The following is a 144179-nucleotide window of genomic DNA, read 5'->3' on the forward strand; positions in this document are numbered from 1 at the left end:
TATTTTAATTTATAAATTTATAATATTAATATTCTTCTATTTATAATTATATATTATATATTTCATTACTTTTATTATTTGATATTAAATGATTATTATTATATTTTTAATTTATCCATAAATAAAAAATCATTTAAAATAGCAAGTAGATAAAAAGGGGAAAATAATAATAATAATAAAATGAATTATTTTTAAGTTATAGAGAGTAAAATTAATATTTAATATAAATGAGGTTCTAAAAAAAACTAATGCACAATATATTAAAAACTAAACTTAAAAATAATAGAATTAAATGGAAACATGTATGACTCCAAAAATATCCAATTTTAAATCAAATCAACTAATGATTAACTAAACCATCACCTTACTACCTAAAATTACCATTAAAAAAATCATATAAGAGAAGACCTTGAAAATAAAAAATAAAAAATAAAAAATAAGAACTTAACATTACTAACCATGTCTAGAAGATGTTTAAAATCACTCCAAAATGTAAAACCAATTTACAACTAGTAGTTGCGCGTTTATGTACGTGCAACGATTAGTTGATAGTTAGTATTTGTTGAAGTGGCTAAAGTATTTTATTTACAATGTTTTCATTTTTTTGTACATATAGTTAAATCAAGAAAAACATATTAGTTAGTAAGGAAATATTTGAATACATTTTTAAACATCATTGACATTTCGATCTCCTAACAAGTTTTGTACACCATTTAAAATATGCATATAGCTTTAATTGTAAATGAACTAAATTAATTAATGAAATTTAAGAAGCACATGCTATAATTTATCATGAAAATAATATAAGAGCAAAGGAATTCCAAATCTAAAGTGGAGCATTCATGAAATAATTGTAACATAATATAGTTAAATAAATATGAAAAAAAAACAACTTTATGCTCGTGTTCATTAATCTCTCACAAGGAGAGAAACATAAAAAGTGCCTCATCATACTTATTTTAAGGGACAAGGGACAATCTTACAACCAGGAAGAATTCCCTATACTTGGCTCTTTTACCTATGCTATACGAGCAACAAAATCATCTGTATCGAAAGGAAACCTTATCCTTGTGCCTATGCTACAAATGCCCAACTCTTTGACCACCTTGGCTAGCTATGTTTTGGGCGCTGAAAGACCCTTTTGGAGGGGAACTACCCATACAAAGAGTTTTATTTTAATCCTTTTCATCTGGGTCTTTGCCAGCTTGGCATGAGCTTTCAAATGTTATTGCAATCACAATAACAATACTAAAGTACTTGTCATTATCTAGACCATACATGCATATTAGTAGTACTAGCAAGTGTATTCATTCTATAAATTTTTCTTACATTCTTGAGATGTTTGTATCTATGTTATGTTGGACTGATGTCAAGAGAGTGTTCTTTAGGGTAGATTATTCCTGACCATGGCAATAATTATATTATGCAATAGAATAAGGGTAGACTACATATGATGCTTTTGAACTTATAAATAATTGAAAATTTGATGCTTTATATTATTATATACAGGCTGCAGCCTACAATGTCTTCTCTTAATTCCTCAATTGCTACACCTATGTGTTGTTTATTCACTACACATCCTATCATTGTACCTTCCAAGTTGAAACATTAAAGAATGCTTGTGCTTAAAATTCTATGTTGATTCTAAAAATATGGGTTCAAATAGGAATTAAATCTATCATTTACGTGTTTCTGAATATATCAAATTCCAATACATATTCATAAGACATTGGTAACAACTACAATTGTGAATGCTTTAATATGTAAAAATGTTTATGAATATAGTTATTACTGATATCTCTTGAATAGAGGTTGGAATGGATACTTAAGGCTCAAGTTGCAATCCATAGTCTACATCGCAGTCTTGACGAGAAGAAGCATAATTCTACCTATTCCTACATTGCAAAAATCCTCCATGGTTTAGGGCTTATAGAACATGACAGAGCTTATCTAGTTGTGTACCATTCATCTATTTTAGCAATTGATCCCCAATCTTATATCTATCTTATAACATAGATAGTCGTTTTCAGATTCTACAAATGGCCATGGTCAAGAGTACACTTAGAAGAAGAAGATAACCTACATTGAGCAATTACACAAACAACATTCATTTAGAATTGTCAATGATATCTTATGCAAAAATTTGTATCTTTACTTGAATCTTAGGCCATGGACTTATTATGCTAAAAAGACTCAGAAAAAAAGACCCATAGGAAAACACCTTTTAAAAGAAGAATGGGATGAGTTTCAAGGCCCACCCATTGTTCATTTAGAGGTAATTTGGAAAACCTTACTAAGAACGTTTCAAAAGGATTTTGTAAGGTCCATGTAGATTCATGGGCTAATAATGTAGATGAGATTTCAGGGGTTGTGTTAGACATTGAAACAATTATTTTTTAGGACTTGATATATGACACTATTAAGGAAATGGGTTTTGTGGGTAGTAAGGTTTAGGTTCCTTGCCAAGGATAAAGCTCTGCTTTAGTTGAGTCAAAATTTTGAACAGAGATATATATTTTGTTAGTTTAACTTCTCAAAACAAATATAAAGGGATGACTTAGAGAGCCACTAGTGTGTTTTAGGAAAATGAAAGTTAGTTATTTCAGTATGATGTTTCTATTTTATTATATTTGTAAAGAAGTTAAGCGAGGTTTGATTTTTTTACCAATCTCTGTCCAACCAAATAAGTACGCAACGAGCCTTGCACCACCTCAATTAGTTTACGTGCTTGAAAATTTTGTACCTGCAAATAACAAGTGATCATCAAAGAGTTAGTTGCCAATATTTAAAATGAGATTATAAATTATCCCATTAGGGTAAAATATCTATCAATTAATTTTATATATAATTTTTAAGATTACAAAATAATAAAATCTATGAAACCACTAGTTATGAACAATCAAAGATTATTTTTCTTCTGTTGAACCGTATGAAAGAAATACAAATGTTGTTTAAGAAACCTATGATTGGAACATGCAATGGTTATGAAATGGACTACTTTCATATAAAATGAATACAAAAAGGAAAAGATAAAGGATATTTGCATACCATGCATATCATGGTACCAACATCATTCCATAAAAATATTAGATAATAGGTATTTTGGGTGAATATTATTGTTTAAATATTGTATATTATAAAAATCAAAGTTATAGTGAGTGATTATGTGCACATATTTAAATATGCATTATATTAAACTAATTTAATGTGAATTTTGTAACTACTTTATTTAATGATAGCTATATTGCTAGTATTATGACTTTAAAGAGTATGTATAAGGCAATACGTATATTTCTTTACTTTTGTAATTAATCATCATGAGGTTAGTGTAATAGTCATGATTTAAAGAACGATGATAAGGTCACCTACTCAGTAAGCCACCTCATGATTGTGACAAGGGAATCCTTGTTAGGCCAAAGGGGGACAAAGTTAACTACCTTTCAAATTCAGAAGGATGGGCTTTTGGGGAACCTTGTTGTGAATGTTCCTCAGAATCCCTACAATGGTGAATGTGTGTTTAATCATGAGAAGTTAGGAATGGCAAGATGTAGAAGAAGAACAATAGAATCCCAGACTAGGTAGCCACCTCATATGCATGGCAAGGGTCACATGATGCTAAGGGGAACCGTGTATCCACTATTGGGTCTAGAGTAGGAGTTTTAGGGGCAACTCATCAAGTCACCTAACCTTATCACTTCTATGGTTGGGTCACCTTCAACAATCTATCTAATTGGTTTACATACCTTATATATATGTCACTTATAATTTAAGAAATGTAAACATGAAATTATGATTATATATGAAAACTAAGTGTGTTGCAAGGTTTCATGTTTGGGACTACACAACTAAAAAAATATGATATATGGTAAGCCTTAACCATAATCTTGTACAATTGTGAATTTGGGGCAATATTCGAGGACAAGATAGAAAATGGGCATTACATAAAAATTAAGATTCGAGACTTCAAGTGAGAGGATGGTTCCAGGTTGAGGATCAAAGTGAAGATGCAAATTCAAGACAAAGATGAAAAACAAGTTGTGCAACTGAATGATCAAGACTACAAGCAAGTGGAGAAGATTATCGAACTTGAATTTCTTTTAGAAATCCAAACTCAAGATTAAATTACATGAAATAACTCATTACTTCAACAAGGAATCAAGATTTCAAGTACAAGGAAGCTCAAAATCGTCACAATAAGAAGATTTATAGGGAAATCCAAGCTCAAGATTAAATTACATCAAATAACTAATTGCTTCAACAAGGAATCAAGATTTTAGGTACAAGGAAGTTCAAAATCATCACAATAAGAAGATTTATAAATGAAGATAAAGAAAATTCATAGTGATGAAACAAGTTGGACCATCATATTCTATTAAAGGCTTGATAAAGTTGAGTAATCAAGAGATATTTCTTCATCTCCACGGAATTAATCAAGTTTACAAGATAAGCATGAGAGATGGTGCTCACTCATTGTCAACCAATTAGAAGGCTCTAGATGCACATGCCCAAGCTCATCCAATCAAATCATTCCAAGTGTACAAGTGGACTCCACACAATATCGGACCAGATTAAATGAATGAGCATTTGCAAGTTATCAACGATAATGGTTGGATTACTTCAAAGTTGATTCGATTGCAGACCATATTCTTTAAAGAGGCACATTAGATAGTTCAGAAGCTGCGTTATCTCTCCTTTCAGTGCTAGCTTATCCTATAGATCTCATTGTAGCACAAGAGTGGACATTGTGAGGACTACTTATCGATTGAATCTACTCTTTGCCTAGTCAAAGAAAAAGGCCAAGATAGCTCATTTTAATAGCTATGCTTTATTGCATAAACCTGTGTGATATCTCCTTAGAGCCTCAAATCACCTCTCAAAAGATATGCAATTTAAGTAGTTCCAAATCTAACATACAAATTCTAAACTAAATGTAATGACTGAAACAATGAGATTTTGGTTAAGTTTACATCTCAGCAATTCACATTACCTAGGTTTCTATCTCCAAATGCGACCATTCTTTTTAAAGCTTAGCATTGGCTAAAGACTTTCCATACCTTTGTTCAACTAAAAAAATGATCAATTTATCAGTTCAAGTTAACTACCACAACAACTATCATCCCTAGAGTTGTTTAATACAAAATTAATTTGTTTATTGAAAGGATTCACAATAAGTCAGCCCATGTCAATCCCCCAAACAATATCAAAAATTATTACTAATTCCTTTTATTGCATTTATCTACTAGGTGCCAAGACCAACTTGCAATAACATCTGGATCATCACAAAGAAGTTTTTTTTATATAAGTAAAGAATGACTGTTAAATAATCAATTTTCATTATTGCCTTCTAGAGTTATGTATAATTTGTTGATATTTTTCCTTGATGTCTGTAGGTATGGGCTGGCATCCTTAGTAGCACTATGTGTGTGTGTGTTAAATGTCAAATTGTGGTTACGCTGATATATAAAGAGTGTTGGCATGTACTTCCTCCCACCCAAGCATGTTTCTTTTGTTGGTCACAAGTTTGCCACATAGATGACATGAAGCTGCATGTGTTGGGCAATGTCCAAATATCAAACTTGATTTGTGTAATAAGGGCCCGTTTGGCAACGAGAATACAAGCGGAATAGGCATATGTAAATTATTACAATTTTGAATTCTTCATTTGGATGCACCAAATTGGAATTGGAATACGAAATAAAATAGGAATAAGTATTCCAATTTTGGTAGAAAAATGAAGTTTTGCAATTCCACCTAAATAGGTGGAATTGGAATACGTATTTCTATTCCAGTTTTATTTATTTTAAAAACCATAAATTTTTGGGTCTGTGAATTTCCCATCAAATTCTGGCTGAACCAAACAAAGAATAGGAATATGTACACCCATTTTCTATTCCAGAATAGCTATTCCTATTCGCGCAACCTAACAGACTAAAAAGCACTTGGAGGTTGCTATCAGCGCTGGAGCTGTCATCAATACCTGTCTGGGTCGTTGCTCTTATCCTCAACTTGTTGTTGAGCAGACAATATCTTGATAGTGTTTGGTGCTGGTAAGGTCTTCTACGTAACCATTTTTGCATAAAAATGACGGGCTGTGATATACGCGTCTGCTATGATTGACATGTTTTAAGGAGACAATCATGTAATCTGGGCGTGTCGATCTACAAATTTATTTGGAATAATAGTGTGTGACAGACGACGAAGAAGATTTGAAAAGGATAACATGCGTTCAATGAGCAGCAGTGTTACTTGCCACAGGAGAGATGTGTGTGTAAATGAAATGTGTAAGGAGTCCTAATAAATAATGTTCAAGCAAATAGATACATAAGCCATAAAGACAGAAAGGAAATACCCAAATTGCTAGTTGGGAAATGATCTGACGATGTTGTGTAACAGTAATGCATTCACAACTGATGAATCCCACCAGAATATTTCAATCTATAAGCAATATGCTGACCCACAAGGAATTTTAATCAAAAGGTTATTGTTCAGGACAGGTTTGATTAACAATTTAACATTGTTATGATAAATACCAATGCTGGTGAGTCACTTATGAGAATTGCAGTGACCTTAGGCACGAATGCTCTGCCTCCAAGGAAATAGGAAAGGCAAGAGGAATGAGTTATAAACCGTGGTGATCAAGGTAGTGAACTTAAAATATTAATTCCCTCTTTTTGGACTAATTTGATAATTCTATACATCTTTGTCAAATTAGACTACCCGTTTGTCATGCTGGTCGATGTCTGACAACATTTCTAATATATTGAAGTTCTATGTAATATGGATTTTAGTAAAATTTTAGGTAGTACAGTTTCGAATGGTGCGATCTACGGTTCCGGAACATGGCTAGAATGGTGTGAACTGCTCTATCTATGGTCTTAGATCATAAGATTCTCCAAACAAACCCATCAAATCTTTTACGTACGCAGCTAAATAAATGTTTATGCCATTATTGTTCTCTACAAACAGAAATTTTTAGAGATAATTTACAAAACAAATAACACACAACAAAACAGACCGATACAGATGAAAAACCCAGTTTTCCTTACCTCATCAAACTGTCTACCTCTTAACTTTTTGCTCGATTGAAAACAAGAAATCGCAAGAGGTCATCGTTAAGATTTATTTCAACCTAACCTCTACTATCAAAAGCTCAACTAGTTGACTCACATAAATTTTAGATAAAACTTTGCAATGCAAATAAATGCATGATATGCGTTCTTTTTATTTTATAAAGTTTTAGATATTTATTTTTCTTCACAGTAGTTAATGTGAGTGGGATGGTGTGAGCGTGTTAATGTTAATTTTAATTTTTCTAAGTTAATTTTGAGAACCATCTAATGTCAAAAATTTAAATCTTATTATAGATAGAATATACTTTTAAAAGTAATTTAATAAATAAAACGTAATTTAAATCTTATTATAGATAGAATATACTTTTAAAAGTAATTTAATAAATAAAACGTGAAATATCCGTTTAAAATAATATGTGTAGATATAAATCATCTATTTTTTAAGAAATTAAAATAAAAAGCTTATATTAGTAAAAAATAAATAAATGGAGATAAAGGAAATATAAATAATTTTAGATGTAGTAAATTAAATTACAATTATTTTGTAGTGGATATCAAATCGATATTTCTTTAGATAGATTTATTTAAGATATCTATACTAGTAATAGTTTATTCCTATATTAATTTGAAATAATATAATCGTAAAATTTACATGTACATAGATTTCAGGGCATGTTCAACATCAGAAATTTATAGGTTATGGAATATTACAAATTTACCGGTAAAAGTTGTAAGAAAATTGACAAAAGTTACAAAAATTCTGGCAAAAATTAAAATGTTGGGAGCAAAGCTCCCACACATAGTCTATTGGCTAAATTAAGGAAGAAAAAAAGAAACAAAACTTTTTGACTAAAAAAATAAAAACCTTTATAATGAATTAAAGTCTACAGTGAATCATATCTTTGGCTCTTTGTTAATATACACGTTACACTATGAAAATAAAATATGAAAATCTATAATCTCAATTATCTAGTGTTAGTTGATATATTAAAAATATGTGAAAGTATATTTTCTTATCAACATAATTATTACACCTTCTTATGATGCAAATACTAGTAAATATAAATTAATTTAGATTATAAATAATAATTTTTATATCAATATATTATAAATTTAGATATTAAATTATGAAATTAAATTATTTTTTTATTATAATTTAAAATTCTAATTATTTATATATTACACATTTGATTTTTCTATTTAAATATTGTCAAGTGATAGAAAGGATAACTTGAGCCTAAAATATTTACCAATATTTAATCATTTCTAATCTTACAAATTTGATAGAGTAAAAAATAAATAAATATTTTTATAATAAAAGTAACTACTATTTCATTAAAAAATAAATAAAACAAAAAGAACTAATCAATATATATATATATATATATATATATATATATATATATATAACAATTCTATTTTATTTTATCTTTCTATTAAATTTTCAATTAAATAAATAAATTTATAATTAAATCTTAAACCAACTCATAATTAATTTCTAAATTGGTGAAAAAAAAAATCACACTATATAATCCATAAATGCATCTTTCCAATATATCTTTATTTCTTCCAGTTTAAAAAATATTTGATGTCACCAAAGATTTTGTATATTCTACTATCTTGAGATTAAATTTTTTCCAATATGAATAATAATTTAGAAAAATAAGATCAAAATTGTATGAGGTACAATTTTGTTGGTTTAAAAAAATTACCCTTACTCTTCATTGAATAAATAAATAAACCATCAAAATTTAACACGAAACCTCGAGGATAAGTAAATAAGAATACTCCATCACATTGTGCGAAACAAGTAGTTTGAACTCGATCAAGGAAAAAAAGAGAAGCAAACTGTACCAAGTACCTGTGTATGAATGACACCAGTTTGTTCAGTATTGCCTCAGAAGATCTATCGAAAATTAGTCTTTGAAAGAGGAGAAAAACTACAAATATTCGAAAAAACAAGACTCGAATTAGGTCCTGCGTAATCTGTAAGTTTATCAGTTCAATTATAGATTTTGTGTTTTCCCTATTTGTTCTTGACGGTCTTATTTTGTGAATTTGTAAACCCTAGTTTCATATATTATTGTGCATTAGGGTTTGAAGCTGTGTAGAAATGGCGGAAGCTGCAAATGCAGGCGCAAAACCCTCCAAATCTTCCGGCGGCGGCTACCAAATCAACGTAGAAAGCTTCACTAAAAGATTGAAAATTTTGTACGATCACTGGAAAGATAACAGGCAGAGCTTCTGGGGCAACTGCGAGGCCATAACGGTCTCCGCACCTCCGCCGTCTGAAGATTTGCGTTATTTGAAGTCGTCGGCATTGAATATATGGCTCTTAGGGTACGAGTTTCCCGAGACCGTAATGCTGTTCATGGAGAACCAGATTCATTTTCTATGCAGCCAGAAAAAGGCTACTTTGCTTGAAGTGTTAAAAAAACCCGCCAAAAGCTCTCGGGGTATCGATGTGGTGTTACATGTTAAAGCTAGGAACGACACGGGAACTTCCCAGATGGAGAGCATGTGTGAGGCTATAAGGGCGCACTGCAGGTACTTTTTCTCATCAATTTGCTCATTTATCCGAAATTTGATTTTAACTTGTGGTTGTTTATTCACTATTTTGAATTTTTGAATTATTTATTGTTTGGTACAGGTCCGAGGTTCCAGTTGTGGGATGGATTGCGAAGGAGGCTCCAGAGGGACAGCTCTTAGAAGGTTGGGCTGATAAATTGAAGGGGTCAAGTTTTCAGCTTGTTGATGCCAGCGCTGGATTTTCAGAGGTCTTTGCTGTTAAGGATGATACAGAGGTCACTAACATTAAGAAGGCTGCTTTTTTAAGTGCTTCTGTTCTAAAAAATGTTGTTGTGCCAAGGCTGGAGGTTGTTATAGACGAAGAGAAGAAGGTCACGCATTCAGATTTGATGGATGATACGGAGAAAGCTATTCTCGATCCACAGAGGGCCAAAGTGAAGTTAAAGGCGGACAATGTTGATATTTGTTACTCTCCCGTTTTCCAGAGTGGTGGAGAGTTTGATTTAAGGCCCGGTGCAGTGAGCAATGATGAACATCTATACTACGATGCTACCGGTGTTATTATCTGTGCGATTGGATCCAGATATAATAGTTATTGCTCAAATGTGGCAAGAACTTATTTGATTAATGCTGAAGATGTTCAGGGTAAGGCCTACAAGGTTCTTTTGAAGGCACAGGAAGCTGCCATAAGTGCACTCAAGCCAGGCAACGCTCTGAGTGCTGCCTATAAGGCAGCTATGGAGGTAGTTCAAAGAGAAAGCCCTGAAATTTTACCTCATCTGACAAAGTCTGCAGGGACAGGAATAGGAATTGAATTTAGGGAATCTGGTTTAAGTTTGAATTCAAGAAATGACAAAATTGTGAAGCCTGGAATGGCTTTTAATGTATCACTTGGGTTTCAGAATTTGCAGTTGCAAACTGGTAACCCCAAAACACAGAATTATTCACTGCTACTTGCTGACACTGTGGTTGTTAAGGAAAAAGGTCCGGAAAATGCAACTGGGGTTAGCTCCAAAGTATACACTGATGTTGCATACTCATTTAATGATGACGATGATGAAGACGAGGAAGTGAAACCCAAACCAAAGGCTGAGGTAAATGGAGGAGAATCAGGCATCTCCAAGGCAACTTTACGATCTGATAATCAGGAGATGACCAAAGAGGAGCAGCGGCGGCAACACCAAGCAGAACTTGCAAGACAAAAGAATGAGGAGACTGCAAGAAGATTGGCTGCAGGGGGCATTGGTACAGGAGATGGACATGGCTCTTCCAAGCCATCCACTGAAATGGTTTCCTACAAAAATGTGGATGATATTCCCGTTTCTAGAGAGCTCATGATTCAAGTTGATACAAAAAATGATGCTGTTCTGGTACCTATATATGGCATAATGGTTCCATTCCATGTAGCTACCATCAAGAGTGTTACAAGCCAGCAAGATGGAGGGAATTCTTACATACGGATAATTTTTAATGTTCCAGGTACTGGCTTTAATGCCAACTACATGCCAACAATGAAATTCCCTAGCAGTATTTATGTTAAGGAAATTTCCTTTAGATCCAAGGATTCAAAGCACATCAACCAAGTGGTACAAATGATTAAATCCCACAGACGGTCTGTAGCTATGAAAGAGTCTGAAAAGGCAGAGAGAGCTACACTGGTGACTCAGGAGAAACTCCAGCTTTCAAAAACAAAGCCAATTAGGTTGTCAGACTTGTGGATCAGGCCTGTATTTGGTGGAAGAAAAAAGATGACTGGAACTTTGGAGGCCCACTATAATGGATTTCGGTATTCAACCATGAGAGCACAAGAGAGAGCAGATATCATGTATCAAAATATTAAACACGCATTCTTTCAGCCAGCAGAGAAGGAGATGATTACTTTGCTTCATTTTCATTTGCATAACCATATTATGGTGGGAACTAAGAAGACTAAGGATGTCCAGTTTTATGTGGAGGTAATGGACGTGGTCCAAACTTTAGGAGGGGCAAGAAGGTCAATGTATGATCCTGATGAAATCGAGGAAGAACAGCAAGAGAGGGACAGAAAAAATAAAATCAACGCGGAGTTTCAAGGGTTTGTTAAGCGAGTAACAGAGCTATGGGAGCAGCCTCATCTCAAAGATTTTGAACTAGAGTTTGACATACCATTCAGAGAGCTAGGTTTTCATGGAGTTCCTTTCAAAGCCTCTGCTTTTATTGTTCCTAGTGTAAACTGTTTGGTAGAGCTGGTGGAATTACCTTTCTTAGTAGTAACAATTAGTGAGATTGAGATTGTTAACCTTGAGAGAGTAGGACTTGGGCAAAAGGCATTTGATTTGGCTATTGTTTTCAAAGACTTTAAGCGGGATGTACTCCGCATTGATGCCATTCCCCAATCTTCTCTCGATGGCATCAAAGAATGGCTAAACTCCATGGATATAAAGTATTATGAAAGTAGAATGAACTTGAACTGGCGGCCAATTTTGAAGACTATTACAGATGATCCAGATAAATTTATTGAAGATGGCGGTTGGGAATTTCTGAATATGGAAGCTAGTGATTCTGATTCTGAAAATTCAGAAGAGTCAGATCAAGGATATGAGCCCTCTGATATAGAAGAAGAATCAGAATCAGATGAGGAGGGTTCAGAAGACGAATCTCTTGTGGAGTCAGATGAGGATGAAGAAGAAGAAGAAGATTCTGAAGAGGAGGAAGGTAAAACATGGGATGAATTAGAAGCTGAAGCCAGAAATGCAGACAAGGAAAATGGAGATGAATCTGACAGTGAAGAGGAAAGGCGACGGCGAAAGGTAAAAGCTACAGGGAAGTCTCGGGCACCTGATATTAGAGATTCAAGAGGGATTCCTGCCAAGAGGCATAAAGTCAGATGAATTGAGTTCTTTATCCTTCTACTATTTATTAATGCGCATAGATAGTTGAACTATTTATGCAAATGTTGCATATATGTTACTTGATCAGTGCTGTTACTTTGATAGTCTGACTTCTATGACAACCCATTAGGTCGTTGTGTGCGGCAGCACATTTGTGTTTTTCGTTAGCTTCACTTGTGTTGAGTACATTCCATTCATCTTTTGAATGATAAGAAGTCTAGTATTTCACAGTTCTCTATTTTGAACAGATCATGTTGCAGGTTTTTACCACTGATTTCTTTATTAATGGGGTTTTAATCGGTTGGTTGTTTTTATTATTTAAATTTTGACATACCCTAAAAATCTGGGACAAATCTGATATTCTATATCCATATAATTAGGCTTCAGACTGATATTTCAAAATATGAAATGCAAAAGCCTCCCTTCAAGGCCAAATTTTTCACCCCACTGCAGAAAACCTTGCCTTGACTGTCTCAACAAGGCATTTCCTTAAAATCATTCATTCATGCTATCATATATCAGCATCAAAACTTAATGGTCAGTTATTTTTTACCAAGAACAGTCATAGAAGTCTATATAGCAATCATTACATCTTTGTAGAATATTGAATATCTTTCTTGAACAACATAAAGCAGTTGGGATCCTCCATGCTCAGTGAAAACCTCGGAGAAACATTCATCCAATTAGAAATCAGTTGCCAATCTTCATGGGCTTTAGTCGATTGTCATCCCTTTCTACAGAATCACGATCAAACTCTCCAAGATCGGAGCAAACTCTATTAAAATAGCCATGGAAGTTAAAGGGCATTCCAGACTTATTTGAATAACAGTAGACTTCATATAGATCAATGACATTTCCTTAATAACAGTTAGTTTTTTTCTCTTTAGTGGACCAATATAGAATATACATCCAATAATATATAATTTTTTTCTCTTTAGTGGACCAATATAGAATAGACATCCAATAATATATGTTTTACACTTTTACTTTGTTTGATTCAGGCAAGTGATATAGCTTTTGTAATTGGGAATTCAATACTACATTTCTGCTGCATTTCTGGTTCTGCTGCATTCCAGACTTATTTGAATAACAGTAGACTTCATGTAGATCAATGACATTTCCTTAATAACAGTTAGTTTTTTCCTCCTTAATGGACCAATATAGAATATCCAATAATATATGTTTTACACTTTTACTTTGTTTGATTCAGGCAAGTGATATAGCTTTTGTATTTGGGAACTCAATACTACATTTCTGCTGCATTTCTGGTTCTGCTTATTTTCCATCTATGATTGTTTTATTTGAAGACTTCATCGTTAAGTGATACCTTTTAGTTTGCAACCCTTTTGCACATTAAAGGGAGATGACACCCAAGGAAACAGAAGGTGCAACATGAAAATGCAGGGAGTATATGAATCTTGTCATGAAAGTGGTGGGAGTTAGGTTTGGCTCATGCTCCACAATTACGAATATTACCTGCTATGCATGAAATTCTGAGAACTGCAACCTAATCAATGGGGAATATCAAAGTCTACAAGGTGCAGATGGAGATCCCCTTCAAAGCTTTAATCAGCCTGCTGAACAGTTAGGCTTCAATTACTCGCACCACCATCTTTTCTTCATTGTATGCTTGCATTGTCCTTTCTTTCCACTGCTCTGGTAATAGTTGGCAAGCCTTTGACCATCTTCTACATTTGGAAATGAATGATTTTTGCATCACACATTGACTGTTTCCAGCTCTGATTATTGCTTTGTGCTTGTCGTTTGCATTATCACTATTCCACTCATTCTTCCTTATCACTTTTTATAGCTCATATCTCTGTTTTGATGCTTGGTATTGGTGCATTATCATCAATCTTTGATCACTGCTGTTCCCTTCATGAAATATGTCCATTATGTCTTTCATGGCGCTTAGCAACAGACACTCCATTGATATTTATTGTCTTTTTTGTCAAGATAGTGAAAGTTTGTTTCACAAAATCATGAAAACTAAGACAAAATATGAAACCCTTGCTTGGTCCTTGGGGCATAGCAGCGATTTCAAGCTTTGTGAGGAATGATGGCTTTAATAACCAGTGAGGTGAAGGCTGTCATCTCTTGGGCTATGAACATTCATACTGACTCCTCTTTTAGCAGTCTCAACGTATCTTCATCTTTTCTTCTCAAGGACATTTCTTGTCCTCATTTCTTTATTACTGCAAACTTAGGTTCACTCTGATGTTCATCCACTTTGACCAGTGCTATCTCTGTCTCAAACATTGATGGTGCTCTTTGACCCTCTAATAGTACTTTATCTGTTCGTCTCCACAGGAATTTATTTTGTCATTGCACATTACTATTTTTGTGATGCTGGATACCACCGCTTCATCATCCTCCCTGTCAAAAATCAACAATAACTTGCACACTTGCACACTTTCACTGTTCTGACAGTAATTCAACATTTTAAATTTTGAATCACCATCTCTTGACAAGTGTAACTTTTCTATAACTACTGAAAAATACTCTTCCATTCTCTATTGATTCCTTACTTGGACAATTCGTTTGCATGTACCATGCCCACATGATTGAATAGACTCAGAGCCCCATGCTATCTCTCTTTACAAGAAAGCCTTTTGTGACAGTACCTTCTGATTATTTGATATCACCGTTTTTCAAGGCATTGAAGATCACATTTACCTGCTCTTGGTTCATCTCCATCAATGAATCCTCCTCTATGCTTTTTGGATTGCACTTGGATCTACAACCTCATGACAACTACTTCTTCTTCCCTTGGTCTTTTCTCCTCTTTGAAACATTGATTGTCCACCGATTGAACTTTTTCAGCTTTTTGACAAAATCATTCTTCTCCTATACTTTTTTCAAGGAAAGAAGGATCTCTTCAAGAAAAGACAATGAATGCACTTTTGAAAAGAAGAAAGATTTGCAAGAAGAGACAATGCAACCTTTTAATGCCGTTCAATACATGCATTAATACCAAAATAGACTTGTGGAAAACTACATAACAGCAACGAAGATCTCTATAACTGTAAATCCATTCCTTTTCCTAGGAGTAGCAGTGAATACACATGAAGACCTCGAGGGGAAAAGATCAGATTTCAAGGAGTAACAATCATACAAACTGGGGCAGCAAATGCGTCTCTAAACTTTTATGGATGGCTCTTGATGAATACCAGTTATTCCTAAACGAATAGCTGCTGCTTCAATCTTTACCATTATGATGAGAACCACTGCCATGGAAGAGGAAAATGGTGCACTTGTGCCCATGCAACAACTCTTTTTGTGTAAACCATAAGATGTTTCCATAACAATCCTGCTGTTTCCTTGTGTTCACAGGTTCATTTGAATTTTCTTTTCTGTTCTTGCTTTGGAAAACTCTAGGTCAGGGTCTGGGCATATTTCTGAAAAGTGAAAAAAATGATATTCGCAGCCCTGCTTCCCAAATTGGTGCTAACAAAAGCCATGTGATTTTTCTCACCTTTTACAATAAAATGTGTATTTCAAAAACATAATGAATGCGTATCAAAGGCCCCTTTTCATCCTTTGAATTAATAACAAGAGACCTTTTCTTAAAATTTAATGAAACTGGAATTAAGGGCATGAAAGGTCATCTTAAAAGCACAATACCTTTTCTGACAAACTAAGACCTAGCTGGGGAAAACTAATTTTTGACTGGATGGCAAAATATATGTAACACTTCAATGGGGAATGACTTGGTCTTGGTTTATGATGCTCTATTGTAATTTTTTTGTAAATAAATTGTTTGGAATAAGATTACTGCAGAACATATCAACTAGTTGGCCTGAAATGGAGTTCACCATTCCAAAGTACAACTGTTCCACAGTATCACTTGTTTGGAATAAGATTACCGCAGTGCATGACAATGGCACATATCAACTAGTAGGGTTGAGATGGAATGCGCCATTCCAAATCATAACTGTTCCACAATATCACTTGTGTCTTTCTACACTGGTAACATTTCTATTCTCTTGATTAATTTCTGGTCCATTAGTCTTACATGCTTTTCTATCTTTTCTTTAATGACTGCTCTTTTTTCTTCCTGTCCTTTTTACCTTTTATATAAATGAGAAATAGGTCACCAGTCTTGTTTGTTCTTCTTCTCATGTGCTCATTCTTGTTGCTTTCTCTGAGTAGTGTGTATTTGTTGCTTCTTTCCTCTGTTGGACAGTGTCGTACTTTCTGATTTGTCATCTCATGGTTGCCTTTCTTATATCATACTTCCCTAAATTTGGGTTATTCCTGTTAATTCTATTGCAATTACTGTATATTTGTAGTCCTGTGGGTTAATTTTGGTTATGTGTGAGCATTTAATATTCTTTCTCTCTTCTTATTATTACAAGTGCTTTCTTTCAAATTTGGTAATTGCCTTTTTGAGTCCTTTAGAGTATGACTTTTGCATTTTTCTCTTGGAGTTAGCATCATATATCATCCTTAGACACAGTTGGCTTCCTGGTTGCAGCCTTTGCTTCTTTCTCAACTCACCATGGACTCTTGCTTCTCTAATTTCTTTTCTTTTCTTCTTCTTTTCTCTCTGCTTCTTCCTGTCCTTTCTTTTCTTCTTCTTCTCTTCTCTAATCTCTTTTCTTTTCTCTTCCTCCTCCATTTTCTTTTCTTCTTCTTCTTTTCTCTCTGCTTATTCCTGTCTTTTCTTTTCTTCTTCTTCCTGTGGGTTAATTTTGGTTGTGTGAGCATTTAATATTCTTTCTCTTGCCTTATTTCTACAATTACTTTCTTTCAAATTTGGTATTTGCTTTTTTGAGTCCTTTAGAGTGACTTTTTCTTTTTTATCTTGAAGTTAGCATCATGTATCGTCCTCAGACACAGTTGGCTTCCTGGGTGCAGACTTTGCTTCTTTCTCAACTCACCATGGACTCGTGCTTCTCTAATCTCTTTGATTTATATTTTCCTTATGTTTTATACATCTTGAACTCAAACCATTAGTGATCTACTATATTTCTGGCTCTTTTGATACAGCCACGAAACTGATATTAAATCAATAACAGTTTCAACATCACTCTTCTTGGTTCTGCAATTTGTCATGTGATAACACTTGTCAGACAGCTATATATATATATACAGAAAACAGAGAAACATGAGTTTGACACATCACTAAATTTGACCTATTGTATTGTACGATATGAAATATATTTCAATTTTTCAACCAAGGGTCTAATTACATTTCTAACTGAAAAGCTAGAAGGCTTTCTCATATTCGGAATATCTGTAAATAATTTAGATTGTCTATGTCTTCTCTATTCAGCTGTATTCTTATATGCTCCGACATTAATCTTCTGTGGGAATGGGTGGTGTAAAATTGGACAACTTTATGTTGTTTATAAATGATTACGTATACAGACTGTGGTTTTTAAACTAACGAGTATAATGAATTTTGTGCACTATTTAAGATTGAATATAATGATTACATATTCAGCTACCAGCTCTATTCCTGTGCATCAGTTCCTCTAGAACATCGAGTATGGGACTGAGAGCAGGCCCAAAGGTTGATGACTGCACTGAGGAGGAAAAGTTCCAGGATGTAGGAACACCTGGAAATCTGGATTTGCAGAAATAAAATACTCCCCAGTTGCCTGCCAGATGTTGGTAATTTAAATGTTAAATGGAGGCTCCTCTCTGCAGCAGCTTTACTTCTGGTGTCATGCATATCCTTGTAGCTGGTAATTTCAAATTATCAAGAACATGTAAAAAACCAAGCAACTATCGTGAATGGAGAAAACTGTTGGAGGCTTGGCTTCTGAGTATTCCGATTTCTTTTGCCGGTTTTGTTATTCAGAGGAAGTTTTTCTGTTTCCGTTTTGTACTCTATGCCCCATGTTGCTAGATGACTGATAATTTTGGTCTCTTAATTGAAGTTTGGATTTATTAATGAAAAGATTTATGATAGTGCAATAGTAAGGTTTTTCAATTTTGATTCATCGTTTGTGGTTTATTAAGCCTTTAGGCTCCAGAAATCTCATCGGTCTTGTCATCCTGCTTGCTTGGCTGGATGCTTCCATATGGTTGTTGTTGTTGAGCCTCACTGATTTTGGGCCATCCTGTTTGCTTGCATGCTTGTGGAATGTGGGTGTTGTGATGCTGTTCCCAGCTGTATGCTACAACACACCAGGTGTCCCTGATTGCCCTTCTGGGTTACACCTTAATACTCTGGCAACAACACCGCCAACATTATCAATTGGACACAGGAGTTGGTATGTGTGCGTTGATTTCTTTTGTTCTATCCTGTAGAGGGTTTCAGAAAAGAGACTAGAGATATTATGCATCTCTCTATGATTTGTGTTTGTTATGTTCATTAAGGTTTGCATATTCTATTTCATTGGTTTTTGCTATTCTATTAATATCAGCAGACTGCTATGAATTGCTGCATTTAATCTTGCTTTGTGAGATTATATATTTATTGGGGTGAATTGCTTTCCCACTGTACTTGATTTATTGTTCTTTTGTTTGTATTACTCACTCATTAAGGTTTACTGTCGTATATTCTAAGTATACAAGAAACTGTGTTAAATTCAATGGCTGCTGTCGATTCTCAAGAATGGGGAAATTCAATGTTAACAAAATTTGTTTACTTTTTCAAACTATTCACTGGTGAAAGAAAATCTGTAGAAAAGATTATTGTGGATCACGGAGTGTGATTCAAAACTTTGATGCAAAAAACAAACAATACAATAAAATCCAGGTGGTCTTACATTTGAGTGTCATGGATTGTGCAAATCACTTCGCTTTGAGCTTGTAGTAATGTTTCACGCATAGGGTTAGAAAGACTATTTGGGTCTTCTGATTTCCTTTCTTCAAAAGAGGAAGAAAACCCTACTTTGAGTATGGTATCGACAACATAACTATTAGCAGTCTAGTACTCCACTGTTTCAATAAAAATGGAAGTCCAAATGTTCTCTGTCGAAGCCTGTCGCTTTTTCCCACTGATAGTTGTGCTATCAAGCATCTGCAGCAGGTGTTGTGATTGTCAGTTTGATACAAGCTGTTACTTCTTACGACTGCCAAGAGTGACAGTGATGATGAAAAGATGAATATATTGCTTTCAACAACAATATTTCCCAACTCTCACTATCCATAGAGAATCAAAATTTCAGATCTATAGTTTTACTTATAATCGTATCTCTTTCATTGGCCACTTACCCATAATAACTTCATTTCTAAGATCATTTAATCAAATTGACAAAATTAGTTTTTGAAATTTGAGGTTTATCTTTGGAAACTTAATAATAGAACATGACAACGTGTACACTAGAGTAAAAGAGTATGGGAAAAGGCTAATGATATTTGATAAGAATGTGATGAGGGCAATGGAGAGCCAGGGTTTGGATCCCTCGACCACTTTGGGATAACTGTGTTTTTTGATTCAACGGAGGATGAGTTTGAATCTTGTTACATGGGCTTACAGAATGTTCCTTGGAAATTTAGGAATAGCTCTCTTGCGCGTAAAATATTGCCCTTTGATAATTTACACTCTAATTTTGATTGGAGAGAAGGAGGCTACATCCCAGATCGAAATACAAGTGGGTATTTGTTATTGAGCTTCCGAGTCATGAGAACTTCCTTTTGTTGTACCCCTATTGTAAATTTGTTTGGGTTGTTCTGCAAAACGCTAATGCTAATAAGCAATGATGCCCACAATCCAAGCTCGAGTTGCCTCTGGAAGAAATGCCCAAGTTGGAATAGGCTAGCTGCCTAGCTAAATGTGATGTTTCCTTCTGATAAATGGTGCTATGAAGAATGTCGATCCTTGCCACAAGGAATAGCACCTTCCAAGCTCAATACTGAATCACCAAATCCTTGTTGAGGTTTGCCTCCCAACACTCCAGACTCAGGGATTTCGTTCCAAGCCTTTGAATCGCTCCACTAGAGCAATTTCCAATATCACAAGTTTCAAATGTCAACAGATGCTCCACAATTAGGTCTTCATCTTCTTATAACTCCTTCCAAGTGCAAATCGAACCCTAAATGCAAATTACTTTGCACTTTATAATAAAATAACATTTTGTGATATTGTTATCAAAATTTAACTGTGTGATTTTTGAGTCAAACTCATTGACCCATGTTTCATGAGTAGTGATTCAACATGAATCCATCTCTCATGAGAATAAATGGAACACTTAGCACTCATTGGATCTAGGTGATGCTCACAGGGGTGAAGCACCGGGACTTCCCGGGCGGTCACCCATCCCAATACTACTCCAGCTCGAGTGTGCTTAACTACAGAGTTTCCTCCATGGTTAAACCCAAAAAAGAAACTATCACTGGCCAAAGTTACCAACTGATGTTAGAAATTTTATAGAAACTTGCACAATATGTCAAAGAGCCAAGGGAGTAAGGACAAACCAAGGTCTTTATCAGCCCTACCTATTCCAACAAAGCCATGGGATAGTGTGAGCATAGATAATTATCTTCCAATCTGCTTACCATCCACAAACAAATGGGCAGGCTGAATGAGTCAATAGATCATTAGGCAACCTTCTAAGGCGTCTAACAAAGCAACATGAGAAGACATGGGATGTGATCCTCCCTCAAGAAGAATTTGCCTTCAATGACTCAGTAAATAGGTCAACATGGAAGACACCATTCCAAGTGAACTATGGGCTTCATCCTAGAGGAGTCATGGAACTAAGAGATTTACCAAGTGATTTCAAAACTAGTGCACAAGGTGAAGAATTCTTAGCATGGATCAAACAAATTCATGATCAGGTCAGAGACACTTTGAATCAGAATATTGCAAAATACAAACAATAGGCAGAAAAGAAAAAGAGACATGCTTCTTTCAAGGAAGGAGATCAAGTACGGGCTTATCTGAACAAAGCAAGGCTACCAAGGGGAGACACAAAATTGCAGATGAGGAAGATTGGATCCTGTCAAATATTGCACAAATTTGGGGAAATGCATATGAAATTCCATTGCCCCCAACCTTATCAATTTCTCATATTTTTAATTTTTGTGATTTCGCCCCTTTCAAAGGTGATGTAGGAACTGCTAATACAATGCATGATGCTGATGAACAAGAAGAATGGATCAAGGATTTTCCACCTAGCCAACCACTTCAATTGGAGAAGATTTTGGATTCCAAGGTGGTCAAGAAGACAAGAAAGACTTACACAGACTACTTGGTCAAATGGAAGGTTCTTCCAGACATAGATTCTACATGGATGAGTGAAGAATGCATTGCCAAGCATGACACTTTTGTTCAACAACTATCCTCAAGCGGGATTTGAGTTTTTCAAGCAAGGGAGTATGGTGTAGGAGCACCTATTCCTCCACTTTCCAGAGAATCCATCATATTTAACTCTTTATGAGTTCCACTCAATGGCACTTGTGCTTAAGAGACATTTGTAATAGGTAGAAGTAGTTTCTTGTTTGAAATAAGCCTATTTGTAAGACCTAGTCTCCATTTGGTGTTTTATAAACCATGGGTTTTGACTATGGTCAAAGGGAACATCTAAGACCTAGGATAGGTTAGGAGTGTCCATAGGTTTCCTAATATATTTTAGGCCCCTAGGGCTCAAGAGGAAGGTCCTTGTTGGGTTAGATTGCACAATTTGCATGTTGCTTGACAACTTTTTCCTAATTGCTTTCCAACTGTCAAAACCTTTGAAAATTGGTTGGATTAGTTGAGGGAAGTCTTCAAATATTCCTTTCAGGTGGGTGGAAGACAAGATATGTAATTTTGCAATTTGAATCAATAAAAGATCCAAATTTTTCTTGTAATTCGCTTCAAAACGTAAGTGTACGGACTGGTACAAATTGGAATAGGCAAATGAATGTTTGATTTTGAATATTGATTGTCTTATTAGAAGAATTTCAAATGGTTTGAGGTTTTAAGTGACTTGCATCAAAAGCTATCCAAGTTTCTTTCTCAAGTGCACCAAAACCCTTAGTTTAGTGACCAATTTTAGCAAAATACCCTAACTTGCATTTCCATCTTGGGAACTTCATGCCACTTGGTAAAATGAAAGTTAGGAGGTTGTACTATAAGGCTCCAAGAGGATGGGAGATGGAAAGCAATGTATCTAATTTTACAAGCCAACCCTAGGCCAAACATCTCTATGTGTTTGGTGTAGGACAACAGGTGTTGAAGTGCTGCAGGGACTTGGGGGATGGATGAAACCTCTTTGAGTGTAAAATATGATCCCTTATAGATCCCTACATGTTTTCCAGTAAGTGGCTTAACTTGGTCAATCATCTAACCTATACTTCCTTCGCAAACCCTATTAATTAGGTCTAACGAGGCTAATTGTTGCATTTTGGGTAAGGGGGTCAGTTGATCAGTTGGGAGTTTGAAAGTTTGGAATTAGAAGCTTCTTCCAAAAGGGTATCCATATATGAACTTTTTTTTCTTGGTCATTTGGAACAATTTCAAACTAAACCCTAAATTCCTTATTGATAGGGCTAATTGGGGCTCCTAGGCCTAAAGCTAGTTTTTCTATTCATAACCTTTGGGAACAAGATAGGCTATTTTAACCCATTTTTTTGAGTTTTTCGAATGTCTTGGAACCTTTCCATTCCTCTTTGAGAATATAGGTTCCCATTTCAAGTATAAACCTAGAATTTACTGATTTTGTGCTTATAGACCTAGTTCTAATCCTTAGGGCGCCTAGGCCATGTTTGTGAGCAACTTTATTCTAAAGATGTAGAGCCCTCTCTTGACTCCACTTTGGGGTACTTGAAGCAATCTAAGGCCACACCTCTGCATCACCTAATATGGTCAATATATTTCACAAGATACTTTTGATTAGTGAATCATTTTGTGGGTACCATCCCCACCCGAGGTTTCCCTAGTTAACAAAATATGGTTTTATGAGTTACTTTACTTTATGGTTGTGTTTACTATTCAACATAACTAGTCTACTTTCATATGCAAGTTTTAAGTTTGTTAAAGATATCTAGTTTTGGACAAAAGTTTGTGAAATACTGATTCACTCAACCTCTTAGTATTTCATATTTCTAACAATTGGTATCAGGGCATAGTTACTCAGAGAAGGCCTAACAACTTGAGTAAGATCATTATGGATATGGAACAATTATAAAAGAACTTAGAAGAAGCTCGAGCAGATTGATATCCTTATTGAAGAAATAGATACTTTGAAAGACAAGTATGGACATGCTATAGACTACATTGGGAAGCCTAAAGATAAGGTAGATTATCTTAAATCCAAGAAAGAGCCTAAATATCAGATTTAGAACATGATGAAGTTTCAAGACTGAAGAAAGAAAATGAGATCCTGACGCATGAACTAAAGATTACCAATCTAAAGTTGAGCTTGAAGGATGATGATTGTAAAATTGAGTTAGATTGAAAATTTGAGAATGAAGATATGAGGTCTAACCTTACTAAAGTAACATTCGAGCTTGAATCTACAAAGTTGCAGTATACAGGATTTGAGGAGTACAATACTATTATGAAACAAGAGATAATTTAGCCTAAGAAACATCTTGAGATGTTGTACTCTAGCAGTGAAAAATCTTGATGAACATATCTTTGCATAGAGACCCTCTTATGATAAGACAGGTCTTGGATACCTTCGAGATGAATCAACCAAGAAGTCTAAAGCTAGAAATGAACCAGATCTTGTGATCTATCAACCTAAGCTTAAGGAAGTTAATCAGAACAAGAGTGAGTCAAGTCAATCTAAAAATGTACCTAGGCAAGTTGAGCAAGTTAATCAGCCTAAGCAAGTTGATGTACCCAAGAAACTTGAGCAAGTTGAATCACCTAAAGAAGTGAGAATGAATTCAAAGGTAGATGTTATGCATGCAATGAATTTTTTCATATGAAAATGAAATGTATAAGTAAGTCATTTAAACATATTTTTGGTTATTGTTTTGATTAAGTAACAACAGGTTTTGAAAGGACCCGAAACCTTTTAACAAAAGGCCATAAAGATATAACAATGAGAATCAAAATACAACTGTGGAAAACCACTCGACAAAATAGAGGGACACACCAAAGTTCCCAACAAGAGGGCAAACAACCCAAGAAGTAATAGACCATCAAGATTTACATTTTGGTTTAGTCTTTTGAGAGTGTAAAGACATTTTTGGTTATTGTTATTGTTGGTGTAAATAAGTATTTACTATTTACACTGTACTTAAGTTTACTTAGGTTAATGCATTATTTTATTATTTATTTAGGTGAGGAGTTTGCGTACTCTCATGAGTTGTCATGTTGACAACACTAGAGTAAGCAACTCTAAGGCAGGCGTTCAAGCGGGTTCACACTTGCAGATCCAATGGCAGATCCTCTAGTTCCAAAGCGGAGAGAGAGCCATAGCCCATTTCGGATCTAGTCCTAGTAGCGGGTGGTTCTATGTAGGTCATAGCCAAGGTGGACACTGTAGAGACGGGAAAGATAGCAGCATCGGGGTGGGCCCCGGCCCCATATAATTTTAGGCATAGAATTGTGGGGCCTCTGCATGCACCAGGCAACACATGGTGTCTACAACACTGGAGTTTGCATCACTAATTAAGTTGTCATGTAGACAACACAATTATTTACACTCCCATTTTAGCACATGTTGTTTACAATATTATTTTGCGCGCTACAATTTTGTAGGCTTATCTTCTCATCATCGCACTTACTCCCGTGCTTAATGGAGGATAACCCATATCTGGTGGACATGTGCTTGGTTGTATGACTTATCATGTTGCTAACTTCTATGCATTCTAGAAGCATTCTAGAGGCCTTTATATACAAACACTCCTAGTGTACTTTTAATTCATACTGAATGAATATATCGTCATTCTGATCATACTCTCTTTGGTCTATTGTTGTGCTTGTGCTTGAGTTCCTTGGTCTTGGGTGAATTTTGCCCTAAGGCAAATTCTTACAGTTATAATTGTTATGGTTTTGGTCATAGAAAAATCAATTGTAGAAAGCCTAAATTTGATAATTGTAATAATAATGGTAGAATGTTTAGAGGCACTAACCCTATAACAGATAGACCTATTGGAGGAACCAATGTTATAAGAAATGGTATTATGTGTTATAAGTGCAACAACTTTTGACATATTGCTAGAGATTGCAGAGCACAGATTGGTCCGTCAGGCCCTAGATATGAAAATAATGTTATACTCTATTAGATTTATAATAACATTGGACATGTAACAATATTTTGTAGGATGAACATGAGGAACAACATGAGAAACCCAAATCCTAGAAGGAATATGAACAACAACAGAAGGAATGAGAATAATAGTAATAATCAAAGAGAAAAAATAAAGGATCTTGTAGGAAACCTTGATGAATCATTTGTTAAAGCTAAGGAACCATCAAGTTCATACATTGTCTTAGAAATTAAGTCTAGTGAAGCATCTAATTACAAATTGAAGTCAGTGATAGTTGGTAACCAATCATCATCTGATTGAGGAATTTATTCAATAAGCAAAACATTAGGAATTTAGGATCGAAAAACCTAGTTAAAACCTTAGGAGAAGTTTTGTGACTTGTGCAGTTAGTATGTGATAGAGAAAGGTGTAATAAATCTATTGTTAAGTACACATAACATTTGGAGTTCACATATGAGTGCGTGAAGCAAAAGAAGCTCACTAGTAAATTAAAATAGTTTTTTTGTTGATTGCATACATGTGCAATTAATGCATAATTGAATTAGATGTGATTTAAAGGGTGAAATTGAGTTTTTGTGTACCATTTGATTGTACAAGAGTTAAAGGAGTCATTGGAGTGAATTTAAAGGCAAAAATTGAAGTATTCTAAGCAACGAATTCAGCAAGCCTTAGTTTTACAAATTTGAGGTATTTATTGCTTCTGCAATTGTAATTTGAAGTTTAAATTTGAAAGAAATGACAACCCAACTATATTTGATGTCAGTGAAAGATATATGTATAAATTTCAGAAGCATACCTACATTTCATTGGAAGATGACCCATTAGAAACATTCTCTCATGTACCCAACAATGTATTACACGTAGAGGACATTCGTGCGTACATTCACTATAAGTTTGAGAGTCTAGGAGATAATGATATCCACAATGACATGGAATTAGTTTGCAACAATGACCTATCATTATAAATAAGGATTTGAGCATTTGAAAGACCCAAACATCACTAAGAACATGTTTTACACAGAGTTTGATGACCATGAGTGGACAAGGATTATCTTGAGCCGTGTTCATGATGATATGTTTTGGGTTGGTGACATGCATGTCATGATAGACAATGATATGATTTATGGACTCACTGGATTATGTAACAAAGGTAGTAACCCTATCAATGTTAAGAATGTCAAGAAATTAGTTGAAACAAACTTAAAGATTGTATCAGATGACATGAATATGAAACTGGATATGATCAAGAAGACTGATGTTAGATTGATAAGAAAAGTTATTTGATCCAAAATGAACTACAACTCAAGATTAAAATTTGCACCTGCTGGATTCATCCATGTGTGTACTTAATGACAATAAAAAAGGAGAAAGTCAACATGTGTGAGATACTTAAGCAACATATATTGGATAATATAGACAGAATCAAGAAGACAAAGAAAGTTGTATTCAAATTTGAGTCATTGATTACAAATCTATTCTTCCAAGTGATAAGGAAATTTCGTGGAATGCCAAATCATGAATGGAACACTAACATATGCACATTGAACTTGATTACTGGTTACTACAAAAAGCATTTAGAGTTCAGAATGACTAAAGATATAACTAGGATGATGACAAGTTTTCAAGCAGAAAAGAAATAGAGATATAGAATCTCTCCATCTCTAGTAGAGAAGTACAAAGATGACATCAGTTTCATGGTTGAAAATGATGTAACTTGCATGGAAGCATTTGAACCAAGGGTTAAGTTCATTGACCCTATGGGGTATGAAATGTCAGAAGAATTGATAGAAGGATATGCGAAGATTATATACTTGAATCAGAGAGAGACAAGGAGTGTCCTAGAGGGGGCACATATAAAGAAAAGGTTAGAGAAGCAGACACTCAATCCCATAGAAAATAAATCAAGAAGAGAGTTGACAAGAAGCTAGATACTATTTTGAAGGAATCAGGAATGAGTAGAGAAGAATTCAAGGAAGTCATGGTATAGCAGTGGAGATGAAGACTAGTGGGCAATCAAAAATACTAATTACTAAGCCTTTAACAATTGGAAGTACTGCAGAAGGAGTGACTATAAAAGGTCCATCAACATAGATACCAAGTGCACTCTATACAATAGTATCATAGGTGTAGCCTCAATTTATTCTACCAGTCCAAAAGAATCAAGAAGAAGATGTCAATATAATTAAAGTGCAGTCATCCATCCCCTTGTTGTGATGTGGAGCCTAATCAGAATCAAAGGTTTATTTGGCGCGGTCTCCCTCCATATTATTTCTACATGGGTTTGGGGGCAGTATCCCTTACGGGTCGTAGGGCATCACCCTAGGTGTGCTCCCTGTTGCAATATAGGGTGGGGTTGAGGGGTAACGCCCTCGCAAGGGTCCCCCAAAGCCAAAAATGACCCACTATTGTAAAAGGCGTAGGCTGCTATTTTTCTATTGGATGACTTATTCTAGCCGTAATTTGTAAGCGACAAAATCTTGTATAAAATGGCTTAGGGTTAGGAATTTCATAATGCATGGTGATATTATAGCTTCTTGTGGTGGTATTGAGATGTAAGGGATTGCAGATTGTAATAACTAGATAATAATAATATTGAACTTTGTGTTGGTAGACGCAGCCCCGGGATTGAGTGAACTATGTTAAATCCTTGTGTCTTGTGTTCTCTTTTGTGCGATTTATTATTTTCTAATATTGGTTATATTTGCATGTAATTGTTAGTTTTGTGTAATGTCCCCTTTCTAGCATTCATAGCATGATGTTGTCATTAGCCTATTTCCCCACAGTCCCGTAGGCTAACTAGGACATTAAAGGGGCTTAGAGGCCATCTGGCCTAGACAGTTTCAGTTGCAGGTCTTTCTGAGGGGTTCTGAGGCAACTTTGGGCATACTTACTATTTATAGTAAGTCATCTTGGACATGGCCGGACATTCAGTCACAGTGGTATGTCGATGGTAATTGTTTAAAATCGACAGGAAGACTTATTTATCATTGATAAGATTTGTTATGCATTGATAAAGCCATTTTATAAAGTTAAATTTAAATATTTAACTTTATTAATGCATAGACTATAGTTTGTGGGAAATATTTAAATTAAAAGAGTTCCCTTTATTTTTATAACACATTGGAGACATAAGGTACATAAAGGGAGTTATGTTTTATCCCACATTGAGAAAACGAAAGATTGAGCTCTTGTGAGAACACTATAAAAGAAATGGAAGAGTTTTCTTTTGTATGCTTGGATGAAGATTAATGTTATGTTGCTGGATATTTGATTATCGAGCTTGGAGGACGGAATCCCTCTTTGCTAGCATTCTCTTCGCTGTTGGAAGACACAGTCAGGAGGATCAAGGGTGTTTTCACTTCAGGAAACACACTGGGTTTCATTTGGGGCGTTTGCATAAAAAAATTTACAAGGGTTTGAGGTGCAGATCTGAAGTTAGTTTTTGCTACAGTCGGCATGAACAGTATTTTGCTATAGTACGGCGTGAACAGTGTTGGTATCAAGTTTACTTGTTTTTCCGGCTGATTAGAAGTTTGGAGGGCTAGCCGACTACATCTACAAAATACTACGGCCACTAATTCCAGGTTTCTTCTGTCAAATTTTGATATTTTGCATAATAATTGTTGAATACAAGTTTGAATAGTTGTTGCAGCCTTTAAGGCAGCTGTAAGTGCACATCTACATTTAAAAATCACCCTTTATTAGTAGATTGAAAGAGTTTCCAGATTTTTCATATACTATTGAATGTGTACCAAGTGTTTGTGAAAATGTTATGATGTGTATTATGCATTTTAATGTCACTTCATAGTTGTTCGTAAATTTGCTCATTGGAAAGCAATTTATTGAGGAAATCAGCTTTATGAGTTTGCATACAAAGTGTTTGACAGTATTCCTTATGTTAAATTTCTGCAAGTCAAAGTTCAAATCAAGGGAGGATATTACAGTGGTATCAGAGCTATAAGTCCTGCCATCCTGTGGAGGTCTTATAGGAAATTTGGAACTAGCGGATAGAGGGGAAAGTGTTTGATGAAATGTCAAAACACTAAAATCAGAGCATTTATGTTTGAGCATGTGACAGGGGCCTTATAATTTTCGCAATACCAGAGCAAGACAAAGTAGGAGTTTAGACCTGCAAAGCAAACAGTCTAGTTCATCCGTACAGGGGGGTATAGAATCCAGTCATACAGACACAACGAAGGTATTCTTTGATCAAGATAGCAATATGGGTGACCGAGATGATAGGAATACAAGATTAGGTGGAGGCGGGAATGCCAGTCCAAAGCCTGGAGAGGAAAGATTCTTACAGTTATTAGAGACCTTGGTACAGGGTCAGCGAGTAGCAGAACAAAGGGCACAGGAACAGAATCAGAGATTGGATCTTATGATGTAGATGATGGCTCGTCAAATGGGGTTGAATGCTAACATGGGTGGAGGAAATAATCAGAATGGTAACAATCAGAATGGAAATGATCAGGATGGGACACATAATGGAGATGAACAAGTTGGGAACAATTTCGGTCATGCACCCCAGCGAGCTAGGACAGTGAGTTCAAGGCCCATGATTCCTATATTTCCTCCTAGAGCTCCAGAGCAGCTCGTACCAGAGCCCCAGATTACTGATATACAGGACCAGTTGAGGAGAGATTGGAAAGCCGGAGGGCCAAATTTTACTGCTGCAATTACCTTTAGGGAGTATGTGGATGTGCGGATGAAACATATGCCACGTGGACATGACAGGAACCAGAGCTATGAGCTACGGAAGAAAGTAGGGAGACTTGAGTTACCATATTATGATGGCTTAGGAAAGTCTACAGCAAGAGCTTGGGTTCAAAAGCTTGACACATACTTTCAATTGAACCCTATGCCCGAGGAAGAAGCTATTAAGTACGCAGCAATTCATCTGGATGGGTTAGCACACGAGTGGTGGCATCATGGTATGGTCACTATGGGACATGCACACATTACCTCATATGTGGAGTTTACAGAGAGGCTGATTGAACGTTTTGATAGGAAGGTTCCAGAACTCCATTTCAAGGAGTTAGCTCAGCTTAAACAGTGGGGCTCATTGGAAACATACATTTCAGAGTTTCAGAAACTTGCAGTGTTAGTAACAGATGTATCTGAACGGAGGATACTAGTTCTATTTATGGATGGGTTAGCTGATCCGTTGAGAGGGTGGATTAAAGCTCTCAACCCTCCCACTTTGCAGGAAGCCATTAAGAAAGCTCGTGACATGGATTCCTCTTCATCTTCAAAAAATAAATTCCAGGCAAAGAGTTTCCCTTCAAGGAAAGATAAGGACAAGAAACCTTTTCATAAAGAGGTTCAGCCAGCTAAGGAGGAAAGTAAGAGGTTGGACAATGAGACACTTAATGATCTCAGGAAGAAGAAGCTTTGTTTTCATTGCAGGGAGCCTTGGGATTTGTCACATAAGTGTCCATTGAAAGCAAAAGCTAAGCAGATGGAGTACTTTTCAGCGGAAGAGTCAGTAGATGGAGATTCAGAGCAGTCATCTGAATCAGATGGAGATGATGATAGTTCTTCACAGGAGGAAGCACGCGGTGATAGCACGATAGCTCAGTTGTCAAGTATACAAGAGGCCGTCACTTTCAGAGTTAGGGGAACCTTGGATGGACAGAGAGTTGTGGCACTCATTGATATAGGGGCAACACATAACTTCATTGATGAGAAGTTTGTGACACGCAGAGGGCTACATACAGAGGAGCATAGGGGATTTAAGGTGATGGTTGCCGATGGCTTCAAAATTGAATGTACCAAGAAAATCTCCAACTTGCAGCTTCGTTTGGGAGATTATGACATGACAGGAGATTTCTTTGTGGTCAACATTGGTGATCAGGATATGGTGCTTGGGATGAACTGGATGAAGTCTCTGGTAGAGTTCACATTTAACCTTGAGAAAATGGAAATGAGGTTTGAGGAAAATGGTAAGAAGATAGTGCTCAGAGGTTTGTCAGATGGGAGACTTCGAGTGGTGTCACTCAAGCAGATGCAGAGTTTCTTTAGACATGATCAGGTGCAGTGGGCAGCAGAGTTTAGAGTAATGCCTAAGATGACAGAGTAGCATAAACTAGAGTATCCACCTGATGTACAAAAAATAATAACCAAACATACTAAGGTGTTTGGTGAGATACCTCCAGGGAGACCCCCGGATAGGGGAATCGAGCATGTTATTGAATTAGAGGAAGGGCCTAAGCCAGTTATCATCACACCTTACCGCCATCTGAAGAGATATAAGGATGAAATAGAAAAGGCAATTAAGGAGTTGATTGACATGGGGCACATACGGCCAAGCAAAAGTCCTTTCGCTTCGTCAGTAGTATTGGTGAAGAAGAAGGATGGTACAATGAGGATGTGCATTGATTATAGGGAGCTAAACAAGAAGACAATCAAGAACCGATACCCTATCCCGTGCATCGATGAGCTTATTGATGAATTGCATGGTGCATGCTACTTCTCTAAGATTGATTTGAGATCCGGCTACCATCAGATACGGGTTAGAGAGGTGGATGTGGGGAAGACAACTTTTAGATGCCACTATGGACATTTTGAGTTCTTAGTCATGCCCTTTGGGTTGACAAATGCCCCTGCCACTTTCCAATCCTGTATGAATAGAGTGTTCAGAAATCAGTTGAGGAAGTTTGTGTTGATATTTTTTGATGATATACTGATATATAGCCGTACTTGGGAGGAACATTTGAAGCATATTGATACAGTGCTCAGTATTCTAGAGAGGGAGTCATTATATGCCAAGATGAGTAAATGTGAGTTTGGGATGACAAAGTTGCTCTATCTAGGGCATATTATTAGTGCAGGAAGTGTTCGGGTTGACCCAGACAAGATCAGGGCCATTCTGGATTGGCCACCACCGAGGAACACTTCACAACTCAAGGGATTTCTCGGGCTTTGTGGGTTCTACCGTAGATTTGTGAAGGGATTTTCACAGATAGCAGCACCACTTACAGATTTGACACAAAAAGATAGTTTCAAGTGGTCAGAGAGGGCTCAGGATTGTTTTGACAGGTTTAAGGAGCTGATGAGTACATGTCCTGTTTTAGCCATTCCAGATTTCACTAAGCCTTTTGAGTTGCAGTGTGATGCCTCGGGAGAGGGCATAGGAGTTGTTCTCATGCAAGACAAACATCCCATCGCATATGAGAGTAGAAAATTACGAGCTGTGGAGAGAACCTACAACATCTACGACAAAGAGATGCTAGCAATCATGCACACGCTAGCTAAGTTCAGGCAGTACTTAGTGGGAAGCCGATTCACAGTAAAAACAGATCATAATAGCTTGAAACATTTCCTTGGACAGAAGGACCTTAATGACAGGCAACATAAATGGGTGAGTAAATTACAGGCCTATGATTTCGACATAGCCTATGTCAAAGGGAAGAAAAATATTGTTGCAGATGCTTTATCTAGAAGGCCTCATTTGCTTGCTGTTGGGATAGTCATGGATGATTGGAGAGAGATGATCTTGGCAGAATATGCTAAGGATAGTTGGGCATCTAGCATTATTGAGGGAGCTATTCAAGATAGTCGATACACTGTCGTAAATGATCTGATCATCTACAAGGAAAGGATTTATTTAGTACCCGGGTCTACTATGAAGTAGAAGATTTTGAGGGCATTTCATGATTCACCAATGGCAGGACATCCCGGATTCTTTAAGACATATCGGCAGGTGAGAGAGCGCTTCACTTGGAAAGGACTCAAATCAGAGGTGCTTCAATTTGTTAGGGAATGCCCTGTGTGTCAGCAGAACAAACAGGAACATTCTTTTCCAGGTGGTTTACTACAGCCCCTACCCATACCAGAGAAGAAGTGGGATAGCATTTCCATGGATTTTATCACAGGCCTCCCCAAGGCACAGGGTCAGGATTGTATCTTTGTTGTGGTAGATAGATTGACGAAATTTGCACATTTCTTTGCAATTTTGTCTACATATTCAACAACACAAACAACATAACTATTTTTTTGAGAGGTATTCAGACTACATGGGATACCACGGAGCATAGTTAGTGATAGAGACAACAGATTTATGAGCCACTTTTGGCAGGAGTTGTTCAGGTTATGTGGAACAAAGCTCACTCCGAGTACCAGCTACCACCCCTAAACTGATGGGCAGACAAAGATAGTGAACAAATGGGTTGAGGGGTACCTTCAAAACTACATTGCAGGAGAGCAGAAGGCTTGGGTGAAGTGGCTACATCTAGGGGAGTACTGCTATAATACCTCTTTCCATATGTCTATTCAAATGTCCCCTTTTATGGCACTGTACGGGTATGATGCTCCTAATTTTTTGGATTTGTTATTTGGGGACAACAAGGTGCCTAAGGCCAAGGATACTTTGCAGGAGTGTCAGGACATTATGCGATCCTTGAAGGAAAATTTGCAAAAGGCACAAAATCAGCAGAAGCAATATGCTGATCAGCACAGAGTTGAGAGGTCTTTTGAGGTGGGAGATATGGTGTACCTCATGTTACAGCCGTATAGACAATCCTCTCTCAAGAAGAGTGGAGCAGAGAAATTGAAACCACGCTACTATGGACCGTTCAAAGTAATCAGGAGAGTAGGCGAAGTAGCTTATGAGTTGGAGTTGCCTGCAGATAGTAAAGTGCATAATGTGTTCCATGTGTCACGCCTTAAGAAGGCATTGGGTCACAATGTGGTGCCTTCAGTAGTATTTCCACCTCTTGATGATGAGGGGAAGCTTATCTTGGTTCCCGAGGCCATACTTGACTCCAGGGAGAGGGTGCTTCGCAGGAGGACTATCAGGGAGTATCTAGTGAAGTGGAGGAACCTACTTGTCGAGGATGCTACTTGGGAAAATGAGCAGATATTGCAGCATCCAGAGCTGAAATTGCTTGAGGACAAGCAATTTTGGGAAGGGCGGACTGTAATGTCCCCTTTCTAGCATTCATAGCATGATGTTGTTGTTAGCCTATTTCCCCACAGTCCCGTAGGCTAACTAGGACATTAAAGGGGCTTAGAGGCCATTTGGCCTAGACAGTTTCAATTGCAGGTCTTTCTGAGGGGTTCTGAGGCAACTTTGGGCATACTTACTATTTATAGTAAGTCATCTTGGACATGGCCGGACATTCAGTCACAGTGGTATGTCGATGGTAATTGTTTAAAATTGACAGGAAGACTTATTTATCATTGATAAGATTTGTTATGCATTGATAAAGCCATTTTATAAAGTTAAATTTAAATATTTAACTTTATTAATGCATAGACTATAGTTTGTGGGAAATATTTAAATTAAAAGAGTTCCCTTTATTTTTATAACACATTGGAGACATAAGGTACATAAAGGGAGTTATGTTTTATCCCACATTGAGAAAACGAAAGATTGAGCTCTTGTGAGAACACTATAAAAGAAATGGAAGAGTTTTCTTTTGTATGCTTGGATGAAGATTAATGTTATGTTGTTGGATATTTGATTATCGGGCTTGGAGGACGGAATCCCTCTTTGCTAGCATTCTCTTCGCTGTTGGAAGACACAGTCAGGAGGATCAAGGGTGTTTTCACTTTAGGAAAGACACTGGGTTTCATTTGGGGCGTTTGCATAAAGAAATTTACAAGGGTTTGAGGTGTAGATCTGAAGTTAGTTTTTGCTATAGTCGGCATGAACAATATTTTGCTACAGTACGGCGTGAACAATGTTGGTATCAAGTTTACTTATTTTTCCGGCTGATTAGAAGTTTGGAGGGCTGGCCGACTACATCTACAAAATACTACGGCCACTAATTCCAGGTTTCTTCTGTCAAATTTTGATATTTTGCATAATAATTGTTGAATACAAGTTTGAATAGTTGTTGCAGCCTTTAAGGCAGCTGTAAGTGCACATCTACATTTAAAAATCACCCTTTATTAGCAGATTGAAAGAGTTTCCAGATTTTTCATATACTATTGAATGTGTACCAAGTGTTTGTGAAAATGTTATGATGTGTATTATGCATTTTAATGTCACTTCATAGTTGTTCGTAAATCTGCTCATTGGAAAGCAATTTATTGAGGAAATCAGCTTTATGAGTTTACATACAAAGTGTTTGACAATATTCCTTAAGTTAAATTTCTGCAAGTCAAAGTTCAAATCAGGGGAGGATATTACATTTTGTCTGTGGTTAATCCTAACACCCCCTAGCACCAGAAGGTCTATGAGGTTAATTGAGGTGAAACAAGAGCCAACTGAACCTCCTAAACATAAGAGAGTCAAGCAGATGGCTAATGGGCTAGAAAGGAAAATGAAAACATTTCTTACCTATAAGGTTACTTAGAGAAGAAAAACACAATTATTGAGTTTGAATCAAAAGAATCTGAAGATGAAGAAGCAGAGGTAAAAGAAATAGTAGAGAAAGTAGAGCTAAAAGTTCCCATTGGAAGGAAACCATCGAAACCTAAGATAGAGACAATATATTGTGCAATAATTAATGATGGAAGTTTTGTTCAATTGAATAATTATTATCATTTATACGTAGGTATTGATAGGATTCAGTTAGAAAATGTAGTTATTAGGCATATGATTTTGTCTAACAAAAGATTTGAAGATGTACAAAAATATATCCCAAAAGATCTCTATGAGAGGTTAATAAACATGAAGAAAAGAGTAATTGAAGAGGATACAAATATAAGGGAAAATAGGATAAGAAAATTGTGTGAAGTTGAAAATGATGAGCATATTAAAAGAGTAATGTAAAACATTGAGCCCTTACTATGGAATAAGAGAAGAGCAATACTAATAATGGGAGGAAATTATAAGGAAGTCATTAAGGAGACAAAAGAAGCTATTGTAAAAGTAAAGACTTTATTGGAACCCAACAAAGAGAAGGAAAACAAGGAATAAGGGGACCAATCCCTATAGCAGAGAAACAAGATACACCAATAACAATAGTAGAGATTGGAAAAGATGATGTCAGAGGCAACCACCACTCCACAGGTAATCATCTCTATTGATACTATGAAAATAGATAGTACATGAATCACCTTGGACACCATAGAAGATCCATTTAAGGACTATGGTCCTTCTATTGTTGACAATTTGGTGGGCTATACTAGTTCTAAAGACGAGCAAGAAGAAAAGAGGATGGGAGAAGAGGAAAAGAAGAAGAAAGAGGCAGAAAAGAAATAGAAAATAGAAGAGAGGAAGAAAAGAGCAAAAGAAAAGAAATAAGAAGAGGAAAAGAAGAAAGAAAAAGAGGAGAAGAAGATCGAAGAAGAGAAGAAGATCGAAGAAGAGGAGAAGGAGAAAAGAAGGATGAAGAAGAATAGGAGAAAACATAGGAACATAAGCAAGAAGAGAAAATAAAAAATAATTTGAGAATAATCATGTTGGAATCAACATTTTCGCCATAGTTGAAACACATAAAGATTGTGGTTGACAAAGTAATATTTCAACATGAGGCAGATATTCTATTGGAAACCCCTGTAAAATTTGAGTCCCCATTGGAATCAACTTTGGAGAGCTTATTTGGTGATGATGATGATAATCCTTAAGAAAATTATTTGAAAATAATAAGAAGGTAAAGAGTCTTCAAGAGACTTTAGAGGAGCTCTCTGAGAAACTTCAAAGTGTTGTGTCTAGAAGGATAACAGAGATGGATCCCCAAGAAAGAGCTAAGGAATTAATTAAGGAATTTTATAATGAGGTTATACAACCATCAAAAGTAGTAGAAACACATGCACAAGTCAAGCATGATGCACAACTATTTGACACAGTGTGCAAAAATATCATAAATGACTTAGCAACACTTGACTCTTGCATAAAAGAATTGAGAAGATGGACAATAGAAGGAAGGACATTGTATGGACAATGCACCTTGTTCTACAATTTCATTAGAGATGTGGATGTAGAGCTAAGTGAGAAGCAGAAGGAACTACATAACCTTGCAAACGAGCTTCAACATCCTTAGAAGAAGATTGAAGACTTAGGGACATGAATTGAAAAGACTTATGATGATATAAGTCTAATTGAGCTTAAGAGAGAAAGAATCATTAAGAGGTTCTCACTATTGAGAGAGCATTTAGCATTGAAGATCAGTAATGTATATAAACAATTAGAAGAATATCGTAAGGCTAAGACATCATTTGAGAAATTTCTATATTCAGATTTAAATGCAATAGAGGTAGCGTCTTATGAACTATGCACCCTGATCAGTGTATTTGGGGCAATCAAAGACACATGGGAGAAAACATTTGAAAATATGAAAGTGAGCTTTGCTGATTGCATTTCCAAAATATTAGCATGAAGAAAAAGGTAACACAATTTTGTCATGTACATAAGTTTTGTCACTACCTTTGTCATTGATGTCAAAGGGGGAGTGAATTAAGAAAATTGTATGTATGTATATACATGTAAGAGGGAGTAGTAAAAAAATGAAGGATTATAATCAAAAGGGGAGTTATATTGTAACTAGGAGATATAAAGAAAAGATGGTATAATAAATGATGATCCACATATTTGAAATTTTGTAATGACCATGTAATTAATGTTACAATTTTTGAAGATTTTGTTTTTGGGAATTAGCCATTTTTTTTCATATGTTGCCATCTATGCCAAATGGGGAGATTATTGGCAATTTGGCTAGGTTTACAAGATGTCATGTTGTCATTTATGACAACATATAGTTCAAATCAAGTCAACAGATCATGGAGATGAAGTTTTGGGTCAACTACTTAGAAAATTGTCTAAGTATCACAAAGTGTATCTATGAGTGCATGAAATTTTTTGGTTAGTGCAATTCATAGAGGAATTTTTGGCATGTGCACAATTACCTAGAGGAAGGAAAATATGTCAAGATGATGAGGGTAAGAGCACATGACAATACATTCATTATAGATATAGATATTTTAGTTTTACAGTAACAATGTTGAGTTGATAGAACATGATAACATATATGTGATTGAATATTTTGCATTAAGAAATTATTTAGTTTATCAAAATAATTACTTAATTAATTAGGGATGACATTCTAGATGTTAACCCTAAGTTAGCAAGAATCAATTTTGTATTTTGGCAAGCGTGTAAAGACATGAAGGCATACAACTAAAGAAATAAAGTGTAAAGGAAAAGATTTTGGATATTAAGCAGTGTAAACTTTTGTAAGTGTGTAATGTTATGTTTTGTGATGCAAATTGTGATGTATGATCAGAGCAATGCGATTTGTGATAAAGTTTCGTGAAGAGAAACAAAAGGCTGTACTAGATATTGAAGATACAACAACAATATAGAGGTTTTTGTATCTACTCTTTGTATATTGAATTTCATTGTATATTGCATGTTTGGGTATTGGGCTCATCTTGCATACATTTGTAAATTGTAATAACAAATCCCAACAAGGTTGAGGCTTCTAACAAGGCCTAAGTCCTCTAACAATGACTGAGACACTATACATATGTAAAAGACTCCTAACAGGGTCAATATCTTTCACAAGATACTTTTGATAAGTGGATCATTTTGTGGGTACCATCCCCACTAGGGTTTTCCCTTGGCCAGGGCTTCCCTAGTTAACAAAATATGGTGTTATAAGTTACTTTACTTTATAGTTGTGTTTACTATTTAGCATAATTAATTTACTTTCATATGCAAGTTATAAGTTTGTTAAAGATATCCAATTTTGTGCAAAAGTTTGTGAAATATTGATTCACCCCCCTCTCAATATTTCCTATTTCTAACAAGTCTACCATCTGTTAGAATCTGATAAGATTAATAACCCAGAAAACTAGTGCAAAGAGTAAATATCTAAACTATGAATGCAAATGATACAAAATCAAAATAGCATCATAGAGTTAGTCTCCAAGAGAGTAATGCAAATGCTAGAAGCAAAATAACATTAAGAGGATGCAAAAACAAGAGATACAAACACAAGCCAGGTACCATGCTTATATAGGCTAGGAAGAGGGAGGAGGTGGCAACACCAACCAATGAGGAGCAACCATCTATTGGACTAAAGATAGTAAAGTATCTTCCCAAGATAGCTAATGGATGCTCACATGTAGGAAGGTGACACCTCACAACCATTCACCTAATAAGACATGCTTTATTAACCTAAGCGAGATTATTAAAAGTGTAGGAAAAACCTAGCAAAATAGGAAAAATAAAAAACTACACTAACACCCCTCCATAAGCGAAGCTTAGGTGGATGCTAACCTAACAAAGCTATGAAAGTAGGAAAATGGGTCCCGACAACAAGGCCGGATCAGGTACCCAATACAAGAAAAAGAACTAGATGAAGGAAACTAAGCCTCCAATCTAGGAAATATCCCAAAGAGAGGAACAAAAAAGAGCATGAAGCATCTCCGAAGCATGAAGCTGCAAACGCTGTCAGAAGAAACTGCTGGAACCCCCATTGAAATAGTGCATGACCAGGTAGAGAAGACAAAGTCTGAAGAGCTGATCAATCGAAGAGGTGACCTCCAAAGGTAGGAATGAATGAGTGTCTATATAGTAGATGAACCATCTCACCGAAATGCATAGGTGCCTAGCCACTGCATCCACCTAGTACATAGGAACAAAAACTGAATACGTAGATCACTCAACCAAACCAAAGAAGCAATAGAGCCAATAGGTGAACCCCCCATAATGCTGAACAGGGAGAGGGGTGACAGGAACACTGAAATGCAATGCCAAAAACATCTGCAAGAAGAAGAATCAGGAACACCAATAGTGCAATAGAAGTACAAGCACATGATAAAGGGCGGTGTCACCGACACACTACATGGGCTAATGTTGTGGAAGAAAAATTCACTCGACAAAGGTGGATGAGCACAAAAAAATAGCCAACTTCATAACAAGAATCATCAAAATCAGAGTCCGTATGAGCAAGAACGAGACATTTGAAAACTGCATTCAAATCTGCGACTACCAACAGAGAGGGGTATGGCTGTAGCCTTTCATGCTCGATTCTGCAAAATATATAGCTTGCATGCAAAATCTAAAAGATACCTAGATGGTTTTTCGCGGCTGCGAACAAAACCCAGAAAATGTTTTCTTTGCTGATGTACATAAGATGTTGCTGTAGTGTAAATCAGACGCCTTTAATGTTAGAGTAAATAATTAATATCTAATTATTTATTCTATTGCTTAAGCTTACTTAGGTCATGCATTTATTTAATATTTTATATTTAATGCATGTAGTGGTTAGTTGTTGACAACACGGGAGTTTGTTCCCTTCTAGTTGTCACACTTATCTTCTACCACCTTCCAGCTTGTTCTACAAGCTTCCATGAGCTCTTTATATTCGGGCTCTCTCTCATTGTATTTGAACAACAACAACATCACATCATAACATCATTTCTTATTGTAAATACATTTCTTCTTGTGTTTGCATTATGATGGCTCTCATGTCCGTTTAGGGTTTTTGCCCGTGCTCCATGCTCTTCCCTTCTATGGCTTCTCTTTGACAGGTTTCGCATGCAGGTGATCTTGGCGTCTTCGGAGTTGGCTTTCCTCAACTCCAACATTTAACAGTAAAAAACGGCTCCAAAAATCAAGAAACGACCCCAACAAACAAAATATGACATGCAAATGCTGGATCAGCTTCCTAAGTCCATTAATGGCATGCTGGAACCTGCAATACTGATTGAAAATTCCAAATATGCAAGTTGGTTGTCAGATTTGAGATTGAAACCCCAGAGAAAAATTGTTTTTGTCAAAACTTTTCTGATTCTCAAGATCATCCAAAGATGCAAGAGAAGAGCATACTTCGTTTTTCAAAAAACTACAATAAAATTTATTAGTCCCCCCCAAATCTCTCAAATAAGGAAACTAAAATCTACTCTTGCACATAGAAAAGCTCTGATACCATGTTAGAATATGATAAGATTAATAACCCAGAAAACTAGTGCAAAGAGTAAATATCTAAACTATGAATGCAAATGATACAAAATCAAAATAGCATCATAGAGTTAGTCTCCAAGAGAGTAATGCAAATGCTAGAAGCAAAATAGCATTAAGAGAATGCAAAAACAAGAGATACAAATACAAGCCAGGTAGCATGCTTATATAGGCTAGGAAGAGGGAGGAGGTGGCAACACCAACCAATGAGGAGCAACCATCTATTGGACTAAAGATAACAAAGTATCTTCCCAAGATAGCTAATGGATGCTCACATGTAGGAAGGTGACACCTCACAACCATTCACCTAATAAGACATGCTTTATTAACCTAAGCGAGATTATTAAAAGTGTAGGAAAAACCTAGCAAAATAGGAAAAATAAAAAACTACACTAACACCATCCATCTTTGCTCACCATTTGAATCTAACAGAATTTTGGAGTGATTTGTGAGTTGTGCTTCTTTTTCAGGCCATTGGTCATTCTTGATAAGGGCTTGCTGTCTACTTTCTGGGCTTCGATTATCTCTTTGTCCCTAATCTCATGGAGTTTTGCTAGGGTTTCAAATTGTTTCTACAGAGAGTTGTTGAATCCACAATCAATTTCCCATTTAATTTTATGTCTAGTGAAAGTGTTAGCATGAATGCTAATGATAATACATTGGGGGAGTATCCTAAGCACTGGAGAGTGTTGACATGTTGCATTCATGACTGTGTTTGTCATTGATGTCAACATGGCAGTTTGTATATGGAGACTAACAGAGTAGCAAACATAGATCTGAGCTATATGGACAATGTTTTGATTATGTGGTGATGCGAGTTCATGGACATGTTCGGTATAGTTTCTTGATGTGAAGGTTCAATGCACAACACATAAGTTGAAGACATATGGAAGTTGTACCTGATTTACAGAGAGCAATACAAAGACAAAGTACCTGAGAAGCAATTTCTAATGTTTGCATTATATCCTTTGGCACTGATATAATCTATTGATGCGTGGTCAGCTAATGACTTATGACAGTCTGATGATGACGTTAGTGAATACGCAAGTCCTAGTGTCACACGTGTGAGAAGTTGTATAGGCTGTGAGCCAACCGTGGTATTATAATTGTAAATTAATTAATTATCTTCTTATAATTAATTGGGAAAGCCTCAAGCCAACTCAAGGAATTATTTTGAAGATATGGTATAAAGGAAAGATGTTTTTTTGTTTGTAAGGCATAAGTAATGATTGGAAGATTGAAGTGCATGTGAAGTGTGAAAAGCACCAGAGTGTTTATTGAATACGAGTAAGTGATCTAAGTGATTATTGGATGCAAGATTTGTCATCTTGTTACAAGATCAAAAGGAGCAGAAGTCTAGTTGTTAGGATAGAAAGAGGAAGGAGCAATACTATTCATTTCTATTATTTTGCAAGGAATAATACAACGATCATTTGGACAGTGGGTTCATTGATCTTTCCCTTGAAGTTGTTTGGGCAGTGGGTCTATCTGTCTTCCACAACTCCTAACAGGGACTGATATGTATTGAATGTTGTTATAGATTCCTAACAGGGTCCATCCTCTAACAAGGAATTTTTATATTCGTACATCATCTTGTGGGTGCCATCCCCACTGGGGTTTTCCTTATGATCAAGGGTTTCCCTAGTTAACATATATGGTGTTATTGTGCATGAGTATGTTGTTGTGGTTTCTGATTATATTCCTCATATGGTTAAAGTTTAATAAGGTTGATAATTATGATATTAGTTAGATAACTAATTCAACCCCCCTACCCCCCCTCGTCATATTGGTGGACTATATATTCTAACATAAAGCACCTACTCTCTCTAATATGCCCCATTTCTACATAAATGTGCGCATTGTTTGCCATATTTTTTGGTCTTCAGTTATTTTTTTGGGATAAACTATAGTTATGATTAGTAGGGTTACAATTTAATTAAGAGAATTATTTTTTAGTTTTATTAGGGTTTAGTAAATGTTAAAATTGAACAATTCAATTAAATGTAAAAATAATAATCATTGAGCTAAGGCTCAAGTTGTGAGATTAAGTGTTAAAGTTCAATTAAGGTTAGCACTTAGTTTTTAAAATTAAGATTACAATTAGTGTGCAAGAAATATTAAGTTATTGAGGTCACCTTCAATTTGAGTTTTGGTTTAGTATGAGTTAAAATATTGTAGTTTGCTAGAACACAAGATTGAAGTCTTGTAGTTAGTATTATATAATTAGATTAGTGATACTCTTTTCTATTACATTAGGTCATAAAAGAAATAATTTATTTCCATTTGGGTACAAATTTTTGTTAGAGTTTTAACATTGTTGTACTTGCCCTAGACAATACTTTTGCATTCACTTGTGCTAACTAGTGAATTAGTTTCTACCAATCAAAATGCTTTATTTATTTTTAAAAAATGATCATAGGTTTTATAAAGTTTTAATTCACATTTATAATTTTTTCTTAATAAAAAATTATTTATTTGGAATATGATTGGCTTACACAAATTTGTGTTATAGGGATGCTTTTTCCATACACGAGAAATGCTTCTTCCATATTGCACCATTTTCGCCTAAATATTAGTGCATTTTAATGTTTCAAATTATTTACCTATTCAATCACTCTTTTTATGACAACAATATTTTTGTATAGAATTAAACTTGTTAGTTAATTTTTTTTTTGATGAGTAGTCCCTTTTCTATTAATTAAATATTAAAGTTACACATTCACAAAAAGGGCCGAGATACAAGATCACCCCACAAGAGTTCACATGACAACTATTCATAAAAAAAAAACCATATAAACTGCCCTCAAGTGACTAAGATAGTGCCAGAGGCAAGTTGATCTTGGCAATCATGAAAACCCCATACATCAATGGGGTTGACAGTGGCTCAAGAGGAGACCATCCATTATCAACAATAGCATCTTTCTCTTGACTTTCTTAATTTTACCTTAAAAATTATCTCTAACTTCCTCCATATTGAACTATTTTTGCACTACATTTCAATGTTTTGAATTATTTACCTTTTCAAGCAATCTTTTTATATGATGGAAATACTTATATACATAATTAAACTTATTAGTTAATTGGCTTTTTAATTTTACCTTAAAAACTATTTCTAACTAACTAGGTTTCACTTAAGTACTTAAGGTATTCAAATTCTAAATTTTATGTAAATGACCATATTCAAATAATAACACAATCTATTTACTCATTTTGTTAAGTTCCTCAATTTCTATTAAAATCATTTAAAATATTATAAAATCAACATAATAACTATTATACTAGAGTTTTTTTAAAGTTTTTGTTTATGAGTGCATCCTAATAATACAAATTTATTTGAAGATCTAATAGTATGCAAATCAAAGGTCTCTTCAATTATACATTTCATAGTGAATTATTCACTTGTTGTATTTGGATAAATATAGATAGAGATTCAAATAGATATACAATGACAAGTTTAGAATAATGTAGATCAAAGAGAAATAGAGGAAATGAGATATATGTGTATGTGTATATCTATAGAGAAAAAGAGAGAGGAATTTGCATAGAGAGGGGTTAATATAAAATGAGATATATGTGTATGTGTATATCTATAGAGAGAAAGAGAGAGGGGTTTGCATAGAAAGGGGTTAATATAAAGGTAGACATAAAGAGATATATATGAATATAAATCTATAAATATGACACAATATTTATCATTTAGTATTATTTTTATTTTATTATGAGCCCATTAAAGATACAAGTGCTAGTTTAAAATAATTAATAATCATAGAATGAAACAACACTTAATAACTGAAAGAATATATTTTTTTATCATCACAAATCATTTTTTTATTATCATGCAACGTTATACAAGACTTATGATTATGTTGAATTTTATTTAGCGCGGGAGAACAGTCATTTACCAGTGGACTGGACAGGGCGGTTTATTACAAAAAATGGATGGAGGCTTCCGAAGATTGCCATGGTTTTTCTGATACATCAATACCTTTCTTCGCACTGAGTGGTTGCTATTCATTGTATTAAATCATCAATTTTCTACATTTTAGAAGAATTAGACTCTGATGTCAAAAGGCATATTCAGGAAGACATTTACAGTCCGTTTTTGATGCACCCTCTGATTCTTCCATCGTATAATCGGTTGAAAATCTATATTGCTCCCTCTCATTCTTTGATAGAACATAAGAAAAGGATTTATCACCAAAATCGTTTGGAAATTGGTGTAAACGCTTGGAAATCTTTGAAAAAGAAGAAAAACTGCAAACCCTTAAAAGAACCCTTCCAGGACAGGAATTAGCTCCCCGCTAATCGGTAATTTTGTAGGCAAATTATATTTTCTATGCTTTTTCTTTTTGTTCTTTTCTTTATTGAAATCGACAAACCCTAGGCTTATGTGGTTTCTAAGTTCTAATTTTGTAAGTTTGTAAACCCTAGATTCATATAGTATTGTGCATCTGGGTTTGAAGCTGTGTGTAAAAATGGCCGAAGCTGCAAATGGGGGCGCAAAACCCTCTAAATCTTCCGGCGGTGGCTACGAAATCAACGTAGAAAGCTTCACTAAAAGACTGAAAATTTTCTACGATCACTGGAAAGATTACAGGCAGAGCTTCTGGGGCAACTGCGAGGCCATAACGGTTTCCGCACCTCCGCCGTCTGAAGATTTGCGTTATTTGAAGTCGTCGGCATTGAATATATGGCTCTTAGGGTACGAGTTTCCCGAGACCGTAATGCTGTTTATGGGAAACCAGATTCATTTTCTATGCAGCCAGAAAAAGGCTACTTTGCTTGAAGTGTTAAAAAAACCGGCCAAGAGCTCTCGGGGTATCGATGTGGTGTTACATGTCAAGGCTAGGAACGACACGGGAAGTTCCCAGATGGAGAGCATGTGTGAGGCTATAAGGGTGCACTGCAGGTGCTTTTTCTCCTCACTTTGCTCATTTATCAGAAATTTAGTTTTAGTCCTTAGTTATTTGTTCACTATTTTGAATTTTTAAGCATTTATAGTTTGGTACAGGTCTGAGGTCCCAGTTGTGGGATGGATTGCGAAGGAGGCTCCAGAAGGACAGCTCTTAGAAGGTTGGGTTGACAAATTGAAGGGATCAAGTTTTCAGCTCGTTGATGCCAGCGCTGGATTCTCAGAGGTCTTTGCTCTCAAGGATGATATAGAGGTCACTAACATTAAGAAGGCTGCATTTTTGAGTGCTTCTGTTCTAAAAAATGTTGTTGTGCCAAGGCTGGAGGTTGTTATAGACGAGGAGAAGAAGGTCACACATTCAGATTTGATGGATGACACAGAGAAAGCTATTTACAATCCGCAGAGGGCTAAAGTGAAGTTGAATGCGGACAATGTTGATATTTGTTACTCTCCTGTTTTCCAGAGTGGTGGAGAGTTTGATTTAAGGCCTGGTGCAGTGAGCAATGATGAGCATCTGTACTATGATGCTACCGGTGTTATTATCTGTGCGATTGGAACCAGATATAATAGTTATTGCTCAAATGTGGCAAGAACTTATTTGATTAATGCTGAAGATGTTCAGGGTAAGGCCTACAAGGTTCTTTTGAAGGCACAGGAAGCTGCCATAAGTGCACTCAAGCCAGGCAACCCTCTGAGTGCCGCCTATAAAGCAGCTATGGAGGTAGTTCAAAGAGATGGCCCCGAACTTTTGCCTCATCTGACAAAGTCCGCAGGGACAGGAATAGGAATTGAATTTCGGGAATCTGGTTTAAGTTTGAATTCAAGAAATGACAAAATTGTGAAGCATGGAATGGCTTTCAATGTATCACTTGGGTTTCAGAATTTGCAGTTACAAACTGGTAACCCTAAAACACAGAATTATTCATTGCTACTTGCTGACACTGTGGTTGTTAAGGACAAAGGGCACGAAAATGCAACTGGGGCTAGCTCCAAAGTATACACTGATGTTGCATACTCATTTAATGATGACGATGATGAAGAAGAGGAAGTGAAACCCAAACCAAAGGCTGAGGTAAATGGAGGAGAATCAGGCATCTCCAAAGCAACTTTACGATCTGATAATCAGGAGATGACCAAAGAGGAGCAGCGGCGGCAACACCAAGCAGAACTTGCAAGACAAAAGAATGAGGAGACTGCGAGAAGATTGGCTGCAGGAGGTATTGGTACAGGAGATGGACATGGCTCTTCCAAGCCATCCACTGAAATGGTTTCCTACAAAAATGTGGATGATATTCCCGTTTCTAGAGAGCTCATGATTCAAGTTGATACAAAAAATGATGCTGTTCTGGTACCCATATATGGCATAATGGTTCCATTCCATGTAGCTACCATCAAGAGTGTTACAAGCCAGCAAGATGGAGGGAATTCATACATACGGATAATTTTTAATGTTCCAGGTACTGGCTTTAATGCCAACTACATGCCAACAATGAAATTCCCTAGCAGTATTTATGTTAAGGAAATTTCCTTTAGATCCAAGGATTCAAAGCACATCAACCAAGTGGTACAAATGATTAAATCCCACAGACGGTCTGTAGCTATGAAAGAGTCTGAAAAGGCAGAGAGAGCTACACTGGTGACTCAGGAGAAGCTCCAGCTTTCAAAAACAAAGCCAATTAGGATGTCAGACTTGTGGATCAGGCCTGTATTTGGTGGAAGAAAAAAGATGACTGGAACTCTGGAGGCCCACTATAATGGATTTCGGTATTCAACCATGAGAGCACAAGAGAGAGCAGATATCATGTATCAAAATATTAAACACGCATTCTTTCAGCCAGCAGAGAAGGAGATGATTACTTTGCTTCATTTTCATTTGCATAACCATATTATGGTGGGAACTAAGAAGACTAAGGATGTCCAGTTTTATGTGGAGGTAATGGACGTGGTCCAGACTTTGGGAGGGGCAAGAAGGTCAATGTATGATCCTGATGAAATTGAGGAAGAACAGCAAGAGAGGGACAGAAAAAATAAAATCAATGCAGAGTTTCAAGGGTTTGTTAAGCGAGTAACAGAGCTATGGGAGCAGCCTCATCTCAAAGATTTTGAACTAGAGTTTGACATACCATTCAGAGAGCTAGGTTTTCATGGAGTTCCTTTCAAAGCCTCTGCCTTTATTGTTCCTAGTGTAAACTGTTTGGTAGAGCTGGTGGAATTACCTTTCTTAGTAGTAACCATTAGTGAGATTGAGATTGTTAACCTTGAGAGAGTAGGACTTGGGCAGAAGGCATTTGATTTGGCTATTGTTTTCAAAGACTTCAAGCGGGATGTACTTCGCATTGATGCCATTCCCCAATCTTCTCTTGATGGCATCAAAGAATGGCTGAACTCCATGGATATAAAGTATTATGAAAGTAGAATGAACTTGAACTGGCGGCCAATTTTGAAGACTATTACAGATGATCCAGATAAATTTATTGAGGATGGCGGCTGGGAATTTCTGAATATGGAAGCTAGTGATTCTGATTCTGATAATTCAGAAGAGTCAGATCAAGGATATGAGCCCTCTGATATAGAAGAAGAATCAGAATCAGATGATGAGGATTCAGAAGATGAGTCTCTAGTGGAGTCAGATGAGGATGAAGAAGAGGAAGAAGATTCTGAAGAGGAGGAAGGTAAAACATGGGACGAATTAGAAGCTGAAGCCAGAAATGCAGACAAGGAAAATGGAGATGAATCTGACAGTGAAGAGGAAAGGCGACGGCGAAAGGTAAAAGCTACAGGGAAGTCTCGGGCACCTGATATTAAAGATTCAAGAGGAATTCCTGCAAAGAGGCATAAAGTCAGATGAATCGAGTTCTTCATCCATAGTTCTACTATTTGTTCATGTGCATAAATAGTTCAACTGTTTATGCAAATGATGCATATATGTTACTTGATCAGTGCTGTTACTTTGATCATTGTGTGCAGGAGCATGCTTGTGTTTTCGGTTTGCTTCTCTTGGTGTTGAATACATTCCATTTATCTTTGAATGTTAAGAAGTCTAGTATTACACACTTCTCAATATTGATCAGTTCATGTTGCAGTTTTTTTAAACCACTGTTTCTTTTATTTATGGAGTTTTAATCAGCTGCTTGTTTTTAAACTAGCTAGACCAATCAAGGGTTTGCTTAGCTAAGCTAAGTAATGTGTTAGTATGCAATAGTAAGATTTTCCAATATTAATTCATCTTTTGTGGTTTACGATAATTTGGATGTTCTATAAGGTCAGCCAATTCTATTTAAGCAACCTCGCGGACTTTTTTTCTTGAGTTACACAATAGAATTAATTAGCCGATAGGCTTCTCCTGCAAGCTTGCTTGCATATGGACAGGGGACAACCTGTCTCACGCCCAAAATCAGCAAAAATCCAGTTTCTTGCTACGGAAGTGGAAATCAAACAAGCAGTTAACCATGTTCAAGCAGGTTCTATAGCTTTCCTGCCACTTTCCCAGCCTCGCGTCTTATGTCAACTCTTGCAGAACTCTTCCACAATTTTTTACTGTCTGCCTCACGTTGCCATGATTACATCTCTGCTAGTTTCAGAAATTCTTCATAAAAGGAGTAAATAAGACTTGATTTTAGCACATCCATAAAAATCTTTGAGAGAACAGAATTGCAGAAAAAACATATCTTGGCATCGATTGTTATTTTTCATGCATGACATCATATATTTCTTGCTGATAGGTATAGTAAATTTAGAAGCGCTTGATGCTTGGGCTTTGCTAGTGTCATGGGGGTTGCATATGTGCCATGATGTTTTTTCCTAAGTGGCAGATTCACCTATGTAGAACTGAAAGCATAAACTGTTTCTTATTCCCTGATATTTGGAATTTCTTGTTACACTCATGTTGCTCTTCAGTTAGCACAAATAATCTATATTAAGAAATGTGATAGAGCACTGTAGAGTCTAAGCAAAGTCAGTGCACTTAATGGCTCAAATAACCCATATTAAGAAATGTGATAGACCACTGTAGAGTGTAGGCAAAAGTTACAGTGCACTTGAAGGCTCAAATAGAGCTAATTACTTGTAGAAACTTGAAAGATTACAGTGACGATAAGAAAACATAGCTTCACCCTGCTGCACAGTTTCCTCTCATTTGTGTTTCTCTAGGATAGTTTTTATTTTATCTCTCCTATGCGCGTTCTGATTCATTTGCTTGCTTGTTTCCATGCCATGCCACTGCTCCATCATTGGGAGGACTTAAGAAAACATGAGAATGATATATAAAGATGATATAGTACTTGATAAGTAGGAGATAATTTCCACAGCAAGTCAAATTGTGATATTGCTATCAGGATTTAACTGTGTGATTTTTGAGTCAAACTTATTGACCCATGTTTCATGAGTAGTGAGTAGAATAGTACTTTTTCATAAAAGCCATAAGAAGCATAACCAGTTCTCACATTAGTTGAGGAAACAATCTTGTGGACCAGACAAATCACATTTTGATCCTAGCATAGAACAGGGTCAGATATATTATATGCAGAGACTACAAGCATATATATGAGCATGTGTGCAATGACCTGATGAATATATGATCTATAGATGCCAGTCATAGTGTCGTAAGAAGCATTGAGTTGCATTGTTAAATTGTCGTTTCAATCAACACAAGGAAACTTAAATCTGTAGTGTTGAATCATACAATGGAATAATTGCCAATCACTCTTCCCCTTCAAATGTACGAAAAATTCAAATCTTGAAATATTTCAACTATTAAGACTTAATTGGAACAAAAAGCAATATCTATGCCAGCTGGTATAAATAGAATGGCCAGAGTGCAGAAAAGATAATTTGCCATAAAACTCGTAGTTTTTATGATGAAGAATATTGATATTGCAATTAGTTGGGCTTGCCTTTAACATCCCAAGTCCAACATCTAGAAAATATTGTAATAAAAAGCATGCTATCAGATACATTCTTTCCTCTGCAGTGGTTCATGTAAGAAAGGGGTATAACAAGTTTAAGTGACAAATAACAATAGTGCCCAACCATTTTCTGAAAGAAAATCAGTGCGAAAACCAAGTTTACAGAATATGCTTGAATTCTAGATGAATCTACTTGTTCACTCAAGGATTTGATTGCTTCTTTTGCAGCTTTGCATTTACAAGATTCTGCCGCAGCAAAAGATAGGGCTTCTTGTGCCTTCTTTGCATGCTAATTTTTAAGATCTTGAAGCTGCATGGCTTTTCTAGGCACTGATAATGAAATGAGGCCAGTGCTCCAGGCCCCATATTGAATTACAAAGTGTTATGGAACAGAGTTACATTTTTATATAATGAAAATGTTATTGAATAATTGAAGTACCTGCCTTTGCAACTCGAGGACTTCTTCACTCAAGACTTGATTTGTCTTCTTAAGGTTTTCAACCAGACCTCTGTTAGAAGAAAGGGCTCCCATTGTTGGAGTTGGTGTAGTTGGTGTTGCAGAACAAGGTGCTGGACTAGATCTCCTTGAGAGTGGTGATATTGATTGTAAGTTGTTTGTTGACTATGGAATTGAAATAGCTGCTTTTGTTAGTGTTTGTTGTGAATTAAGTAAGTTTGAGATAGTAATATCCTTCAGCTGTAGCAAAGGAGGTACTTGGGATGAAGATTCCAGCTTTATACCACACTTGTCGCCTTGGGTCTTTACTTCCAGAGTTGTAAATTGTGTCTTTGAACCTTTTCTTTTTGATTTTTCTGGTCTATCTCATATATCATTCAAATGCCTAGGAAGCATGTTTTGGTTGTTATTATAAGATACCATTGCCAGTTCTGATGCTTTTTTCAATTTGGCAAAACAAGAATCACATAAACAGTGTGGTTTATTTGGATTTAGTGCCAGTGCAGCCTTCATGATCTTTCTAGAACTACATGAATGGTAGTGAACTAAACCACAATTATAGCATTGGTGATGCTTTCTTGTAAATCCAAAAGATTGCCTGCATCCTGAACATAGCGGTTGATCTACCCCTGAAACCCACTTGTGGAGGCATATGGTTGCAGTGAAATTGGAGCCACAAGCTATGTTCTTGACATATTTATCTTGTAAAGCCTCAACTAGTGTGGGTATATTGCGATCTTCTACATCCCCACGGCCTAATCTTCCATCACCTCCTTTACCCCAAGTATAAACCTTATTTTTTGACTTCAAAGCTGCAACATGGTACACTCCACAAGCTATCTCATTAACTATGTCATCTGCCAGCTTCCCTTCTACTGAACAAGGCAACTTGCCCTCTGATTGGGGATTGCCAAGCTGACCATTAACAGTACTTCCCATTGTCAAAACTTGACCAGAAGTTGTCAGGCCCACAGTAAGACTACGACCACATGCAAGTTGTCGAAAGTTATAATCTGTGAATGCTGGCACACACATCAGCACAAGCTTTGTCTGTTTATCCCCATGACCAAGTTGACATTTATCTCCATCACCCCATTTGAACAATGACCTCTACCACTGCAGCAGTGTACGACACACCACAAGCAATTCCAACAGTTCCAAAAACCCTTTAGAGACTTGACTTCTCTTGGATATGACACACTTACGATCCCCATGGCCCAAGACTCCAAATGTTCCATCACCAAATGTAAACAGCTGCCGTGTAGACTGCAAATGTTCCATCACCAAATGTAAACAGCTGCCGTGTAGACTGTAGAGGATGCTGTATGCCAAGGACCACAAGAAACATAAGAGACATGGATTCCATCTAGAGTACTAACACTAACACATTTGGCATCGATTTGTGACGGCTATGTGTCGTAATTACGATGGCAATGTGTCGCCATTGCGACAGTAATAGACGTTGTCGTTTTTTAGTTGCAAATTACGACGTCTATCCCATGCCGTTGCAATTACGACGCCTATCCGTCGCTATACAACCACTTTATTGTGACATCAACCCGTCACAATGCTTGTGGCCAATGTCGCAATTGCGACGGACTACCTAGCAATTGCGACGGAAGTTGGCGTCGTCGCCATAACAACCCCGTCGCAATGCTTGTCGCGGATGTCGCAATTGCGATGTCCGCCACTAGCATTGTGGCGGCAGTTGGTGTTGCCGGCACAACAATTCCGCCGCTAAGCTAGTGACGGTCGTCGCAATTGCGATGGCTACGTCATAAAACAAAAAAAAAATTGCAATGGAAGTTGGCGTCGCTGCCAAGTCAACCCCGTCGCAATGCTTGTGGCGGACGTCGCAATTGCGACATTTGCCACTAGCATTGCGACGGCAGTTGGCGTCGCCGCCACAACAATTCCGTCGCTGAGCTAGTGGTAGACATTGCAATTGCGACGGCTACGCTGTAAAACAAAAAATAAATTTGCATACGTTTTTAGCATCCATGCTTTCTTAATTCTTTGCAGCTATACCTAAAATGTTCTAGCCTCATGGAAATTTTTAGGATGTACCTTACGTTTTTTATTTGAGGGATGGCTTGATATCCTTCTATTTACAAGCAACATCTAAAGTATCCAATTGTTTCCAGATTGACAAAGAAAAACAATAATTCTCAAGCATAGAAAGACTAGCGAAGGAATTAGTTCGTATTAAAGCCAAATTTGGTGAAGAAATCGAATCATTAATTGAGCTTAACGACTTCACACATAGGAACTTAGACACAGGTCTATAATGAAGCATTTGCAGACATCTATAGCCTCTGTTCACAGATAATCTCTCAAAATTGTTAGAAAACTTTATAGTTTGATAAATAATCTACAATCTATTATTCTTTGAAAACATTAGCAAAAGGATTTTATTCAGATTGAGCCCAAATTTTGAGACGATATCAAAGAATTTCAAACTTGCATACCTCTGCAGAAACTTTGACAGCCTTGGGCCGAATGGAATCCTGAGCACCGCTAAAAATCACCACAAATCGGCCTTTTGAAATCCGAAAGAAAAAAATGACTTTCTGAACAATTGTCGCGCTTCAAGCTTGAAAAGTTGTTGAGCCGAGTGAAAGGGGACTTAAAGCAGCTTCGTTTCAGCTTTCAAAGATCTTAACGATTGCTCACAGAAAAGAAGGGAGCAAAATTCAGGCTACAGGTCCTCAGCTCACCAAGTGAAGTTGGAGTGAAATCTTTTTTCATTTATCGATGCCCCCAAACTTGGCATGCCTGCGAAAAAAATTAGCTCAGAACTGCCATTCGCAGGATGACTCTCTCTTATAATACTCCTAAACGATTCCAGCATGTAATAACCTCCAATTACAGCCAGTCGAGTCCAGTATGTCATTCAATGTCGATAGACTTTTTAAACATTGCATTAAAGTTTAACACTTGCCACTGCACAACGTAGCAAAAAATCTCCTGTCAAGGCCAATAAACACAAAATAACTTGAATTCTAATAAAACTCTTGCATCTGAACCATTATTCTTCTTTAAAATAGAGGAGGAAAAAGCATTCTATGCTTTTAGAGGAGCATGACTTGAACTTCTAAAAGTAATGATAAGACTGCAGTTAATACTTATCCCTTGATCGAACACTCAACACTCGAGATGGTTGATGACTCGTGGTAGTTTTATTTGTTGAAATGTTACTAATGTCTATAGAATTCACTTCTATAATAACAGATTATTGATAGTCCTTCAAAAATGATATATGTGATATTTAGCTTCAGTCAATTTTTTTATATTAAGTTAGAAATTATAGAGAATCAGATATTAAATTTCTACTATTTATTATAATCATAGTGATTGGTTTTTGGATTCAATTCAGTTAAGATTTTTATCATAACATAAAACTGATCTCCTAAGATTTGAGAGATACAATCGACAATTCTAAAAGATGAGATAGGTAAACATTCTGCCTTATGAATACATTATTTCCAAAGCTATATAATTAGATTGGAAAATTTTAAAAACAGTATACTTTTCTACTTGGATAAGGAAAATTGAGCATGAAGATAATACTTACCTTACCCATAATACTACGCTGTCGGCTTATTCCTACCCATTCATAAGTTTTCCCATCAAAATAGTGCATAGTTTTCATACCTGCCCATATACCTTCATAAGAAAAAACAATAATGACATTAGGACTAGATTTGTATACTGCTTAAACAATCCATGATACAAAAAAGTGGAAATCAAAGTAAGGTTTGCGATTTTTTATGAAGATTGAACTCTCCAATTTAGGCTTAGTTACAATGAGGTGAGGCGCTGAGTATGTATAATTTCTCTTCCAATTTTCTTTACCACCTTATGATAATTATGATAATCGTATCATTGGTGATAACACAGTCCCAAGACAGTGCTGAGATCCAAGGATGCAATAAAATGTATTAGTGAATGGGCAAAGTTGACTAATGAATTCCTCCTCCTAACACACGTGCTCTGTGATTGTATACACCGTCCTCTGACACGAATTGTTGGGAGGGCGATGTTGGGGAATTGTCCGCCAGATTCGCTGAGAAATTCTCTAGTCTCGTAATGTTGTTATTCTTATATGGGCTCCGTCCTCTTTCCAAAAGCAATACTGTGAAGTTCTGTGAAAGTGTTGCTGCTAGTGGACATCCTACTGTTCCTCCTCCCACAATTATGTAGTCATATGTCGCTACTGTGGGAGATTTCGTTGCCTCCCTTATGAATCTACCATGGTGTGGCGCTGTCACTGGTTATATTACACACACAAATTAGTGCTTAGGGCCAATGGGTGTGTATAACAAGATATAATACCCATTAATTTGTTAACTAGGAAGAAAGAAATCATTGAATATATGTGATAGTTTTTAATCTAGAATGAAGATTGTGAGAAATGCTCCCATAAGCTGTGGTGTAAGTTGGTTGTCAAGGACGGTATAGAAGCAACATGAAACACTAGGTGGAGTAATAGAAAACATTTCTCAGCAACGAAAGATGGAAGAAAGTAGGTTGATCATGCACTTAGAGCCAAGTTGATGAGTAGGTTTGAAGTAGTGGTTTTTAACATTAGGCAGTTAAAACTAATAACATGAATATAAAAACATCAAAGCATCAAGAGCAGGGATTGAGCACACCAACATTGCCTCAAGAAAAAAGAAATCAGTTTTCAGACTGGTAGATCATGAAAAGACTGTTCCCTTACGTACCACTAAAAATAATTCTATTGATAGGTAATATCAATTCAAATCCTTCCACATTAAGGATTCTTAGCATGCACTTAACTCTAGAAAAACTTGGATGTCCACATTGAGATCACGCCCACAACAAGCATAACCAAGTTAGATAGAGATGTTCCTCTTTAGGAAACTTTAGAACATCATATAACACTAGTAAGAGGAAATCAAAAGAAAACTATGCACACACATTGAAAAAAAGTTTTTTGATTAAACTTTTGGATCCTTTTTCTTTCTGTAATACATTATTGAGTGTGATTAGAAATGTCCATAAAATCAGTTTAACCTACAATAGGTCATTGAGATCCATTAAATCAGTTTAACCTACAAGATTGCTTTCAATTATAATGGATTGTAGAGAACTCATATCCTTAATAATATATGGTATTTGATTTTTAGACACGAACTTCCTAAAATCTCTTATAATTTCTGAACATTGATTATCTCAAAAGAAATTCAATGTAAGCACTGTTCATATATAAAACACAATTATAACTTCCAAGAATTAAGTCTATGTTGTGCAATTAATTATCCAAATTACTTTGGCACTCACTGATATTGATTAACAATTTAACCAAGACTAATACAAGAAAATCATGACCGATCAACAATTCAACCAAGAATAATACAAGAAAATGATGACCTCGTTTTGTGGAGCCACAAATGCAAAAGCTGCATAATACTGCAAACAAAATTAGAACCTTCTTCTTAATCTCCATATTCTTTTCCTTGCAACCAACACTCTCGTTTAGCTGCAAATCAAAACATTAAGATCTGCTCTATATCATATGCATATCATCCAGACTGAACATAACAATAGACAAAATGTGTATTCTACATTGACAAAATGACTAATATTAACAATGATTTAATAGACATAGAAAGTTCATGAAATTTTCCATGCTTTCATTGTGAACCCAGTACCTGGAAGCCTACTACATCCTAGTCGATGAAAAAACAATAGTTAAACAAACAAATAACAAGAATGGTCCTTTTCATGCTGAGGTGGAAGAGAAAAGACTTGCCTGAAGAAGAGGGAAATGCAACGAACGTGAGCATAAATTTAGCAGATTTTGCCCAGCTACATTTACTCGATCACCTTTTAGATATGCTTATTTCACTTTGCACGGTTCTAATGTTTGGAGATCTTTAAGCTTTGCTTGAATGAATTTGTCTATGATTTTGTCATGGCCTAATTAGAAGTTTATATTATTCAGCAATTCATTAGTCAACTTTGCCCATTCACTAATACATTTGGCATCGATAATACATTAGTCCCTAGTTAATTATGATAATCATATCATTGGTGATGACACAATCCCAAGACAGTGCTGAGATCCAAGGATGCAATAAAAAAGCTACAAGTTTAGAACTTCATGATAGTTCAAAGCATGAAGCCTTAGATGCATAGGACAATAGTCTAAACATAGGACAAAATAGAAAAATATTTAGTATCTTATTGAGCTTCACTTTGTTTCGAGAATAGTGTAATATTCTCTACTAAACAGGGCCAACCACGTGAAGGTGAAAGCTCATTTGGTCCCACCCCCTACCCCTAACATCACTCTACATTCCCCGTTAACATCTAACATTCATTCATTCTTTCAACCATTAATAAAATGTAACATTCAATCAATATCACATGATAATATTCATTAACAAATTAGATTCGTAAACATGCAACATTCATCAATATTTTGCATTAACACATAATTCATGAACATTCATTAGCACATAATTAAATTCATTGAGACATAAAATTCAGTCATTAATTATTAAGGTATGTAGATGACAATCATTTCTTTTTTTTCTTTCTATTTCTTTTTTCTATGTAAGCTCTAAGAGGAGCATTAGTGTCATCATCAATTCCCCCCTCATCAGTTGTTCTTTTCTCTATTGTTGATGATCTCAAATTCCTATGCTGTTGCAAAGGGGGGTCCTCTGCAATAACAAATAAAAGAGTTAAATTAAAAATAATTTATTATAATTGTTACAAGTATTTAATTATTTTAAATAACATACCTGTGGCGCTCTTTACCTGATCTGAGCACATCATTTTGTCTGGACTCAACTTCAACACGCTCATGAACATCAACCCCTCGATCCTCTACAACTGCTATACAAAATGTTACGTTAATCCAAACACCAATTGCAATTACATATAAATTTTTTAATAGCAAATGTATACCTCCACCACTGGGATGCACATCATGCGAACCTTCAGCATTCACAGATTGGGTAGAAGGATTGTTAAGCTGCATTCCAACATCCTACACATTGTTATCATTGCTTGCTTAAAACATATATACTCACTTTATATTGGAACTTAACATCAAATAGACTAATTGGTAAAGTATTCAATTTGAAATAAATTTCATATAGCTTATTTACCTGTGGCTCAGATGCATCATTATTGGAACCTTCCACACTGATTTCAGCTCGTAGCCGTTTAGCCACGGCTCTATAGCCTTGTTGGAAGCCAATTATCTTATCCTCTTCTGTGAGGCATCTCTTGAACTCTGAGCCCTGCATTTTTGCGTGGTATGGTGAATTTTACTTACATTGTTTCATCAACCAATGGAGGGTAGTTAAAATATCAAAAGGAAATACAAAAGTTGCAAAAGTTGAGGATCAGGAGCATAGACAAGCTAGTCTATCCTAGCATTTCCCATCACAATATATAAAAAAATTGATACAATTTTTCATTTACTAATACTTACAACTCGTGCTTGAAGTTTCGAAAAACCACCAGAGCCAAGCTTGTGTGTCCCGTGCTTTTCTAGTCTCGCCTTTGTTGCCTTTGATGTGTCAGGCAATCTATGAAAAGTTTGAAATATGTTAGATAGCATAAATATAGAGGTTAATTAGTACATAATTACATTCTCAATAGTATCACATACCTTGCTGTACTCTCTACTGGTGTAATATTATTTTTCTTGTCAGCTTTATACTTTCCATCCAAAATCAGAGCCTACCACTCAGCCTCAGGAACATAGGGCGGACGCTCGTACCTGGGGTTATCCTGTAAATTTTTTCTGTACTGGTCCCTAATATACTTCAAACATAAACCAACTTTTCAAAGAGCTTGTTTCTCTCGAATGCACGAGGTCCAAAGAGTTGGGTCATGCTCTCTATAAGATCATCCTTCAACAGTTTGTCTTGGTTATTCCACCTTCTAAGTAAAAAAAAACATGTTAGACTCATAAATGAAGTGAAGCTACCTTTAATATAGTTCAAGAAATGGATGAAAAGGAAAACTATTCTAGCAATGATATGAAACCAAAATAGTGGTTTGGGGTTTTAGTTAGGATATGATGTTCCACCAAGTACGCAGGGTGGGCCCGAATATTCGCAAACACTCATCACTAAGTTTTCTCCAAAAAACATCATTCCCTACAAAACAATCATGGGATCATTAGTCGATGAAGAGTGATCAAAAACTAAATTACTATTATATCACTATAGAATAATAACTTTAAAGTACCTGGAACTTTGGCTACTTTTAATGGAATGCCTTCATCGTCGCTAACAATCAATATGACATCCTTCATCGTTTCCATACTAGGAACATAGGAACATCCAGGAAATGATGCTGCAGCTCCTATTGCAAAAAGTTTCATAAGTTTCATGAGTCTTTGTCACGAAGTATAAAAGAACAAATGATAATTGATGTTAAAAAGTTGTAAAAAAAAAACTGTTGAACTCTGATAGCGCATACAACTGCAGGAATTATCTTTAACCTCTAGCTATTATGCTGTTCCAGTTGTGGTTTGCTCCAAGAATTTCATAAAGTAGCCTTGCAGAAAATCATTCGTTAGTTTTGATGAGGATTCTCATAAATTTTACATAGAGAACGTTGATTTTCAGTGAATTTGAATATCATAAGTTGAATTGCAGCATCAACTCAGGCATGAGTTGTTTGGCATAATGCCAAAAGAAGCTGAAGTTGGGGAGAATGCATACAAATTGTTTGCAAAAATGTTAAAAGAGATTTTTAAAAAAACATCAAGTGCATGCTGTTTGAGTGAGGTTTATCTAGGAAGAGAAAGCCTTCAGTTTCGAAGTCCAACAATCACATTCTTTTCTTGAACAAGAATAGCAGGAGCCTCATAAAACAACTTATTGAGAGCCATCTTGTGGAATCTAATTGTCATGTTGAAGTATCATTTCAGCCTTCAACTGAGCCATATGGCAAAAAATGTTTTTAATGTGAAGATGGTTTAGAAGCTAGTCATGATACATTTTTGAGATCTGGGCAATAAGATACTACTCAAGGATGTATGCAATCTCGTGACTCGTCTGTTAGGTCACTTGCCATCAAGTAGAAGGGGTAAGTTGAAGTTGCCGTTATGGAAGCATATCAAGCTTTTACTGCAAGATAATTGGCGAAGCTTCAGCTGAGAAGGGAATTGCTTGGAAATCAATTTTCACTGGATATGGTTGAACATCTAATCAATGATCCTGAATCTTAACATTTATTTCCTCTCCAACTAGCTGTAATTCTATGTAGTCCAAGGTGCATTAGTGCAATGTTCCCTATAGACAAAATAAGGAATAGAACTAACTCTAAAATGTCACTGTGGATTCCTGAAAAGGAATTCTTTGACAATGTGGAAAAACTAGCTCAGGAAAGTGCTTTTTAATGCTAGTTGTAGAATTGTTATACCATATATGTTTTACACCTTGCAATGGCATACTTTTGATCATCATTTCTCCAAAACGAGGGCTTGCCATGCAGATATATATGGCAGATGGTCTTATGAAATATCACAAACAAAAACATGGCTTGGTCATCCAAGTGCTAAATAGAGTTCAACTAGAGAGTGTAAAGGACAACTAATCATATTAAGATCATGGGGAATTTGAGGCCAAATTTTTTGAAAATTTTGTAAACATAAACATGGTAAGAACATGGACAGAGATATTTATAGCTATACAACTCAAATAATGGCTTCAGCCTCCAAGCTGGTCGATTTTTTGCATCTATACAATGTTGCACCTCGAGAATATACTTCACTTTCAACATGACAGGACTAGGAAATACTCTATCAAATAGGAGCCATAATGCATGTATTTATCGATTAATTGTAGCGAAGATGTTGCAGCTCAGTATGCACACCATTTTTATTATGAAAGAATTGACCACTCTATAGTCACAAAAGGTATGCCAGGTCATGACATGAGGGATATAAGCTTAAGTAGAAAAGAATTGGACCTCAAAACATAACAAAATACAAGAGATTAGCAAAAGATAGTCAAATGAATAGACATGAAGAAGCAAAGTATAACAATTCATCATGTGGCTTCCAATGGAGATAGTGATCATTGTTGTCATCGTCGTCGTCATCGTCATCATCAACATCATCATCATCAACATCAACATCATCTTCATCATCATCATTAGTAGCAACATCTACATCATCTTCTACTTCTTCGGTATCTTCTTCTTCCATCACATTATACTTTATTGGCCTTCATCTCGGTTCATGTCTAACAACAAATGTCCAACCCGGTTTATGTGGAACCTCTGAGTAAAATACCTGCTCACATTGGCTTGGAAGAACATAGGGCTCATCCCCAACTGGCTCAAATGACCTTGCATTAACCATTGTAAATCCATTATCATGTTCAATAATAGTTCTATCAGGATCATTTGGATTAAGTCGTAGCCTGTACCATTTGACAACGAAGAGTACTAATTTGAAGGAACTAAAGTCACAGTCAAGTATATCATCCAAACTGCCATAGTATCGATTTTCAGACTCTTGAGGATGTAAGTCGTTTCTAGATGAAATATTAGTCACTTGAAAGATTGTAGTTATTCCTGAATCACAAGTTTTCTTTGTGTCATCCAACACTTTGATGTGAAATTTTTGACCATTACAAAACATAGCCTTGTGGTGTTTAACCTGCAATAATATGTGAAACATGTAAAAATTATTGTATCATGAGTTGATAAACATACGGGTGATTAATAAATTTGTACGTACTTGGAAATCTCTTAAACCACGTGCTAAATCTATTTCCCTTTGTGTAACACTGGAATCTCTATTACAACGAGCTTCTTTAACCAATGAAGATACACCTTCCCATGTTAATGTCCGACCAGAATGTTGACATCGTTCAATCCATACCGTCATCCAATCAAGATTGTTTGCAATATACAAATGTAGTGCATCCCACTCTCGAGCACCTGTACAAAAGAAAAATAGACAACTTACAACCGATTTATTTTGAAGATTAAGAAATAATTCATTACAATAACATCTTATAATTTATTACCTCTCACTTTCCTCAATGTACCTTTCCCCATCAAGTACTCCCCTTCTAATTTTTTAAAAGGCTCGAGATCCCAAATGCGATCTACATGGATATTTGATGCAAACTTAGGAAGATATGCAGTAATGTACACCATAGTCTGGTATACCATATATCCCTCTACCATAGAACCCTCAGGATGTGCTCTTTGTCGAACCAAAGCCTTCAAAGATTTCAAGTGCCTCTCAACCATCCACATTGATTTAGTGTGTACGGGTCCACACAATTCAGTCTCCTCAACTAGGTGTATGAGATAGTGTTCCTGTGCATTGAAAAAAGTTGGAGGTAGACACTTTTGCATTTCACACAGTAAATGAGGAATTCTTCTCTTCCAATAGTTTATATCTTATTTATGGATTTCTTTAGATGACAACCACCTACATTAAGAGATTCAAGTCACAAAAAATATATAGATACGAGACTTTACAAAATAATATACAATAGATTACATAGCAAGAAAAACAAATCACGAATATAATAAATATATACAACAAATTGAACATATATTACTGCTTACCTCATGTATTTTCCAAGATCGTATATCACTTGTTTGATGTTATTGCTGAAGGGCTCTGGGAGAGATAGAGGAAGCATGTACTACAATAATTATAAACCAATCATTTCATTGTTTTCTAACATAACATAACGAACAGTACACGTAGTTTATGAATATATTGTAAATACAGAAGAACATAACTTACCTTGATGAAAGTATGCCAATCATGCATTTTGAGCCCTGGCCCAAATTCACTTTTTTTTGATATGAGATTGTTTATGTTCGCAGCAAATCCTGTGGGAAATCAAATTTTTCATATGACTTCTTTTATGGCATCACTTTGCTGCTCCGTTAATAACCAAGGAAGGGCACTTATATTAATTTGATCTTTGCTGCTATTTGAGTGAATGAAATTCTTCAATGCATGATTGGATTCATGAATTTCATTACAAATTTTGACAATTTTTTCTTTGTCACGCCTTCCATCCAATATTTTCCACAATGGCTTTGTTATATTCTTTCCAATATGCATATATCAAACAAATGCACAATTTGTAAGTGCTCGTATTAGGGAAACCTGCTAAATTGTCTGGGATAGCTTTTTAGTCCCTTTGGAAGGTTGTTAGTACTGCCTTGACGACCTTCACGATCATCAATTACACAATTAGTAAACAAAAATCACAATAGAAATATATAAATTACAAACATAAACTATTAGGTGGAACGACATTACCTCAACGATTAATTCTATTATATTCCAACTTCCATAGGCAAGGTGTCATTCTTTGTGGCTTTGATGTAGTCTCTTCTTTCCCATTGAAAATATTTTTTTCTGTACTTCGATACTTATGATTCCTGTGGAGGAAGTGTCTACACTCATCAAACACCTGCTTTCCTAAACTTTTTGAATGACAAGATTTCATCTTTGGACCACAAGCTGGACATGCAAATTTTCCCTTTGTTTGAAGACCTACAAGATAATGATATAATTGGATTATTAAATATGTTGATTTTTATAATTAGAATTATCATGTGCAACTTGAATTCACTATAACATACCACAAAAATGTGTTAGCCTTGGGGCATTATGTATTGTCCATGCAAGTATGGCATGGAATTGAAATTGTCTTTTTCCTATTGGTCTAGACACGTCATACATAGTGACACCATTCTATAACTCCACCAACTCGTCAATAAGAGGCTCAATATATACATTCATATCTTTAACTTGATATTTACCTACTTGAATGAACAATAACATTACATAATTATTGTGACTGTTTTACTGCAAGATTTGTAAGTACATGTAAATTAATAACTATCAAATGATAAGATACTTTGAACAATCATTACCAACATAATGTGCTCCCTCTTTATTGACATCCATGGCGGAATGTTATTGTTGATAACAAAAACAGGCCACACCGAGTAAACAAATCTCATCTCTCCAAATGGATTGACACCATCCGCTGCCAATGAAAGTATGAGATTACGAGGTTCTTCTTTGAAGTGTTGCCACTTTTCTTCTATGTGCATAAATGCCGAACCATCCATACGGATTCGAATAATGTCATTTTGACTTCTATTGCGTGCATGGTAATCCATAAATTGAGCCAAGCTACTACACCTGAATAATTGTCGCATCCGTGGAATAATGGGGATGTAACAAAGAACCTTTTGAGGCACCTTTTTTGTTAGTCAATCCGTTCGATATCTACTCGGATGACATACAAGGCATTGTGTTGCAAATTCATGTTCTTTATAATATATAATATGATCATTGGGACAAGCATGTATTGCTTGATACTCCATTCCCATATCTTTCATAACAGCAGATAATTCTCGATATGAGTGAGGTAGAATATTTGATGGTGGTAACATAAACTTTCCTATCAATCTACAACAAAAAATATAAGTTGTTAATATAAACAATATTAGTGGTACATTATTCACCTTTTGTTAACTATAAAGACATATATGACATACCTTAACATACGCGACATTGTTCTGTTGGATAAACCATTCATAATCTTCAAGTTCAACAACAACAATACAACAGAGAGGAGTTGTTTGGGAGTCTTTGTATAGGGGCTCGTATGCCTTCTCAAGTAGAGGTACATCGAGGCTATCATCATCATCATGATTAGATACACTTGGCCTAAATGTGTCATGGATCAATGTATTTATACCATCATCTTCAATTGTGTTTTTTGGCACATGATCGTCATCTTCCATGGGATCATTATCTTCACCTTGGATATTCGCACCTCCATGTTCCTCCACTTCGAAAACCATATTCTTTAGATTGTTGTGGTTCATATCATGTACTTCCCTGGGGAGATCAACCTATATAAAATTGATTAACATAAATAAACCATGATCATCAACTAATCATCAAGTGATTTCATATGTATATAAATTGTTAAAATGATATAATGAACAACTTACTAGTGGATGATAGTCATGCCCCCCTTCAATGTGACCATTCTCCCTACAATGTCTCTTAACTGTTTTGATTAGCAGTCTTCTACGGTTTAAGCCCTTACAAATTTTGCAAGGACAATAAAATTTTCCATCACCTTTTCTTTTCAAGTTAGACCACAATCTATCGATTGTCTCCCTATTTTGTTCTTCACTTATATTATCTGACATGATCATTCTTCGCAGGAAGCAAAAATCAGGCTATGAAAACTTCTGTCTACAACTTTCACAAACTAAGAAAAATCGTCAAAAGTACACAAATCTTCTTAGACCTAGCTAAATACTTTAATATTTTAAAAATACTTTCTTTGACTTTATTCCTAAGACATTTAACCCAATCACCTTTTATAACATTCAGTCAATTGCTCTAGGTAAATTTGTGGATAAGATTATTTGTAAAACTTTGACCAACTTCCTAAAGGTCTTATTTCAAGAGACCTTACAACATTAAGCCACTAAAAGAAATTTCAAAACATATAAGCTAAAAGTCTAGTTAAAATATACAATTTTCATACCTGAGCGCGTGGCTATAACTCGTGCAACGACCTTCTTGCTTAGCTATAGAAGCTCTCTAGAAATCGAATTATACAAGCTACAAGGCCTAACATCAATTTCAAAATATATAAGCTACAAGGCAAGACATATTACATGACATGGCAAAAGGAACAAAATTTACAAGCTTTAGCAAGACATATTAAACGACATCATAGTGCTAGAGAGATCACAATTATATGAGTCAAACATAGTCATGAAAAAACACATAAATTAGTTATTATATGCAATTAAAAGATATATAGTTAGATAGGGACATCCATAGGGCATATTGAAGAAATGAAATGGTCATATAGATTTCAGATAGGATTTTGAAGATGATAGTGTTCTAAGGCAAAGAATTAGGAATCTACCTCCAGTCAAACAAATTAGAGGTTCGGTAGTTTCTTTAAATCCTGCACATGATATGGCCTTCAATATAGCACTTCTCTCTAGCTTGCCTATCACAATAGAAGAAAAGATGAAATTAGGATGAAAGCCAAAAATGTTACGAAGAGAATGAGCTTTTTTATATTGATTGTTTTTCATGATATTATAGAATTCCGTATCTATAAATGCTAGCAGGGTTTTGAAGTGGGTGGCCTTCAAACTAGCCTTGGCCAGCACATGAAACACCATTACATAACAATATTTTTATAACAATCACATTAAGCTTATCTATGTAGTTACTAAACAAGCTATTACAAATGAGACACCAGATACAGATTACAGTGTGACCAAATCGAGCACCATATCCATAAATAAAAGGTTAGAATGTTCTAATACAGAAGAGAGCATAATATATACCAACATCAGTGTAATTTGTACAAGAAATATTAATTACTATGCAACATATGACATTAGACACAAGAACATGCATATATATGATTTTTCCTTAAATCCAAGAAACTGTGAAGTTGTTCATCAGGTGGCTCAAAATCTGCATTGTCATCTGGCTTTAGAAACTGTGAAGCTGTTCATCAGGTTTATTATTGGGCACTCTTTTCGAGGTATTGGGTGTGACTGAGACATTATGTATTGGTCTCGGCAAAATATGATACCGGAACTCAGAAAATTATACTGAATTTTTGGTAGATAGATGTGAATTTATGGTATTTTTGTTCTTGACATTGCATGCTCTGGAGCAAAATAAGTGCCATGTACTTTGGTTATGTCATTAATTGGCTTCACATGAGAAAACATACTCTCCTGAAAACATGATAGAGGCATCTATACTGACCCTGGGTGAGAGTCTGTCATCCTTTTTGTAATTGAGGTGGTGTTCCTATTCTCAGTTTTTCTTCCACTACCCAACTCATCAAACTCACAATAGTCTCAGAGCCAATTTAGTACATACTGATACTTAAGAGAAGTTGCAGTAGAAGTAGAACACAGTGGAAAAACCTGTAAACCCATGTTTTGGCATACGCACTCGGATAAAAATCATTCATATAGAGTGAATTCAAATCGATCATTTCATTTTCCAGCGCACAACTGAGGAATAAGTCCAAGGGCTTCTTGCCCCGCATTAGCAATGTTTGGGAATGTTTCCTAGGTCGTGAAAAGCTTGCAGGATTGTGCAGTCACTCTAGAAAATATCAAAGGGAAAATGTTTAAGTATTTAGCTGTACAACTTGCTTTACTAAATTCATTTTTTTTTTGGGTTAATCATGTCGTACATATAAAATTTTGTTTCTGGATCCATTGTTTATGTTCTTTATCCCAAAAAAAAACATATACAATTGAATCCAAAAACAAAATTTGATGTTAGAAATGGATTGTAGTAATCTGATAATCATGTCTTGTTCAAAACCTTGAGAAATCAACATCTTGCACATTCAAAGATTTTTTTGGGCACTTAATAGATTCCTAACTTATCTGGCTAGTGTAAATTGTATTATATAATCAGTGTAATCTAGCATATATCTACAACCAGTATGAATATTTCTTGGTGGTTTGTGGTTTGATCAGTTTAGCTTATTCACTTAGTTTTATTCAGGGGCATTTGTGGCAATGTCTATTATGGGATATGTGGACAAGATGATTGCACCTAAAGGGCTGCAATTAACTATTGCACCCTTTGGTGCCGTCTGTGCTATTTTGTTTAGTACTCCATCAGCACCAGCTACACGGGTAGGATTGAAAACTCTTGAAACCCATTTTTGTTGTAGCATCTTAAGAAACTACAAACAAACATTGTAAGAGCATGTTAAATTAACAAGGTTTTGAATTTTATTTGTAGAAGTACAACATCTTTGTATCTCATATTGGCTGTGCACTTCATGGAGTGATTGCACTCACTGTTTTTGGCTCAGGCTGGATTGCACGCAGTGTTGCATTGGCTGCATCTGTGGCATTAACGATATACACCGGTTCTCTGCATCTTCCTGGTTTTCCTTTCTTCCATAGCATTTTTTCCTTTGAATCACGTTGTATTGTGGTTTTCATTCTTGATAACTTAATATGCTGCAAGTAGTGAGAAACTGCCTCTAAATCCTGGTTAGGAGTCCCAAGAATGGCTTATTTGACTCAAAATAATATATTTTGCAGCTGCTGGTTTGCCATTACTTCTAATTGATGTACCAAAGTTTCAGCATTTGTACTGGTGGTACTCCATATTCCCTAGAGCCACAAGTTGCATTTTATTATGTCTATTGGTAAGACTTACTGTATCACTCCTAAAATGTTTTCTTTGTCTATCTTCATAATTTTAAGTCTTGATAGAGGATAGTTCTGCTGTAATTAGATATTACTAATTTGTCTTTATTTTAGTTTATTTAGAATAATGCATTTTCATACTAGTTGTCTTGTAAACATCTAAGAGTTTGCACTTTATTTGAGCACTTGTTGTCTCACACCTCTCTTTGTGTGATCCATCTTTGTGTTCTTATCCTCTCATTGTTGCACATACTTTCACCCATAATGGAGGATAATCCACCTTTGGTGGACATGTGCTTAGTTGTTATAACTTATGTTCATCACTTGCATTACTCCTAGTTATATTTAGGCACATCTACATGTATTGTATCGATTACTCATTATTGTTGATCATCAATGAATCAAGTCATTGGAGAATCATATCATTTTCTCCCTTTTGTGCTATCAGTTGGACTTTTAGATATTGGCTTTTTCATTCTTCATTTTAGACAAATTTTTACAAATATTTTTAAATTTCTTATTCTCTGTTATGAGAATCCTTATTTCATCGAGTGGGTAAAATTCTTCAGCGGTATACCTTTGAGAGGGTGATGGGTCCTATAGATTGATTGATCAGATGGGTCTTGACCAACCCAATCTTGTCGCGCTGCTCTGTTCCGCATACGGATCAAAATAGAGGCTTTTGAGTCTCAGGATGTCTTCCTCGTATGTTTTTTGCACAAAGTAAGGGAGCCCAGTCTCTCTAGGCAATCCACTATCTATGCCAGCTTTTTCTTTTGAATTCACTGGATTTTGCAATTTTTAATTTGATAGATTGGAATTAGGCCTCTCATGAAAGCCCTTAATATAAATCCCCTCTCTCCAGGGTTTGGGCGGGGATTGGAGTAAAAGGTTTAAAAAAATAGGGTTGTTCATACTTAATAAATTTGTTAGATTAGAATTAGGTCTTTCATAAAAGCCTGTCATTGAAAATCTCTTTCCAGGGTTTGTGTGGGTATTGGAATTAAAGTTTTTAAAAACTAGGGTTGTTGATACTTCACATATAGTACCTTCATGTTAACTATTTTCAGTCGGAAAAGTATGAATGCTTTGCTGATTAAATTATTCCTTTATCAATTTTAATATTTAAGAATAGAAAATGATGAAATGGCATGCAATTGATGATATATATGCTCGTTAAGCACATTTCTACGATTCTTGTAGAACTTGAATCTGGTTTGAACAACTATATAGATACACATATTAACACTAAAGCCACACATTACACACATTTGGGGTTTGTCCAATTATCGAAGGACAATATATCTACAGTGCATTATAGTGAATTAGAATGCTTGTAGAATCAACATTTCAATCACAGTCCTCATTAATGATGGAACATCAAGTATATTCTGATAAATTGATACAAAAGCTATTGTACAAAAGCTCTTATAAAATTGATAATTGGAACACAAGTATCTCCTACTCATCAATTGATACAAAATATTTGATACAATTTTATTCCAGAAGCATTGTAGTCTAATTACATAAATATAACTTGGGCATGGTAGTTCTTACACCATCTCAGATTAACTTAACTTGGAAACTAATTCTGAGACATTCATTTGATTTTATGCTGCAACAAGAGGTGGTGACATTTTTGAAAGCCAATTACATGTTCCAAGAACTATGGATATATTAAAAATGACACTTACAGTATGAAATCCTGAACTTTTTCCTTTTCTATATTTTGGGACTATTTTACTACCAATATTCCCAAGGTAGTCCTTGTGGACAGTGTTAGTCCCTATGCAAGGGAAAAGAAAATAAAAAGTCATTTTTTTTTTTTTTGTAATATCTATCTTTGGCGGAGATTCCCTAGATTTATCTTATTTTATTTTTAGTTGGTCAATCCTAGGGGTCAAACTTTTACTTATCAAGACTCCAATTCAAACCTCAGGGGTGGAGAAGATTTCCATGAAAGGATTTGATTCACAAGCAATTGGAAGCTAGGGAATCTTCGTAGAAAGAACTACACACTGCTAATTCCAAATGCCTTATAGTTTCATCCTTGGGCACACAGCAAGATGATTTTCCATGCATGATTAATATGGTCTGGTCTGCATGTACTACTCGATTCAAGTAAGCTAATAAAGGTTTTTCAGGGAATTGTTTATAGAGACTGCTTTTAAAGATTAGATAGGTTTTAGGAATCTCTCTGCCAAACTACAAGTTGGCATAGCTTCCAACTGCAAAAATATATATTTTAGATTAGAAATATGAAAGATCAAAACCAAAGTAGAAAGGATTAGTGAACCGAGAATATCTAATTCCTTATGTGAAACTTGTAATTTGTAAATTCATATTCATATGAAAATGGTTCACTATAATTCGATCAAAGTATCATCTTTGACAACCAAGCTAAAAAATAACTCGAAGCATCTCATAAGTCTAGCTGCAAAAAAGCTAGCTGCTCTCAGATTTTAATTTTGTTAACAAATCTTTAACAACCTTAAAAAAATTAAGCATCCAATACGGTTATAAATATCTATTTTAATATGAATAATATATTTTATAAATATTTTCAAGATGTTCAATTAAGAATAAATGTTGTGTAGCATCATTGATGCCATCGATTAAAGAGTGAATTCTAAAAGATTAAAGTATACTTCCAAAGTAAGAAAAAATATTTTCTTTAATCCTCTCAAATGAAATTTCTCCAACATTGATCCTGTGATCCTATAATCAATATTACGATTCTAGAGTTTGGGCTCTAAATGAACGTCCGTGATTTATGAAGGAATACTGTTGTTTCTTAAAATCTCTTGTGAAACAACAATCAGTATCAGAGTATTAGCAACAAATCCCTGAATACCCTTTACGTGGATGAATCAACAAGGAAGATCAAGTCATAAATGAAGACATTTCAATGCAATGAACATGAATCTTATGTGCCAAACCAACTTCTTTAGAATTATTGATCTTTATGATTACCTTATATTTTTTATTCCCATTTCTATGTTTCTATTTGGAATTGTTAATAAGGCACGTTTCTCAAGTAGGAACTTCTTTTCATAGCTTGTATAAATTATATGATGTTTTATAAACTTAAATTGTCCATAAAGCACTCATCATAATGGTTTTAGGGATTAAGTATTAGGACATTCCAAGAACATTCCAAGAGGTCATCATAATGTTTTTAGGGATAAAGTATTCAGACATTCCAAGAGGTCACTTATATGAGTTGTATTTAATCATAGAGCTTCTACCAAGATCAAGACCACTTAGTTTGCTGTTCATTTGCAAAATCATTTGCTTGATACTATTGTAACTAAATTGTTAGTAAAATGTTCAACACTTCTCTCGTGATTTATTACAAGGGCTTAATTACCTGTTGTGTACGATAAGTTGAGTGGTTCTATCGGGCATTCATAGATTGGTTTTTTTGGTGCAATGAAAACCCTCTAACAAGTGGTATCAGAACTTAATAATAGCTTCGATTCCTTAGACCTTCAGGTAATGGCTTTAGCACAATATGCCTCAGCAAAATGTAGTTTCTTGGAATTCTATGATTACAAGTATAAAATTTGTCAAATCATGCATTTCAAATTTTTAAGATATTTTTCCAACTATTAGTATCCTAGGAATAAAAAAGATGTTTATCTTTCTTAGCAAGAACGCAAAATGCACGCCATGTGCTTGGCAGCATGCCTAGATGAAATATTGTTTATTGAAAATTCAATGGTTGCAAGCATGGAAAACTTAACTAGAATTTTTGAGACAATAAAAAGTAAAAACTAGATCCAAATCGATAAGTTTTCAAGAATCATTGAGGAATCTAAAGATTTGGACAGTTTTCTAGTGAGACTTAGGATGCATGAAATATGTTTGAAAAAAATGCCTTAATGGAATGAGTTTTTTTGTAGAACTAGACGCAGGCAATTTTTTATGGGTTAATTTTTAACATCTGAAAAAAATGACATATAATTGGTTGGCGATTTATTGAAAAAATAATGCAAGCTCTTTTTCTAAAACCTTTCTTACCAAGAAGAATAGCTCTATTGATGTTCAGGATTAGAGCAATATCTATCTGTACCACTTCCTTTGAGCAATGCCATATCTGTTGATAACAAAGTGCAAATAAAAAAATACCAAAATTAGATCTAAAAGAACAAACAAGATCAAGACACAAAACACGAGATTTATGTTGGTTCATTGAGATGGCTACATCCAATTTTATAGAAGGGGAAATCTCTTATTAATATCTCTGCTTTAATTACAGCAACAAGCTTTAGCATTACAATGATCAATGAATCAAACATTATCCACATACACACACATATATTAAGCTTTCAAACGAATAATGTGAAGTCTCTAACAATTGGAGGAAATTGGTGACTCTTGGGTTTCATTATCCAACAATCTACCACTTCAAACATAACCATTGTTGCAAACCTTTGGAGACATTCCCCCACTGAAGGCCTATTTTTAGAGTTTGACATTGCCAAGATAAGTCCTACAAAATTTCAACTTCTCCCTTGGTAATATCTTTGTCAATGCATTAGCCGGATTCACCTTAGTATCAGTTATTAACTTGCAACTTGCCCTCCTCAAGAACACTCTTTATCAAATGATATTGCAGCTCAATGGTGATTTGGAGGAAGAAGTATTCATGACCCAGCCTCAAGATTTCAAAGTTGTATGCAAAGAGCACCGGTTATGCAAAGAGCACCAGTTACGCATACTATTGAAGACTCTTTATGGCCTTAAGTAGGCTGTCAAAGCATGGTACACCAAGATTGATAGTTACTTGGATGCACATGGCATTCAGAGGAGTCTTTCAAATCCTGACTTGTATGTTGAGAGCGTTGGTAGTTCTATCATTCTTGTTGTCATCATATGATATTTTCATTACTAATAGAGGGGCACATTTGCTTGAGAAGATCAAACTAAAATTGTGTCAGTCCTTTTATATAATTGATTTTGGTTTTCTGCATTATTATTTTGGTGTGGGGGTTTCGAAGACAGCCAAAGATCTTACCCTTTACATTTGAAGCATAGGAGCTGAAAGTGGGTCCATACACACTTGTTCAATGGCTCAAGATATCCTTAGTCCATTTTTTCTTCATTTGTACCATTTTAATCTAACCCACCACCCATCCTTCACCCATGCATTCAATAAAAAAGTACTGTATATAAACATCACTTCTGTATGGTAGTAGTTGTATATTCGAAATCCCTGTCTTAAATAGGCAATGACATTATGAATATACACTAGAAAATAGACCAAGTTCATACCCTCTTCTAACATTTCCTTTTCTATATTGAGAGCAGGGTCTGTGTTAGTAGTGACAACACCTTAAATAAGGGCATTTCCTATACTTGCAGTGGCATACAATGAATGTTTCTTGTAATGGACTAACATAATTATAACTGATTACTATGTACTGTTGAACCACATGTTTTCCGCCATGGCCGTTTTGTGGTAGCATGGTTATAGAGAACATATAGGGAACGAACATACAGAGAACATACAGGGAACGAACAACCAAGAATTGGGTTATTAATACTAAGCATGGAAAGAGCGGATAAAAGGAAAGTCAGAAAAAATGATGGACCCTCAAAAAGGTTCATTACAAATGGTATCAGAGCATGATCCTGCCATCCTGTGGGTATATTGATTGGGACAAAAGAAATAACCTCTATGGATTATATCTTCTTCAATGAGACAATCACACTTCTGATAAAAATCATGAAAGGACTTCACAAACCAAATAATATTGAAATGGTAATTGCGTACTTGATTCAATCAAGAACTGTGACAAGAACAGTATGACCTCCAATGGGACAATTAGCTATTGCAGATCTCACCAGGAGACTCAACATTCTTAAATATTAATGATAATAGTACAGAACTATCACATATCACTAGGATATTAAAAATTATAATTGATCATCAACCATACGAGCTTTGGCAGCAACAATCTCCAAGTCTACTAATGTAATCAAATGATGTCCAACATGTTTTGCCACATATATCATGGCAAGAACAAAACTTGGATCAAGTCCTACACCCCCTCGTTTGGGGCTAGCCTGACAATATTTGATGAATTTGATATCTACTTTGAGTACTAGTTATCTAGACTGCACATATAATGACAAATAGATTGGTCAGTTGTCTAGTGCAAATAAACATTGTAGAGACTCAGAAAATCTTGACAATTAGTGTGTAACCTAAGAATTGAATTAGAGAGAAGATGAAAACATGGGCTCTTCTAAGAAAAGCCAAAGATCTTGCTTAATAGTGAGGCCAATAAGCAATAAGAAAAATAAGAAATGACAAGAAATATAAGCCATCATATGACCTGCCTCAACGCTACTGTAGTGATTCCAATATTGATAATGGTTAAAACTCACACCATGCTAATGTGTATTGAAGAATTAGAACACCATAAGAGGACATACATTTTATTTGGCAAGTGAAAACCTTCTAGAAAGCTAACTTGGGAGGATACAAGTTTGTTATTGTCATAGATATTGCAACATATTATTGTCACAGTTATAAATTGTAGCAAACATGGTAGAGAAAAAGGCAAAAAGATATGGAAAAGAATGGAGGAAGCATCACCAAAACTTCATTCTAATGCATCATCATATTTTATATTGTTTCACCTAATGTGAATATACACCAATAGGATACGAGTTGATCCCTTGTATATTGACATAACTTCCAGCACAAGTTGCCAATAGTATGGGAGAGGAGATGGCTATGTGAACAGAGTTATAAGGAAGGACCAATATTAATAAATGAGCCATATAAAATGAATAGAATTCTCTCCTAAAATGATAAACTGACCATCTTGGAGGTCAAAGTCTGCAAATTGATGGCAGAAGATTTCACCTTTCTAGCAAGACGTTAGGTGCAAGCACAAGCCAACATACAAGCAACAAATGATTGGATGAAGGTTGGAAATAGAGGGTAATACCAAGTACAACTAAAGTGGAAATCATAGGTGATGATATGTGAAGCCAGGGAAGTACAGCCATCACAACCTTAAGAAAATTATCATTTGAACAGTCAATCACGCCCTTGTAGAAACCTGAAAGATCCAAACAACAACAGAGAAAAATAATATCCAATACCCAAAAATCAACAATATATAAAAGTAAAATACGCTACTCTGCTCAAGAGTAGAGGATACTCTATTTTTTTATTTAATTTAAATTTATGATCACAATATATGAGCCGCAGATAGCCACAATGTAATTGACACCTTCTTTCTGTGTGTAAAAAGAAATAGCTTATAGCCCAACTCATAATGGCAGCGTAGACGTTATTGAGGGCTACAATCAAGGCAATAATACAATGCATTTAACATGTAATGATGCAGAGTTCACCGTGTTTATGAGAAATTTTAGTATGTTAATAGAAACCAAATTTAAATAAAGCTTCTACAAACTAAACAAAATTCATAAACTTCAAGATAGACAAAGGTGAGCTTTTCAAATGGGAATGTGAGCCATTAATCGACTCTCCCAATGAAATTTGATCCCTTGTTGGTGGATTTGTCTAATTGATTGGGTTTGGTATGTATGCTCAAGATGGATGCTCAAATTTGCTTCAATGGATGTTGAGATTTGGATGTGGATGTATGTAAAAAGCTATGGAGTTTGTTCTCAAAATGGCATGGTAACTTTAGCTAATGGATTGTGATTATTTTGCAAAGGGGAAGGATCCAATTTATAGGCAAGAGGCTTGAGGGATTGAGGGCTAAGATGCAAGGATGGGGAAAAGCTCATGGAGGGCTCAGATTGCATGAGAGAAGAGCACATGGATTGTGCTTCTTTACAGCCAATCAGGAAGTGACACATGTCATAGGGTCATTGGTTAGAGCAAGAGGTGTTGAGGAGTCAACAAAGGAGGCTCAAAGCTCATAAAGACCCTCATAATGGCTTGTAAGTGCAATAAATGGGCTTGTAAGAGTCATTTATGGCTTTGTGGGAGCATTTATGGCTTGGTGGTTGAGATATTTTGAAGGAAGACTTTGGCTTGGCTTAGGAAAGTCTTAAGCTTGTTTAGGATTGTGCAAATGATTAAGGGTACGATTAGAGCTGGTTAAGGATTAGATTAGGGATGTTAGATATGGGCAAGTGGATGGAATTTATGAGGGTGGGTGAGTTAGTAGCTAAGCTTGGTTAGTATGGGTGGATGGGGTGGATTAGGCTAAATGGGGGATTAGAGATAGGCTTAGGATGAGGATGAAGACTTTCTAGAAGAGTCTAGAATTTCCTAGGATGAGGATAAATAAGGCTTTAGGAAATAAATGAAGTTTATTTATTTCAAGGGTTTGGGTTTGAGGAGATATTTATTAAAATATTTTTAATAAACATGAGGATTAATATTTAATATTAATTAAATATTTTGAGTTGGGATTAGGGTAAGGAAATGATGGGATTAACCTTTAATCGAAATTAAAGAAGGATTAGAAGATTTTGGAAGAGGTTAGTGGTCTTAAGGAAATTGGCCAAGTTTTGGGCAAAAAAAAAATAAAAAATTTATTTTGGGATTTTTGGTCAATTTATTAATCAAATAATTAATAAATAAGGAAATAATGTTTAAATAAGATTCAAACATTTTTGGGAGGGATTTCTTAATTAAATATTTTAAATTAAGATAAAGGGATTTAATGGCATAAAAATAAATAAATAAATAAAATAAATAAATAATTAACAAATGATGATGTCATCAGGGACTTTTTCAAAAAATAAAAATACTTTATTTTCTAAAGGACTTTTAGGTGTCTACATTTTTCCTCTCTTTGACATAGTGTTGAAACAACACTATTTCAAAGAAGTTCAAATATAAATGACATGGAGATGACTTTATGGAGCAACACAGTTGACCCAATCTCGGGTATAAGAGAGAGAATGGACTGCACAATGCCCCCTCAAGAAGGTGGTAGGGAGAGAAAACGAGGCTCGACAATTTTTTGAAAAATAGAAGAAGATGGGATGAGCAAGGAGACTCAGATTGGCAAAGAGAAGGGGCTGAATTAGCTCAAATTCTCACTACGGGAGAATGATAAAGGGAGAATCAGAGGCACAAGAGTAAATAAGTTTAAGACTTCAGGGGAGATGGAGGATGAAGGAGTGGAGCACCATAAAAAGGAATCTAGGATAAGGGAAGAGATGATGGGATGAGATAAAGCCGAGGCAACAAGATTTCAAAGAGTCAGATTGATGGAAGATGGGTGTCAAAGATCCCTAGGACTAGGATTGTGGATCTTGAAAGATGAGGCTTTTTGGATTGATTTGATGGGTGGATCCCTAAGACTAGGATTGTGGATCCCTAAAGTTAAGAGTGATGATTGATTTTGAGAGATACAGTTGCACAAGTTGGGGTAGGAGAGACAGATGCTGGATAGGGATGGGGGATAATGGAGATGAAGGGGATCGATTGAATCTTTTTGAGCGGGGGGATACTTCAAAGAGAAGTACCACCATGTAGTTGAGCACTAGATTTGCTATAGGACTATTGGTTAATTGCCAAGGGTACCAAGAACATCAAGGCCTTTTCACCAACTATTTAGAGGACTGACATACTGACTCAAAACAAACACGCAAGGATTGCCCCAGTAGCACACATGAAACCCTGAGAAAACAACATGGAACTGACACTGGGTAACCCACAAGAAGAAAAGAAAAATAAACAAAAGACCTGATCAATACCTTACGCTCAAATTGCCCCATTCGCAACATACCATGATATGGAAGATCGTGGCAACCATGAGGAGGGAACAAGGAAATTGCTTGGAAAAGATACTTCAAGACCCAAAAGGGAAGATTCCAAATCAAAAGAAAGCGAAAATCCAAAAGAGAACCATTTGCCAATGAGATGGGTAGGACGAGGTACTAACAGACCAAGATTAGACATGAGGAAAGCTATATCCTACAAAGATCTATCAGAGAGCACCTAAGCTGGTGGATTTGGATTAGTGATGCACTTGGCAAGTTGAACTAAGAAGGATAACACTTTGGTGACATGAGATCTAGCTAAAGGATGCATTGGAATAGCTAACCAAGTTTTGTGCAATGTGTGCAAGATGCTGATTAAGGATGAACTGACACGAAAGCTGGATAGATACAATGGTACTAAGCTAAAGAGGATGTACAACCTAACATACCAAGATATGTTACAAATGTACAAGGTTGTTCATGTTTTGGTTTTGTGAGATGGAAATGTTTTTAGAGTGTGTTGGATGGATAGTTGGATAATTTGACGGTTTTGTGAAAAGCTTAAGGAAAATGGGATTCTTTGTGTGCATGTGATAGGATACAAACTAGGATACAAGCTTTGGCATATAATACAAGCTCGAATATGGTACACGTTTTGGACAAGATTTGGATGTACAAGGTATGGTACAAGATTTACAAGGTACGATACAAGCTTTGGTACAAGATTTAAAAGCTGAGGTACAAGATTTACAAGCTGTACAGGAGGTATTTACAAGCTTCATTAGATGTTGGATATTTGGTTGGAACACCAAGGGAACAAGGAGGTGTTTTATGGGATGGTGAGTGGATGGATGAGGGATAGGATAGTGATAGATAATGGATTAGTCTTAGTACACAAGGCGCCTGAATTACCAGGTTTTCATCGAGGTACCTATCCAAGGCGCTTGAATTGCCAAATTTTCACCATTGGACGCTTATTTCTCTTTACTATTTTTTTGTATTTTTCAAAAGCTGGGTATACCAAGGATCTTCAAGCATAGAACTTCTTGAGATGAATGATGTTAGTAGGATCATTCAAGAGTTATCCTTTCGATGCAGATAGCTGATAGGCTTCAGAGCCAAAGGAGGCAGTGACAACATAAGGACCAAGCCATGTACGTTCAAACTTGCCTTTCTTTTCTCGATCGACTTGGACTTTCATATTTTCTTTGAGGACCATGTTGCCCGGCTGAAAGTGTCGGGGAAGCACCTTCTTATTGAAGTTCCTTTTGAGATGAGATTGATAGACTGTGAGGTGGTCATAGGCGTTGTAAGAACCCCAAATAGGCTCTACGCTGATAACTGTTTGTTTCCCTGGGTGTAATGATTATTTTTGGTTTGTTTTTGAATGTTTTAAGCTATTTTTGGGTTTTGAGTTGATGAAAAGAAAATACAAATATTGAAAACTAATCTTACCTAAAATTATAACTCAAATCTGGTTATAATGCTAATCAAATTCATTTATTCGGATGGCTCCTAATGTATGTACAATACTTATTGTTGGAAGAATACATTAAAAACATCATCATTAATAGTTAAAAAAAACTTGATTTTTGTCTCCAATATGCAACCACGCTGCTGGTTGCTTCCTCCTTGGGCAGCGCCTATCAAAAACCGCAATATTAAATCTCTAATTTTTAATTCACTGTAGCGCTGTACTGTTTACAGCATTGTAGCTGCAGTTATAACCCCTTCCAACCTGAAAACAGATTCATCCACTTTTTCCCTACTGAAACACAATATTGACTCCAGAATGAAGTCAACTCACAGGAAAAATTCAAGTGATATTTCACACCCTCAAATTGCATCAACTCTGAAGATACTACATTCTCCACAGTCTGAATTCTTCTCAAACTTGTCGAAACCCTTGTTGCCACAACTTCAAGAAATTTCACAAGGCAAAGTTTTTAAGCAACTCTCATAACCTAGTCTTGAAGGAAGACAAGGTTTGTTTATAAGGACTCCTCAACTCCAGAATGAGTCTCCACGCTCAATGTGGGATAAAAGATATAATAATAACATAAAAAATGTTATTACATTAAAACTTAGAAATTCCCTTTTAATTTTTCCATAAGCTTGGACCCACAATTAATTGAAACAATGGCCCCTTTTATGATATCATGACCCTCACTTAAGTTATATATTATAACTTAACAATATAGGCTCAAAACCAATAATGTTTATTTTTAACTAAATAAACATTAATATCTCCATACTCAACATTTTTGAATGTCGTTTGGACTAGGAGCTAACATGATAGAACTGCATATGACCATACCCCTTTTCTAAAAATAGTAGGGGTCTATCTTTATAACTCAAAACTGCTAAAAATAGCCTAACCAAGCCAAACTCAAAGGAAAACTCATCATAAAAAAACTCTGGCAACCCAGAAGAGTACTCTGCTCTGGTCCTTGGAGGATCTCCACACCAAGGTGACCCTCTATCCAATCTCATTAGCCTACGAGGGTCTTTGATAGGCTAATCACCAGCTAAAGTGATGTCTCTAGCTAGAAGGGGACATCACAGTCTGCCCTCCCTGAAATTGCTTGTCCTCAAGCAATCTCAACTCTGGATGCTGTAAAATCTCCTCGCTCTCCCAAGTAGCATCCTCTACCGGAAAATCCTTCCACTTCACCAAATATTCTCGGATGGTACGCTTCCTCAAGTTCCTCTCTCTAAAATCAATGATAGCCTCCGATATCAAAACAAGTTGTCCCTCATCATCCAGGGGTGGTAGTACTGTAGAAGGCACAATATGATGCCCTAGCGCCTTTTTGAGGCGTGACACATGAAAAACATTGTGCACCTTGCTCTCCGCCGGAAAGTCTAACTCATAAGCCACCTCTCCCACTTTCCTGATAATCCTAAATGGACCATAGTATCGTGGCTTGAGTTTCTCGGCACCACTCTTCTTGAGAGTGGATTGACGATAAGGCTGCAACATAAGATACACCATGTCTCCAACCTCAAAAGTCCGCTCAGTTCTCTTCTGATCTACATACTGCTTTTGCTGATTTTGTGCCTTAGTTAGATTATCCTTAAGAGTCTTAACAAGGTCTTGACTCTCCTGTAACAAATCACCTGCACTGGGCACTCTACTGTCACTCAAAAGCAAATCCATAAAATTGGGTGCCTCATACCCATACAGGGCCATAAAGGGTGACATCTGAATAGATATGTGATAAGTGGTATTGTAGCAATACTCACAAAGATAAATCCACTTTACCCATGCCCTCTGTAGCCCTGCTATATAATTTTTGAGATATCCCTCCACCCATTTGTTTACTATCTCTGTTTGACCATCTGTCTGAGGGTGGTAGCTAGTACTCGGAGTGAGCTCTGTCGCACACAACCTGAATAGCTCCTGCCAAAAGTGACTCATAAACCTGCTGTCTCTGTCACTTACAATGCTCTGAGGTAAACCATGTAATCTAAATATCTCTTTGAAGAACAACTCTGCCACCTGTGTAGCAGTGTATGTAGCAGTGATCGAAAAGAAGTGTGCAAACTTCGTAAGGCGATCCACAACCACATATATGCAGTCCCTGCCTTGCGCTCTAGGTAGTCCTGTGATGAAGTCCATAGACAAACACTCCCACTTCCTATCAGGAATCGGAAGTGGCTGCAGTAAATTGGCTGGATAGGAGTGTTCTTGCTTATTCTGCTGGCAAGTGGGACACTCCCTAACATACTAAAGTACCTCTACTTTGAGCCCTTTCCATGTGAATCGCTCTCTAATCTGTCGGTATGTCTTGTAGAAACCAGGATGTCCTGCCATAGGTGAATCATGAAAAGATTTCAAAACCACCCTCCTCACTACCAATCCTGGGACCAAAAATATTCGTCCTTTGTAAATGATGAGCTCATTCACAAGGGTGTATCTGCTGTCCTGAATAGTCCCATCTATGAATCCAGCTGCCCAAGTGTCCTTTGCATACTCTGCAAGGATCAAGTGTCTCCAATCCTCCGATATGTCTGTCAGTAAGCTCAAATATGTAATGTCAAAGTCATAGGACTGTAACTTGCTCACCCACTTTTGCTGCCTATCATTGAGATCTCGCTGCCCCAAAAAGTGTCATAGGCTATCATGGTCGGTTTTGATACAAAATTTTCTACCTACCAAATATTGCCTGAATTTGGCCAAAGCATGCATAATGGCTAACATCTCCTTATCATATATGCTGAAGCTCTGCTCTGGCCCTCTCAATTTCCTGCTCTCATAAGAAATAGGGTGCTTCTCCTGCATAAGCACCGCTCCAATGCCCTCTCCGGAAGCATCACAATGTAGCTCAAAAGCTTTGTTGAAATCTGGTAATGCTAACACTGGACAAGAAGTCATCAACCCCTTAAATTTCTCAAAACACTCCTGTGCCTCAAGAGTCCACAAGAAAGCTCCCTTTCTCATCAAATCTATCAAGGGTGCCGCATGCCTATAATATCCATCCACAAACCTTATGTAGAAACCACATAGTCCTAGAAAGCCCCTCAACTGTGTAAGGTTCACTGGTGAAGGCCACTCCACAATGGCACGAATCTTTTTAGGATCCATGCACACGCCCTCTGCACTGATGATGTGACCCAAGTACAACAACTCTGTCATGCCCAAATCACACTTCGACTCCTTTGCATACAAGGATTCTCTATCCAATATACCCAGCACCGTGTCCAGGTGAACCAAGTGCTCCTCCCAAGATCTACTATATACCAAGATATCATCGAAGAAGACAAGTACAAATCTCCTCAACCGAGGATGGAAAAACCTATTCATTGTTGCTTGAAAAGTAGCAGGTGTGTTAGTTAGCCCAAATGGCATAACTACAAACTCAAAATGGCCACAATGACATCTAAAGGCTGTCTTCTCGATGTCCTGCTCTCTAACTCTGATCTGGTGATAACTTGATCTCAAATCTATCTTTGAGAAGAAGCAAGCTCCATGAAGCTCATCTATCAACTCATCGATCCTGGGAATGGGGTATCTATTTTTAATCGTCTTCCTATTAAGCACTCTATAATCAATGCACATCCTCAATGTCCCATCCTTCTTCTTTACTAACACCACTGAAGAAGAAAAAGGAGACTTACTTGGTCTAATGTGGCCCATAGCAAGTAACTCCTTTATGGTTTTCTCAATTTCATCCTTCAACCTCTTCGGATGCATGTAAGGTGTAATCATGATGGGCTGAGCCCCCTCCTCTAACTCAATGATGTGCTCAATACCTTTGTCTGGTGGTCTACCTGGTGGAATGTCACTGAACACCTTAGAGTGTTTAACTCTAAGCTCCTGAATATCAGGAGGATATTCAATCTTATGCTGTCCCTCCTATGATGGCATCAACATGCACTCTGCTGCCCACTCTACCTGATCATGTCGAATCAATCTAGCCATTCTACGAAAAGAGACCATCTTGAGATCACTGTCCCTGATTGCCTTAAGAATATGTGCCTTCCCATTCACTTTAAACCTCATCTCCATCTCCTTGAGGTTAAGAGTGAAATCACCAATATCGTGCAACCAACTCATCCCAAGAACTACATCTGTATCTCCCATAGGTACAACATAAAAATCTGCCTTAAAGTCATAATTATTAACTTTCAATGGGAGTCCAGTGATCCTACGATCACATTTGAGGACATAGCCATCCACTACCCTTACTCTAATTCCCCCAAACTCCTCTGTTTGTATTCCATGCTTCTCCACCATCCTAGCATCAATGAAATTATGAGTGGCACCTGTATCAACCAAGGTTATGACTCGCTGTCTAGCAAGTACTCCTCTCATCCGAAATGACCCTTCTTGCTTAATACTAGTGAGATGAGCTTCCCTAAGTTGCCCATCTCCTTCCCCATCCCTGGACTCCATTTTAGACAAGTTTTCAGCCTTGTCTTCCTCTTTTTCACCATCTATTTCCTCTATATCAGACTGCTGATTTGAATTATCTGATTCTGATTCCTCATAGTATGCCCACATAACTCTGTTAGCTTTTCCCTTTGGCCTAAGAGGACAATCATGGTTTGCATCATAGGGTCCCTTACAGTAGAAACATAATTTTTTCTTCCTCAAATCATTTAATGTTTCCCTATCAAAAGGTGCTGGAGTTTTATCTTTAGAATCATTTTAAAAATCAGTCCTCTTTGGTTTTTTATAAAATGGTTTGTTATCCTTACTAGAAGATGCTCCTTTGGACTGAAATTTGTTTGTTGGGACTGCATGTTCCATACTTCTTGCCTTTTTCATCGCTTCCTGTAAAGAAATAGGATCAAATGCCTTTATCCAACCTCTCAGTGGTTCGGATAGGCCCTCAATGAAAAGAACTATCAATCTATGCTCTGAAATGTTTGGCACCATGACTGCCAACCGCTGAAATTCACCAATGAAATAATCCAAGTTGCCTGTTTGTTTCAGTTGTGCTAAGTCCTGAAAGTAAATCTCTGGATCTTTTTTGTCAAATCTTTCAACCAACCTATCCACGAAGTCCTGGTATTCTGTCACTTGGTTATGCTGAAGTGTTACCATACCATGGTACCACCAATCATGTGCTATTCCCTCCAAATGCAAGGTGGCATATTTGATAGCTTCAATCTCTATCATTGGCCTCAGTGCCAAAAATGTGTCAAGCTTATGAATCCAAGCTTGAGCTGTCATCTTACCACTCCCATCAAATGTAGGCATAGTAAGCTTGCCTGTAGCCCTCTTCAGCTCACTATTTTGACCTCTAGGCCTCCTATCCTGTCTGAGTGACCTGTAATGCTCTCTCCTCTGATTTACAAAGCATTCAAAGGTCATCCTCTCCTGAACCTGTGGAGCTAATAATTCCCATTCATCATTTGTAGCCATGAGTGCATCTGCGAATATGGGGTCTCCTATCACCTCCTCTACCGGAGCTTCTTCTGGCTCCTCTGGAACAAATGTAGGGCGTGTAGGCCTATCAGCTGTTCTGGAATGGGTCTGTTGTGGTCTCTGATTACCTGTAGCACTCCTGTTATCTCCCTATTCTCCCGGCTCTCCATTTTGTCTAACAGGTGGGTTCATCCTTTCTACCATAGTAGTGAGTGCCTGTAATGCCTGTGCCATCTGCTGTTGCCCTGTAACCATAGCACGGTAGAATTCTCTGGTATCCTGATCATTATTATTCCTCCTGTTTCTAGGTGGACTACCATCATGCCTTTCTTCCATATTTCCTGTTTCCTGTAACTGTTCTCTTTCAATCAGAGCTCTCCTACGAGTATGGTACCTGTGTGGTCCAATTTCCAGTGGCTGCATATGACTCCCCAAACCCTCAGGATGGCAGGAATGAGGCTCTGATACCAATGTAAGAACCCCAAATAGGCTCTACGCTGATCACTATTTGTTTCCCTGGGTGTAATGATTGTTTTTGGTTTGTTTTTGAATGTTTTAAGCTGTTTTTGGGTTTTGATTTGATGAAAAGAAAATACAAATATTGAAAACTAATCTTACCTAAAATTATAACTCAAATCTGGTTATAATGCTAATCAAATTCATTTATTCGGATGGCTCCTAATGTATGTACAATACTTATTTCTGGAAGAATACATTAAAAACATCATCATTAATAGTTGAAAAAAAACCTAATTTTTGTCTCCAATATGCAACCACGCTGCTGGTTGCTTCCTCCTTGGGAAACACCTATCAAAAACTGCAATATTAAATCTCTGATTTTTAATTCACTGTAGCGCTGTACTGTTCACAGCACTGTAGCTGCTGTTATAACCCCTTCCAACCTGAAAACAGATTCATCCACTTTTTCCCTACTGAAACACAATATTGACTCCAGAATGAAGTCAACTCACAGGCAAAATTCAAGTGATATTTCACACCCTCAAATTGCATCAACTCTGAAGATACTACGTTCTCCACAGTCTGAATTCTTCTCAAACTTGTAGAAACCCTTGTTGCCACAACTTCAAAAAATTTCACAAGGCAAAGTTTTTAAGCAACTCTCATAACCTGGTCTTGAAGGAAGACAAGGTTTGTTTATAAGGACTCCTCAACTCCAGAATGAGTCTCCATGCTCAATGTGGGATAAAAGATATAATAATAACATAAAAAATGTTATTTCATTAAAACTTAGAAAATCCCTTTTAATTTTTCCATAAGCTTGGACCCACAATTAATTGAAACGATGTCCCCTTTTATGATATCATGACCCTCACTTAAGTTATATATTATAACTTAACAATATAGGCTCAAAACCAATAATGTTTATTTTTAACTAAATAAACTTTAATATCTCCATACTCAACATTTTTGAATGTCGTTTGAACTGGGAGCTAACATGATAGAACTGCATATGACCATACCCCTTTTCTAAAAATAGTAGGGGTCTATCTTTATAACTCAAAATTGCTAAAAATAGTCTGACCAAGCCAAACTCAAAGGAAAACTCATCATAAACAAACTCTGGCAACCCAGAAGAGTACTCTTCTCTGGTCCTTGGAGGATCTCCACACCAAGGTGACCCTCTATCCAATCTTATTAGCCTACGAGGGTCTCTGATAGGCTAATCACCAGCTAAAGTGATGTCTCTAGCTAGAAGGGGACATCACAGGCATGTTGTCGCTTCTTGTCTAGGAGATCTAGCTGGGTGAGCCAAGCTACTCTGTATTCTTCATCTGATATTTGCCCTCACAAAGATATGCGCAAGGAGGGAAGTTCAACCTCTATGGGTAGTACTACTTCGACACCATAGACTAGGGAGTATGGAGTTGTGCCTATGGATGTATAGAAGGAGGGTCGATAGGCCCATAGGGCTGGATTTATTTGTAGATGCCAATTGCGGCCGAAATTATTGACAACTTTCTTTAGGATTTTGAGGAGGGTTTTGTTAGCTACCTCTACCTGGCCGTTACCTTATGGGAAATATGGGCTATAAAAGTAGTGATGGATGCAGAGGGAAGTGCATAATTCTTCCATGTTGAGATTTTTAAAGTTACCGCCGTGGTCGGTGAAGATGGTGGATGGGATGCTGAAGCGACAAACAATGTGATACAAGATGAACTTTGAGACCTGAACTCCTGTAGCTAAGACTAGGGGGACTGCTTCCACCCACTTAGTGAAATAGTCTATAGCTGTTATTATCCATTTATGTCCATCAGATGAGAGAGGTGTGATAGTTCCAACTAGATCAAGGCCCCAACAAGCGAAAGGCCAAGTTGGTACAATAGGCTGTAGATCTTGTGCTGGAGCATGCACAAGATTGGCATGTGTAGGTGCACTTTCAGTACATCATTTTTTGAAAAACTTTTAAAGTTGCCTCCCATAAAGAATTTCCCAAAAATTGTTCCCGGTATGCTTAACAAAGTTTCTATGAAGGATTGAATTATTTCTGGGTCTAGATATACAAATGTGGAAGCAAATAGAAGCCAAAGTTCATTTTTCCACCATGGAGAAGCACTTTTCTAATTTTCCACCATGGAGAAGCACTTTTCTAATTTTTCTTAATGGAGAAGTCAACTTGGGATTTTCCACCAAAGAAAAAATGAAGTGTAGTGGAAAACTCATTTTCCATTGCGACTTTCGAAGTCATTTTCTAATTTTTCACAATGGAGAAGTCAAAATTCATTTTTCCACCATGGAGAAGCACTTTTCTAATTTTCCGCAAGGAGAAGCCAACTTGGGATTTTCCACTAGAGGAAAAATGAAGTGTAGTGGAAAACTCATTTTCCACTGCGACTTTTGCAGTCATTTTCTAAATTTTCGCAATGGAGAAGTCAAAATTCATTTTTCCACCATGGAGAAGCACTTTTCTAATTTTCCGCAATGGAGAAGCCAACTTGGGATTTTCCACCAGAGGAAAGATGAAGTGTATTGGAAAACTCATTTTCCACTGTGACTTTCGCAGTCATTTTCAAATTTTCCATTGGAGAAGCAAATATTTCATTTTTCAGCAAAAAGAAAAATGCATAGCGAAAAATTCATTTTCCACTATGACTTTCGCAGGCAAAGTCCAATTTTCCACATGAGGAGAGAAAAGGCAAATCTCAATCCAAGATGAAGGTATATGGGGTTTAGCATCAAGATTACTCCAGAAAAATAATTTGTGAATCAATCTACATCAAAATTGTGCTCACTACATGAAAATGGAAAATTCATTTTCCACTGCGACTTTCGCAGTCAAAGTTGAATTTTCCACCAAAGGGAGAAGACAAAAGTCAGATTTCCGCTATAAGAATTCCAGAGAATTTCTCCCAAAATTTAGCAGAGAATTAACATTGTAAGCATTGAAGATAACATTGTTGCAGATTGAAGACATGGATTATAGAGCATTGAAAGAACAATGGCTAGAAATTTTATTTTATTAATTCTAATTTTGTTGCAGTCATATAGAGTAGAATTCAAAAATTCATATCTTTTTACTCATTGATTATTTTTCCGATCGCTCTGGTCAGGATAAAGATAACTAGGTTTGGAAGAATATATCTAAAAATGAGCTCAATCCAACGGTGGAATAAAAAGATATGCCCCACGAAAAATGGCTCATTTTTTACCTAGCAGAGCTATTTATTTTGCTGTCCACTCAATGAAGGAAATATTTTGATATTGATTTAACATATTTAAATGTCAATTGTTAACATATAATTTAAATATGTTAATATTTATCATTATTAACTTTAAAAGTTAATAAGCATATAAGTTTTCAAAAGGAAAAATATGAGAAGTCAAAGAGACAAGATCGGTTACAGAACTAAAAAGTCACTGGAAGAAACCAACGGTTGCTGGAGAATGTATTTATTGTAAAACCTTTTCCATTGAGAGGGGCTTCTTTTCTGCAAGAGTAGGTATTGCTAGAGTAGAGGGAAGACAGTAGTTTATTTTATGCATTTCATTTCATGCATTGATTTCTATAATAGATTTGGCCAGAGTTGCAGGCAAATAAAAATTAGAGCATTGTATTTGTTGTGTTCAAAACAAAGAAGAGTTTTGCTTCAAATCAGAGAATTTGAGTATTATTTTTTGAATATATTCAATCAGAGTATTGTTGTGTTCAGTTTTGGACATTATCTTGCATCTTGCGTCAAATAATGAATGTGTTGTAGATCAGAGTATTTGCACGTATTCCTATTGCATAAATCTGAATATTAAATCTTCATTTTTTCATTGCATTCACATAATTTTCATCTATATTGCATTACCGATATCAAGAAGTCATAGGAGTTGTGGATTCTTGGCATTGGCTAGATTTAGGAGTTAAAATCTGCCTGAGTTAGTTCTGTTTAGGGCTGGCTTGGTTTTCCTCTTCTGTTCTCGGGTTAAGAACGTACCCAATTAGTTTAGGAACAAACAAATTCATTGAATATCATTGATAAGGAAGCTGTACCTTTCAATTCAAAGGAAATCTATCAATCTCATGATAGATTATCCAACTGTTGGTATCAAATTGTTTCTCATAGGTTCGGGCATGTAAGAGTTACATTGGAAAGAACAATCTATTTACCAACAGATTTTTGGCGACTCTGCTGGGGAAGCGGAAAAGAGGATTAGTGCCAAAGTTTTACTTCCTCAATTTTTATTATTATCTCTACTTGCAGGAGATTGACGACTCTATTATTAAAAGACCATGCCCATTAAAGTTGTTAAAGGGAGAAGGCTAGATCCTTCTTTGATTGAACTTCATCAAACACATGATCCAGTATTGCGTAATCTTTTTGATGCTTTTAGAGAAAGCATTATCCATGGAAGAAAAATGAACCTGAGTATCAAAGAAGATCATGCACCAGTTGTGTTATGGAAAGGTGTCTGTGCCAGGTATCACAAATTGAAAGAGCTAGAAGAGTTATTACAAAACCATGAGCAAAAGGTGTTGCCGATAAGAAGTGAATTAAAGGTGAATGATGAAGTGGTGTCAAAAGTCCCACCTGATTTTGTTTCTTATAATTTTTCAATCTTGGGTGAGCAAGTAGTTCAACCAAGAAAGAAAATCAGAAGGAAACCCACATTTGAAGAAATAAATGCTGAGAGTGATCCTAACCTACAATTCCTTTGGACTGCATTTAAACAAATTATTATTGAAGCTAAAAAAAGGATTAAATCCCTCAGAAGATCATCAATCTGCTTTACTGTTAAAGTGTGTGATCCAAGGATACTTTAATGTTGAAGACCGAAGAAAAGGGAAGTATGTTTCAACAAGTTTACCTGGAGAAAAATCAGTAAAAGAAGAACCAATATCAGTGAATTGCTTGGTTCTTAGAGAACAAGAAATACCCCAGCTTCCAGAGGCACAAATTTCAATGAATAGAGACACTTTTGGGGGCGACAAAGAAATGGTAAGTGAAATAGAAAATGAGGATTTACCCATGCTTTCCTTTTCTCCTATTGTTGAAAGTTTTAGATTTGAAGAGAATAATGAAGATCATTTTTTGCATAATATTTCTTGTGAAAGTCATCCCTTGGTTTGTACACAAGTGGAATATGAGACTTATAAGTTTGAAGAAGATAATAGAAAAGATGAGGTTCAATCTGCAGTGTTAGAATCATTTTCTTTTGTAGAAGATGCCAATTTGAGTATTCTTGATGAATTATGTATTGATCAAAAGGTTGAAACATGTGTTGATGAATATCATTTTAAGTCTAAAGATATGGTTGAAGAAGTGGTTGCAAGTACAAATTCCAAACAAATACCTTTGATAGCTAATGAAGTGTTGCAGCACCATGGAGATGATTCAGAGTTGGATTATATTTTTCTTCATCATGAAATGGAAGCTAATCAAATCTTGATGCCGACCGAATGCAAGTCTTCTTCTACAACTAATTCGAGTATTGAGATTTTAAATTTGGATGAAATTTTTTCAAAATTGGTAGCCACAAAAAGTGATGAAGTTATTCCAGTTCAGTTTGACCCTATGTGCGATGAAGAATCATTATGTTTCAATCTTGGTTTGAAATCTGAAATTGCTATCAAAGATGATTGTAGTGAATGTGAGTATGATGCAAATGTTTTAGAATTATGTGGATGTTCAGATTTTTACAATCTCAATTTATCTACTGGGATTCCTTTTAAGAGTGATCACATCAAAAGTTACGAGTGTGAAAATGTTGCAATTTCATTTTCAGAAGTGTGTAATAATTTTTCTTTTCAACAAAGGATGGTTGGATGTATGAGAAATAATGTGCAGGAGGGTACAAAAAAATCAAAAGTCTATGATGAGGCATGGTTGTTTGGAAAGTATTTTTGGGTCACTAATTACTTACACTATTATAATTTTATTTTCAGAAACATAGATTTTACTAGGAGAGCTTGGTTTTGGTTCAGCTTAGAAAAGCATAATACACTTCACCAGAGGGGCTCATATTTTTCTTTGCCTGTCAATGGCCATGTGTGAGTTTATCCTACTTGCTCTTCTTATGGTGAGGTCTCCTCACCTGTATTTGTAAATAAGCTTGTGTTTCCATGGTTTTGGTGTGCGTAGCTTAGTGTTTCCTGCTTTCTCAGTTTTGGTTTTGCCTTACTCCCCTCCGCCCTCCCGGCAAGCAATTCTCTGATGGCCTTATTTGTGCTTAGACTCTGTAACCCAATGGATAGGCACTTGTCTTTTGCTAGAGATTCTAGATTCTTTATGCACTTTGTAGCACATAATCTCCATTCAGAGCCAGCTGTAGGTGCACTTTCAGTACACCATTTTTTGAAAAACTTTTAAAGTTGCCTCCCATAAAGAATTTCTCAAAAATTGTTCCCGGTATGCTTAACAAAGTTTCTATGAAGGATTGAATTATTTCTGGGTCTAGATATACAAATGTGGAAGCAAATAGAAGCCAAAGTTCATTTTTCCACCATGGAGAAGCACTTTTCTAATTTTTCGCAATGGAGAAGTCAACTTGGGATTTTCCACCAAAGGAAAAATGAAGTGTAGTAGAAAACTCATTTTCCATTGTGACTTTCGAAGTCATTTTCTAATTTTCCGCAATGGAGTAGTCAAAATTCATTTTTCCACCATGGAGAAGCACTTTTCTAATTTTCCGCAAGGAGAAGCCAACTTGGGATTTTCCACCAGAGGAAAAATGAAGTGTAGTGGAAAACTCATTTTCCACTGCAACTTTCGCAGTCATTTTCTAAATTTTCACAATGGAGAAGTCAAAATTCATTTTTCCACCATGGAGAAGCACTTTTCTAATTTTCTGCAATGGAGAAGCCAACTTGGGATTTTCCACTAGAGGAAAAATGAAGTGTAGTGGAAAACTCATTTTCCACTGTGACTTTCGTAGTCATTTTCAGATTTTCCATTGGAGAAGTAAATATTTCATTTTTCAGCAAAAAGAAAAATGCATAGTGGAAAATTCATTTTCCACTACGACTTTCGCAAGCAAAGTCCAATTTTCCACATGAGGAGAGAAAAGGAAAATCTCAATCCAAGATGAAGGTATATGGGGTTTAGCATCAAGATTACTCTAGAAAAATAATTTGTGAATCAATCTACATCAAAATTGTGCCCACTACATGAAAATGGAAAATTCATTTTCCACTGCGACTTTCGCAGTCAAAGTTGAATTTTGCACCAAAGGGAGAAGAAAAAAGTCAGATTTCCGCTATAAGAATTCCAGAGAATTTCTCCCAAATTTTAGCAGAGAATTAACATTGTAAGCATTGAAGATAACATTGTTGCAGATTGAAGACATGGATTATAGAGCATTGAAAGAACAATGGCTGAAAATTTTATTTTATTAATTCTGATTTTGTAGCAGTCATATAGAGCCGAATTCAAAAATTCATATCTTTTTACTCATTGATTATTTTTCCAATTGCTCTAGTCAGGATGAAGATAACTAGGTTTGGAAGAACATATCCAAAAATGAGCTCAATCCAACGGTGGAATAAAAAGATATGCCCCACGAAAAATGGCTCATTTTTTACCTGGCAGAGCTATTTATTTTGCTGTCCACTCAATGAAGGAAAGATTTTGATATTGATTTAACATATTTAAATGTCAATTGTTAACATATAATTTAAATATGTTAATATCTATCATTATTAACTTTAAAAGTTAATAAGCATATCAGTTTTCAAAAGGAAAAATATGAGAAGTCAAAGAGACAAGATCGGTTACAGAACTGAAAAGTCACTGGAAGAAACCAACGGTTGCTAGAGAATGTATTTATTGTAAAACCTTTTCCATTGAGAGGGGCTTCTTTTCTGCAAGAGTAGGTATTGCTAGAGTAGAGGGAAGGCAGTAGTTTATTTTATGCATTGATTTCTGTAATAGATTTGGCCAGAGTTGCAGGCAAATAAAAATCAGAGCATTGTATTTGTTGTGTTCAAAACAAAGAAGAGTTTTGCTTCAAATCAGAGAATTTGAGTATTATTTTTTGAATATATTCAATCAGAGTATTGTTGTGTTCAGTTTTGGACATTATCTTGCATCTTGCATCAAATAATGAATGTGTTGTAGATCAGAGTATTTGCACGTATTCCTATTGCATAAATCTGAATATTAAATCTTCATTTCTTCATTGCATTCACATAATTTTCATCTATATTGCATTACCGATATCAAGAAGTCATAGGAGTTGTGGATTCTTGGCATTGGATAGATTTAGGAGTTAAAATCTGCCTGAGTTAGTTCTGTCTAGGGCTGGCTTGGTTTTCCTCTTCCGTTCTCGGGTTAAGAACGTACCCAATTAGTTTAGGAACAAACAAATTCATTGAATATCATTGATAAGGGAGTTGTACCTTTCAATTCAAAGGAAATCTATCAATCTCATGATAGATTATCCAATTGTTGGTATCAAATTGTTTCTCATAGGTTTGGGCATGTAAGAGTTACATTGGAAAGAACAATCTATTTACCAACAGCGTGCTATTGGCATGGGATACATTTTTTGACAAACTCACAGGAGTCTTCTTCAACGGTAGGCCAATAGTAGCCTGCTCTAAGGATTTGTCATGCGAGGACAATATGACTCGTGTGGGCACTGCAAAGTTCAGAGTGTACTTCTTTTAACGCCATTGCAGCCTCATTTTCAATTAAACATCCAGAGAGAGTATCGTGATAACCCCGACGATATAGGGTATTGGCTATGATAACATAGCGGGATGACTTTCGGATAAGGTTCTGGCGTTGGGTACGTGTGAGGTGAGGGGAGACGATACCATCTTTAAGGTAAGCATGAATCTCATGGTACCAAGGGGATTGGGGACCAACCAAGATGCAAACATAGTTTGAATCATCATTCGCATAGGTGGGTGTGAGGAGCTGCTCGACTAAAAACTCATACTGTGTAGCCTCTTGGGGAATTTCCAAGAGTGATTCGATAGTAGCCATAGTGTCCGCTGCTTTGTTCTGCATTCGAGGCACTTTTGTAAACTGAAGCTTTGTAAAATGCTAGGTTAGCTGATCAACTAGCTCTTTGTAGGGTAATAAATTTTTGTCTTTGGTTTGATATTCATTTAGGACTTGCTTGATGATGAGCTGAGAATCTCCAAAGATTTGTAACTCAATGATGTTCCATTTTGCGGCTATCTTTAATCCTGCTATGAGAGCCTCATATTCAGCTATATTGTTGGTGCTAGGTAATTGTAGCTTGAAGGCTTTTGGAATGTAATCTCCCTAAGGTGTGACCAACAATATTCTTGCCCCTGATCCATGAGATGTGTATGAGCCATCAAAATAAAGTTTCCATGGGGGCTATTCTTCAATTTGACAGATATGCTCATTTGGAAATTCTGTGATTAAAGGATATGCATCTACTGAAGGTGCATTAGCTAAATGATTTGCTATGGCTTAGCCTTTGATTTCCTTTCTATCCACATATTGGATGTCAAATTCACTAAGGAGCATAACCCATTTGGCCAAACAGACTGTAAGTGCTGTTCTAGAGAGCATATACTTGAGAGGATCAATTTTGGATACTAGCTAGATAGTATGACTTAGCGTATAGTGGCGAAGCTTTTGAGTTGAGAAAAAAACTGCCAAACAAGCTTTGTCCATAGGACTGTAATTGAGTTCATAACCAACTAGGGTTCTATTGATATAGCAGATGGCTCTTTCTCTGCTGTAGTCATCGTGCTATGCTAGAAGTGCTCCTAGAGCAGTAGGCGTTGCTGATATGTACAAGATCAAGGGACAACCAAGAACTGGTGGAACCAAGATAGGGGGATTGGCAAGATACTGCTTGAGATGATCGAAGCTACGTTGACATAAAGGATCCCACTTGAAGTTTTCATCCTTCTTCAATAAATGTGCAAATGGTGTACACTTATCTGCAAGCTGGGAGATGAAGTGTCGGACGGATTGAAGCTTTCCCTAAATAGTGCAAAGTTGTCGCAGTGTCTGGGGAGGAGGCATGTCTAAGATAGCCTTGAACTTCTTGGGGTCAATCTCTATACCTCGTTTAGAAACTATAAAGCCTAGAAGCTTGCCAGATGTGACCCCAAAGACACACTTCTTGGGATTCAACATGAGATGATATTTGGCTAACCTATCAAAGACTTTCTCCAAGTCAGCAAGATGATCCATGAATGTATGAGATTTGACCAAGATATCATCCACATAATCCTCCAAAATGCTATGGATAAGATTATGGAAAATGGCTGTCATAGCTCTTTGATAGGTAGCCCCAGCATTCTTTAGGCCAAAAGGCATCATGTTGTAGCAAAAGGTTCCCCAAGGGGTAGTGAATGTTGTCTTATGCTGATCTTCTACTACAATCTTGATTTGATTATACCCAGAAAATCCATTCATGAGGCACATAATTTCATGTCCAGCTGTAAGATCTACAATCATATCTATGTTGGGCAAGGGAAAATCATCTTTTGGACAAGCTTTGTTAAGAATTTTGAAATCAGTGCAGATTCTGATGTCACCGGAAGGCTTAGTGACGGGGACCATGTTGGAGATCCACTCTGAGTAGTCGATAGGTCGGATAACCTTAGCAGCTAACATTCTTTCTAACTCAGCTTTGACCAGTAATGCCACCTTGGGGTGCATTTTCCAAGTTTTTGGCTAACAAGCCTTATCTTTGGATTGACTGCAACATGATGAACTACAAGCTTTGGATCAAGTCCTAGCATGTCTTGATATGACCATGCAAATTGGCCAATGTTCTCTCTTAAGACCTCAAAGAGGAGGTCAGCTTGGTCTTGCGATAGGGATGCAACAATGTGAAAAAGTCTGGGGATCTCTGAAGAACCGATGTTGACTTCTCTAGTATCCTCAATTAGAATAGAAGACACCTCTGGTCGATTATCTTCAGGAGGCAATGCTAAATCCTCATGTTCTGCTTGTGACTCTGGATTTTCTTGCTGAGGGGCTCTCTTCGCTGCCTTAGCTAGTCTCAAATTCACCTTAGTTCCAGTTTTGGGTGTATCGGAACTAGGTTGGGGATTTTCTCCAAAATACCCCTTGGGATCTAGCTTATAGATATAGGCAAAATCTGGCTTTGTTTACTTGTGAGGATTTTTGGCTCCCATGAATCTTAGAAGCACCTCCTCTGATGTGAACTTATCAATGTGTATGATGCTTGGATTGTCCCAATCTATGAGTTCAGGGTAAGCGAGTGGTAGGTCGATGGAATGGATGGATAGTTCTGGGAGAACAGAGTCTCCAAGGAAGATTTGGTCCAGGATATCATTGTAGGATCTCTTTTCAATTTCCTCTAGAATATCTTCGATTTCTACAAGGTCATGGTGGATGTTCAAAAAAGCATGATCGTCCGTATTGGTGCCCCCAATTGTGGGTATGCCAAAGCCCAGACCTAACTTCTTTTCCTGTTTCTGTGCTTCGATGGGGCATTGCATGCCTCTTTCCTCTGGTCCTAGACCACCACCTTGATAGTTCCATTTTTCAATTATGAGCTTATGTGCTTGGGGATACTTTTGGCTGAAGTGATCAAGGCATGCTTGATCTCTTGGAGGTGCATCCTTATGTAACCAATTTTTGATATCTGGAGTGAGCTCCTCATGAAGAGGGATTCTCAGGGATACAAAGGTTGTTGGGCCAAGCTGTGTGTATCGAGGAGGTGGAGTCTCTGTGGCTTTATGATATGTGGGCTGTCCATGGGTGTGTGGATCAACTGGCAATGCACCAATTGCAAATGCATCAGATAGGCTATATTCTCCACAACCTTTGTTGTTGATCTTCATGGTAGATAGGGTGGAGGCGAGGGTGGTTTTTGGGTCATTACAGGTGTTGGATGAACTGGCAGTGGATTGGCCGATTTTAATGCCAGGGAAATGGTTTGTATATGAGGCTTCAACTGTATTGCAATAAGCAAAGGGTTCTGGATCGGCATGGATGGTCACTTCAGTGCCCTGATGCAGAAATTTGAGGCACTGATGATATGTGGATGGAACGACCTTCATGGCATGAATCCATGGGCATCCAAGAAGGAGGTAAAATGGTAGGTTTAGATCAACAACATGGAAAACTGTCTCTTGGATGACTGGCCCAACCTTGATGGGTAGCAAAACTGTCCCCTCTGTGGTTCGCTCCAAGTTGTCATAAGCTTTGATGGTGATAACCTCACTGATGATATCTGCCTCAATATACCTAGCTTGTTTTATGAATTTTAGGGTGCAAATATTGAAGGCTGATCCATTATCTATCATTACTCTTTTTACGAAAAAGTTGGATACCATGATGGCTATGCGAAGCGAAAGGTGTGATCTGGCTCGACCATGGGTATGTTGGTGGGTTTGAATGATAGGGCACATGAGGATGAAAGGTGTCCAAAGAGATTACGAAAATTAGTCGCATTAATATCCGAAGGGACATAGGATTCTATGAGAGAACTGTCAAGGATGTCTTTATATAGAGGACTAGTGCGGAGAAGGTCTAAAATGGAGATTTGGGTTGGCATGTTCCCAAGGTGTTCCAAGATATTGTATTGGCTTTTGGACGGAGCTGATGATACTGCTGGGGTTGATAGTGCTGATGGGACTGATGGGGCTGCGATGTTCAATCACGCTCTTCTAGTGGTGATTGCACACTCATTGTTTGGGCCTTGGATATTAATAACATTGATAGAAGGCTCTTTTTCAAATATACAATCGATGAGGCTACCATAGTCTATGTAGGATGAAGTGTGGTCATTGTTCTTCTCATGCTATTGGTTTGGCTGATGGGTGTTGGTGTTGTTGTTTTTGGTTTGGATAGGTGCTTTTCCAGGATTTTGGTTGTTGTGAGGAGGAAAAAGCATTTTGATAGATCTGTAAGCCTGCATTGGGAGAGGTTTGGGCACCAACGGTGATTTCTTTCCGATCAATGAGGTCCTGCACATAATATTTCAGTTTCATGCATCTGAGGGTGGTGTGACCTTTTACCTTATAAAATTTGTAGTACTCATTGTCTTTGTACCATGCAGCTTTGGATTGGCCTGGATCAATTTGTTGGGTAGGAGGAAACTTGATGAGGTTTTCCTTATTCAATTTCTCAAAAATGACATCCAATGGCTCACCAAGGGGTGTATAGTTTCTAGGTGCAGGTTGGAACTTAGGCTTTGGTCCTGCAGCTACATTGATGGTATTAGCTTGATTGCTAGACCCTTGAAAGTTGGGTCCCAGATTGTGGCTTTGATAGCTTTGGTGATTCTGTTGTTGGTAGTTGATAGCTTGTTGATTGTTTGGTTGATACGGTGGGTTGGACTGATTTTGGGAAGGACCAACAATATTTACATGTCTTGTATCAGTAACCCCATCTGTTGCAACGTGCTTGTTTTTGTTCCAATATCTAGACTTGTCATTGGAATGTGATTGATTTTGGTTGGCCTCCTTGTAAATCTTGACCACACCATCTTTAATGAGTCCTTGCTCAAGGATCATTCCTTTCTCTTTGATATCCTTATAGGTCTGCAAATAGTTCATGGTCATGTGGTGAGCCAAGCTGGGATGGGCATTATCAATAAAAATTTTCACTAAATGACGCTCTGACAAGGTGCAGGATATGCGGGTGGTAATGGTTTGCCATCTTTGCAGGTATTTGGGAAGGCTTTCTCCACCTTTTTGCTTAGTGTGGACAAGATCAACTACTGATAGCTCTATTTCAACAAGATGGGCATATTGAGCTACAAATGCCTCAGACAATTCAACAAAGTTTTTAATTGTGCCATATGGGATTCTATAAAACCATTCAAGAGTTGGTCCGGCCAAGAATTTGGGAAAGAGGCGCAAGAGGAAGATGTCACTGTATGCCACTTCTTGGCAGTGCATATAGAATTCTTTGATGTGGGTGACTAGATCTCCTTTTCCTCTGTATTTGTCAAACTTGGGTATCTCAAAATGCTTGGGGAATGGAGTCATAGTAATGGCTCTATCAAATGAATAAGGACACACAGTCTCAAACTTGAATGTCTTCAAATCATTCTCTTCTTGGATGGCTTTTAGAGATGTCTTCATTTCTTCCCATTCTGAATTGATGGGTGATGGCTGAGGTGCCCCCAATGTAGTAGTGCCTTGAGGTAGGTATGTGCTAGATGGGGCTACTGAATATGGATGGATGTGAGGGATTTGCTGATAAGGATTGTACATTGCTTGGGTAGCTGTGTGATGGATGATAGTTTGCTGAGGCTGAGATGGCATATATTGTTGCATGTGCTGTGAGGTTTGCTGTTGGTATGGGATTTGGGATTGGGATTAAGGGATGTAGGCTGGCTGTTGGATAAATGGATTGCTTCGTGGAGGTAAAGTGTAAGATGGTTGTGAAGCTTGGTGGAAGGATTGGGGAGCTTGTGGAACTTGACTTTGGATTTGAGGAGTTTGACCAATGTAGGTGGGTTGCGCCCCCATTTGGGATGGTATCTGCAAATAATTGGTGGTTGGCGGGGCTGGTGGATTTCCTCCTAAAAGTGGCATTGAAAAGTAATTGGTAATAGGAGGTAATGAATTAGTTGGTGGTGGGATTTGAAAGTTTGGAAATGGAACTGATGGGGTTTGATAGCTTGATGGAGTGAGGGTAGTAGCTTGTGGATTTGTGGCAGATGGCACTGAGCTCCAAGGACCTAATGGAAATGATTGAATTGTGCTTTGGGCTATGGTGAATAAGCTAGGGGAGATGAAAGGTTGATTACTTGGCCCCATAGGTGGCATCCCTATTGTATATTGCTGAGGTTGGCCAAAGATGCTAGCACTGATTTGGGAGATGGGTGGATTTTGAAGGCTGGGTTGGAGAGTAGCTGTAGCAATAGTGAAGGGAGTTAATGGTGAGGTGTTTTGGGAAAAGATAGTTTTGGGTGGTGAAGTATGAACCAAGGATGGAGTGGTGGTGGTTGGATTGGCTTACGGAATGAAGATTTCAACTTGGGTGGAAGATGGTATGTTTGGGTTTGTTGGATCAAAAGGATTGGCTTGAGGCTCTTCTTTTGGCACATATTGAGGATAATTTGAATCATAAGAGCCTATTGGGAGTGGTAGTTTCCCAAACAACGAGTGAGATGGACTGATAAGGGAGGAGGTCTTCCAAAGTCGAAGGCTCCTATATTGTCCCTTTGAAAGTTAGCCATGATTGTTTCTTTGTTCTTGTCTATAATGGCATTCACCAATACTGCATTTTCTGGTTGGTTCATGAAAGCTTCAAGTCAGTAGGTGATGGTATAGCTTTCTCTGGGTTGAAGGATGGTTGAGTGCTCAAAGGGAGCGATGCTGTTTGATCCAAATGATAGGGCTCCATTATTTCCTTCTTCTTCTTGGCTAAGCGAGTGACGGGTGGCATGAAAATTTTCCTAGGGATGAGATGCAACAATGCTGCTGGATGCAAAGGGGGAAGGCTTTTCTATGCAAATGATTTCCTAGGTTGAGGCAAAGCTATATGACAAACCTAAGGAGGATTGGGTTGGGGATTCTAACTTCAAAGATATGTTGCCAAAGCATGAAAGGTCTGCTTTTCTATGTGCAAGCTTGGTGGTGATTGTGTCAACTTAAGGCTAGACTGATGATCCTTTAAGAAAAATACGAGATTGACCACTTGTGGATCCCAACGTTTAGCTCAAGGTGATGAGGGATGACAAGTGACAAGCCTAGATTACCCTAGACAAAGCTCTGTCAGAGGGATAACCTTGGTGAGACTGGTGGATTTTTAAGATGGTAGGAATGGCAAAATTTTGGAAAGGTGACAACAATTTTGAAGGCTTGGATGTGAATTTTTTGATTGCTGGCTAGATGATTTGGTTCTAAAGAAAAGAACTAAATGAGATGGATGAGCTAAAATTCTTTAAAGGGATAACCTAGAATGGCTGGCTTTCCTACAAAGATGACTCTAAAGTAAAACTTATGCAAGAAGATGTGGAGAAACAAGGGGGCATAATCATAGAAATCATGCCTAGTTGGTAAGACATAAGTAGGGTTTACTCCTGGATTCTTGCTAAATCTGATAGTGTGATCTAACCAGGCGTCTTGATAGGTTTCGTCGATAGCTTTGTCTTCTACTTTGTGGAGTTTGGCAATTAGAGGGCTTGGTGTTACTTCTTTTCTCTTGGCTGAAATTTCTTGGTATGCCTGAGATGGCTTCAGTTTGGCTTTGTGAAACTTCTGTTTGGGTTTGGGTTGTTCTGACATAAATTCCTGAATCTTCTTGGCTTTGAGAGATCTTGGTTGTTTTGCTTCAACGTGTTCAACTTCTAAAATAGGCAGTGACTATGCTAAGTGTGCCCTAAGCTAGGATTGACCAAGTTTGGCAAACATTCATTCAACAAGTAAAAGATCAAGTAATAGATAGGAACAAACAAATAGGAGTTTGTGATTTCCAGAAGATAGTAACTGTGCTGTGGAGTGTGTATGTTTTACAAATGTTTCGAGCAGTCACTTAAAACACATTAACATCCTAGATGGTTGTCTACAAGGTTGACAGTTGGTTTAGCTAGGAGTCTTCGATATACCCAAGGTACGTGAGGCCTAAATCCGTAGATGAAACCAAAACAATATCACACAATCGAGAGGAGCGGTAACCCACTTCTCCTCTTTCACTTCTCAAGGGTATAAAGTTCCTTGAGGCTTAGCCTGAGTGACAAAATTTTGATCCCAAGAGAGGTGTCTTTGGATTCACCTCCCGATCTTTATATACCACCAGAACGCTGGAGTTGTGGTCATCCCTAGGGGTGATGAAATCCTCAAGCAGGCCTCCTAAAAAGAGAAACAAAGTTTTGAATCTTAGTCTTATGCACCCAAGATAGCCTTGAAAGATGACAAGGGGAGAGAAGATTTGGATGAGCTTGGGCTAAAAAACATGTTTGTTCTTTTACCAACTGATTCTTATGTGTGATGATCTAAACTTTGCAAGCACTCATGTTTAAGATACAATGTTTATTCCAATTTTGAAGTGTCAACAAAAGTAAAATCGATCGAAGAATGCAAGCAAGAAGAAGAGTTAGGGTCAACAAGAAAATAAACCCGCGCGCCCGGAGGCCCTCCACGTCAAGTATCGATTGATTTTCTTTAAGGCATTCAAGATTGAGTGTGATTTTGTTTTAAGCCCAAAATAAAGATGTGTAAAATACGATTGTCAAGCGCACGCCCGGAGGCCCTCCACGTCAACTGAGTTGTTCAATTTTATAGTCCCAAAATGAAGTGTTTGATTGAGTTGACTTCAACTATCATGCATTCAAGAAATTTGCTATTTAGGAAAACTCTCAAAGAACAAGTGAGTAGGGTCAGATTTGTGGAACACTTAACACCTTTTTAGGTAGACCCATCCCCTAGAATATGGTGCTGAGATTGCATCCAAAGGGCTGAATGATGGGTGATTAAAACAGGTGAATCCAACAAACCAAATCAAGTATTTTTTGTTTGTTTTTCTAACTTAAAAAATTACAAAAAATGTGGATTTAAGTTTCTTTTATGTCCAAAAATTGAAGTGTGAGATATTGTAATGATTAATTGATCTTTTGCATTCAAGATTGAGTTTGTTGTTTTAAGCATGCATTCCAAGAAAAAATTGATTTTAATCCATGGCATTCAAGATTGATTTAAGCGACATTCATTCAATGAGAAATGTGTTTAAACATGCAAGTTCATTCTAAGAAAAACCTGCAAAAAACATGATTAGGTTTGTAAGATGCTCCAACCTGCAATCTTACAAAACATCAATTTGATTAGTCACTCAAAAATCCCCAAAAGCAAAGCTTAACTATGGAAAAACAAAATTTAACTTTTTTTGTTAATTTTCATAGGTGTAAAAATGATCAGAATTACCCCTATCCTACATAACCACCAAAAGTCAAAATTTGATTTTTTTTTTTAAAAATAAAAAAATAAAGTGCAAGGATTACTAAGTCACAAAGATGCTAAAACAAAAATGATAATGGTGCAGAGAGGCAACAATAATCAGATGGAGACGACAGTTAACCAGGCGGAGACGCTAAACTGCGGAGACGTCAGTTAACCAGGTGGAGATGCTAAACTACGGAGACGATAATTAATCAGGTAGAGACGACAGTTAACCAGGTAGAGACGACAGTTAACCAAGCAAAGACGCTAAACTGCAGAGATGCTAAACTACAGAGATGACAATTAATCAGGCGAAGATGACAGTTAACTAGGCAGAGACACCAAACTGCAGAGATGACACAACGCGTAAACAGAACTGATGGGTGCGGATTTTTTTCCAATTTTTTTTTTTGATATTTGAGGATATGTTTTCTTCCCAAATGCATCCTTCAACTTGCAAAAAAAAGAAAAACACCTTGCAACCCACTCAAACAACAACAAACGTTAGATCGTTAGTTTGTAAGAACAAAAAATGAATTAAAATGGATGAATGAATGACCCATAGTGGGGTCCCACCAGGCATGCTAGAATGTTTATGAGAAATGTTAGTATGTTAATAGAAACCAAATTTAAATAAAGCTTCTACAAACTAAACAAAATTCATAAACTTCAAGATAGACAAAGGTGAGCTTTTCAAATGGGAATGTGAGCCATTAATCGACTCTCCCAATGAAATTTGATCCCTTGTTGGTGGATTTGTCTAATTGATTGGGTTTGGTATGTATGCTCAAGATGGATGCTCAAATTTGCTTCAATGGATGTTGGGATTTGGATGTAGATGTATGTAAAAAGCTATGGAGTTTGTTCTCAAAATGGCATGGTAACTTTAGCTAATGGATTGTGATTATTTTGCAAAGGGGAAGGATCCAATTTATAGGCAAGAGGCTTGAGGGATTGAGGCTAAGATGCAAGGATGGGGAAAAGCTCATGGAGGGCTCAGATTGCATGAGAGAAGAGCACATGGATTGTGCTTCCTTACAACCAATCAGGGAGTGACACATGTCACAGGGTCATTGGTTAGAGCAAGAGGGGTTGAGGGGTCAACAAAGGAGGCTCAAAGCTCATAAGACCCTCATAATGGCTTGTAAGTGCAATAAATGGGCTTGTAAGAGTCATTTATGGCTTTGTGAGAGCATTTATGGCTTGGTGGTTGAGATATTTTGAGGGAAGACTTTGGCTTGGCTTAGGAAAGTCTTAAGCTTGTTTAGGATTGTGCAAATGATTGAGGGTACGATTAGAGATGGTTTAGGATTAGATTATGGATGTTAGAGATGGGCAAGTGGATGGCATTTATGAGGGTGGGTGAGTTAGTAGCTAAGCTTGGTTAGTATGGGTGGATGGGGTGGATTAGGCTAAATGGGAGATCAGAGATAGGCTTAGGATGAGGATGAAGACTTTCTAGAAGAATCTAGAACTTCTTAGGATGAGGATAAATAAGGTTTTAAGAAATAAATAAAGTTTATTTATTTCAAAGGTTTGGGTTTGAGGAGATATTTATTAAAACATTTTTAATAAACATGAGGATTAATATTTAATCTTAATTAAATATTTTGAGTTGGGATTAGGGTAAGGAAATGATGGGATTAGCCTTTAATCGAAATTAAAGAAGGATTAGAAGATTTTAGATGAGGTTAGTGGTCTTAAGGAAATTGGCCAAGTTTTGGGCAAAAAATAAATAAATAATTTATTTTAAGATTTTTGGTCAATTTATTAATTAAATAATTAATAAATAAGAAAATAATGTTTAAATAAGATTTAAACATTTTTGGGAGGGATTCCTTAATTAAATATTTTTAATTAAGATAAAGGGATTTAATGGCATAAAAATAAATAAATAAAATAAATAATTAATTAATTAATAAATGATGATGTCATCAGAAACCTTTTCAAAAAATAAAAATCACATCTCTTGAAACAACAATCTTATTAGTAATAGGATTGAATAATCTATAAGCTTTGCTTTCCTCACTATAGCCCACAAAAATACATGATTCACTTTTAACATGTAGCTTTTGGCTATTCTGATTAGGGATGCGAACATAAGCCAAACAACCAAAATTTTTAAAATGATATACGCTAGGCTTTTTCTCATACCATGCTTCATATGGAGTCATCTTGTGTAAGGCACTTGTAGGACTTTTGTTGAGAATATATACGGCTATAGCAACTAAATCAGCCCAATAAGAATTATTCAAACCCTTGGTTTGTAACATGCTCCTTGCCATTTCTACTACAGTACGGTTCTTCCTTTCAGCCACTCCATTCTATTGGGGTGTGTATGTAGTTGTGAGTTGTCTTTTGATTCCATTCATCTCACAAAAATTCTGAAAATCTTTTGAGCAAAACTCTCCTCCATGATCTGTTCTCAAACATCTAATTGTGTTCCCTTTCTCATTCTCTACACGAGCTTTAAACCTCTTAAATGTATCAAAGGCTTTATCCTTAGTCTTTAAAAAATACACCCAACACATGCGTGAGTAATCATCAATAAAAGTAATGAAATATGATGACTTACCCAAGCTTTGTGTTTGCATAGGACCACAAATAACTGAATGAATAAGCTGAAGTGGGTGTTGGGCCCTCCATGCATTGCCTTTTGGAAATGATTCTCTTGCATGCTTCCCTTTTGCACACCCTTCACAAATTTTTATATGTTCTTCAATCTTAGGCAATCCAAGAACCAATGCATTTGATGTTAGATTCTTCAAACTATTGAAATTCAAATGGCCATACCTAAGATGCCACAACCAACTTTTGTCCTCATAGGCCATATTGACAAGCTGATTGTCATTTTCACCAAACTTCAAAGGAAACATCCTATTCTTTGTCATAGGAACAACTGTAATCACTTTATTTCTCTGATTCTTATAATAGATAGTACGTTTCATGTTCTCAAATACCACTCTATAATTCTTCTCACATAGCTGCCCAACACTCAATAAATTATGCTTCAACTTGGGAGTATAATAAATATCTTGAACACTTTTCATACCTTCCTTTGTTTGAACATCCATGGCTCCTTTGGCCGCAACATCCACAATATTGTTATTACTAAGGGTAATATTGGATTTGTAACTATCATCAAGCTTTGAAAATATTTCACTGTTACCAGACATATGGTTAGAGCATCCATAATCCAAATACCAAACATCATTCGCATTACTTTCACCTTTCCCATAACACAAAAATAAATTACCTGAGGAAGGATCCTCATCTTGTTAGGCATAATTTGCATTATTGTTACCTGATTTCAGTCTACACTCTCTCTCAAAATGTCCATACTTATTGCAATGATAGCATTGGATGTTCCTTTTATCAAATTTTTCTCTACCTCTTCCTCCTTGGGTGCCTCCTCTGCCTCTGGATCCGCTTGAAAAATTCTGATTTTGACCCCTTCCCAAGCCTTTGTTATTGTTACTACTGCTGCTAGCACCATCATTCTTTAAAATTTTCAATTGGGAAGCAAAAGCCTTCTCATTAACACTGGTAGATATGTCCGTTATTCTATCCTCATGTGATATGATAGATCCAACCAACTCATCATACTCCATGGTAGCTAAAATTTTAGTTTCTTCCATGACAATTGCTACAGTATTCCATCTTGGGGTTAGAGATCTTAATACCTTCTGTATTACATGCTCTTGAGTCATAGGTTCAGCCAAAGTGGCCATTTTATGAGTCACATCTTTCACTCTTACACAGAAATCTCCCACATTCTCTGTCTCCTTCATCTTCAAGTTCTCGTATTCTCTTTTCAAGGTTTGTAGCTTCACAACCTTGATCTGATCATTGCCATGGTAAGCATCTTTTAGAGTCTTTCAGGCCTCTTTTGTTGTCTGTGCATCAACAATTCGAGGAAACAAGCTCTTATCAAGAGCCATTTGAATGTGAAACAATGCCATTGCATTCTTCTTCTTAGCTTCTCTCTTCAATCTCCTATCATTAGGTTGGAGAGTATTCTAGTTTGCAGGCTCTTCATATCTAGATTCAACGATCTCCCAATCAAAAAAATCTTCATCTTGATTGACCAATATTGGTAATCAACTCCATCAAACTCTGGGATTTGCAAATTGTTTTCCATGCTCTTATCTTCCAAACACCTTCAACTCTGATAGCAAATGTAGAAACCTGAAAGATCCAAACAATAGCAGAGAAAAATAATATCCAGTACCCAAAAATCAACAATATATAAAAGTAAAATATGCTACTCTGCTCAAGAACAGAGGATACTCTATTTTTTTATTTAATTCAAATTTATGATCACAATATATGAGCCGCAGACAGTCACAATGTAATTAACACCTTCTTTCTGTGTGTAAAAAGAAATAGCTTATAGCCCAACTCATAATGGCAGTGTAGACGTTATTGAAGGCTACAATCAAGGCAATAATACAGTGCATTGAACATGTAATGATGCAGAGTTCACCGTATTGAAGATATGGTGCAACTTAAGAGTTAAATTATTTGAACTGAACTTAAACTACTGATGACTAGATTCTAATGCATGGACTACCAGTCAACATGCTCTTTATTAAGAAAGAAAACAAGAAATGGAAATTAGAACTGAAAGCTTTGACGGTGAGAATGAAGTCTTGATCTCATGCCGAATCTTCTAATTGTGATATACAATGGAGTTGGAGTTGAACGGTAGAGCTGGAGTTGTTAACGGCATCAATTCTTCAGCCCTCCGTACCCATGCAGTGAAAGAAGGGGGAGGATTAACACCAACCCTAAATAGTAAGTGACAAAGAACATAATAAGGTATGGTAAGGAGGTAAGTTATTTCTATCACATTTTCTTGAGTAGATCAAACTTAAAAACAAAAATAAAAACTACAATGGAAAGAGTCCTCCGAATGTTACCTTGGCCCTTTCGCCGCGCGCAGAGCTGTGTCGATTCTGAACATGACAAATTTCAAATGAGCAACGTTTTTTGCTTTTTTTCTTTTTTTTTCTTATATCCCGTTAGCATTGCAATTACGATGTTTTTGTCCGTTAGCGTCGCAATTGCGATGTTGTCGGATTATAATTGAAAAAAAAAGCCAAAAACACATAACATTTGCCCGCCGTCGCAAATTTCCGTCGCAATTTCACTCCAAATGTATTAGTGTAAAAATCTTCTTTGGTATCCAATGCCACACATCATTATCATGTACTAGAAGACCAACATTGTGGATACCATCGGCCCATGTAAACAACTTACCTGTCATTGTAACTGCACATGTGTGATATTCACCACAAGAAAATCGACACAATTATTAGCCAATGTTTCAACAAGCCGTGGCTGCCAAACATCTGAAGCCACTCCACGACCAAGATGGCCTCCAGACTCCCCCCAAGTTTAGTACTTCTCCATGTCTTGTAACAAGAGTAGCATGTTGCCGTCGCTGCCAAACATCTGAAGCCACTCGATGACCAAGATGGCCTCCAGACTCCTCCCCCACGGCTAATACTTCTCCATGTCTTGCAACAAGAGTAGCATGTCCAAGGCCAGAAGCAATATGGTGAACATCTAAAAAGAAAGCCAATTCTAAAGGCTTTGGTAGAAGTCAGTCAGTCTTTGCAACTGGAGCACCCACACCTTTTTTGGTTCCACCTCCCAGGAGCCCATCTCAAATACTTTCTCCCCACACATAAAATCTCCCTAAGGCATCAACATCATCTTGGGCGGAACCACGTCTTGAAGATCTAGGGGCACTTGAAATACTCACTCTGAAACCTTCTCAAGAAACTCCTTTTGGTTGCATGTTTTAACAGTCTGAACCTGCATGTGAGCTTGTCAGATCAAAAATTCTTTAAATAGAGATGAGAGATGCATTCCTTAGATGCAAACTCTTTGCTATATTCATATTTGAACCTTTCTCTTGTAAGTAACAAAGACTCCAGAAAACTCCCACCCAAAATCCAGTTCTAATTTCCTTTTTTGTGGATGTTTAATACAAAGGGCATCAGTATTAGTTGCAAAAGTGAGTATATACAGTTATAGTATTTGATGAAATCTTCAAAATCAAAGTTGAAAAGGAATCTATGTCATGTATTTGAAAAAAAAAAGTGACTTAAGTTTTCTTCCTAAACTGAAGATCCAAATGAACAAAGACCATATGATCCAAAAGAAAACGAAAATAAAAGATTTTTGTCATTGGGAGCATAAAAAAGAACAGAAGTTGCAAAAGACATGGTGCAAAAACCAAGACTATATAAAAATAACATAAGCTATATGAAATTCGGGAGTGTTTTCACTTTTCACAAAACCATATCAAAGGATTAGATTATAAGGAGCACAAAAGACAGAAGTTGCAAAAGGCGTGGTGCCAAAATTAAGACCATCTAAAAATAACATAAGCCATATAAAGTTTATAAGTCTTTTCACAACTGATGATACCATGCAAATAATACTTCCAATAGATTGATCACAGCTCAACTACAGTTTGAACTTTGATGCTTAATTTTGTCTCCTGGTCCAAGACTTGCACGATAAGTCTGATGGCTGATATACGCTGACAGAGAAAATATGGAAAAAGGCAGTGATTCATTATTAGGGACAGACACTGACTATAAAAATTATAATATGTAGAAGTTTACCAAAGAAAATCATGCACATTTGAGTTTATATTAAAAAAAGGCACTTGTGATAAAAGAGAAGTTTCAATTGACGTCCCTTACAAATGTTAGAACTAGACAACAATGTAGACAGTGAGTTGCACAATTATCGTTGGACAATATCATATTGCAAAACATTAAAAAATACTGCCTGGAAAAATGAAGCATAAATATAATATCCAAAGTTGAACAGCGTCAGATGCTGTTATCCTCACAATGACCACTGCCTATGGAGATAATACATGCTGTTTAGTTTAAAGAAAACCATCTTGATATGTTATGCATAAAAGTGAAAATATTATCGCAGGCAACTTCATGATCTTCCTCTCTAGAAAACCTCTAGAATCTTATTTGTTTTACTCTTGCTACTCTCTTGTTACATATCTCGATTTTTTTACTTTCTAGTTTTATTGTTGCTGTTGTATTAAAGCCATATAGAGAAATCCCCTGGCCCTTGCTAGCGTATTTTTCTATAAACCCACAAATAATATATTGTTATCTTATTAATGGCTCAAAGAGTTTCACAAAAACTCGTAATGGCAGAAAGCATGGAAATTTGGCACACTAATACAAATGAAACCTAATACTTGGTTATCCATTAAATTGCCAATTTTCTATGGTACTTTTAAGATTTGCATATAACAATCTAAATAACAGCACTCTTCTTATTGTTCTCAAGAAGTTAGACTAGACATTTTATATTTGCTTCATCAAATATGGTATTCTTATGTACACGTGAACGGTGGAAGGCCCCACAAGCAAAAATGTTCAGTTATAAATTAGTCAATATGCAAAGATCTTACACAGTATTGTGCCTTGCTAAGGATATGGAGAATCTACAAGATAAAGTGGTAGAAGAAAAAAAAAATATAATACTAGGAACACACACGGAGATGAGATATATACTCAAGTATGGAATGGTCTTCTCACTGGTATTCATTTATTAGCTGTAAAAACAATTTTAAATATAATAAACAACGAATAAACTACTAGGGGAGAGGATCCAGTACTTGAACGCGTTCCAATAGTTGTGAATGGAGTTGTTCACTTGATACCTACACTTGTTGACTTAGTGTCCAATCTTTTTGACAACATTGTACCAATACTTGTGACTTGGCAAAAAGCATGTTGATGTGGCATCATAACAGGTTATGTGGACTTGAAACCTTGGTTATAAGTAGGCGACTCACCAAGTATGCTACTGTAAAAAACTGGGAGCCATTTGAAATTTTTACGTGGGGTTTTGATAAGTGCGAAATTAGGGTGTTCAAGTACTGGGTCCTCTCCCCTACTCTCTTATCACAAAAAAAATTATATTGTGTATTTTAGGGTGCAAAACGGTTATAATCAAAGGAACAACAAGATAAAATAAGTGCTAAAGAATATGAGCAACTTAAATGAGCTATTGATATTAGGAAACCTTAATAATGCACTCAAAAACAAATTTGTGCAACCAACACATGAACAAAGTTATTAATACCACAAAGAAATTAATAAAGCACCCATGCAGAAGCCGAAAACATGTATTTTTCCCTCAGGCTTAGCATTCCAAGTGATAGCTAAAACAACAAAAGAACGATCACGTTGTCATCTGTTAACACAACGCGCATTTTGATCACAACTTTCCCGTTCCAGCCGAAGTTCAATGTGTCCCTTAGGCGCTAAACAATTTTCTCTTTTGTTGGTGGGCCTAGGTTTTCTTTTCAAAATGACACGTGCTGTCCCACAAGCATTGCCAAATGGAATGCATAGTACATTGTCTATTTCACTTTCTGTTTAGGGTTTTTAGGGAACACTTTAGGGTCTGTTTGGTTCTTGGAAGATGGCAGGAATTGGCTTTTTCAAAATTTGGATTTGAAAATTTTTGCGTTTGTTTCAAAATTGGCAAAATGGAATTAGCATATTAGACTTCCAATTTTGCCTCAAAACCAGGTTTTCCAACTTCCTACTAGCAAGTAGGAATTGAAAATCAATGTTCCTGCTGAAGTTCCATGCTAAACAATTTTCTCTTTTGTTGGTGGGCCTAGGTTTTCTTTTCAAAATGACACGTGTTGTCCCACAAGCATTGCCAAAGGGAATGCATAGTACACCATCTATTTCACTTTCTGTTTAGGGTTTTTAGGGAACACTTTAGGGTCCGTTTGGTTCCTGGAAGATGGTAGGAATTGGCTTTTTCAAAATTTGGATTTGAAATTTTTTGTGTTTGTTTCAAAATTGGCAAAATGGAATTAGCATATCGGGCTTCCAATTTTGCCTCAAAACCAGGTTTTCCAACTTCCTACTAGCAAGTAGGAATTGAAAATCAAAACTTGGTTATGTTTTTTAAGGAGTGTAAAAGCAATAGATTGGACTACTATTCCAAGCCTACACATAAAAATGTGCCTTTACATGCATCTTTCGTGTGAAACAAACGGTTCAAGTATAATCCCAAAAATCGGAATGAAGATTTGCAAAACCTTGATTTGGCTAAACCAAGGTTTGTAGAAATCCCCTTTTTTTAAATTCCACGAACCAAACAGACTTAGCTATTTATACATAGCATTGTAATGCTAGAAAAAAAAAGGATTTTCGCTCTTATGCGAGAGGCTATTCTAGACAAGTCTTAAAATTATAATAGACATTTTGAGTCAATAAAATATGTCAAGTGTCCTTTTATCCCTTCATTTTACAAGATTCACTATTTTCTTCCTTTTTTTGTTTCCGTTGAGTAGATTATGCTTTAAGCTTCTTTGTACATAAGGTTATCACTGTCTGTTTTTCGCTTTATGTAAATAGTAATTCTTAGATGTGTGGCTATTCTACATTTGGTTTTAAAGTTTTGCATTGATATTTAATTTTATGAAATAAGTTATATGCATTTTAAAGTGTTCCAAAAGCTCAGATTTTCGTTAATAAATTTTTAACAATTCTTTCGCTTTTCCCCTTCTATCAATCATTAGTGAGCCACTCATCACAATCCAAGAAGGGTCTCCACACTACCTCTTGAAGGTCATCTAACACTCTCCCCCACTAGTCAACCTTGCCCAAGTGAGGCAATTGAAAGGGTCTAGAATACAATATATATATATGACTCCTTTGGATCCTGATGACCTAAAATTGGTCTTATAATTGGGATATGCTCCCAAGCCCATACTTGAAGAATAATGATATTGATGAACATACCACGGGCATGGTGATAGATTATCTCATGCAACTCCCAATAAATATGTTCCAAAAATGCATGCACCCTAGACATAACGATGATTCCACTCTAATCTCTCTCCAAGGATATTAGCCCAACCACATATGAAATTTTACCAACCACAATATGGCATCATGATACCTCTAGTGAATCCATTAGGGAGAGCTAGTGACTTGTCATAACATTTAAGCATGTTATCCCTAGGCCCTTTTAAACAATTCATTAACTTATACCAACTTTAATTTATCAACAATTCCTCTCGGTAAACACAATGAACTTAATCAACCTTATGCTATTAAACTTCCTATACCGAGTATCCACTCTATTAATTAAATTATAGTAATAATGACAATTTTAAAATGTAAACTAAAAATAACATGTAAAAGATTCATGCACACATTAACACCAATATTTTTAACGTGGAAACCCATTTAGGATAAAAACCACTTGGGAGTCATCACCCAAAAATAATTCACCCTACTAAAGTGAGTTCGAGTAAGAACCAACCCTATCAAAGCTTACAAGCACACTAGTTAGGTGACCCTACTAGGAGATTTTCACCAAGATCATCTAGATCTTGTCATCCTTCAATGAGTGGCCTATCTAAAGCATTTGCAAACATTCAATGGAATGTCAGCTTACAAAAAGATTTACAAATAAAGACCATTAGGTCCACTCGGTTAAGAGATTTTATGCTACAATTGTTAAAGAGTAACAATGGAATGATATGATAAATACACAACTCACTTTTCTTTTTCAGATCTCCATTTTGCTCATATCTTTTCTCATTGATTGGACATCACACTAACTCTTCACTCAATTTCAACTCACACTTTAGATCTGCTCAGTATCAACTCATTCAACAACTTTGCATCGACTTGACTAGCAAATAGATGATCAATGTTTTCCTTCTTGTCTCTTCCTTATATAGATGGACTTTTTCTACTTCATCTCATTCTTTAGGGTTTCCATAAATTAATTTTATCCACACGATCATCAACCAACTCAGGTTCATTGAATTTGATGCTAGGTAAAATGTCTTTCGAATCTTGCCAACTGTATTATTTTTGCCTTGGGACTTGCACTTTTCTTGGATCTAAAAACATGTTTCAAATCTTCACCATCAGATCTTGCCTTATTTATTTTAGCCATTGATCTTGCTAATTGGCTTTGTCATTATCTTATAATCTTCTAGAATAGTTCAGATCTTTGCTTGATGTAGTCCTTTACTTGATCTTTCAAAAACTATTTTCCTTACTGAACTATGTTCTTCCTTTGCCAAACACTGACATATCACTTAGTTGATCTACTGAACTTGGTTAACACTAGACTTTCTTAGTTATCTCTTTTGCTTGGTTAATACTATTATTAACACAACCTTCTCTTCTTCTTTGTTTACTGACTACAGTCTCTAGCTCAGTGTAACTCTTTGATTTCTTATCTTCTTTCTCTTTTTGTTTTTGTTATTTTGATAGGTAACAGGCCATGAGGCCCACTATTGTATTTAATCAAAAATCCATCTCAATTGAGCACCAAAGATCATAGATGGATAGGTATCGTTGGTGTAGCCCTTACATATTAATCTCATAATGATTCAAACCAATTTTAATGCCCACTTTTGATTTCACAGTTTGTAGCTTTGAGCTTAATACTTCCTTATGCTATAACCTGAATTGATTCCTTATCTTTTCACTTTCTAAGTTTACTCCTTTCTTACCAACCAAAATAACTAACTTCATCATCTCAACACTTCATCAAATCATATAAAATAATCAAACTAATATTATCCTGCCATAGACCAATTCATTAGTTGCCAAATTAGGTTTTACATGCTTAACATTACTTCTACATCTCAACTTCTATCTTTTCCTTGCACTTTTCTATTCAATACCACATCATCCAAGTGATTTTTAACTTACATGAATTAGTATTGTTAATCAGCTTGACATCAATGACAACATAACAATTTCTCTAACTCTTCTACATACAACTCATAGCTCAATTTTGACATTTTTTTTATCAACATCACTTATCTCCAACAATCTCCCTTTTTTTCATCAACATCAGTTGTCCAATAATCTCCCCCTTTGGTATTGATGGAAACACATTATGAAATATACCATTCAATACAAAATTTCACCATCTTCCCAACTATTGGAAACTACAATTGGAACAGTTGTTATGTTGTCATCGATGTCAAACCTTATTAGTGAGTCTGTTTGCCATCTGATTCAAGTGTCATATCTCTTTGATTGATGAAGAGGATTTGAGAAGTTGGTCATAACAAAAGCACCAAGAGGAAGGTTGAGTTATGAAGAAGAGACTACAAATGGACACTTGATTAGTTAGACTTTGACAATATAAAATGATTGTTTAATCATACTCAAAGTAAAGAAGATAGTTGTGCTGAAAACTTGAAGAAGTGATCAAAGATGAATTAAGTACATAGGCTTGACTGAACAATAGAGCAGAAGATTAAGGAACTTTCAATACATGCTGAATGATGCTAGTGTCGACCGAGCCATAGTAGGTGCCAAGTAAAAATAGTGTTGACTGAGCATCAATATTGACCAAGTGATAGTATATGTGTCAAGCAAGAAATCTAGTAGCGACCGAGTAATCCAATGATGAATGTGTCAGAACATAGTGATGGCTGAGGGACAACATTTTAACAATTATTGAGAAATCATAATTTCTAGCCAAAAAAGTTGATTTCTTGGGATATGAAAAGCATGTTGAAGATGAGGATGGATGACCTGAAACATTTAAATCAAGGAAAACCATGTTTGCACATTTCTATGCAAGGATTTAATGAGAAGTTTGAAGAAGTTTCTACAACAAAAAGGAGAAGATGAAATGTTCGTAGGATTCGATGAACCTGCCAAACATAAGATCTATGGTGATGTTTAAGTGGAAAAAGATCATAATTACCTATTTAAGGAGCTACAAGGGCTAACTTTCAATGTTGTTGAAGGTTGGAGCACTTGCTGATGCTATTGATTGGCGAACTCAAGCAGAACACTGAGAAGAATTGAGAAGAGGTGAAGAGTGATTGCTTGAAGAGTTGCCAAGCAAATTAGACTGAGATGATGATAAAGACCAATCATTGAATCAATATTTGAGCCAAACTAAGATCTGTATCTGCAAAGTGAGTTGTATTCATCAGATCAAAACCTGCTATTACTTTTTAACCATTGTATCGGTATTGAAATCCTTTAATCAAGGTTGACCTAATAGTCATATATAAACCTTTTAATCAAGGTGACAATCTAATGGAATGTTCTAAAGTCCTCTAACAAGGCCACTCCTAATAGGGTAATTAAATCCTTTAACAAGATCACATTTAACAATGTGTTTTGTAACCTTATTTTGGTTGGTGAACTGTTTCATCTCTAGTCTGTTGTATCTTTTGTTCGGGCTTCATTGAAAATATTTTGTTATGTAAAGGGTTTCAGGAACCCTTCAAAACCTATTTTCCTTAATCAAAAAATAATGTGTTATGTAACCTTTTATAGGGTTGGCTCCTAACAGAGCTCACTTCAGAAGAGTGGAAAGACTGGTGACATGTTACTGGTTATTTTTTCCCAAATTGGGTTTCCGCGTTAAATCCTAGTTTCAAAATTTTGTGGATGTTATTTGTGGTGATTTACTGTTAATGTTTACATTCTGCAAGTCTATTATATTTAGGACAGTGGATTGCCAGTTGGTGTTACCGAAGGTATACAATAGAGGCCAAGCTAATCAATGTGAAGATCTGAAGTAGTTTAAGTGTTTATTTGTTCAATTGGTACATCTAGACCTTGGATAACCAATTCACCTCCCCTCTTAGTTATTCTAAAAATTCCAACAATTGGTATCAGAGCATTGGTGCTTATAGTAGAAAGTTTGAAGGTCTTGAAGCTAAAGATCATGATGTACAAAAAGGAGGTACCAAGGTTGAATAAAGAGAACTTCTTTGCATGGAAAATTTGGATGAGGCTACATTTAGTAGGAATTGGTGATGGTGCAATACATTTTTTGGAGATAACAACAGTCCTTTTGACAACCCAACAACTAAAAGAGAAACAAGAACACCATCAAGCTATGTTGGAGATTGCATTAGGCCTAAACTATGTCGAGTTTGATGATATCAAAACTGCAAGACTGCTAAAAAAATGTGGGACACACTGAAGAACATTATGGAGGGGACAAGAATGTCTTGAGAGAAAAATCAAAAAACTCAAGAGGTAAGTTTGATGAAATGAGAATGGTAGAAGGTGAGAATATAGTCCAGTACTATGCAAGAATCAAAGAGGTTATTAATTTTCTATAAGAGGAGCGGATCAAAAGATTGATGATGAAACTGTGATCAACAAGGTATTGATAACACTACTTCCTATTTATGCTCTTAGGGTTCTACAATACAAGAATTGAGATGTACTCCAAGTAATTATCTAACTCTAGAAGGTGTGATTGGTAGACTTATTGCTTTTGAGATGTCAAACTTTGATAATTTCACTCCTATAGCTGTTGAATATGCTTTTAAATCACAATTGGTTCTTAGCAAGAAAGGAAAAGGAAAATATGTAAAAAGTGATAGTGATACTTCTGATGATGAACTTAATGAGCTTGAAGCACTGATGGCTAGAAGACTTCCAAGAGGCAAAGGGAAATACAAAGGTAAACTTCCTATAATCTATTTTTCATGTAACAGAGTTGGCTATATTGTTGTAAGATGTCCTAACAAAGAAGACAAAGATGAAAGGAAGGAAAACAAGTACAAAGCAAGGAGAGATGACCGAAACAATATGAGAAACAAGGACTACAAAGAAAAAAGTAAGAAATCTTGTTACATTGTCAAAGAAGAAACTGATAATGAATATGAAAGTAATAATGAAGAAGTTTTCTATGTTGTTATGCAAGAAGATTTCGATGAGGATGAGAAAACTACATTAATATCTTATGTGAATAAAAGTGATAAATGGATAATTGTTAGTGTTTTCTCAAATCACATGATTGGTGATAGAAGTAAACTTGAGAACATTGGAGCATAAAAGGGTAACTGCGTTATATTTGGTAATGATGTACCATGTCTTGTGAAAGGTATAGGATCAATACAATCGACTGACAAGATCAAATGTGATAATGTTTATTGGGTTGAAGGTTTTCAATATAATTTTTTGAGCATTTTACAATTGAACAAACCAGGTTACAAAGTTAATTTCCATCACAGAAAGACCAAGATATTTGATGTTGATGGTGAATTGATTGGAAGTCGTGATCAACCAAGAGGTAACTTGTTTTATCTAAATTTATTTGATTAGACATGTTTGTTTGCACAATATGAAGATATTTGGTTATGGAACAAGAGGTTATGTCATGCAAATTTTGACAATTTGGTTAGCATTAATAAGATGAAAAGAGTAAGAGGTTTTCCAAAACTGAAGAAACCTGACAATGCTATGTGTAAATAATGCCAATTGGGAAAAATGAAAAAAGTCTAGTTTCAAGAGAAAGACATATTCATCTAATGATATTTTAGAACTGGTTTATATTGACCTCTGTGGACCTATTGGTGTTCAAAGATATTTTGGAGACAATTAATAGTCCATTCACCACGTTTACCATCTCATATCCAATTGCACACATAAAATCAAACTGTAATAACATATAGATCTAGTCTTATCAATCACATGCATTAAAAGTTATCACACGACACAAATATTTGGTTACCCAAAAACACTTCAATGTGAAGGTAAAACTAGGGTGGGGATGATACCCAAAAATCTTCACTACCATAGTAATAAAGTTAACCTGTTAGGGTTACAATGTTTGACTATATCCAATGATCTACCTTGTGAGGAGTCTATCTTGTTAAAAGTGTTTGAGACTGTTAAGTCTCACCCTGTTAGAGGATTTTACAATTACAAAAAAGTAAGGAATATGTTAGGAGATTTACAAAGATCTATTAAGGTCACTTTGTTAAGAGATTATCCTTGACTCAATCTGTTAAAATTGATTCGGTAGTGATCCTTGGTCTTCTCTTGGTAAGATGCTTTTGGATCTCATCTCTTCAATCTGATATGATCTATGATCTGATATGGCTTTACTATCCTTCATTGCTTTGACTAGGTCACTTCATATATTCTCCAATAACATAACTCTTTTTCCTCTTCTGCAATGCTCACACTATCACACTTAATATGCTTCGTGATAACACAAATAGCTTGTTTGCTCCTTATCATCACTATACTCTATCACCCACACTAAAATAGGTTTTGATATTCTCTATTTAAAGATTTCATAAATAATTTTCTAGATGCTTCCTTATTTCAACTCTTCATTTGATTAGTTCATCAAAGAACATAGAGATCTGTGATCCACGTCATAAAATGCATAATAACCTCTGTAATAACCTCTACAAGAATTAAATACCTTATCCATGTCAGCTTGAAATTATTTACATCAAAGTTTGAATCATTCCTGACTTGAATGTCAATTCTGTGTTGCTCAATACTTACTATCTCTGGCACTCGACATTCACTATATATGCTGCTGACACTCGATCTTTAATATGCTTGACACTTTCTGTGTAACTCAACATCAATATGCTTGAACTTCTTGGTAAATATTAGACTTGGCTTACATTGAAAATACTTGGCAACCAAAAAATTTGTTGGATCCTATAGAGCTTAGTATATACATGTTAATATCCAAGTCTATCACATAAATTAGCCTATATAGAGTAGCTCGACCATGGTGGTGATCGTCTGACTCTACCTAGTATATGCCTAAGTGTTTTACACTAATAGACAAAAATAAATAGAGATACCAACAATCACCCCCTTTGACATTAGTGGCAAAAACACTTTGTTAGTACTCCCCTTAAGCCTATATCTTAGTTCATATAGAAATATAAAACTTTGACTTATGTTGAATAAAGAATGAATAATATAACGTATCAATACATATATGCACATAACTGTAAGTAGTTTGATTGTTTCAGTGTCATATCTTGTTTGCCTTCTACATTTGTAATTTGTAATTTTGATCATTATTGCATTCCCCCTTGTTTTTATTTTCCTCTATTATTATCTCCATTCAAAATATGTAATCATCATTATAATTCCCCTTGTTTTCTTCACTTATATCTTTTGTAGGGGTTGAATGGGTGGAATCAAACCATATTTTTCAATAAAATTTTGTGAACTTAATTGATCATAGCAAGTGCATGATCTGAAGTGGTTCTTGCCGATTCCAGAATATAATTCTGCAATTGGAATCTTGCTACCAAATCAATCAAAATATTAGCAATCAAAAGATTATGATATTCATGAATAAGGTCCTATGTTGATTTCATTTCTCGTTGCATAACCTCCAAATGAGGTATCGAAATTGATTGGATGGAGATAAGAGTTGATCTCATGCTGCTGTCAAATACCTAAAGCTCAGCCAATTTTCTTTGAGCATTCAATAACTTATTATAATGAGTTGAACTAGATTTAGTTGATTGCAAAATAATACTGCTTGTTCTCTATTTATCATCCTAAACCTGCTAGATGTTTTCCTGAAGATCACTAGTGAATCTTGACACAACACAACATTTTGTACAAATTTTGTACTTTTTATATAAGTTTTTCTAAATTTTGTACATGTTCTTGCAATTGAACTTTTTGCTCAACAATGGTTGTTGAGACTTTCCCCACAACTTTATTCTCAAATTTCTTTGCTGACCAGTCCGTCAATTTCTCGTTTGATTCAATATCTCCATAATTTATTTGTTCAACAATAGTTACAATCAAGGAAATGATTGGGGCTTGCCCATCAAAATTTTGTATATCAAATGCCTCAACAAAGATATCTTTTACATTATGTAGCTCCTTCCTTTGTTGATATTCTCTTCTCAACTCTTCTTGTTTCATGCTTACATATCAGTACTAGAGACAAAAATGGTAGCACTTGACACAATTTTATTTACTTCCTTATTCTCCTCAATGTGAGGTCTTGACACATTTGGTATTTCTTGGCCTATGGTAGAAATGTCTACACAGGTGAACCGACAATAGTGGGTTACATTTTTTCAGAGGAAGGAAATCCTCAAAAATCGTGTGACCAAATTTTTTTTTCTTCAAAGTTTCGAAAGAAACTTTAAAAATAAGTTTCAATAGAAACTTTTAGTTTCTACCAAAACCAAAAAATCACATAGTTTAAATAGAAACTAACAACATCTTTAAGTTTCGATCGAAACTATGTTGTAAGTTATGATCAGAACTTATAACACAGTTCCGATCGAAACTTAAACCCGACCGCAGGTTTAACAAACCGCGATCGGGCTTTCAAAACTTTCGATCGAAACTATAATAAATAGTTTCAATCAAAAGTTTTGAAAGGAAAAATCTCGTCGTCCCAACCCCACTATCATTTTCATTGCTGTCATTTTTGTTAGTTTCAATCCAAAAGTGCAGAAGCGAGAAAGGCATCTGAAATTCAAACATTAAAAAAAAAGTATGGATTTGGATTTATATGTTTTTTGTATTTGTTTTTAGGGTTTTACTTACATTTTATATGATTTTTTGCTTCAATTTATATATATATATATATATTTGTATCTATGTACATATATATCATGCATGTATATATGCATATATGATATATATGCACATATACATGACATATATGCCATGTATATATGCATATGCATATATACATGTGACATATATGCATATGCATATATACATGACATATATGAATATATGTCATGTATATATATGCATGTATATGTCATGTATATATTCATACATGATATATATATGTATATATGTTTTAGTTACATTTTATACATATCATGCATATATACATGATATTTATATGTCATATATATATGCATGTGCATAGATGCATGACATATATGCATATATGTCAGATGTATATATATGCATATATGTGTAGATATGATATATGTGTGTGTGTGTGTGTGTGTACACACACACACACACACACACACACACACATATATAACATCATGTTGTACATACATGAACATATTGTGGATATGTACACATGCATATTTAAATTTGTAATGTACACACATTCAAACAATGTAATATATTAAAATTTAAGTTAATATACATGTACATGTGTGTGTGTGTTTGTGTTTTTAAATCTCCACCAAGTTACTTCCAAGAATTTAATTTCATGAATTAACCCTTTTTAACGTTAGTTGGACAACAGTTACCTGTCACACACACACATACACAAATTTATAAACTTCACCTTGACCTCCTCACCTTGATCTTGAAAGTCTAATTAAACCTTGATTAAACTTAACCTAATCTAATTTAAATAAATATAATCGTGCAATCCTAACCCTAGAAATGTCTGTTAGGATAAACCACAGACAGAAATAAAAAACTACATGCAAATATAACCAATAACAAAAAATAATAGATCACATAGAAATGAACACCAGGCACCAACATTTAACGTGGTTCACCCAATCCCTGGGCTACGTCCACCAAACAAGAAGTCCAATCTTATTACAATCCAGTGACTACAACCTGATTACAATCTGTAATCCCTTACAGCTTAATACTACCACAAGAAGCAATTACGAATCAACACATAATGAAAATACCCAACCCTAAATCCTTTTATACAATATTAAACCACTTTAGGATTATAACATGTTGGCCATAAATTAGCCATAACTTTAGTGGCAAATCTACGAATGGCGAATCTATGAATAGTACCAATTTTTTTTTCGGGCCCCACTAATTATGAAGTATGTACAATACTTTCTTGATCAGTCACCACAATCTAACAATCTCCCACTTGGGGACTGATCAGGCTCCACACTAAACAAAAATATTCCACTTGGAGACTGATCCTATAGCAATACTACTACCACATGGGGCTCCCGCTGGATCAAACCAACCTGGACTCTGCTGTTCTTTTATTTATGGTTAGTCTAGAAGACCAACTGAAGCTGAAGAGGAGTTCAATTTCTCCCTTATTACAACCTTTTTCAACATATCTATTGGATTATCATTTGTATCTATCTTCTCCAGCTTTAACTATCCATCCTCCAAAACTGACTGAATGAAATGGTACCGCAACTGGATGTGTTTGGTCTTAGAATGCAGAGCTTCAAATTCTTTGCAAGATGAATGGCACTGTGACTATTTGTGAACAAATAATTATCCTTCTGAGGATGTCCCAATTCTTCCAAGAAGAAATGAAGCCATATCATCTCCCTGGTTGCCTCTGTAGCAACAACATACTCTGCCTCTGTAGTGGATAGAGCATTAATCTTCTGTAACCTAGAAACCTAGCTCACGGCTGCCCCACTAACAATAAAGACATAACTTGTAGTACTCCACCTAGTATCAATATCCCCTGCCAAATTTGAGTCAACATAGCCCTTTAAATAAGTAGTAGAGCCCCCAAAGTGTAAACACTTATTGGATGTTCCACTCAAATATCTGAGAATCCACTTGACAACATTCCAATGCTCAAATCTTGGATGACTCATATACCTGCTAATGACTCCCACTGCATGGGCAATATTTGGCCTAGTGCATACCATAGCATACATCAAGCTTCTTATAGCTGAAGCATAGGGTACCTTGGACATATTATCCTCCTCTTCCTATGTCTTAGGACACATCTCCTTAGTCAATTTCAAATGACCAGGTAAAGGTGTGCTGACAGCTTTAGCATTCTCCATAGAGAAACGTTGCAACACCTTCTCAACATAATCAGCTAGAGATAGTGTCAATGTTCTATTCTTCCTATCTCTACAAATATTCATACCAAGGATTTGTTTTGCTGCCCCCAAATCCTTCATAGAAAATGCATGTGCTAAGTGGCATTTTAGCCCCTTAATATGATCCATGTTAGACCCAGCTACAAGCATATCATCAAAATATAAACATAAAATAATGTAGCTATCATCATCCAACCTCTTAAAATAAACACAATAATCTGAATGACACCTATTATAGCCATGCTCATGCATAGACTTGTCAAATTTCAGATACCATTGCCAAGGTGCTTGCTTCAAGCCATATAAACTTTTCTTCAATTGGCACACTAAGTTCTCCTTACCTTTGACCTCAAAACCCTATGGCTGAGCCATATATATTTCTTCATCCAAATCACCATGAGAAAAGGCTATTTTAACATCCAACTGCTCTAAATGCAAATCTTCAGTAGCCACAAGACTTAAAACAGTATGAATAGAAGTCATTTTAACAACAGGAGAAAATATCTCATCAAAATCAATTCCCTTTTTCTTTGCAAATCCTTTTACAACTAACCTGGCCTTAAATCTTTTCTTACCTCCTTCCTCTTCTTTCAACCTGTAAACCCACTTATTCTGTAAAGCCTTTTTACCTGCTGGCAACTTGCACAAATCCCATGTCTTATTCTTTAGCAAAGAGTCCATTTCATCTTTCATTGTAGACTCCCACTGAATCTTATTATCCACCTGCACAGCTTCATCATAACTTTCAGGTTCACCAATATCAGTAAGTAAAATAGAATACAAAGAGGGAGAAAATCTTTGTGGAGGTCTAATTTGCCTCATTAACCGTCTAATATTCACTGGTGTGTGGAGTATTTGTTGTTGCAGTTGTTGCACATCATGAGGAATGGTTGGAACATCAACTTTTGGAGTATCATCTAGCACTACATAATCATCTTCTTTCTTCTCATGTTGCTGCAATAGATCTTTGTACAACACTTTCTCATTGAATATGGCATCCCGACTTCTTACAATTTTATGATTTTCAAAATCCCAAAGCCTATAACCAAATTCATTAATGCCATATCCAACAAAGAAAAATTTCTTTGATTTAGCTTCTAGCTTGGTTCTATTTTCAGAGTCTATATGAGCAAAAGCTTCACAACTGAAGGTCTTGAGAAAAGAATAACTCACCTTCTTACCAGTCCATGCCTCCTCTGGAATACCACAACCCAAAGGAGTAGAGGGACCTCTATTAATCAAATATACTACAGTTAAACCTATCATTCCTCAGCTTACCGTCATCTGCCATCGCTCCCACTCAACCGTGAGACTCCCACTTAGCCGTGAAACTTTCCTGTAAAGGATAACTGAAAGAAAACCTCACTCTGATACCACTCGTTAGGATAAAACACGAACAAAAATAAAAAACTACATGCAAATATAACCAATAACATAAAATAATAGATAACATAGAAATGAACACAAGGCACCACGATTTATTGTGGTTCACTAAATCCCTAGGCTGCATCCACCAAATAGCAAGTCTAATCTTATTACAATCCAGTGACTACAACCTGATTACAATCTGTAATCCCTTACGACTCAATACTATAGCAAGAAGCAATTTTGCATCACCACATAATGAAAATACCCAACCCTAAACCCTTTTATACAAGTATTAAACTGTTTTAGGATTATAACATGTTAGCCATAAATTAGCCATAACTTTTGTGGCAAATCTACGAATGGAAAATCTATGAATAGTACCACTAATTATGGAGTATGAACAGTACTTTCCTGATCAGTCACCACAATCAAACAATGTCATGTAACACAATACTAACCCTCATGTTTAAATTTAATCCTAATCTTAATTCTAATTCAAACTCATGTTATATATTAATATTAATCCTAATATTAATTTTCTAACTTTAAATTTATATAGCACGATCCTCACTTGTTAACCCTAAAAAATAGGCTAATTTATGAATTTCCTAACTAAAAACTTTAAGATCTAGAGATTTGTACACTAACCCTAAACATTTAATCCTAAAGATCCCTAAACATTATATATTAACTTTCTAGGTAACATTTCAATCATGATTCTACGTCAACATAAAACACTATTCTGAACACACACTCCTTGAACCCTAGGAGCTAGGTTAATATTTACCTCAAGAATGTTGAAACCCTAATCAAATTAATTTAACCTAACCAGGTAACATTTTAACTTTAAGCATAACCTTGAAATTAACTCCAAGTTCTTAACACTAACTAGATATAGAGTTTTAACAATTTTATAGTTCACTAACCCTAACTCTAACCTATCATAATAGCTTACTCTTGACATAGAACACTATTCTGAACACACACTTGGACTTTAACCCTACAACCCTAAATATTTTCCCAACCCTAACTTAATGAAAATTTACCAAGTAACCCTAAAATTAACCTTATTTAACCATACATAATATAAGTTTCATAATCATTCAATAAAACATTAACCTCAAGAATGTCAACCCTAATAAAATTAATTTAACCTAACTAAGTAAAATTTTAACTTTAAACATGTGTGCATATTATTTAATTTATGTTCACACATGTATATATATTGTTATGTTCAAACTTCATGTTTACACGTATTATATATATTAGTTTCTTAAATGTCATTGTACTTGATAAATTTCAAGTTTATTAAAAATGTCATATTTTAATTTTAATTTCAAGTTTACACATTATATAGAGACCCCTGCATAGTACATACATTGACCTTCACATGGTAGATCAACAGCCTCATATTTCCCCCAAGCAGCAGCCTCTTATCCTTCCCGAGTAGCCTCCCATCCCGCTCCAGTAGTAGCCTCCTATCCCCCCCACCCCCCCAAGCAGCAACAACCTCCTATCCTAGGCCATGAGAAGTAGCAGCATCCTATCCCCCTCGAGCAACATCCTATCCCCCCCAGTAGCACACTATTCCCACAGATGAGCAACCTATCCCACCTGACATGCTCTATGATCGCACTAACCAAGAGATTCATAGACTTCATGAATCCTTGGCTAGTGGCACATGCTCTAGTGTGTATAGTAGTACATGTTAGAGCATCTTATAGATCTCACATATATTAGAGATGAGATTCATGGTGCTGCTCCATATTTTGCACATACTATACAAATTGTCCTTAACAATACGAGATGAGAGGTCTCTTTAGGGCTCTCACTATAGTAGGTACAGAGCTTAGTGTCCAAAGAGACATTGAAGAGGGAATGTTTCCCTCATTATCTTCCACTAAAGTATGTAAAGAGGTATTCTCCCCTTAAGTGTACAGATCCAAAAATGGCTTCACTCATATACCCATGCTTCCTTGTTTCTCATGGTCATTATACAAATAATGACCAAATTTCACTCTATTTTGCACGACAAATTTATTGTGAGGTTCACTTATGCCAAGTGGTGAACTACACTAATTTACCATCACATTTAGGATAGGGGTGTGGTAGACTAGTTGATAGGCAGCCGGGTTGTCCACCACTGACACATAGGTCGATTGTCAGAGAGAGGAAACTTGCTATTGCCCCTAGATTAGGTCTATCAGCTGATGAGGCCATGCGTAACACATAATTGTGAGGGGTGATTTAGGGAGTTGGAGACATTGTCGTAGTTGTCAGATCTATTTCCATTGATGAGGTTGAACAGTATTTGATATCATGTCAAAATTCTAGATTATCGCCTGGTGCTTCATCTTCAAGAGACCTCTACAGTGAAACATGCATCCCTTCACTGACTAGCTTAGAGGGTCTCACTGGTGTGTTGGCATGAGATACTATGAGTAGTCTTGTTGAGGATCTATTATATTCATATAGATTTATATCAGAGCATCTTGGCATACCCATATTAGATGTTTGACATTGTGTGCATGGTGGTATTGGGTCACATCCTTAGCCACATTCCTCTCCTCGATCAGGTTGTGCTCATGGTGGTAGTACACAGTGCCATGATCCACCTACTTACCACTCTTTTGCTATAGAGGGACATATACATAGTAGTACAAACCCTTTAGCCAATGTAGGGCATGGTCAGAGTTCAGATGTGGGCATTGATGATGTTGACTTCAGCTTGTCAACCACAAGATGGATGGACTTGTTGACACGTGATGATTCTACTTCTATGCCATCTCATCTAGTCAATCCACTTGGATTGTCATTATTAGGATGTGTGCCAATCACCAGTCATGCTAGCGTAGATGTAGCAATGGAGCTAGATGAGGCCCAACAAAATCTACATAAATTGGTGGACATGATCGATGCTAGACAATGTGAGTATTATCAGATGCTAGCATCTACACAAGTAAATCTATAGTTTTTTTACATTCATGTTAAAATTTCAATTTCAAGCATTTGTTCAACTAATAATTTATGCACATATACATGTTTTAATATGATTTTTTGTACAAATGTATGTATGTATTGTAGGGAGGCATTCCTATTTTTACTCCATCTTTTCAATGCCTGATCGTGTACGTCATCAAGATTCATTTGATGATGTCAGTAGTGGACAGGTGAGTTTTAATTTTTTAGAATTAGACACGTGATTTTTAAATGTAATATTTAAATTGCATGCAATTCAAATGAATTTAAAAGAGATTTAATTAAATATGAAATTATGTACATTGATTTCACTTTCTCTTTAATATATATAGGGGTCAAAACATCCTAGCGAGCATCCAGGTGATAGTTAGTCTTTAGATCACACTGTGAGGAGATGCCATGATGATAGTCCTATACTTGGCGATCCATAGTTTTTTTTTAATATTATAGATTATTTGATCTATACTTTCATCCAGAGATATTATTTGATCTCTAGAATTTCATCTAGATTTTACATGTTTGATGATTGACATGTACATATATAGTTATGTTCTTATATGTTACATTATGTTGGATTATGTTAGACTATGTTCTTTTACATGTGTTAGATTATGCTGTCTAGATAATGTTCTATTATGTTGGATATTATGTTAGATAAAAATACATTAGATTATGTTGGATTATGTTATCTACTACATCTTCTTTTATATGTTAGATTATGTTGGATAATGCTCTAGTTATGTTAGACATTATGAACTAGATTAGAAGGATTATTTTGGATTATGTTCTTTGACATGTTATATTATGTCTAGGATAATGTTGTGTTATCTTGGAAATTATGTTAGATTATGATAGATTATGTTGGATTATGTTAGATTATGATTATGTTAGGGTTACAAATTTTTTCCCCTTGAGGCACATTGCCTAATTAGTTGCATACAAGTACCTAATTGAACTATAATTAGTTAAAAATCAAAATTTAAATTAAATACAAGTTAAATGAAAGAGTAAAAGTAATATATAATTAGTTACAAGTCCTAATTTCACCCCCTTAAGACAAAAGTCCTAATTTGATCTCCTTGAGACAATTGTTTGAATTTCTTCCCCTCGAGGCACATGTCCTCATTAGTTGCATACAAGTACCTAATTGAACTATAATTAGTTATGAATCATAATTTAAACTAAACACAAGTTAAATGAAAGAGTAAAAGTAATATATAATTAGTTACAAATCCTAATTTCATCCCCTTAAGACACAAGTCCTAATTTCAACCAAATTTCAAATTGTTGAACCAAAGTTCAGATTTCAAATTTACTTTAGCCAAATTTTAGATTTCAAATAATTCAACCAAATTTTAGATTTCAAATACTTCAACAGGTTGTTTCTAGCTCGTATCAAGTGGGTCAGCTTGTTGTTGGATAACATTTAATATTTTCTCGTGATCATCTATATTGAACCTCCACTTACATTTTCTAGGTCCTTTGACTAGATGAAGAGTTAGACCAGTGGCAATAACATGGTTACTATACTAATATACCTTATTGTTAGGTTGATAATCAATGAAATGAATCCCATTCTTAAGTACTTTATTTTTCTTCAAATATGTTCCCTGTACAACAATAGAACCTACATACATGCCAATCAAATAAGTCAATAAATTTGAATTCATAAAAAAAAAGATGTACATACACGTACATGATTCAAATATATATACTAACCAGTGGGAAACATAATTCCATCACTTATTTCAGTCTTTGTTAGCTTCTCTCTTTTTGTGGTGCAATGCAATAAATAATAGCTAACACCTTCTATGTTTTCAGATTTTGCCATGACTGCAAAAACATTGCCTAGACAAAGTATATGTATATAAATTCCATGTGTCATGTACATGAGTATAATAATAATAATAACAATAATAATAATAATAAATTAACAAAAATTATGAAATACATACCAAATTTGATCAATCCTAAAATATGGTCGTAATCAGTGGAAATCAATGGAATATCATCATAATTTTTGTCCTCAAACTCATTCATATTGATAAGATCTAGTGGCACCAAAGTCCATTCACCCACATATCCACATTCTTGATTAATGCAACCATCATAGTTTTCATTAATGCAATCAGGACAAAAACATGAGTATTCTCTTGTGTACAATGATCACACATTACTATCTGTACTCATAATTGAATGCAATGATCACATCTTCTCTACCCTCTTGCATGCATGCATTGATCTTCTATCAACACTTGAATGTAAGGTCCATACATACATATAAAAAATGAGTTTTAAACATGTGTATACATGTACCATAATTTAGTTATGACATAACACATTAAATATAAAATTGATACAATTATAATATTTGAAAATTAATTTATACCTGATACCTCCCAAAACATTCTGACTGGTATGACTTGCTCCGCTTGTGATGACATGTTATCTATACTTGTTAGCACCACAAAATGTGTTTTGTACCTCTCAACCACATCACGAGAATTATTAATGCGATATCCTTTATAGTCCATTTGATACTTTGTTAAAGAACATTTGATACAAGCTCCTGCACCATCATGCTCACCCTTTCCATGTCCACTCTTGAAAAAACTCCAAATCTGTGGTATATTATGGTATCGATGATATCTACATAATGCATAAAATGGTCTAGCTGATTTAAATTGTGTTGCACATCCATTTGACCATACAAAATACTTTTCCATTTTTATGGCTTTATTTTTCAAATAATAAAAAAAATCTTAAAACAATGTTCCACATAATGTGTGTTGTGTTCTTTGTCATCACTAATGTAAAAGTGATACTCTTTTTTTATGACTTGTGCTTGATCTATACTTTCCACACCATCCAAATCAATTTGTGCATGTTGATATGACACTTGAACCATAATAGTAACCTACTTTGTATAGTAGTATTTCGCTTGAAGTTGTTTTTGAGAAATGAATGAGTAATTCTCTACAAAGTCAACAAAAGATAAAATTATCCCGAGTGGGAAAGTTTCTATTAGTATTTGAAATTGTTCTACTTGCCACTTAGCAAAAAAATCATGATGTATATATGATTGAATCAATTTATGAAAATTTGACATAAATTTTGAAGCAGGTATGTCATCCTCTACATATTCCAACCTTGTTGATTGTTTTCCAACTTTTGTTTTTGACTTTATGTACTTGTATCTCTTACATTTTACTATCCTCGTCATATCAATATTTTCATTTCTCAAAGGAAATTTGGTTAGGTTACCACATGTTTCACAAGTTCCTCTTATGCAATCTATTTCACATGTTGCACAATCATTTGGTTTGTCACATAAGATTGATGTTATGAATTGGATTGGTCGTTTATGAAAAACATTTGAGAACCACAATTTTCTTCTATCATCTTTCTGAACCCTTGATAGTACAAATCAAATTCAACATGATATCAACAACATGTTTCAAAAGATCTATTTATCTTCACAAAATAGGGTTTCAATCTTTCAAACATTGTTTGTACAATCTTCGCATCAGGATTTAAATTACAAAATGAGAGATACAATTCATGTTGTGTGACATCCAACCAATGTTTTGCATGTTGAAGATAATCCTTAGGCCCAATCCTCTACTTCATGATATCTCTTCTATTTGGTGAAGGATGAGTATTATCAATCCAAAATTGAATGACTAAGTTCTTAATTGTTTCCACAATCCTATCAGATTGAGGAACTCTACACATTAGTGCCCAATTTCCTTCTAATGTACTATCATCCAAATTGTTTCTCCTTTTTAGATAATGTAATATCGTCTTTCGACTGTACACAATATGAGATGACAATGAAGAGATTTGTCTTTTTTGCCATAATTTATTATTTAAAATAGATGTTAGTATCACTCTTCCTATAATAGATTATCTACAAATCTAGATTTTTTCCCAATGGAGTATAACCCTTCCTTAACACTTTCAACAATATCTTTTTGTAGTTTAGAAGCCTTCCTCTTTTTTACACTTGTATTTATACCCAAAGTTTCAATGGATTTTTTAATTCATCTTTAAGAAGTGAAATTGATAATAGTTGAGTTTTCTCCACTGTATCAAGATTCTTATATTGTGCAATAATTTCTTTAGACTTTTTATTCAATTTCCTCTTTGTAGTATGTGTAGGTTGACTAGCATATTCTCTCAATTTTTCCACATCCATTTCAATTAAGTGATCTATGTTTCTATGATTAATTTTTCTCTTCAAACTTTGAGCTAGATTAACATTCTCATTTGTTGTTTGATCTCGGGCTGCAAGAAAAATTAAAATAAAAGACTTAAGATACAACTTTTCTTTAGTGTCCACATATATGTGTATATATAACATAACAAATGAACTATTAAATATAATTTTATCTAACCTTTAGATGGTTCTTCTTCAATATCCATTGCTTCATCTTCAATTTCCTCATGTCCAACATTTTCATCATCTACTACTGCACATGCACAATATAACAAATAAAATCAAGCAAGTTTGTACTTGGGGATTTGTCTCTAAAATTAAAATCAAAGATATAAAGTTTGCCTCTACACTTGGGTAGAAATTTGGAATTTCTAGAGATTATAAGTTTGTGCTCGAGATGTGTGCATACATACATGTTTGAACTTGGGATGAACCTTCTTCAATCTCAGTAGGTTGTCCTATTTCACTACGGCTTAAATAAATTCATAATTTAAAACACCATAATTAAAATGTACCCAAATTCTAAATATATATTCATAATTTAAAAACCATAATGTAATAAACCCTAATTCTAAATATTCATAATTTAAAAACCATTTAATCTAATGAACCCTAACTATAAATATTCATAATTTAAAAATCATAATCTAATAAATCATAATTGTAAATATTCATAATTAAAAAACCATAATGTAATAAACCCTAAAATTTTAAATATTCATAAATTAAAAACCATAATCTAATAAACCCTAATAGGACTAAATATTCTTAATTTAAAACACCATAATTGAAATGTACCCAAATTCTAAATATATATTCATAATTTAAAAACTATAATGTAATAAACCCTAATTCTAAATATTCATAATTTAAAAACCATAATCTAATAAATCCTAATTGTAAATATTCATAATTTAAAAACCATAATGTAATAAACCCTAAAATTGTAAATATTCATAAATTAAAAACCATAATCTAATAAACTCTAATAGGACTAAATATTCATAATTTAAAACACCATAATTAAAATTTACCCAAATTCTAAATATATATTCATAATCTAAAAACCATAATGTAATAAACCCTAATTCTAAATATTCATAATTTAAAAACCATAATCTAATAAACCTTAATTGTAAATTTTCATAATTTAAAAACCATAATCTAATAAACCCTAATTGTAAATATTCATAATTTAAAAACCATAATGTAATAAACCCTAAAATTGTAAATATTCATAATTTAAAAACCATAATCTAATAAACCCTAATAGGACTAAATATCCAAAATTTAATAAAACCTAATGTTAAATATTCATAATTTAATAAACCAAATGCTAAATATTCATAATTCGATAAATCCTTAATATTAAGTTAATAGTAACCCTAAGTTTATATTTACCATATTCCTAGTTGAATATGTAGAACAAGATTTAGTATGCAAAGAACATTAACAAATAAAGTAAACATTCACAAACCAAAAACTAAATTCACATATATGCTTAGACAAAGAAAGCAAACAAGAAGTGCAAACCTCACAAGAGAAAACACTCCATGCTTTCTTGATTCTGTAGATGTGTCCTTTTGCTGTGGATGTATGCTCAAGATGCTCAAAAGCTGCTTCAATGGAGATGGGTAATGGAAAATTGGTAGGTTTGTGAGCTCTCAATTTGGCATTATAAGGGTATGGGTATGGATTTTGGCTCTCAAAAGGGCATGGTAACTTTAGCTCAAAGATTGTTGATTAAATGGCTTGGGATGGGATTCAATTTATAGGCTAAGGGGTAGAGGGATGGAGGGCTTAGATGCAAGGATGGATGAAGGCTTAAGGAGGGCTAGGATGCACTCAAAGGAGAGCACATGGATTGTGCTTGTTTAGCACCAATGGGAAGGTGACACTTGTCACAAGGAGGATGAGTGTGAGAGGATAGGGTAAGGTGTTGGTTAAAGGCATGATGAGTGGGGTTGAGTATGTAAGAGGGATGTAAGAGGAATGAGTGTGGAAGAGGGAAGAGTGTGGAAGATGGGTGTAAGAGTCATGAGTGGGCTTGTAAGAGTCTTTATGTTTTGTAAGAGCACTCATGACTTAGTGGTTGGGTTTTTTGAGGGGAGACTTTGGTTTGGATTAGGAAAGTCTTAAACTTGTTTAAGGAATGTGACAACATTAGGGGGTGGATTAGGCTTGGGTTTAGGATTAGCTTAGGGATGTTAGAGATGTGCAAGTGGATGGCATTAATGAGGGTGGGTGAGTTAGTGGCTAAGCTTGGTTAGTATGGGTGGATGGGGTGGATTAGGCTAAATGGAAGATTAGAGATAGGTTAGGGGTTTTTTGAATTTGAAGATTTCATTTATCAAATAGATTTATTTTAATAAATGGGGATTTTTGAAATTAGATAGAAGAATAGGATTTAATTGATAAATAATAGATTATTTGATTTATCAATTAGGACTATAGATGATTAATTAAATTAATCAACTAGGGGATGACAAAGGATTAATTAAATAAGAATTTAATTAATGATGCCTTTAGAGATGACTAAATTAGATTATCAAAGCAGTGTAATCAAATTTAGGTGTCTACATTTTGCCCCTCTTTGACATAGTGTTGAGATAACACTATTTCAAAGAAGTTCGAATGAAGACGACACGAGGAAGATGTTTTTAGCAACAAGGTTGCCCCAGTCTCGGATAAGAAGAGGAGAGACTAGACTTAGATGATGCCCCCTCAAGAAGGCGGCGGGGAGAGAAATGAGGCTCGACGACTTCTTGAAAAGTACAAGAAATTGAGACGAGCTGAGACACAGGTTGGCGAAGAGAAGGGGCTGAATTAGCTCAAACTCTCACTACGGGAGAATGATAAAGGGAAATCAGAGGCACAATAGTAAAGCAAGCTTAAGACTTTCCAGGATTGGGGGGGGGAGATGGAGGAGCAGAGCGCTATAAAAGGAATCCATAGTAGGGAGATGGATGATGGGATGGAAAAAGCTGATGCAACAGGATTTCAAAGAGTCAGATTGGCGAAAGATGGGTTTCGGAGATCCCTAGGACTAGGATTGTGGATCTCGAAAGATGAGGCTTGGTGGATTGATTTGATTGGTGGATCCCTAAGACTAGGATTGTGGATCCCTAAAGCTAAGCGTGAGGAGTGATTCAAAGAGATACTAATGCATAAGCTGGGGTAGGAGTGACAGATGTAGGATATGGATGGGGGATAATGGAGATGAAGGGAATCCATTGAAGCTTTTTGAGCGGGGGGATACTTCAAAGAGAAGTACCACTATGTAGTTGAGCACTAGATTTGCTATAGGACTATTGGTTAATTGCCAGGGTTACCAAGAACATCAAGGCCTTTTTACCAACCGTCCAGTGGACTGACAAACTGACTCAAAACAAACACACAAGGATTGCCCCAGTATCACACATGAATCCCAGAGGAAGCAGTGTGGAAACGACACTAGGTAACCCACAAGCAGAAAAAGAAAACAAGCAAAAAACCTGATCAAGACCTTACGCTCTAATTGCCCCATTCGTAGCATACCATGATATGGAAGATCGTGGCAACCTTGAGGAGGGAACAAGGAGATTGCTTGGAAAAGATATTTCAAGACCCAAAAGGGAAGATCCCAAATCCAAAGAAAGAAAAAATCCAAAAGAGAACTGTTTGCCAACGAGATGGGTAGGACGAGGTACTAACGGACCAAGATCAAACATGAGGAAAGCTATATCCTGCAAGGATCTATCAGAGAGCACCTAAACTGATGGATCTAGATGAGTGATGTGTCTGGCAAGCTGAATTAAGAAGGATAACACTTTGGTGATAGGAGATCTAGCTAAAGGATGCAGTGGAATATCTAACCAAGGTGTGCGATGTGTGCAAGATGTTGACCAAGGATGAACTAACACGAAAGCCGGATAGATACAATGATACTAAGCTAAAGAGGATGTACAAGCTGACAGACCAAGATATGTTACAAATGTACAAGTTTGTTCATGTTTTGTTTTTTTGTGAAATGGAAATGTTTGTGAAGGATGGGATGTCTATAACAGTTGATAGGTGGATAGGTAGATGGTTTGTGAAAAGCTTAAGGAAAATGGGATTCTGTGTGTGCATGTGATAGGATACAGGCTAGGATACAAGGTTATTTACAAGCTGGAATATGGTACAAGTTTTGGACAAGATTTGGATATATACAAGGTATAGTACAAGATTTACAAGGTATAATACAAGCTTTGGTACAAGATTTACAAGCTGTACAGGAGGTATTGACAAGCTCCATCAGATTTTGGATATTTGATTGGAACACCAAGGGAACAAGCAGGTGTTTTATGGGATGGTGGGTGGATGGACGAGGGATAGGATAGTGATAGATAATGTATTAGTCTTTAGCACACAAGGCACCTGAATTACCAAGTTTTCACCAAGGTACCTATCCAAGGCGCTTGAATTGCCAAGTTTTCACCATTGGATTCTTATTTCTCTTTACTATTTTTTTTGTATTTTTCAAAAGCTGGGTATACCAAAGATCTTCAAGCATAGAACTTCTTGAGATGAATGATGTTAGTGGGATCATTCAAGAGTTCTCCTTCTGGTGTAGATAATTGATAGGCTCCGGAGCCAAAGGAGGCAGTAACCGCATAGGGACCAAGCCATGTAGGTTCAAACTTGCCTTTCTTTTCTCGATCTGCTTGGACTTTCATATTTTCTTTGAGGACCATATCACCTGGCTGAAAGTGTCATGGGAGCACCTTCTTGTTGAAATTCCTTTTGAGATGAGTTTGGTAGACCGTGAGATGGTCATAGGCTTGTTGTCTCTTCTCGTCTAAGAGATCTAGCTAGGTGAGTCGAGCTACTCTGTATTTGTCATCTGAGATTTGCCCTCACAAAGATATGCATAGTGAGGGAAGTTCAACTTCTATAGGTAATACCGCTTTGGCACCATAGACTAGGGAGTATGGAGTTGTGCCTGTGGATGTATAGAAGGAAGTTTGATAGGCCCATAGAGCCAGATTTATTTGAAGGTGCCAATCACGGCCGGAATCATTGACAACTTTCTTCAGGATTTTGAGGAGGGTTTTGTTAGTTGCCTCTGCCTGGCCGTTACCTTGTGGGAAATATGGGCTAGAAAAGTGGTGATGGATGTGGAGGGAAGTGCATAATTTTTCCATGTTGAGATTTTCAAAGTTACCTCCGTGGTCAGTGAAGATGGTGGATGGGATGCCGAAGCGGCAAACAATGTGGTACAAGATGAACTTGGAGACTTGAACTCCTATAGCTGAGACTAGGGGGACTGCTTCCACCAACTTAGTGAAATAGTCTGTAGCTATTATTATCCATTTATGTCCATCAGATGAGAGAGGGGTGATAGTTCCAACTAGATCAAGGCCCCAACAAGCGAAAGGCCAAGGTGGTGCAATAGGCTGTAGATCTTGTGCTGGAGCGTGCACAAGATTTGCATGCTGCTGACATGGGAGACACTTTCTGACAAAGTCACAAGAGTCTTCTTCAATGGTAGGCCAATAGTAGCCTTCTCTAAGGATTTTTCGTGCTAGGACAATACCACTCGTGTGGGCACCGCAAAGTCTGGAATGTACTTCTTTTAATGCCATCGCAGCCTCATTTTCATCTAAACATCGAGAGAGAGTATCGTGATAACCTCGACGATATAGGGTATTGGCTATGATAACATAGTGGGATGATTTTCGAATAAGGTTCTGGCATTGGGCGCGTGTGAGGTGAGGGGATATGATACCATCGTTAAGGTAAGCGTGAATTTCATGGTACCAAGGGGATTGGGGACCAACCAAGATACAAACACGGTTTGAATCCTCATTCGCATAAGCGGGTGTGAGGAGCTGCTCGACTAAAAATTCATACTGCGTAGAATCTTGGGGAATTTCCAAGAGTGAGCCGATAGTGGCCATGGCATCTGCTACCTTATTCTGCATTCGAGGCACTTGTGTAAACTGAGGCTTTGTAAAATGCTGGGTCAGCTGATCAACTAGCTCTTTGTAGGGTAATAGCTTTTCATCTTTGGTTTGATATTCATTTAAGACTTGTTTGATGATGAGTTGGGAATTGCCAAAGATTTCTAACTCAGTGATATTCCATTCTGCAGCTATCTTTAATCCTGCTACACGAGCTTCATATTCTGCTATATTGTTGGTGCTAGGGAATTGTAGCTTGAAGGCTTTTGGAATGTAATCTCCTTGGGGTGTAACTAATAATATTCCTGCCCCTAATCCATGAGAGGTGTAGGAGCCATCAAAATAAAGCTTCCATGAGGGTTGTTCTTCAATTAGGTAGATATGCTCGTCTGGGAATTCTGTGAGCAAAGGATATGCATCTACTAGAGGTGCATCAGCTAGGTGATCTGCTATAGCTTGCCCTTTGATTGCCTTTCTGTCCACATACTGGATGTCAAACTCACTTAGTAGCATAACCCATTTGGCCAAACGGCCTGTAAGTGCTGTTCTGGAGAGCATATACTTGAGAGGGTCAATCTTGGAGACTAGTTGGATGGTATGACTTATCATGTACTGGCGAAGCTTTTGAGTTGAGAAAACAACTGCCAAACAAGCTTTTTCCATAGGAGTGTAATTGAGTTTATAACCAACTAGGGTTTTACTGATATAGTAGATGGCTCTCTCTCTGCTATAATCATCATGTTTTGCTCAAAGTGCCCCTAGAGCAGTAGGTGTTGCTGATATATACAAGATCAAGGGACAACCAGGAACTGGTGGAACCAAGATAGGGGGATTGGTGAGATATTGCTTGAGCTGATCGAAGCTGCGTTGACATAAAAGGTCCCACTTGAAGTTCTCATTCTTCTTTAGCAAGTGTGAAAATGGTGTACACTTATCTGAAATTTGGGAGATGAAGCGCCGGACAGATTGAAGTTTTCCCTGAAGAAAGCGAAGCTGTCATAGTGTTTGGGGAGGAGGCATGTTTAAGATAGCCTTGACCTTTTTGGGGTCAATCTCTATACCTCGTTTAGAAACTATGAAGCCTAGAAGCTTGCCAGATGTGACCCCAAAGAAACACTTTTTGGGATTTAGCATGAGATGATATTGGGCCAACCTATCAAAGACTTTCTCCAGGTCAGCAAGATGATCCATGAAGGTGTGAGATTTGACTAGGATATCATCCACATAATCCTCCAAAATGCTATGGATAAGATCATGGAAGATGGCTTTCATAGCTCTTTGATAGGTAGCCCCAGCATTCTTTAGGCCAAAAGGCATCATGGTGTAGCAAAAGGTTCCCCAAGGGGTAGTGAATGCTATCTTATGCTGGTCCTCTTCTGCAATCTTGATCTGATTATACCCAAAAAATCCATCCATAAGGGACAGAATTTCATGTCCAGCTGTAAGATCTACAATCATATCTATGTTGGGCAAGGGAAAATCATCCTTTGGAAAAGCTTTGTTAAGATCTCTAAAATCAGTGCAGATTCTGATGTCACCAGAAGGCTTAGTGATAGGGACCATGTTGGAGATCCATTCTGAGTAGTCAATAGGTCGGATAACATTAGCGACTAACATTCTTTCTAGTTTAGCTTTGACTAGTAAGGGCTCCTTGGGGTGCATTTTTCTAAGCTTTTGTCTTACGGGCTTGATCTTTGGATTGACTGCAAGATGATGAACTACAAGCTTTAGATCAAGTCCTGGCATGTCCTGATATGACCATGCAAATCGGCCAATGTTCTCTCATAAAACCTCAAAGAGGAGGTCAGCTTGGTCTTGTGATAGGGATGCAGCAATGTGAACAATTCTAGGGATCTCTGAAGAACCAATGTTGACTTCTCTAGTATCCTCTATTAGAATAGAAGACACCTCTGGTCAATTATCTTGAGGAGGCAATACTAAATCCTCATGTTCTACTTGTGGCTCTGGATTTTCTTGCTGAGGGGTTCTCTTCACTGCCTTAGCTAGTCCCAGATTTACCTTAGTTCCAGTTTTGGGTGTATTGAAACTAGGTTGGGGATTTTCTCCAAAATACCCCTTGGGATCTAGCTTGTAGATGTAGGCAAAATCTGGCTTTGTCTTCTTATGAGGAGTTTCGGCTCCCATGAATCTTAGAAGTGCTTCCTCTGATGCGAACTCATCAATATGTATGACACTTGGTTGGCCCCAATCTATGAGTTGTGGATGAGAAAGTGGTAGGTCAATGAGATGGATGGATAGTTCTCGGAGAACAGAGTCTCCTAGGAAGATTTGGTTTGGGATATCGTCGTAGGCTCTCTTTTCAACTTCCTCGGGAATGTCTTCGATTTTGACAAGGTCACGGTGAATGTTCGAAAAAGCGTGACCATTCTCGTTGGTACCCCCAGTTGTGGGTATGCCAAAGCCAAGACCTGACTTCGTTTCCCAATTATGTGCTTCGATGGGACATTGCATGCCCCTTTCTTCTGGTCCTAGTCCACCTCCTTGATAGTTCCATTTTTCAGTGATGAGCTTATGTTGTTGGGGATACTTCTGGCTGAAGTGATCAAGGCGTGCTTGATTTCTTGGAGGTGCATCCTTATGTAACCAATTGTTGATATCTGGAGTGAGCTCCTCATGAAGAGGCATTTTTGAGGACACAAAGGTGGTTGGGCCAAACCATTTGTATCGAGGAGGTGGAATCTCCTTAGCTTTGTGATATGTTGGCCGTCCATGGGTATGTGGATCAAGTGGGATTGCTCCGACAGCAAATGCATCTGATAGACTATATTCTCCACAGCCTTTGTTGTTGATCTTTACAGTAGATAGGGTGGAGGCGAGGATGGTTTCTGCATCATTACAAGTGTGGGATGAGCTGGCGATGGCTGTGTTGATGTCTATTCCAGGGAAATGGTTTGTATATGAAGCTTCAACCGCATTGCAGTAAGCAAAGGGTTCTGGATCGGCATGGATGGTTACCTCAATGCCTTGATGCAGAAATTTGATGCATTGATGGTAGGTGGATGGAATGGCCTTCATAGCATGAATCCATGGGCGATCGAGGAGGATGTTAAATGGTAGGTTTAGATCAACAACATGGCAAACTGTCTCTTGAATGACTGGCCCAACCTTGATTGGTAGCAAAATAGTCCCTTTTGTGGTCCTTTCCAAGTTGTCATAAGCTTTGATGGTGATAACCTCACTGATCATATCTGCCTCAGTATACCCAGCTTGTTTTATGAATTTTAGGGTGCAAATGTTCAAGGCTGATCCATTATCTATCATTACTCTTTTCATGGCAAAATTGGATACCATGATGGCTATGCGAAGCAGAAGGGTGTGATCTGGCTCAACCGCGGGTATGTCGGTGGGTTTGAAAGATAGGGCACATGAGGATGAAAGGTGTCCAACAAGATTACAAAAATTAGTAGCATTGATATCAGAAGGGACACGAGATTCTATGAGAGCACTGTCAAGGATGTCTTTGTACACAGGACTAGTGCGGAGAAGGTCTAAAATGGATATTTGGGCTGGCATGTTCCCAAGCTGTTCCAAGATATTGTACCGGCTTTTTGATGGAGCTAATGGTGTTGATGAAACTGGTGGGCCTGCGATGTTAAATCACGCTCTTTGAGTGGTGACCGCACACTCATTGTCTGGTCCTCGGATATTGATAAGATTGACAAAAGGCTCTTTCTTAGATATACAACCTATAAGGCTACCATAGTCTATATAGGATGAAGTGTGGTCATTGTTCTTCCCATGCTGTTGGTTTGGCTGGCAGTTGTTGGTGTTGTTTTGGATAGGTGCTTTTCCAGGATTTTGGTTGTTGTGTGGAGGAAAAGCATTTTGATAAATCTGTAAGCCTGCATTGGGAGAGGTTTGGGCACCAATAGTGATTTCCTTCCGATTAATGAGGTCTTGCACATAGTCTTTCAGTTTCATGCATTTGAGGGTGGTGTGACCGTTTACCCTATGGAACTTGCAATACTCATTGTCCTTGTACCATGCAGCTTTGGATTGGCTTGGATCAATTTTCTGGGTAGGAGGAAATTTGATGAGGTTTTCCTTAGCCAATTTCTATAAAATAACATCCAATGGCTCACCAAGGGGTGTATAGTTTCTAGGTGCAGGTTGGAATCTGGGCTTTTGCCCTGCAGCTACATTGATGGCATTAGCTTGATTGTTAGACCCTTGAAAGTTGGGTCTTGTATTGTGGTTTTGATAGCTTTGGTTATTTCATTGTTGGTAATTGGTAGCTTGTTGGTTGTTTGTTTGATATGGTGGGTTAGACTGGTTTTGAGAAGGACCAACGATATTCACATGTCTGGTGTCAGTAACCCCATCTATTGCAACATGCTTGTTTTTGTTCTAATACCTAGACTTGTCATTGGAATGTGATTGATTTTGGTTGGCCTCTTTGTAAATCTTTACCACACCATCTTTGATGAGTCCTTGCTCAAGGATCATTCCTTTCTCTTTGATATCCTTATAGGTCTGCAAATAGTTCATGGTCATGTGGTGGGCCAAGCTGGGATGTGCATTATCAATAAACATTTTCACCACATGGCGTTCTGGCAAGGTGCAGGATATGCGGGTGGTAAGGGTTTGCCATCTTTGCAGGTATTCGGCAAGGCTTTCTCCACCTTTTTGCTTGGTGTGGACAAGATCAACTATTGATAGCTCTGTTTCAACAAGATGGGCATATTGGGCTACAAATGCCTCAGATAATTCAGCAAAGTTTTTAATTGTGCCATAGGGGATTCTATAAAACCATTCAAGAGCTGGTCCAACCAAGCTTTTGGGAAAAAGGCGCAAGAGGAAGACATCATTGTATGCCACGTCCTGGCAATGCATGTAAAATTCTTTGATATATGTGACAGGGTCTCCTTTTCCTCTGAATTTGTCAAATTTAGGTACCTCAAAGTGTTTGGGAAATGGTGTCATGGTAATGGCTCTGTCAAATGGGTAAGGACACACATTCTCAAACTTGAATGTCTTTGGATCATTCCCTTCTTGGATGGATTTCAGAGCTGTCTTCATTTGCTCCCACTCTGAATTGATAGGTGATGGTTGGGGTGCCCCCAATGTAGGAGTGCCTTGAGGTAGGTATGTGCTAGATGGGGCCACTAAATATGGATGGCTGTGAGGGATTTGCTGATAGGGATTATACATTGTTTGGGCAGCTGCATGGTGGATGACGGGTTGTTGAGGGGGAGGTGGCGCATATTGCTGCATGTGTTGCGAGGCTTGCTGTTGATATGGGA

At 36.2% G+C, this 144179-nt stretch overlaps 3 protein-coding genes and 1 pseudogene across 3 annotated transcripts; 3 read left to right on the top strand and 1 right to left on the bottom strand.

Annotated features, from left to right (window-relative positions):
* The first annotated feature begins 8872 nt into the window (after positions 1 to 8872).
* LOC149532264 (FACT complex subunit SPT16-like) lies at positions 8873 to 12716 on the top strand. Its single transcript, XM_089807713.1, has 3 exons — positions 8873 to 9058; positions 9165 to 9617; positions 9721 to 12716. The coding sequence occupies exons 2-3, from the start codon at positions 9184 to 9186 to the stop codon at positions 12467 to 12469; spliced, it is 3183 nt and encodes a 1060-aa protein (XP_089663839.1). The 5' UTR covers positions 8873 to 9058; positions 9165 to 9183; the 3' UTR covers positions 12470 to 12716.
* Positions 12717 to 45298: 32582 nt separating this feature from the next.
* LOC149532265 (FACT complex subunit SPT16-like) lies at positions 45299 to 49440 on the top strand. The gene is made up of 3 exons (XM_089803101.1): positions 45299 to 45743; positions 45867 to 46344; positions 46447 to 49440. Exons 2-3 carry the CDS (start codon positions 45911 to 45913, stop codon positions 49193 to 49195), a joined length of 3183 nt encoding a protein of 1060 aa, XP_089659227.1. The 5' UTR covers positions 45299 to 45743; positions 45867 to 45910; the 3' UTR covers positions 49196 to 49440.
* Positions 49441 to 52074: 2634 nt separating this feature from the next.
* On the bottom strand, positions 52075 to 109647 carry LOC149532266 (PH, RCC1 and FYVE domains-containing protein 1-like; annotated as a pseudogene).
* Positions 67163 to 70627, top strand: LOC149532267 (uncharacterized). The gene is made up of 5 exons (XM_089807083.1): positions 67163 to 67298; positions 68288 to 68421; positions 68531 to 68678; positions 68839 to 68944; positions 70567 to 70627. The coding sequence occupies exons 1-5, from the start codon at positions 67163 to 67165 to the stop codon at positions 70625 to 70627; spliced, it is 585 nt and encodes a 194-aa protein (XP_089663209.1).
* Positions 109648 to 144179: the final 34532 nt, after the last annotated feature.

Source organism: Cupressus sempervirens, chromosome 10 (genome assembly GCF_028749045.1).
Source record: "Cupressus sempervirens isolate cs-2001-9-10 chromosome 10, ASM2874904v1, whole genome shotgun sequence".
NCBI classification, from domain to species: domain Eukaryota; kingdom Viridiplantae; phylum Streptophyta; class Pinopsida; order Cupressales; family Cupressaceae; genus Cupressus; species Cupressus sempervirens.

What these genes read in the sequence shown, in the direction of transcription:
- LOC149532265 (XM_089803101.1), top strand. Translation starts at nt 45,911, where the DNA reads ATGGCCGAAGCTGCAAATGGGGGCGCAAAACCCTCTAAATCTTCCGGC. An exon ending in GCTATAAGGGTGCACTGCAG is followed by an intron (nt 46,345 to 46,446) that starts GTGCTTTTTCTC and finishes AGTTTGGTACAG; the next exon opens with GTCTGAGGTCCCAGTTGTGG.
- LOC149532267 (XM_089807083.1), top strand. Translation starts at nt 67,163, where the DNA reads ATGCATATATATGATTTTTCCTTAAATCCAAGAAACTGTGAAGTTGTT. An exon ending in CGGTTCTCTGCATCTTCCTG is followed by an intron (nt 68,679 to 68,838) that starts GTTTTCCTTTCT and finishes TATATTTTGCAG; the next exon opens with CTGCTGGTTTGCCATTACTT. An exon ending in TGCATTTTATTATGTCTATT is followed by an intron (nt 68,945 to 70,566) that starts GGTAAGACTTAC and finishes TTTTATGCTGCA; the next exon opens with ACAAGAGGTGGTGACATTTT.
- LOC149532264 (XM_089807713.1), top strand. Translation starts at nt 9,184, where the DNA reads ATGGCGGAAGCTGCAAATGCAGGCGCAAAACCCTCCAAATCTTCCGGC. An exon ending in GCTATAAGGGCGCACTGCAG is followed by an intron (nt 9,618 to 9,720) that starts GTACTTTTTCTC and finishes TGTTTGGTACAG; the next exon opens with GTCCGAGGTTCCAGTTGTGG.